Raw genomic sequence first — 144,179 nt, forward strand, 5'->3', positions numbered from 1 at the left:
ACAAAGTAAGAACGATTTAGAGGTCGTGGCATTCATCTAGTTATCGGTGCACATTTGGGATCTGGTCTTGACTCTGCCGCTCGCTAACTGGCTGTAGGATGTTAACAAGTTGCAAAAGCTTTCTCCCCCTTAAAGTTTTCATCTATAAAGGAGGGACTTGAACTAGATGATTGCTAAGGTCCTTTCCGCTACTAATATTACATGATCTATTGTCTACAAGTTTTGGTAAAAGCCTTCCATCTGAAGAAGGAAAAGAAACTAGACCATACAAATGGGTTTCTTTAATAGCTTATCAAAGCATTAGCAGAAAACTATATGTATATATTTATACATATATGTATATATCATGTATATATACATATCTGTATGGTATTTGTAGAAAGGATTCCTCATACTTATAGCTGCCTTTGCCCTCAGGCCATGTTTTATTTGACTTCTATCAGATGATTAAGTAGTTCCATAGATAGAAGGAGTAACTTGTTTGGTTGCCTCCTTATTTTTGATACTCCCCATATAAAATTCTTGATGTCAGATCTCCAGCTTTGAAGAAGGAACATTGACGTTACTTTTAGTGGTTTACATAGGGATAAGGAACAATCATCAGTAGCCAAACTATACTTAAATTATGGGGAAGGAAAAATATATGACCAGTACCAGGTTTAAAGGTTAATCCAGAAATGCTAATGCAAGTGACCAAGGAATTCCAGTAGATGTCAAATTAAATAAACTGCAAATGATTTAAAATTTAAAAAACGATTTACAGGTGAAATCCTTATCCACATGCATTTTGGATTAGGTAGTTTAGTAAGGGTTCTGTGTTTGGATGACTGTGTTTTTGCTACTGTATAAAAACTCCGTACTAGAAATTTTATTTGCCAATGTCGCAGTTGCAAATTCTGAAAATATTCCAAATATTTTAACGTATTAAATTTTAGAGTATGAAGCATTCTGGGAAATGTTGTGGCATTCAATTGTCTTATATTTTGTCCTTATCTGTTTTGCCTGTCCCATAATTTAAAGACACTATTGGAAAATTACCTAGTAAGAGCATTTCTGAAATGGCTTCATAGGCTAATGACACTGGTCCAAGTGTTTCTTTTAACACTGCAAACAGCTTTCTGTTAAGGTCCTTCAATCACTGTCTTTTAGTCATTACATTTCTCCTGTCTGTATTTATTTGTATGAAAAATGTGCAGAACTGGCTTTCCTTACCCATATTTCTTTTTCTAAAATCATTCTCTAAAAATTCATCTTAAAAATAATTTTATTTGAATCCCTTTACTTTCAGAATATACAAAAAGTATTTCTCAGAATAATTGTTGTTTAAAAGAAATTAATGCCTATTTAAATTCTATTCCTCTTTAATCACACCATTTAACCTTGTGTTCTGAAGAAATGAATGCATTTATATTTAGTGTATATTCTACAACACATCAAAGCAACAAGATACGTGCTACACATATACACATGTGGCATTTACATCAGAATATATCATACCCTTCGGTGGTCAAAGACAACCTAATTGGCCAAGGTATGGTCATGAGGATAAAACTGTTAAGCATTAATGATATCCCAGCTGGTCAATATATTTTGGTGCCAAAAGCTATTGAGCAGCTGTCTAGCTTGCAGTTGCCTAACCCTGATTATGTAAACCCTTCTCTGCCAATTGGACTATCCTTCTCCTCCTTACACACTTGCAAATCCCTTTTATCTATCCTTGCAAATAGACTCTCCAGCCCAAGCCCCAAACAATCATCAGTTTTATTCAAACTCTGCTCTGCCCTTCCCTCATGTGTGAATTCAAGATGAAGTAGCTGATGGTTGTTATCAGAGGTCACATTCAAAGAGTAGCAGCATGAACCTCACAAAATTGTCCATATTCAATGATTTTTATTTAAAAAAAAGGCAATTTCTAACTGTTCAACATAATACATGGTAGCATAAGAAACTGAGAGGAAACACACAAATATTGAACAATCTATTAAGTGCCAGATACTACGCTGTGTCTTTTATATATATATTATATAATTTATGTCATACATAAATACATAAATTATACAATGCTCACAAGAAGCAAATGAGGTAATGGGACTTCCCTGGTGGGGCAGTTGATAAGACTCCACGCTCCCAATGCAGGGGGTTGGGTTCGATCCCTGGTCAGGGAACTAGATCCCACATGCATGCTGCAACTAAGACTTCTCATGCCACAACTAAGGAGCTGGCAAGCCACAACTAAGGAGCCCTGGAGCCACAACTAAGGAGCCTGCCTGCTGCAACTAAGGAGCCCATGTACTGCAACTAAGGAGCCGGTGAACCACAACTAAGGAGCCTGCGAGCCTCAACTAAGACCCAGTGCAAAAAAAAAAAAAAAAAAAAAGAATCAAATGCTGTAAGTAAATACCCTATTTTATAGGAGAGGAAAACAAGCCTTAAAATGTTAAGCAACTTGCCTGAGATCATGTGAGGCATATTTTCTATTTGTATTAAAATATTTACCTATTTGTTGTTCGTCAATTTACATTTAACTCTTCTAGGTCTCTTGCCTATTGGCCTCAAAGCTAATTTTTTTTTTACCTCTGGTCTAGCCCTCATGTTTGATGGGGCAGTGATGTTATCTCTTGAAAGAGAAATCGTCCCTAGGTCAGGTTCTCAGCCAAGCATCGCCCTTATCAGCAAGCCCCCTTATCAAGCTTGGTCTCATTTTCCTCCTGTATAAAATAAGGCTGGTAATAATTACTTCAGAATTACTGTGATGATCAAGTATAGGTAACAGCACATCAGAGAGCTTTAGATCCTGTAAAGCTAGGATAAATTCACTCTTCTCTATTCAGACCTTTAAAAAAATTGTTTTGAGAAATTTAAAAGATAGAGAAAAGTACAAAAAGCAATATAACAGACACTCAAATTCTCACCACCAGAATAGTTAATGTTTGTCATCTCGTGCTTCTTGTCTATTTTCTTAAAGAAATAAACCATTTCTCATGTAAGTAAAGTCTCCTTTAACTACCGTGCTGAGTTCTATCCTCCAAGACTCTGACCACTCAATACTTACCCCACCCTCAAAGATTCTTGTTTACACTTCCAATACCTTTTATATTTTTGCAAAGGTACATAAACATCCGTAGATAATACATAGTATTATTTTTGTGAATGTGTTCCTTTATTTGGCAGGTATTTATTTGTCCACCAGCTTTGTGCAATATATAGCTCTAGGTGTATAGTTGTGTCTATAGCAAGGAAACAAGTCACACAAGGTCCCTGGTCCTATACAGTTCACATTCTGGTGGGAGGAGACAAGAAATTTGAAAATCAATCAATTCATCAATCAATCAGCTGAAAAGGAAAAATATCAGATGGTTGTAAGTGATATGCAAAGAATGAAAATAGAGGAGTGTGCTAGAAATTAGTTACCTTAGACTGAATAGTTTCTGAAAGGGTGACAATAAAGCCGAGTTTTTAATTACAAGCATGATATTCTATATAAATTGCTCTATGGTTACTCTTCTCTCCATATAGGATTCTGGTTTGTTTTTACAAAAGATTTTAGAGCTGTTTTTCCCATATATTTTATCTCTATTCTAGGAAGTTGGCATTAAGTATTCCCTACAGAAGGTGGTTAACTTAGCTTTGATAATTCATCAAAGCTATTGGTGTACATAGTCTCCTTAACCTGTCAATTTAATTCCTAATTAAGAATGTTATGTGTTCTCTGAATTTTTACTGATCATTTATTCTATACATGACACTATTCTGAGGACCCTCGGATAACCAAAGATAGATAAAACACATTTTCCCCTACCTTGTAGCTTATAATATAGTAGCAGAGATAATATATGCAAATTATAAAGCAATAATAGTGAGCAAGCCCTGTATATTATACATCTTTGTTATTCTTCCATTTCTAATATGTTTTATATTTTATATATTACATTATTGTAATGTATTATTAGATATATATATTTCTGTATATATTATAATATGTATTTATATATTCTGAGATTGATATATTTGCATGTATACATGAACATACACCTATGCCTACAATGTATAACTTTAATGTTTTGTAAGGAATAGAGGTTTATTACCTGTAAAGCTAAATAAATGAATTTTGGGAGATGCTCTTGAAAGTATAGGTAGGATATATAGCGTGGGGCACTTTGAAAGGCAGCCAACAGGTCTTAAGCATGTATTTGGTAGGCCATGGGGCGTTTTTGAAGGTTTTTGAGCAGATTAGATGGTAAGGATTTACAACAGTAGCTTCAGAGGGGCTCATGACCCACCTGAAGTGTGCACAAATATTGTGGATATGGACATACTTCAGGGGAGATCTCCAGAATTTTCCTCTGCTTCTACAAAATTTCCATGAGCCAAAAATTTTAACAGTCGGGCTGGTCAGTTGGAATGGAGAGAAAGCATGGAGGCCAGAAGAGCTGGAAGAAAACTTGGAAATCATGTGCACAAACCTCTTCTGCCTGAATCTCAAGAAAGTCAAATTTCCATGTCAGGAACAGAGGACAAGTTTTAAGTATACGTCAGTGGGTCCTCTTCACCTTGTTTAATCTACTGTTCACATTCAGGAGTTGGCAATGGTGAAGTGGGTGAGTAATAATACCTTGAGCAAAGGAATGGACTTTCCTGAAATACTAGTTTTCCAAAGCCAGGCCCCACTTATCCACCCACATATCTGGGAGAGAGCTCAGATTTTCATTTTATTGCCTTCCTCTCTCCTATTTTGTTTTGTTCCTCTTCCTTTCATCCAAAAGAAAGAATCACCAGTGACCCATCTCTGGGTGGGGACTTGGGTTAATGTTTCTCAAGGGAATGATCACAACTTCCTCTTGTCTACCAGCTAAGGGAAACACACCTATTTATGTTCAATATACAAAGAACAGGAGTTTCCAGTACATGCTTCTTTATAAGTCACAATTCCATTACTAAAGGAAACCTGCATCCTGCCCAAACCTCAGGCAAGAAATAGATAAATATTTAAATGGATACACAGATTTTACATCTTACAGCAGTTCAAGTAAGACACTAAAAGGATGCCTCCATCAGGGGCCCTGGGATCCATGGGATTTAGTCATCTTTGACCATTAAAAAAATAATATTCTGGAGCTTTTCAGGACCATGAGAACACAGTGTGAACCTATCATGGAAGGGGCTCCCGCATGTGCAGAGACTGAAAAAAGAGGCTTTATGTCCCTCACTCTCCTGTTCATTTGCAAAGGAGATCATGAGTCCTGGCATAGCTCTAAGGAAAATGGCAAAGCAGGTGGAATTTTCTTTGGTGTCTACTTTTCCTTCTTTCTGCCTCACCCTTGAGCTCCCTTCCCTCTCTCACCTTGATTTTAGGATATTCAAATTATCTACAATTGCCCAGGGTTCCTAATTCATGTCCATTCATCTGTGTAGCTCATCAGTGTATTCATCCAGTTAACATCTATTTAGAATGGATTAAGCATCAGGCACTGGGCTGACCCACTGGGGTACCAAGATGGCTCTGACAGCTTCCCGTCCATGAGGAGACAGAACTTACTGACTAGAGAGTTCGGCTTTCGTTGTCGAGGTAACTAGTTCTTAACCTTGGCTGTGTATTAGAATTATCCATGAGCATTTTAAATACAGAAATTCTGTTCTAATAGTTGGAGGTAGGGGTTGGGTACAGCAGGTAATAGTCGATATATTTTTTAAAGCTCCACTGGTGATTTTGCCACCAGGGCAGATAATGAGTAGGTGGGAGCCACTGCAGAATTCTGGTCACAGGAATTCTGAACACTTGCTCAGACTTCTTCTAGAACAAGAACATCATGCTGTTCTCCCAGACCTTCTTGATCCTCCTGTTGTTCTCCACCGAAACTCTCTTTTAAGTTCTTTAAATTTCATTTTCATGCAATTTATGAGTAACATTACTCTCGCCCAGTTAACTAAATGGCACTTTTTTGCCCACAGGAGATAGAAGTGTTTAATTGAGTTGATTTTTCTCCCCCAAATCATTTCCTCTTTTTCTCATGTACCTACTGCATGTATGCTTCCATGAGCACATAGCACTGTAATTCGATAACTCTCATATTTCAGTGTGCCTAAAACTTACTGTGGGTGCTCACAAGCAATGCGTTTTTCGTTTCACACCCAGGGCATCTGATTCACTGGCTCTGAGATATGTTTGGGAGTCTGCGTTTTTTCCACTTTTTCATTATGGAGGTTTTCAAACATACCAAAAAGTTGGAAAAAACAGATCCAAGAATACCTCCATAGCCTCCACCTTAATTCAACAATTGTTGTTTGCCATATTTGCTTTATCTCTCTGTTTGTATGAATGTGTGTATATGTGTGCTCACTACATACTTTTATAGTGTTGAACCATTCAAAAGTAAATCACAGATATCATGACATTTCACCCTTAATACTCCAGTATGCCTCTCCCCAGAATGAGGAAGTTTTCCTATGAACTAAAGATAATGATATCGTTATCACTCCTAAGGAAATTAGCAATATTTCCAACACGTTACCAAGTTATTTGCATTTTAACTGATGTCTCCTGGATCTAGCTCACTCTCTCAGGTATAGAGGTGGAAATTTCTGACTTTATGGTGGGCTAGTGGAGGAGATCCCAGGGCAGCAAGCAGGACTTATGAGACAACCCAAATAAGTCTTGAGTTAACTCTGAGTAGATTTCACAAATCAGGACAGACCAACGTCCCAGCTGGCCAGAAGACCCATTCCACTTGACACAAAGCCTATGAGAAGCCAGACAGGTCATACAACTCCTAGGGTGCACTCCCACACACTGGCTTGAACTCTAAGAAAGGTGAAATGTTGTTTCCTCCCTTGGGAAACTTCAAAGAAAATCCTCCTGCCCTTATGTTTAATATAGAAAGTTGGGTGGTGAGTGTACAAAAAGGTATCTACAATCATTAACTACAACCCTAGTTTAAGGGATAAGATTGGTTCCGTGGAAATGATGTTGAATGATTCTCTGCTGTGATTAAAGAGTTAAAATTGTGGTCCAGCGTCAGGCTTCAGGGGAGCTGTGAGGAACAGGGATGGTGGGAGTGGTAGCCTGACACTTTTGCATGCTCGCTAATATCGTCTCCATAAAGCAGCATCAACTTCTGCTGCTGCACACAATGTAAGTTTAACATGCTCTAATGTTTACAGCATGCCCGTAAAAGAGTTCAGTGATGACTGTTGGTGATTTCTGTGGCGAGTAATGAATGACAGTACAACCATGATCAGACAGCTTCAGGAAGAAGTCTCTCAGAATGCTGGTATTCACACATCCAGACCCAAGGACAATTCCTGGGTTCAGGATTTTCTAAACCTAAGGTTGGCACCATTTCATTATTGCCTACATTCTGTGGGGTCATATCTCCAGGTTCTCTCCAAACAGCAAAAGTGGACTAGGAAAAGGTGAAGGGAACAAGGGGGTCACTTGCTAGAACAGGTATCAGCTTGGGACAGACTTTTTGTTTTTGTAATGCAGATACAGTGAAAGTTACTCCTTGACTAAGAGAGCAAAGAACAAAGATATCCACAGAAGTGTGTGTGTGTGTGTGTGGCGTGCATGTCTATCAGTTTGGCAGGTATTGCTATCCAAAGCAGCACAGGTATTTAGTAAACCCAAGATGTGGTCAGCGCATTCTAATAGTTCATCAGTCTTTCACCATTGCTTGCACTGAATTCCTCAATTACGCATTTGCTGGCCTCATGCTCTTCTTCACTGTGACACTCTGAGCCTGCATTACCTATGTAAGTTTCCCAGGCATCTCTATTTGGTGGAGCACCCATGTCAATTACATTTTTTTTTTACCACCTAAGGCTACAGCTTCTTGCTGTGGCACTGCAGGCTGTCAAAAGGTGAAATGCCTCGGGGCCTCAATTTTTTTCATCTATATTAGGTGTAGATTCCATGAATCCAAAGCAGGTCTGTTGAGTTAGTATATGTGGAAACCAACAAAAGTGAATCCTCTAAAGTGTTTTACAGCCATAAGTACTATTATGCAGAACAGCAGAAAGTACTATTTTTATTATCTCTGGCATCTGGGTTTTCTTTGAAGGACTCAGAAATTGTTTTATCCCCCTAGTCAACATTATCTCCACATGAGCCACGTGGGCTGTCCCTTTTAGCCTCTTCATCCCCTTTCCTAGTGCTGAATATTCCCCTATTTTCTTTCCCTTTCAGAGAGCCCAGCACCTCCTGTTCTTGTGTCTGCACAAAGATGGAAGCCATTGAATTTTAACTCTTAGCCGCCCTCCTCTCCCCTTCAAGATTTCCCACTTGGTCACCCTCTGGCTCTTCTTTGCTCTGACTTTGAGAATTAAGCAGCTGTTTCTTCTCTACCAAAGAAAACCCTCCTATTTGGACTCTTGATTCTACTGGTGCTCCTGCCCTTCACTTTGTTTAAGCTCCCAATTCTAACTTGTCTTCCTCTTCTCTGTTTTTATGGTTTCGTCTTGTTGGTTTTCTCCGTCTCTTTTTGCTGTTTTCTTTATAATAACATCTCTCGATGAAAATCTCACTCAATCTTTCTCTGTCATGCAAAGAGGTCGGCATCATCAAAACTGCCCTATTTTTAATACGTTGTTTGCATCGAATCAGGGCAGAACTTGCCATCATCTCTCTAGACCCATTTTATTTCTGTCTTGGAATTCTGTTAATCCCATTTACTTAGAATAAGCTGTTTTCTGAAAATACCACTCACAGAAATAGTTTTTAAAAGCATTTAAAAACCTTCTATCTCAATCCATATTTCTCTAAAGGATGAAGGATCAGGGGGATCTGCCCAAAGCATCACTTCCTCCCATGTTGGAAGAGTCCACGTGTGAAACTGCTGAGTCTCATTGCTGAGAATGGCAGCTACTTTGCTGTGCCTTTGACACAGAAAGGGAGACCTCTTTCCTGAAGAACCTTGACTTTTGAGTCCTGACAACAGGTAGCTTTCATTATCAAATGGGTTATTAAAACTTACTCAGCCAAAGACTACCAGGAACAAGTGTATAGCGTGAAAAAAAGCAGATTTATTTCCTTGGAAAAAGGGAGGGCACATCAGAGGAGTGCCTGCTGCTAGACAAGCAGGAAGAGGTAGGCATCTTTTGTGAACTGGGCTCTCACTGAAGGACTTTGAAGATGGTCTAAGGGAAGCAGGGATCAGTTTTGCATTGGTTGTTGTTTTGAGGTACGATTAGAAAAAGAGGCAATTAACTGGGAACTGGGTGTTGTCATGAAGTGAAGGTGTCAAGATGACTGAGCAATTGGGTATCCCTAGTAAGAAATGAAAATAGCACGTGGTCTGGGGCATCACTGGTCAGTAACCACCCAAAGAGAGGGTCGTTATTGTAATTTCTAACTGCTGCTTGATCTTGGCAGAAACAGTGTTTTCTATTAACGTTGCAGCTGCCTTCATCTGTGTCTGTCCTCCCAGCCTGATTAGTGGCAGGGCTTTTTTCTTTTTTTCTCTTTTCAGTCCAAGTTGGTTTTCCCTCTTTCAAGATTCCAAACAGATTTTCAGCATCCCAGACTCTTAACTCACTGAAATACATTTCCCCACCTAACCAATTGTAAGTATTTGGGTTCATCTTGATTTAACTTAATAGAAAACTCTAGAGCAAACATCAAGCAACCTTAAAAAGTTGAGGCAAAGCCATGTGGTTTCGCTCACAGGTTCCAATTTAGGATATTTAGAACTTTTCCAAATGCCCCACCACTCTGCCTTTTGATGATGCCACTGCCCTCACAAATAGTCTTTCCAGATTAGAGCAGGTCTATTACCCTACTCCGAAAGCTTAATGGCTCCTCATTGGAAATCTCATTGTCTTTGAAGCTCACCATGATTTGGCTCTGTTCTACCTTTCCATTCTCCTCTCTTTCTGTGTGTTTCACATTTGAGCCACATCAGAGCGACCCTTGAACTTCTATACTTCCACGCCTTTGCTTACACTTTCCCTCATCCTGGAGGGATCCTCTGTCCCAATCAAAATCCTATATTCATACTTATCTGATGCAAGAACTTTCTCCACGAAGCCACTCCTGAATCACCCTGTTGGCACTACCAGCTGCTTCTTTAGCATTCCCATAGCACTTTGTTTATGCCTCTGGTTAGCATTCCTTTTCTTCGGTCTCCTAAGAATGCAGCGTTCTTTAGAGTTATCCTTGATATTTGGGGGGAAAAGTGTTATTTTACCGACTCTCTACGTCCTGGGGAACATAGAACTCTCTACGTTCTTAACCTGAAGTTCATGACTTCATCTCTGGGGACATGGGAAGGTGAAGTATCTTGGGAAACTTTACGTATACATCTGTATGTACATGTTATATAATTGTGTAACTTATTGGGAAGAGTGTCTACAACTTTCAGCAGATGCTCAAAGAGATGTGTAACCCCAAAGAGGTTAAGAATAACTATTAGAATATTAGACTGTTGTGGAATGGGCACTCTGCCACTCAGACAGATGGGGGAGAGGACTACAATCAACCCAGAAATCATGAATGTGCATCAAATGTGGGTGCTTAGGGCATGGTACCCAGCTGGGCAGGTGGAGAACTCTATCCACCCAAAGCTGCCAAGGGCTATTTGCCAGTACTGATTAAGCTCTGGACTGTACTCTCACTGACTTTAGGAAATTGCAGTAAAATTCTATCCTCCCCAGTCAAGGCACAGCAGCACAGTCATTGGCTGAGTTTGTCCACATAAATGCCCTGACCGTGCCTTTGTTGAGAAGCCAAGTTGGCAGTGGCAGCAATGCTACTTGTCCTCATCTACTTTTTCTATTCCCAGATAAATATTACTTGGATTAATAATCACATTTCAGTCAGTCACAGGCACCATGAAGACTAACATTCTGGAGGGAAAAAATAGTGCATGACATATATCTTTTCTTCATCCTTAGACTAAATAGAAAAGCTCCTCAAAAGGATTATATGATGCCATATCTTCCTCTTCTCTCACTTTAACACAGGGGTCTAAGTATATGGGTTGCAAGACAATACAGTCAGTGTTGAGCATGAATGAGAGAACTAGGACTTGACCTTCAGTGCAAGGGTTAGGCCCTTGATGATACTGCCCATGAGAAAAAGACTCATGATTTTGAGAATGTTTTTCCTGCCACTTCTCTCCTTCCATGCCTTTCTTAGAAAATTCTCTGTGGAACTGATTTGGCTAATAACAGGTTAGCATTAGAAAAAGGCATGAAAAATATGTACACTTCCAATAGTCATGTGCATTCACATGCCCATCAACTAAGTCTCATTTTGGCACCTGTTGAGATCATTTGCCACAGCTTATTCTCTCTCACAAGGGTATGCTAAGAGAGAGCAAAAGAATATGCTATTCAGTACCAGGGTTTAGGGGGCAAAACTCCATGTTTCCTTTTCCTCAAAGTGACTAGTTATCATTATTACTTCCTTCTTTTCAGACAAACCCAGTTACAAAAATCCTACAACAGCAAAAGCATTATGAAAATCAATGATAATTCTTCCAAAAGCAAGTGTGACTACCTTCAAACCTAGCTATTCGTGAGCGAAGGAGCTTAGTTCTCAATCTGAAAAGCAATAAAACTTGCATATAGTCAAATCAACCCCTACCAATGAGTTCCTTTGGGATTAACAGATATTGTAACTCAGTAATTTTAAAATGAGCATGCATTAGAATCATCTAAAAGGCCTGTTAAAATACAGATTGCTGGGCTTCACCCCCAAAGTTTCTGATCCAGTAGATCTGGGGTGGAGCTGGAGAATGTGGATTTCTCATGAGTTCCAAGGTGATTCTGATGCTACTGGTGTGGGAACCACACGCTGATAACCACTAATGTAGGACTTTAAGGTTGCGAGGTATTGGTAATTAATTCAGAAACCAGGACATAACATGTTTTAAACTACCTAGTAATACAAGGTAACATAAGGGTCCAAAATAAGCTATAGTGTGTGTGATATTGAGAGGATTTGAGCTGATATTTGGATTTGAGTGATATTTGGCAGGATTTGAGCTGACTTCCAAGTCCAGATGGAATTAAGATCGTCAGAGAGGAAGGTGGAGGGCATTCTAGGATGGGCAGAAGAATCAGGTTAGTTAGCGGTAAGACTGGAGGGGTAGGTAGGGACCAGTTTGTGGAGAATGGCTTTCAATGCCATTCTAAAAAGAGTTCAGACTTTATGTAGCAGGTAATATTTCTTCCATTCCCACATTATTCCTCCCATGGCATGCAGTCACAAAGCTCTAGCTCCAGGTTACTGCAAACATTTTAACCTTCCCAAAGTATTGTTCAGCTGAGGTGAGGGGGGAGAGGGAAGGTTTTAGCGTATCTCTGATGTTTGATGAAGATACGAATTGAGATTGGGAGGTGGATTATTTGCAGTGTAGAGTCAATTTATTTTTCCTAGGTTGCAGGGATGGGAAAGCCAGCAACTTTTGGAAGGCATCTGGAACACTAAGTAAAGCTTGTTTCAGTATGGATTTTGGTTGCCGACAGGAATAGGAAAAAATCATGGATGTCTTGGGCAACTGGCTCTTGAAGTGGGCAAGACCATTCACTAGAGGCCAGTGCTTTTCAAACGTTAAGGTGCACGTGTAGGAATCATTTGTAGATCTTGTTAAAATACAGATACTGATTCAGCAGGCCAGAAATGGTGCATTTCTAACAAGTTCCCAGAGGATGCTGATGCTGGGGTCTGCAATTTGAAGCAGGGTACCAGAGGACATTCAGAGCGCGTTAGGGGTAGAGAGGCCCGTGGGGCATCCCTCCCGAAGTACGGAAGGAGGATAAATGCGATCCTTAAAGGCCCTTCTCCAGTCACTCAGGAGAGCGGGACAATGGTGTGGAAGGAGGAGGAGAGCGTGGGCAGAGCTGGGAAGGTGGCAGCCGGGGAGGGCGGCGGCGCCGAGGTGCGTCAGGTACGGGTGTTCGGGTGATGGCTGTCCGGCAGGGCACGCTGCCGCGGCGCGTCTCGGCGCGCTCGAGGCGTGATTTCTGGTCTTTAGGCCCTCGGCGGCTCCCATCGCGGCTCCCGGGCGCCCAGCTGGGACCGCGGCGGCGGCGGCGGCGGCGGCGGAGGCAGCCGGTCACTCCACCGCGTGGGCGGCGCACACCTAACCCGCCGGCCCCGGCGCTCTGGCTCCCGGAAGCGGAAGGGGAGCGCAGCCCGGCTTGGGCGGTGGCGGCGGGACTAGAGGAGGAGGAGGCGGAGGGGGAAGAAGCGGAGGTGGAGGGGGAAGAGCCGCCGGCGGCCGCGAGAACAGCGGCGGGGAGAGGCGAGCCCCCGGCGCCGGTGAGTGTGTGCAGGCGCGAGAACGCCACGGCCGCCCCCCCGCCCCCGGCCCCTGCAGCCCGGCGCCCGGCCGCCCGCCCCTGGCTGCGCCCCTGTTCCGCGCCCTGTTCCCTGCCCGCACCTGCCCTCGTTCCCGCTCAGAACCCCGGGTCTTCTGCGTGCCCTGCCCGCCTGGGGCCTGGCCTTTCTCCCAGCATCTTCAGCCAGAGCTGCAGCCGCCCACCAACTGCCCCTCCTATAACTGGTGGTGGGTGGGTTCGTGCTCCAGTCAAGATGATTTGGGGTAGTTTTTCGTGTGTGTGTGTGTGTGTGTGTGTGTGTGTGTGTGATTTAAAAAAACCTGTGCCCTGAGTTTCTCGCGTATGAACTGTAGTTTCCCTCTCTGTACCCGCTCCCGGCGACCTGCGTAGGGATCTGGGATTTATCCTTGCCATCACAGCCTTTCATTCATTTCCAGATCGCTGGGTGAGGCTTCAGAAGACTTGCAGGAGGAGAAATAGTTTGCTCCTTTACTGACCTTCTGCCTCCCTCCCCCACATTCAAGAGTGGTTTTAAGAAAATGGCTTATGGATGGCAGCAGTTTGCACTTGTTACCATTCACTGTAATAGACCGCTAGATTTTAACTGGAGAGTCTATTTAAAGTTGTGGTCTTTCTCAAGCTGTATTTGGAGCGTATTTTAAGATCCCTTGTGAGTCAGTGGAGGATGTCTGTATCTCTAGGGCTAAGAGAACCTGACCAGTTTATTACTTGAAAATATTGCAATATAGCAGTCTATAAAAGTACAAGAGGAAAAAAGAATCAAGGTCGTTGTGAGCGGGTCATAAATCATAGTGTAAAGTTACAGTATAAAATCATGACAACTAACGATAATTAAGCATGCAGGTTAAAAATATTTGTCAAATGGATCCAAGGCCTAATATGTGTACTTTGAAAAATTCACTGCCTTCCTTGTAGTAAAAAGTAATAATAATTATCATCTGATGATTGCTTAGTATGTGCCATTCCTGAACTAAAAGGCTTTTGGTGTAATATCTTGTTAAATCTTTCCAACTCTTTAGATTTTATTTATTTTAAAGATAAAATCCAGAGAGATGCTTTATTTTGCCGTAGGTGTGCTAAGTTGTCATGGCAAAAAAGATTTTTGAAGAGATGAGAAATCAGTTGGAAAGAAGGAACCAAATGATTTGGTGTCGTGGAAAGAAAAACTAGATTTTAGTTCCATTGCTGTCACTATTTAGCTGTGGGGTCATGGGTAGGTCAGTGACCCATGCCATTTTTCATCTATACAACCACGAAGTCAGGATAAATTCTTTAAGCTTATTTTAGCTTTCCCATCCTTACTTGGCGTATGCTAAGTTTGTAAATAATTTAAGACCCTTTAACATGTTAAAGTTACTTTTAAAACATTTACCTGAAGAAGTATTAGTAAAATTATATCAAAATATAACCAAAAATGTATAATTCCATACTTTTAGAATAATATTTGGTGTAGTACTATTCCAGAATTCCTCATTTTGGAGGTAAAACAATAGGATTATATTAAGTCCCTTCAAACTGTTGTGACTTCTGTTAAATTTAACGTACTTTCGAAGCCGTAGTTGGAATAAATGAACTGGAGCATATTTTAAATAAAACAGTGTCACATTGCCTATCTCTGGGGTGTTTTACTTAATAAAAAGGAATTTAAGCATTTAAAAATGCAAACATGTAAGCATCAGCTTAACAGGTATGTTCTAAAGAAGTAACTGGTGAATCGTAAAATTTTTTACTTCTTATTTACTCACTGCCTGATTTCTCTAATTCATAGAGACTGATTCAGAACCTGTGGAAAAGCACATGGATAAAATAATGTCGTGTATTAGTGAAGAAATGAATTTAGACGTCTAGTAATGTCTCCATGGAGCTTTTTTTCAGGAATTGTAATTGAATGTGAGTCAATAAAGTCTTTTTCAGTGTAGGAGGCTACATAGTGGCGTTATCAGTACTACCAGGCATAACAGGGAAGGCGGAGGAAAAGCTATTTTTATTACCAGGAAGTTGTTCCCTGAGCTCAGTTTTACTTTTATATTAAGGAATGAAGACATTTTATATTACTTTAGTAAAACATTAGGGCTCAGTTTCAACTTTTCAAATGCACTAAGTATAAACGGCATCGTAGCATGTAGTAGAATAATCAATGAATTAACACCTCTTATTAAAGTTGAAGATGTATTGATTTGAATCAGTAAAAAATATAGGTGAATGACATGAAGAAAAAATGGAAAAACACCAGTCTTGCTTATTATCAGAGTAGTGATTTTTTTTTCTTTATTGGAGTATAATTGCTTTACAATGGTGTGTTAGTTTCTTCTTTATAACAAAGTGAAATCAGCTATATACCTACACATATATCCCCATATCTCCTCCGTCTTGCGTCTCCCTCCCACCCTCCCTATCCCACCCCTCTAGGTGGTCACAAAGCACCGCGCTGATCTCCCTGTGCTATGCGGCTGCTTCCCACTAGCTATCTATTTTACATTTGGTAGTGTATATATGTTCATTGCCGCTCTCAGAGTAGTGCTATTTTTGGTTAAGAATCTTTGGTAAATTGAGTTAGCCTAGGACTTCCCTGGTGGCGTAGTGGTTGAAAGTCCGCCTGCCGACGCAAGGGACACGGGTTCGTGCCCCGGTCCCGGAAGATCCCACATGCCGTGGAGCGGCTGGGCCCAGTGAGCCATAGCCGCTGAGCCTGCGCGTCCGGAGCCTGTGCTCCGCAACGGGAGAGACCACAACAGTGAGAGGCCCGCGTATCGCAAACAAAACAAAACAAAACAAAACAAAAAAATTGAGTTAGCCTAGTTTAAAAAGCATATCTTTTTTTTTTTTTTTTTTTTTTCTTTTTGCGGTATGCGGGCCTCTCACTGTCGTGGCCTCTCCCGTTGCGGAGCACAGGCTCCGGATGCGCAGGCCCAGCGGCCATGGCTCACGGGCCCAGCCGCTCCGCGGCACATGGGATCCTCCCAGACCGGGGCACGAACCCGCATCCCCTGCATCGGCAGGCGGACCCTCAACCACTGCGCCACCAGGGAGGCCCAAAGCATATCTTAATAGACATGAAATAGCACTGCTCTCCATGGTAGCTACCTTCCCCAAAATATCTTAAAGTGATGGTAGATTATTTACTTATTTCCCTCTTTTGATGTACCATGGGAAAAAATGTGGTATTTTCAAAGTTTGTCTTCTGCCTTTTAGGCCTCCTCTTTCCCTGTGCTTTTCCTCTCAGGTAGATTGACTTGATCCATTTAAGAGACTGAATAGGTTTCTGCTCTCTTCATCTATCTGTTGCTGCCACTTCCACAAAAGGGCAAGTTAGGTAAAAATTAGTATTTTACTACTCACTGATTCATTCAATTTTAACTTAATGTGCTCCACTGTGATCTCAACCAGGCTTCTGATTTTAAGCCTTTTATCTGTAATTATGGAATGAATAACTTTTTTACCTGCTGCAGGATTTTCAACTTCAGCAAGCAAGGAGAGATTTTTTTTCTTTTAGTGTTATTGGTTTTAAATCATGTCTGCTCTGGTAAAGCCTGGTGTGAAGGAAATCTAATTTAGCCTTTTGGTTTGTGTTTTTTTTTTTTTTTCAATCTGTTCTTGGTGCAGTGGGTACTAGATAGAGGTAAGTAGCTGGCTTGCCTTTCCTCATTGAAGAACATGTCTGATTCACACCCAGGAATGATGCCAGAGCCTAATTTCTGGCTTTTACTGTAGCTGAAGTTTTTTCCTTGTGCTGTTTTTGGAGCAAAGGTTACCTGTGCCTCCTGTTCCTACCCTGCATTTAACTCCAGTTCTTCCCTTGCCTGTCCTGTCCTTTTTCCCACACCCATACCTTCCTAAATGAGGAGTCCTGCCTAGACATTTTGTACTGATTGAAACAGTATTTGGTAGTCTTTAATTCATATCATCACACACCTTCCCAGTTATTTTTGCTTTTTGTTGGGAGATTCTGAAGAAGTGTGTCGTTGTAGTGCAATACTTTTAATAAAGGTATTAATTTACATTTTTTTCACTCACGAGGCGGGTACACAGAAGAGCAACAGCTTATGTTCAGTTCTGCCCAGAACATAGTGATTTAAAGACTTGTTCTAGGAAGTGGATCCTTGAAACCATTGATGGTACAGGTTTGATATGCTTTGAAACTTTGTCTACCCACATTTTAACAGAGTCTTCCTGGAGAACTCAGCAATTGGGTCAGAATTCCCTACTTTAATTCTGCATTCTTCCTTAGCTTTTGAAATCACATCCTGATTTTCTGCCATGCTTCATTGCTTAATTTCCCAGTCCTTCCACTTTTACCTGAAAGAAATTTAGTTTACAGGCTTTAGTTCAGTCACTCTATTTTAGATCAGATCTCTATTTTTGGTTTTCTGCTTGAAGAGACCTCACGCCAGCCTTGTGGAAATACAACCTCCCTACGTGCTTATAGTGTGATGCGAGGGAAAAGGCTGTGTACTGTACTATCTGAGGTTTCTCATCTCTGACAAGTAGTTCTCAGACTTCAGTGTTAGAGAAGGTAGGCAGCTGGGTATAGTTAAATTGTATTTAATGATGGTGACCCAGAAATACTGTTTCACCCTGGAGTTTGTAAGACTAGATGTACCACTCATCTTTAGTCCCCCCTGTCCTCCACTCCCCACAAATGCCCCTTTAAAGTTGCCATTGTTGGAGGTGTTTATCATTTGCCAGGCAATTTCCCTTTTAAGTATGACAACCACCTTGTGTGTTGATACTTTTATTACCATTTTAGAGATGGTTAAACCGAAGCTTGAAAAGAAACTGAAGTTTGGAAGCTAATAAGAGGCTGTTTCATAATTTGAATGTGGCTCTCTTAAGTGTCTGTATAAGATTAATTTCCTACTCTATTGAAATAAACTGAATACCTCTGATGTTTTAAAAATTGGATTACCTCTTTGGCTAATTATTAAAGACAGCTATATCCTGATATTTTAGGTAGAATTACTTGACCAATTTTTCAGAGTTGATAAAATCAGAAATTAAATAGCTGTGTAAATATGTAAGATTCATTTTAAGCTGCATTTATAAGGTTTAAATTTTATGTATTTTAAATTTTTATATATTTGTATATTAACCATTTTGTTTTGACCCTGGGGGGGATTTTTTTTTTTTTTTTTTTTGGTTTGCCCTGTAAATTGTTGATTGCAGTCTCAGATGTAGCAATGTTAAAAATACTTAACATTTTGTAGTTATAGAACTTTGAGATATTCTTTGTTATCACAAAATGTCTTGGGTTTTTAAGACTAGAATTGCTTTTATATCACGTGGGTGAGATTTGATTCCACAGTGATGGCGATGCTGAACTAGATAAAATGTTCATCTCATTTTGGATGCTATGGCTATGATGTAGTTCTGATAACTGTAAATGTAAAGTAGGATTTTTTTCCTTGATTTTAAGCCAGTGAGTGACTAGGGTTTGACTCATGGATGGTTGACTTGTGCTGTTACCTAATGTTACTGATGGAAACTACTGTTTTGCTGCAACAGTAAGAAGCCACCCTAGAGTCATAGCCTTAGCAGAATTACTGACTTTGGCTATGTTTCAGAGCACTTCATTGTACCACACTTAATTCTGCTTGAGATCTTTTCTAGAAGAAGATGAATTCATTCATTGCCACTAGAGTAGCAGCTCCTTTACTAAATCATTCTGTATTTTGTCTCTAAGAAGCAAATGTGCAGCCAAAGAGACCACTTTAAATTAGCTTAGAAAGTTAGAGTATAAACAAGTTATATTTCACAATCTAACAGTCATGGACCATAGAAAAAGTGACCCTGGGAGAAAGTACAGTTTAAAAAAAAAAGTCTGTAAGGGGAATGGAAATGTAATGATAATGATTTTGATGTTTTTTCCCACATCCTCAGATGTGGAAAATAGATTCCTATTGCTATGGTAAGCAATATGCATAACAGACTCACAACTTGTCCTTTATTTCCTTTCTTGGAGAATGGTACCACCATTCACCTAGACCCTAAGCCAAAAACTTGGGAGTCATCGTAGCATCTGCCCTTTGCATGATTGATTACCACGTCCTATCAGTTTTACTCATTAAGTTCTTATTCTGCCCTTTTCCAGCATACCTCCTATCTTAAGTGTTCCTTCCTCACCCCCCTCCCCTCCCCACTTCCTTTAGAAGTTACTGCTTTTGGGGTACTTACCATGTGCCCTCATTTCTCACCTGAATAACCAGTAAGCCTAGCTTATTCCATATAGTCAGTCTTGGAGCTTTATGCATCCACCCAAGTTCATTCTTCAGAGTGTTACTCTTCTTTCCAAAATGCACATTTCATCATGGCATTCTTCTGCCTTTAATCCTTCAGTACTTTCCAAACTACTGTCTTCAGGGTGAAGTCCAAACTCATTGGCATGGTTTAACAGTGTTTTTTATTCTTAGATCACTCTCTTCTTGTAGGTCATGAAATCAGTCTAGCAGGCTGTGACCAGCATTATATATTTTTAGTAAAGTGAAATATAATAAAATAGTACAGTATCAGAGTACGTCACATATAGTCAGGGTGAATATCACTTCATTAAACTTTTTCAGTTATATATTTTATATATGTGAAATATATACTCACATATCTCATATATTTCTGTGTATATATTACCAGATGTCCTGAACTATATTTCTTAAAGATGCTTGTGGTCGAAAGGTTAAACGCGTTTTATCCCATTCTTCTATATTCAATGACTCTAGTCATTTCAGTTTACTTAGATTTTCTTTGCCTGCCCTTATACCTTTGCATACTCTGCTCTCTTGTTCAGAAGAGCCTCCATTCTTCATCCACAGGTTTTTCTCTCTCCAGAAATCTTTTCCTGATGGTAACTTACCAAAAGAAATAAATTTTTTATTGCAAGCTCGTACACACAAATATTTACATAATTGAAAAGTTCCATGAATCAATACCCTTCCTGTATGAGATGCATTATTGCCCCCTTGCCCTCTGTCTTACTTTGTCTTACTTGGTGTTGATCATGTCTGTTTACTAGTTTGTCTCTATTGAGAATAGAGATGGTCTCTTTTTTATCTATACCAGTGCCAAGGCGTAGTAATATAGATAGTGATTGAATTAGTGAGATACTGAATCAGTATATGTTTTCTAGAACTCTTTACAGTATTATTGTTTAAGCCTGAACTGTAGAAACTAACTTTAATGGTTGATTCTCTTAATGGTTTCATTATAGGAGGATAACTTTTTTTCCTTAAAACATTTAAACTAATACATGCTTCTATTTTAAACTCTTTATTTTATGTTTATCAATTGTGATTAGATATTCCAGGCCTAATATCTTGATAGATATTACATTAGATTTTGTCACATCAGTGACCTCAGAATTTATTGTCATTTTGTGATTTGTGGTCAGTAAGTTTGATGAAGGGAAGCCCAAATGCTGGACATGTAATACTAATTTGATTTTATGGGAACTGAGTGGTTTCAAAAGAGATAATGTTCATGTATAGTGGTAATCAAATGAAGATTTTGGGGGGCTGGCTGGATTAGATATGAAAACATAGAATTAAGTGGAGTTGAATCATTTTATTTCTAAATTTAAACTTTTTTTTGTAATTGAAATTTTTACGGTTAGAATATTTAGTTGCTTACAGTTTTTATCTTTATTGTGAGATATTATTTGTTAAACCATTAATAGATTCACACGGAGAACTGCTCTTGAGGAGAGATCCATTTGTTGGGATGTAATTTAAAAAAAGAATGAATCAAGATAAAACCTCTAAATGCAAGTACCAGAAAAATTACAACACATCTCAGTGAATTTGCAGGTGGTAAGTGCATTTAATTTTAATGGGAATATGTTTCTGAATTGTGCGGCGTAGTATCCTTAAAGTGTTATGTTTAGATGAATTTAACAATCTTTCATTTACAAAAAAAAAGATAGTTACTTTATGTTTATGTAAAATTTTTCATATTAACTTTTAACTACACATTTTCTTAAATAAGGCTTTTTCCATAGAGAAAAAAATCTGTAAATAATACCAGTTTCAGAAACATCTTCCTGAATTATAAGTCTTATATGGCTTTACAGCTGATGCTTCTGTGCTGCATTTTTAAAGATATTAATTTTAAAAGCATTTCATATAAGGATAATACATAGTGATAAAGAGAGGCTAAAAGTAAAAATTTTGTTTGAGGTTGTAATGTCGAATCACACCTCATTGGCTATCTTTATTTTTCAGTTGGTCGAGAAGAACTTAGAAGTACATATGTCTATTAATAAGCTTACATGAACACATAAATATATACATAAAATGTGACAGCATTCCTTCTCACTACTCTTTCCTTCGTCAGCCAAGTGGTAACCGCTGTTAACAGTTTGGTAGATGTGTTTTCCTCCACCCATACGGAAATTACTTATACATATATTTTTTTTAACAAAAAAAGAATCATGTTATACAACGTATATCTGAATACCCGTCACCTAGATTCTACAACTAATATTTTACTGAACTACATCACATACTCATCCATCTCTCTGTCCACACATCAGTCCATTTTTGGGGGGGATCCATTTGAAAGTAAATTGCAGACATCAGTATACTTCCTTCCTCCTCTCCCCAATAATACAGCATCCGTATCATTAACTGGAGTTCATTATTCGTTTAAAGGGTTTTTTTAAAGGTGAATTTACATACCATGAAATGCACCAATCTTAAGTGTATTGCTGAGTTTCAACAAATGTATGACCTGTGTATCTCAAACTCGTGTTAAGATAGAGATCTTTATCAGCACCCCAGAAAGTACCCTTATGCTTTTTCCTAGTTAGTCTTTATCCTCCCCTCCCTCCAGGAAGCTACTGTTAGGATATTTCTCCCCACCATAGATTTTGCCTATATAATTTGCCTCTTTTCACTCAACACTATGCGTGGGTAGCCATATGCAAATCTAGATCTACTTCCTTTTTTTCTTCTTTAAAAATTGCAGTAGCTTGGAAATAGTCTACACTATGGATGTATTATAATTTCTAGTATATGACCATTTCCTTCCCTCTACATGGGCATTTAGGTTGTGCAATATTTTTGTGATTACAAATAGTGCTATATAGAACATCCTTGTATGTGTATATACCTGTTCACTCTAATGAATACTTTTGTAGATATTACTAGAAATAAAACTGCTGGGTCAAAAAGTTTGACATTTTAATAGACACTGCCAAATTGCCCTCCAAAGATGGTTTTATCAGTTTACATGCATATCAGCAATGGATGAGATTGTCCTTTTCTCTCTGCCCTTTCAACATTGGGTCTTTCTAGAATTTTGTCAGTATGAAGGGTGAAAAATATACCTAGTGATTTCACATTTTCCTAATCAGTAATGATTAACCACTGGATTTTTTTTGTGTGTGTGTGAATTGCCTATCTGTGTATTTACTTTGTATGCCTCTTACTAGTCATATGGTATATTCTTTTTTTCCAGGGATGCTTTGTCTTTTAATTTTGTTTCTGGTGTGTTTTGAGCTTCAGAAATTTTAATCTTTATGTGGTCAAAGGTGGCTTATGGGTCTTGTTGAAGAGCTTCCTCATTCTAAGATTATAAAACCACTTGCTATATTCTTCTACTAGTTTTGCTTTTTATTTGGAATTTTGAAGAGAAGGAGGAATCACTGTGAACTAAGGTGCCAGGAAAAATTTCATATGGCGAGTGAGATTCAAATTGACCTTGAAGTATGAGTTGAATTTAAATAGAGTAGACAAAATGGTAGAGGCATTTTGGACAGAAGGAATGAGAGAGGGAATATATTTTTCATATTCATGGAACAATAATAAGACCACTGGCTGAGGTGGCGAGTCATATAAAACTGCAAGTTTAGAGATATTCATTTGGCTCCATTTCTTGTAAATTATTTTAGCTCACTTTTATCATTTTAAAAAATCTGCATTCTGGTGTTACAGTTTTCTGTCATATAATAGTTTTCTGTCACTTTCTTTTCATAGTGACTTCAGTATTCTTCCTGAGGAAAATATGTGGTGAAATTTTGTTGCCTGAAAAGGCAAAAAAGGGAAAGGTGGTTTCCTACCAGAGTAGTTTGAACATTGCGAATATTTACTAGTCTAGTTTATTAGAGTTGAGTTATAATTTCTTTTAAAAAAAAAAGTCGTGCTGTAGTAATTTACATCATTAATGAAGTGAGAGCACTCAAGTATAGTTACCAGATATCAATCTTCAAAAATGTTGAAATACCAGTGTGTCCACTAGTTACATCAAAGAGTTATGAGCTTACCAATTAATATACAGATTAATATGTTGGATTCTCTAGCTGATGAAAGTATTTACAGATGCCACCCTTAAGACTGAGTAGCAGCATTGTGTTCAGTTTGGTTGTTGCTCAGGATGTGTAATAGTTTCTGTTCAGCCGTGAGCCACGCCTGGTAGATAATAACTAAGTGGAGTGATCCTGCAACTTTACCAGTTACACCTTTCTGGTTGTAATCTGATTTGGAGCTCTTGGAAGGCTACTGTTTTCTTCTCTACAATCTAGTTGTAAGGATTATGTGGATTAATTTTCACTACTCAGGTATTTAAAAAAGTATTCAACATCTTATTTGTTCATTGTTTTATTTTTCTCTCCTTAGCGCACTTTTCCTTGGGGATGCTTGTTCTTTTAGAGCTTGTTGTCTGTGTATGTTTATATCCAGGAAAAACAGACACATTTTTAACTATACTTTTCATTTATAGTTTCTGTTGTGAGGAACTCTTGCTGTGATAAGAAAAATTTGTTATTCTCTGATAGAGGAGAATAAAAATAGAGTTTAAAAAAACAAATGAGTGTTTGATAATTTTGCTACTTGTTTTGCTGGCTTGTATGCTTTTCTGTTTCTAATACTAATACATTTAGAAATAAGTAATGAAATTACTCTGTTCTGTATAGTTACTAGAATTCACTGTCTGTTTTTTTAGTCGTGAATGGAACTGAAACATTAAAAGAAAGAAAGTACATGAAGTTAATGATATTGAACATGTTGAGAGACAGAGCCTTCTGTCATTCTTTTAGCACTTGATGGTTGGCAGGACTATAAAAATAAACATTCTTTTTAATGTTTCTCTTTTTAGGTATGTTGATAGCTTGTCATTTGTATTTGAGTTCATTTAGCTTTTAAAATAATCATACCTAGAAAATTAAATCCTCTGTGACTTTCCTCACTTTAATGATACTGATAGGTCTTTTAATTTTTAAATTAAAAGGTAATGAAGTTCAACTTTTACTTTTTTAAAGGCCTAGGCACTATTCCTATTTTAAAATTCATACATAAGTGCTAACTGAGACCATATCTGATTTAAAGAGTTGGGTGGTGAGTTTGAGTTCTTGTCTTTTTTTCTGCTGTCCCAGTGTTTCCAGGTTCTAGGGATAACAGGATAGGGGTATTCTTTTAAAATTAATCCTTAATCTTTTTTTCTTTGTCCTGGTAGCTTTGTAACTTTAAAGAACATTGGCAAGGCCTCTACAGGGTAGTACCCTGAGGCTCTTCAACTGATGATAAATTATCCTTAGAATGAAGTAGTCTGGGATATAAGCTGGAAATCTGGGAGTCATCCTCCAGAAGCTTACTGGTTTGATTCTGTTTTTTCAGCTGATCTCTCCAAAACTAATTTTGGCTTTTGCCTTCTCTTAGCCTAAATGATCTTTGTCTTTAATTTCATCCTCCACACCAGAGCTTTAATCCTTTATTTAAAATATAAACCTCATTATGTTACCCGCCTGCTTTAGTAGCTTTCCAGTGCCTAAGAATGGCATCTTTATATCCATCATGATATAGCCCTTTATTTCTTACCACTTGCTCTCCACTGAAAGGTTTGTGATTTATCATGGCAGTTTGTAATACCTACTACAATTTTTACTCTTGTCTACCTCCTGCTCTTCCTTCTGTTTGCAGTATTGTTGTCACTTTTCTTTGCTTGGATAACTTTTACTCTTTTAAGATTGAACTCAGCTCACTCCCCTGCAGGGGGTCTTGCCCTGATTTAATCAGTCTCCATCTTTCTGTGCCTATAGTAAGATCTTGTCCACATCCCTGTAATGTATTATATTAAACCCATTTTATGGCTCTTTTCCCAATTAGACTGTTAGTTCCTTTAAGCAAAGACCATGTCTTATTCATCATTGTATCTACAGTGTCTAGCAACTGACAGGTATATAGTGGAGGCTCAATGAATATTTGTTGAACTGAGTTCAGCTCATTGCTGTACGTTGAAGTCTTAGTGAAGCTCCTGGATCCGTGGTTCCTGGATACCAGTCAGCTGTATCGAGACACCTGGGGAGCATTTTAGAACATTTTATAGGTTTTTGAGCATTACTCTGTAAAGAATTATGATTCAGTACATCTGGAATGAGGCCTGGGAATAAGTATTTTTAAAAAGCTCCTCAACTGATTCCAGTTTGCTTATAGGTTTGAGAAACATTGTCCTAGTGTATTGTTGTATTATTCCATTGTATTTTATGTAAAAATGTTGCCCCCTAGATCTCATATAGTAATTTATTATTTAAGGTTTATAAGTTATAGCTACTAAAGTAAGGATATATTTTAGGTCACTTTTTAAATACCATATGTAGAAGTATCTTAACTTTAAGCCTCTTATTGTGAGGCCTATTAGCATTTTGTTAATACTGAACTGAAAAAAGCCCCATTTAAGCAGGAGTCTTCTCGAATTGATAGTAATATTAGTTGGGCTTCATTCCATGAATTTAAGTATTTTTGGCAATTTGTAATTACTTTTCACTTTTTATTATAATTTTTCAAAATGATTTTTAAGCATTTTGTTGTGGTTTAAAATTAAATTAAATTGAACAAATCTTAAGTGTTTATAGTTCAGTGAGTTTTTACATATGTAGATATCTGTAAGGCAACAGGTCAACATCTAGAACATTTCTAACTCCTCAGAGTTTCCCCCATTTCCCTTCCCAATTAATAAACACCCCTCCCACCACAAGATGAGCACTCTTTTGACTTGTATTGCCATCAGTTAGTCTTATGTACAAAACTTTTTAGTAGTTTAAATCATATCTTTTGGTGAATATGTGCACTCATTTCTCTTGAATTTACACGTGGAATTGCTGAGTTAATGGCAGACTTGTGTTTAACTTCAGAAGGTAATGCCAGTTTATACTCTATGATTGCAATTCATATGAAAATTGAAATTAAATTATTTGAAGCTTATGGTGAAATTTTAATAGGCTGAAACTTCCCTTTGTTTTACAAAGTGTTCTATTTTGTCAAAAATATACATAGAGGGCTTCCCTGGTGGTGCAGTGATTGAGAGTTTGCCTGCCGATGCAGGGGACACGGGTTCGTGCCCCTGTGCAGGAAGATCCCACATGCTGCGGAGCGGCTAGGCCCGTGAGCCATGGCCGCTGAGCCTGCGCGTCCGGAGCCTGTGCTCCACAATGGGAGAGGCCACAACAGTGAGAGGCCCGCGTACCGCAAAAAAAAAAAAAAAAAAAAAAAATATATATATATATACACATACACACATACATAGAAAGAAAATTTAAGTGTCATTTTATAGTTGCCAAAAAGGTAGTTTTGTTTTATTCAAATAATTTTTCCTATATAAGTAATTTTTTCTTTTTCCCTTTCCTTAGGTTCATCTTTCCTTGTGGGTTGGCAGGCAGTCATAGGACTGCAAAATGGGTCTCCGGATTCACTTTGTTGTTGACCCACATGGTTGGTGCTGCATGGGTTTGATTGTCTTTGTCTGGTTATACAACTTTGTTTTAATTCCCAAAATTGTCCTCTTTCCTCACTATGAAGAAGGACATATTCCAGGCATATTAATAATAAGTAAGTTTCTAGATCTTTATTTATTTCTTTGGATAATTAAAGATTTTTCTCATTGTGAATGTTTTTGGAGTAAAATACCACTATAATAACCTTCCTTTTAATATTATTCAGTGCTATTAATATGAAGTTATTTACTAAATTATGGACATTTTAAAAAAGAATGGCCTTTATATATTTTGCAGGGTTAGATAAGTGTGATATCTTCATATCTAACTCTACAAAATATATAAAGACCATTTTGTTTAATAAAAGACTGGCACAATAGTGCTATTTATGTAGGTCTGTGTGTATTTTTAATGTTTCTGTTATATACTTATTGCAAATGTGGAAGGAGTTTTAAGAATGATTATGATACACATTGTTGAAAAAGTTTCATGATATAAAAATTATTGATTATGATTTTGATTATGATAATACTTTGAACTTCTGGATAATTATTTTCTCCTATAGTTTAATGGTGATGGTTTGCGTATGATTAAAAGAATAAGATTGAAGTGATATGTTTTACATGTACAGGACATTTATAGTTTTCATGTACATTCTGTCATTTTGATCTCATAAGAGCTGTGGGAAGTATAATCTGTTTTACAAATGATAAAACTGACCAATACCATGCAGTCGGTCCTGGAGTTAGCACTTGAACTAAGTTTCCTATTACAGGTGCAGTACCTTTATCCCCCCAACAAAATGCCTATTTCTTTTTCATCTAAAAGGTAGAATTATGATGAATGAATATATTTTCCTTTACTGTTATTTTTTCTGGTTATTCATTTTAAAACACAAAAATTTCTAGATTTTTTATTTTCAAATTAACTATCTTAAGATCTTTTGAAAAGAGCAATTGAACATCACTAATCCAATGTAATTTTGAAGCTAGCCACTTAGAGTTAATGAAAAAGTTTAATTGTAGCATAGGTTTAAAAATGCTGCTTCGATTCTGTCAAATATAGTACATGTAATAATTAAAAGGGATTCATTTATACCAATATTAGTAGGGAATTTCTGTTAATAAAGAATCTGGTTTATAACAAGTTTATCAGTTATTATTATACAAAATAACTATTTAAAATTACTACATTTTAGATAATCCTCTTGGCAGTATTATTTGATGAATGAAATGAATTAATCATCTTTCCATCTTATTTTTGAAAATTATTTATCCTGATGGTATTAATTAAAATATACATTTATCCTTTAGATATGCTTGTTGAAAAATGTTTTGAAGGGTAAATACTAATTTTATTTATTTACTTATTTGTTTGTTTATTTCCAAGTATTCTATGGCATTGCCATATTTTGTCTGGTTGCCTTAGTGAGGGCCTCAATAACTGATCCAGGAAGACTCCCTGAGAACCCAAAGATCCCACATGGAGGTATGGTACCCTTCAGATTTATCAGTTTTACAATGCCAGAATTATCATCTTTATTAATGTATTTGACTGCCTTTAGTATATTAATTATATATGTCATGTAACGCCACTTTCAAGTCTTTCCTCAATTGTTTCCTTTCCAGACTTCTCAATTTAAAACCACAAATCTTAGCTGACTCCTCATATCCCCCACTCTCTGGCTCTCCTTTTCACTTTACTTGTTTATTTATTTGTCTCTCCCTCCTCCCACTCCAGATCTATATAACCTCTGTGAGGGTGTAGATTCTTTGTGTTGTTTTCTTCATTTGTTCAGTACTGTATCCTTAGTGCCTAAATAGTCTCTGTCACTTAGTAATAGTTGCTAAGTAAGTATTTGTTGAATGATATATAATTACTGAGAAATTATATTTTTATTTAGTAAAGGAATTTTTTTTTTTTTTTTTTTTTTTTTTTTTTTTTTTTTTTGCGGTATGCGGGCCTCTCAGTGTTGTGGCCTCTCCCGTTGCGGAGCACAGGCTCCGGACGCGCAGGCTCAGCGGCCATGGCTCACGGGCCCAGCCACTCCGCGGCATGTGGGATCCTCCCAGACCGGGGCACAAACCCGTGTCCCCTGCATCGGCAGGCGGACTCTCAACCACTGCGCCACCAGGGAAGCCCTAAAGGAATTTTTTGATGGTGCCACTTCATGATATTATTGATATAATATTGCTTAAATATTTGTAGTATTATAATACTATTGCCTATATTTCTTCAAGTTCAAACAATTCAGTGAAAATTTTGAAAGCCTTTTATTCTAGTGTCAATGAAGGTAATTTTTGGTCAGTTTATTGCATAGTAACCATTCAGGCAACACACAAAAAATTACAAATGTATTGCTTGTTTTATTACATGCCAGATATAGTAAACCTCCTTTACCCTCTTTCCCAAGTTTCACTTTTCCATCATTTGCTATGTAAGCTTTGAGAACTCGCTGTACTTTCTTCTAGAAAGAAATTTATATGTCTTTGTTATACATTATAGAACCAGAAAATTTTTTATAGTAGTTTCCGAACTTGCTGTACATTAGAGCCACATGGGGAGCTTTAAAAAACCTCAATGTCCAGATCACATCCCATATTAATTAAATCAGGATATCTGGGGGTGAGAGCCAGGTATCCGTATTTTTGAAAGATCCAAGGTGATTCTAGCGTGTCACAAAGTTTGGGAACCAATGTACTAATTCTTTCCAAAATTAGATTAACTGTTAGGTCACTTAGATAGCCTCCCTTTAGTTTCCGACTGTTTTTTGAGATCCATCATTTGGGGCTTACTTGGTCTTGCAAGTTTAATGATTAAGTGGGAATGATATGACACTGATGTTTATGTAGAAGTTTCTGAAAATTATCTTGAATATTTAGTTTTTATTAATTTATAGAAGCAGTATCACTGTCATTTAGCAGTTATCATGTGTGTGCGCGCGCACGTGTACCTGTGTTTGGACAGGGAGGATGGCACTCTGTAATTTGTATAGAATTTCTCTTCTCTACTAGCCTAAACCAAAGGCTCTCTAAAATATTGATACATGTATTTTCTACTTCAACTCTAAAACCCAATGTTATCAGAAAATCAAAGAAGCAGGCTTTTCCTAACTCAGGACTCATTTCTGATGAAATCTTTAGTTTGCTGTGGTCAAACATTCAAATGCCTGCATCTGTCAGATACTGCAAATCAGTGAAAGGGGCCAGGGAGGAACTATTTTATGTTGAAAATCTCATATCTTATCTAAAGGGAGTGGCACTGTTCAGCTACAGTGAAATAGTCATACAGGCCTGGTATTATTAGATACTACAGTTTTTGAAGAGAAAATATGGAATCTCAATTTTTATGAGACATTTCATGATTTTTAAAAATATTGGCAACTAATTCAAAAATTTTAAAGCATTGTTTTAAAATAAATACCAAACAGATTATACCTGTGGGTCAGATTGAATCCACCTGAAACTGCTGTGTTACCTTTAGCTTACAGACTCCAGTGATGGAGGACACCGTGGCGTCTTGCCAACTGTTTGGATATTTGCATTATATCTGGTCTCATTGACATTTGGCTTGTTTTTCTTCAGTGAAGAGTTCCCATTTGCCCAACCAAAAAAACATGCAGTCATTTATCACATTTTAATGTTTCCAAAGTCTCTTGGTATTGTTATAAAGCTACACTGGCAACCGATTCTGTCAGAAAACCTCTGTTAAAACCCAACCCTTGTATTGATTTTTGTAGTTTCAAGTTATATTTTTCTCCCCAAAACATTAGTTTGTGATTTGAGATATAGTAATTGAGAAAAGGCCCTCTAATATGTGAGTCTTTTAAAAGACTCAAATAGAAGGTGATTCCTTCCTTTTTGAGGGATAAACCAAACCAAATCTTGCTTTATAGTCATTCATGCATTTACAGCATTAATAAGGTTCCCTGTTAAACAATGAGATGCTGTTTACCTTACATTAAAGAGCATCTATCATTTATAGAGTTTACCTTTTTTCTTTTATTTGTTTTATGTTTTGATTTTTCTTTCCTTTAAAAAATGTATCTGTTAATTTTTTATCTTCTATAGCTACCATAAATTAGCAGTTGGATTCTGTCTCCCATAGGCTTTTATTTTATTTTGTTAGATGGGTAGTACAAAAGTCTTGTAGGTGACCATCAGACACCAGAATGTATCAGTCATCAAGATCCTATTTGGACATGAATAAACCCTGAAGAAGAAAAAAGGGAGAAGACTAAGAAAACTAAGAAATGGTTTATAGATACATAGGGTGGTAGGTTAAGATGGATGGCTTTTTTTCTTGCTCTGCAAAGCAAAAACATAGATAATTTCTGGATTTTAAAAATAGTGATTTTTTTTCTTTTCTAAAAACATAAATGTGTGTGTGTACTTGTGTGTGAAAATGTGCATTTTCATTCGTATTTTTCATTTTAGATTCTTACATCTTAAATTGAGCCTTAAATGGCTCATACCCTTTCTTTGAACAAATTTATGTTCCAGACCGTAGGTCAACACATTCTTCTGTACTGTTAAGGGCCAGATAGCAAATATTTTGAGCTTTATGGACCATATGGTCTCTGTCACAAGTCCTCAGCTCTGTCATTGTAGCCCAAAAGCAGCCATAGAAATATGTAAATGAACGGGCATAGCTGTGTTCAAATAAAGCTTTATGTATAGACACTGAAATTTAAATTCCAAGATTTTTATATACCACAAATTATTATTGTTATGATCATTATCATTTTCAATCATTTAAATTTGTAAAAAACATTCTTACCTCATGGGTCACACAAAAACAGGTGGTGGCCTGGATTTCCCTGTTCACCGTAGTTTGCCAACCATAGTCTACACTACAGAATGAATTACAGTCTTTCTCTGACTCTAGCCAAACGCTCTTTTCTGAGGATACAACATTTTAAGTATGAAATAAATAATTTATTCTTTGCAGTATTATGTGCTGAAATTGCCAATAGCGAATACCCCATATTTATTTTTTAAGGGGCTGGTTTAAGAACATAAAGTTTTCATGTTGTCTTTTAATGAAAATCGGCTCATCGAAGAGAGTCTCCTTCCTGACCATATTCCTTGTAGTATGTGAATTCAAAGTTTTAACATTGGGATATTTGGGAACATCTAACATCCACTAACATCTAGGGGGAAAAAAAAGTGACATGCTTGTGACCTGGTATTATGCTACATATGAAATATTTCTGTTTCACTAACAGTTAAATTATCATAGTTTAATTGTACCTAAATTAAGCTTTAATATTGTTGCCCTCTCATGTAATATGTTTTCATTAAAATAAGGATTGTAAGTAAGAAATGGAAGAGAATTTTATTTTAAAGTGAAATATTTTAAATGTAAAAGATAATTTCTCAACTTTCATATTATTGGAATGAACAGTTGATTTGATATAGCTTTTATTCATACTTTATTGATTTCTTCAGAGACATTTGTAGCAGAATGTTTTTCTAACACTTTACTATAAAATTCCAGTATATTGATTTTACTTCTGGCCATTAAACTAGAAATAATGGAATTAAAATAGGGTATCTTTTTAGAAAATTGAAAACTACCCACAATTCTATTACTTATATTTAGAATCTTTCATTTAAAAAATTTTTAAACTTTTCATGCTTTAGCAAGGATTTAGTTACTACTTACTGTGTGCTAGGTCACACTTTGCATATACTAATACTCTGAGTATTGGAGTTAGGTTAATTTTACTATGCCCATACTTTTAGTGAGGTTAGGATATAGTTTTCCATAAGTGATATAAAGTTTAAGAATGTTTATTAAAAAATTCCATTTCAAGAAATATTAAAATGATATGTTCTATATAACAATTGCCTTATCTTGGTAGATGACTGTCCCATAGAGTTTTTATGGATCTAATTAGAGCAGTTCTTAATGAAAACAAATGACTTTTCCCTTTATTCCTGTAAACTTCATGTTTTTAGCACAAAGCTTAATTGTGTGCTCTTTCACAACAGACTAGAGGAAATTGCTACTTGGTGGTAGGATAGAATTTTGTAAAGAACTCCTTTATTTCTGTTAAATAGTAATCTTCTTGTAATCTTCTTCACTTCTGAAACTATTCTAGTACCTCTTAAAGCCATCTGAAATCTTTTTCCAACCCTATCTCATTCCCAAATGAATCCATTAATATTTAAAAAAATGGTTTCGTGTGGGGAGTTTGGGGGGATGCCATCTCTGTTTTTCTTACGATATCATACGATTGATTTTGACTTATTAATCTATTAAACCAATACTCAGCACTTTTTCTTCTTTAGAGCCTTTAGATAATAAATTTCTAGAAATTAATTTGTTTAAATATAATTCTGTTTTAATGTAATAATTTGGTTGTACTTCGGGGTTTTGTCATTAAATTTTACTTACAACAATATGCTTAAACCCAAATATGTTGTTTTCTATCTCTTAGTTTGACTATTAATAGTGTCTTATTTTTATAGTGTTTAAAATTAGAAACGTACAAAATAAAATGTGCATAGAATAGAGCAGCAACATTTTTGGCAAACATTTACACTGAAGACTTAGACATATATATCGAAGAATTCCTATAAACTCTTCTAAACACTTGTTGCTAAATTTCAACATTATTCATGTGCCTTTATTAAATGGATTTTAATTTCCTTCTCTAGAAAGGGAGTTCTGGGAATTGTGTAACAAGTGTAATTTGATGAGACCAAAGCGTTCCCATCACTGCAGCCGCTGTGGCCACTGTGTTAGAAGAATGGATCATCACTGTCCGTGGTAAGAAATAAGTAATTCACTTTTTGGAAAAAAAGGTAATAAAAAATAAATCTTAGTGCTTAGCAGATTTAAACAAAGGTTATATTAGAGTTATACAGTTTAAGAAAACCTTTTAATGAAGATCCCTTTATTTGATCATATGGTTCTGTCAACTCCCAAAGTCATTTTTTCCAGAGATCCTATGTTTTCTCACAAGGAGATATTAGAGCAGAAAACTAAGAATTAACATGAACCCAAATAAACAAAAGAACTAAGGTGGTTTTATTAAATGAGGCAATGTATGTAAAGCATTCAGTATAGTATCTGACATAGAAAATACTTAAATCTAAATATAGTAGCTGTTATTGTTTCTAACTGTAATAAACCGTATACATCTCATTGTTTGTATTTCCCTTCCAATTTGTTTAATTAAAGAGTAACACATTTCAGATACCCTTATACCTCATTTCACCCACTTTCAGCCTTTTTCAGTGTTATGAATTGGTAATAGGTATTAATATTACATGCTGGCTGGATGTGTGAAAAGTGGTAGTTAGCTGATTCTGCTGAACTGCCAACATTTTTGGTCAATAGGGGGCTCTCTTGTAATATTTAAAGAAAATGTTCAGTTGAGAAATAGAATTTTTGAAAACAAATGCTGTGAGAGTTCTTCATTGTATCTCATTTCAAAGCTGTCACAAAAATCTGTGAAAAAGATATTGTATTTAATTCTGCTTTCCTAGCATGGGATCTCTGTATAAATATTTAAACTGGTATGGTGTAGCACTTTATAAATATATCTATATACATATATATTTATGTTTGTACACACATACATGCATATATGCAAAGTTAGCTACGTAATAATCTTCTTAAATTTATAATTGCACTTATCTAAGGTTGACTCAGCGTAGAGTTTAGCTTTGCCTAGTAATGCTAATCAATTTAGAGTTTCCCTTATTTTTGATAACACAAGTTATTATTAGCAAGCTTTTAGTAAGAATTTGGTTTTCACTATAAACTGATTGTTTAAATACAAGGTAATTTCCTGAGATTAAGAAAAAGTAAAAGCACTTTGTTACTATGTAAAAAAGTTGAAAATTCCATCAACAGGATAGTTTAGTATATAACATACAGTTGGTGTTGAAAAAATGTGCGTTGACTTTAAACAGATTCATTCTCAAGTGATTTTACAAACCTCAGTGTTCTGTTTACAGTTGCAATAGTAGTAGATTTTTTAAAGCTATATAAGACATGTACTCAGGTAAGGGGTAATCACACTTAAAAACTCAGTTTGATACACTTTTCAGAGTAATATTTCTGATTAAAAATCTAATAAATGTTCAGGATAGTTGGTTGGATATTGATACCTCCTTTTAAGTGAATGCAATAACTTAAGCTTAAAAAATAATCAACTAGGAACTGTTTTGGTACTATATAGATTAGTGATTTTATTTATTTATTTATTTATTTATTTATTTTCAAGGAATAAAGATTGACTTGGTGACAAAATAAGGTGCTGTTTAACCAAAATTCTAAGATTGGGGTGAGCTCTCTGTTCCTAGGCCTTGTGCCTCCATAGTTTTAGTCACCTTCTCAGAACACTGGTGGGAAGAAGAGTGAAAGTACAAAGAGCTGGAGCATAGGAAGGGAGGGTAGACCAGGGGGCCTGAGTAGATTTAGGGATTTATGTGATTGAATTCCCTAATAGAGAAATGCTGAGATATTCAGAGAGTGAGGGAAATGTACAGTATAAACTAGAAGTAAGGAGAATTTTAAACTTTTTTCAGAAATTGCATTATCTTAACTGCTTAACAGCTTTGGATTTGGAGGTCAGTTCTCTGATGACCTCAAGGTTTACTCTGTTTTTGGCTCTAATCACTCCTTCCAAGGAACTTGCTACCAAAAGAACTCTTACATGTAGATTATCTTAGTGTTTCTTAAAGTTCTGTGCTTAAGAAAAATGCCATGATCATAGCAGTTATTACTCAAATTTTGGGGGGACAGAAAGGAATGGGGCAAGTGTAAGTCATCTTTCAAGCAACAGCTATTGAAGAGTATTTTTGAGTGCATACAGAAGCACCCTTCTCTGGTAGCCTTGCTTGCAGATAACAAAACACAGGAAGTTTTCTTGTTTACGAAGCATGCACTCTTTAGTCTAAGAAATGCCTCTTCCAGGTTTTCTGTTCAGTTGTATATCTGATTTAAAAAAATAGTTAGCACACCTTTAAAACAACAATTTAAGTTAGGAATTTGACCCTATTTATTTATTTTTTCAAATAGTGGCAGTGTAATGCTATATTGAAATGAAAGCATTTGTGAAAGGTAATTTGTAGTTTTGAACTAGGGTTTTCTGCTGGAATTGTAAAATATTTTGAAAATTTAGGTACAATAAATAACCTTGGAACAATAAAATAGCTTGCATTAATCTTGAATACTTTGGGATTATGACATTAATCCTTTTTCCTAGTTGTGGTTCACTGTTATATTGGTGGAAATGTAGCTTTAAGAATTTATAAATACTTTTGAATATGTGTTTATTTTCAGGAACCAAGGTTAGATTTTAAAAGTAAGAAAAATTGTGAATGCTTAGCAGTATATCAGAGTGGCAGGTTTAAGTTATTTTACTTCACATCATTCAAATTGGTCTGCACAGCTAGAATGCTGCAGTGGAGGGGCAGTATAGAGAAGAGGGTTCTTGTTCTCTTGACCACTGTCTCTCCTAACTGTACATCCTCTGGCAATTGTCCTAACTCCTTTGTTCCTTTTTTGTATCAGTGAAGCAAGGAGGCTGCCATCTGTTCTTCCTTGCCTCACTGGGTTGTTGTTGAGTTGAAGGGGAATCATATACAGGACTTCTTTAAAAAGTAGAATGTGCTTTACAAATGTGAAGTGGCATATTTGTGTCGTATCTTATGTACTCTTTGCTTTTAGGTTTGAGTGACTTTAGCGTACCTCCGTGAAGTAAAACACATATGAAGTTTGTGCTTTATGTGAAGTTTGTGTGTGTTTGCGTTTATCTCTAGTTTTACCATACTAAAATTAACATTAAAGTTTGAAATATTTTTTCTTTCTCCTTTTTTTCTTCAGGATTAACAATTGTGTTGGTGAAGATAATCATTGGCTTTTTCTGCAGTTGTGTTTCTACACTGAACTTCTTACTTGCTATGCACTGATGTTTTCTTTCTGCCACTATTATTACTTTCTTCCACTAAAAAAGCATAACTTGGTAAGAAATGTTTATATCAACTAATGTTAGAGCAACTATATTATACAGTTATTAACATGTGGTGCTTTTAAGTGCAGAAAATTGAAAACAAAAACAACAAACATAAACTCTCAAATTGGTGCATTTTAAAATATATTGGAATTGAGAAAGTGGACCCTGTTCTGACATTGCCTTTTAACCACATCTATTTATGATTATTTATTAGTTTTGAGTTCTTTAAAAAGTGACATATTAGATCTCTTAATAATATATTGGTTTAAAAATATCTACAGTAATGAAAAACAAAGTGAAAAATGTTAGCTTCTTATTTCTTCTCAGGAATAAAAATAGCCTAGTTTAATTCTTAAAGGTTCTCAAAGGAACATTAAGTTCTTGAGAGAAGGGACAAGACGAATTTGCAGGATGCCTTAAAAAGTTATTACATACACCGTTTGAGGCATTGCTTTTTCCATTTTGTAGAGGAACTACCATAGATGTTAACAAGATTTGCCCAGAATGGTGGTGTTAGTGGTGGCGGTGGTAATAGCATCACCTAGGAATTTAAGGCTTGACTGTATATCAACACTATGCTATGGGCGTGTGATTTTAACTCTCATGTTAATGCTCACTACAGCCACATGAGGTGGGTATGATTTTCCCCCATTTTGTAGATGGAAACAGACTAATAGCGGTTGAATAAATAGTTACTGAAGATGAAAAGCTAGGAAGTGATTATTAAACTGGTTTTAGTTGTAGAGCTGGGATTTGAACCTGATTTTGTGTTTTCTGAATCATATCTTGTGTGCTTTGTGTGTAGAACTGGTATTTGAGCCTGATCCTATGTGTCATTTGGACTTAGATTGTGTTTTTAAAATGCCCTGTGTGTGTGTGTGTGTGTGTGTGTGTGTGTGTTGTGTGTGGGAGAGAGAGAGAGAGAGTATGATCAAGGGTGCGTGTGGGGAAACCGGTAGGGAAGAGAGAAGGAAGAAGGAAGAAGGAATAGATTCCCTGATGGAGAAGGGTGTTTTCTTTCCTATTTATATCATTTTATACTGTTTAAATCTTTTTTATTAAAAATAACAAGTTCGGTGGTGGTACATACAATTAAATTTTGTAATAAGAGAGCGATTGAGAGAAGGTCTTTAAGTTCTGCATATTTAGATCTTTTTTATACACATGGTCATTGTGTTTAATTAAAAGAAGATATTTACTGTTGTTGCTTAGTTGCATATATTAGTGGGGCCTTGTGATAATTCTCCTTATTAAATACAGAGTGAGCAATTAAAAACTAATAACCGAAAAAAGTTCAAAAGGGAGAACTGTAAATATAGGTGTTTGACATCATCACACACACTTTAGTGTATGCTAGTACTATGGTTTTAGAAACGTTTTATTTATAGATTAATTTCTTTTTTTATGCTTTCTCATATTTTAATTTTACTTTCTAATAAGACCAGGTACAAAAGAATGGTCACCCAAAACATCCAGATCAAAAGTTCTAATGCAATAGCAGCTAATATTTAGAGAGTCATTTAGGGTCGACAAGGTACTTTTTCTGCACGTGTTATTTCTTTTAATTCCCACAACAACTGTGTGAGGTGACCTAGCCATGAGTGTGACTTTAAAGCCAAACTCCCTGGGTTTGAATCTCAATTATAGGTTAATTTCTGATATAATTGGTATTGTAGTTAAAATATGTAAAAGGTTATACATATTCTCCCAAGAGTAACCTGTTTCAAGTAGATTGAGCCTAATAAGAAAAGCATTAAAATAAAAATTTACCAGTAAGATTAAGATCAGAATGTTTTAAAAACTGAGAGAGGTAAAATTTAGTGGTATTAATGAAAAGCTACTAGAGCTTCTCTAGGAGGGAATGCATTATAGTATAGTGAAGGGATTGGCAAACTATGGGCATTGGGATAAGTTTGAACCTCTGCCTGTTTTTTTTTCGTCTTTTTCCTCTGCCTGTTTTTGTTAATAAAGTTTTCCTTGAAACACAGCTGCTCTCGTCTATTTACATATGTTTATGATTGTTTTTGTGCTACAACAGCAGAGTTGAATAGTTGTGAGAGAGGCATATGGCCTAAAAGCCTAAAATATTAAGTATCTGGCTCTTTTATTTTTTTAAAATTAATTAATTAATTTATTTTTGGCTGCATTGGGTCTTCGTTGCTGCGCGGGCTTTCTCTAGTTGCGGCAAGCGGGGGCTACTCTTTGTTACGGTGCGCAGGCTTCTCATTGCGGTGGCTTCTCTCGTTGCGGAGCATGGGCTCTAGGCACGCAGGCTTCAGTAGTTGTGGTAAGAGGGCTCAGTAGTTGTGGCTCGCGGGCTCTAGAGTGCAGGTTCAGTAGTTCTGGTACACAGGCTCATTTGCTCTGTGGCATATGGGATCTTCCCGGACCGGGGCTCAAACCTGTGTCCCCTGCACTGGCAGTTGGATTCTTAACCACTGTGCCACCAGGGAAGTCCAGATTAATTCTTGTATCATTATAAATTATACCTTTTTATCTGTAGTAATTATTCTTGCCTTACAGTGTTTTTCTTTGTTATTAATTTAGCTATATCAGCTTTGTTTTGGTTAGTATTTTCATGGTATGTCTTTTTCTATCTTTTTACTTTCAACCTTTATCAGTTATGTCTTGTCAGTGTGCCTTGTAGACACCAAATATTTCTTTTTTTTTAAGTTTAGTTTGATAATCTTTGTCTTCTAATTGGAATAGTCCATTTTTAATTACTGTGACATATTAATCCTATCATCTTACTGTGTATTTTCTATTTGACCCATCTGTTCTTTGTTTCCATTTTTCTTCTTTTCTTACCTGCTTGGAAATTTTCAATTAAAAAAGATTTCCAATTTATCCCTTCTCATGGTGTTTCTCCTTTTACTCTTTTTAAAGTGGTTTTCCCAGAGATCAAAACATTCTTCCTTGGTTTTCTGAAGTTTGATATAAGTTGGTACTTTAAACATTGCTGTGATAGTAAATGTAGTGGCCTTAGAACCCCTCCTATCATCGTTTTTGGTATTCTGGGCGCATAAAATAGATGTTGAACTAAAACTCATGACAACAAGAAGTAATTATTGTCATTTATATATTATGTGTTATAATACATATGTTATATGAAGTCACTATTTGTTTAGAGTTACCCACATATTGATGCTTTTTCTAGTCCTTCATGTCTTCGTAAGTTTCTAAGTTTCTTTCTGGGAGTATTTTTTTTCTGCCTCTTGGTGGAAGTGTACTGGAACAGATGCTCCCAGTTTTGGTTCATCTGAAAATGTCTTTATTTCTCTTTCATTTTTGAAGGATTTGTTTGCCTAGCATAGAATCATACGTTTGGAGTTATTTTCAGGTTTTAAAAGATGTTATTTCCTTGTCTCCTGGTTTCCATCATTTCTGTTGTAAAGTCAGTTGTTAGTTTTATTGTTCCTCCATTGAAGTAGTGTATCTTTTCTCTGACTGCTTTTATGATTTAGTTATTTATATTATTTCAGCTTTCTTGAGGCATAATTATATAATTAACATATAAATTTATAAGATACTTAAATTGTGCATTATGATAATTTGATATATGTATACACTTTGAAAGGATTTCCCCATCTAGTTAATTAACACATCCAACACTTCACATATTAATCTTTTTTTTTATGAGAACATTTAAGTTCTTCTCTCAGCGAATTTCAGTTGTACAGTATGGTGATAAAACAGTGGTCACCATGTTTTACATAAGATCTTTACCTTATTCATCTTATAGCTAAAATTTGCACCCTTTTACCAACCTCTCCCTATTTCCCACAACCCCAGCCCCTGGCAACTACTTGTCTACTCTCAGTTTCTATGAGTTGAACTTTTTTTTTCTTAATTCCACAGATAAGTGATACCATTTGGCTTATTTCACTTAGTATAAGGCCATCAAGGTTCATCCATGTTATCACAGATAGCAGGACTTCCTCCTTTCTCATGGCTGAATAAAATTCCACTGTGTATATATACAACATCTTTTTTATCCATTCATCTATTGATGGACACTTAAGTTGCTTCCATATCTTGGCTATTGTGAATAATGCTGCAGTGAACATGGGAGTGCTGATATCTCTTTGATTTCCTTTGGATATATACCTAGAGGTAAAATTGCTGGATCATATGGTAGTTCTATTTTTAATTTTTTGAGGAGTCTCCATACTGCTTTCCATAGTGGCTGCACCAATTTCTATTCCCACCAGAAGTGCAAAAGGATTTCTTTTTCTCCACATCCTTGCCAACACTTACCTTTTATCTTTCTTATGATAGCCGTTCTAATCTAACAGGTGTGAGATGATATCCCATTGTGGTCTTGATTTGCATTTCCCTGATGATTAGTGATGTTGAGTACCTTTTCACATACCCATTGGCCATCAATATATCTTCTTTGGAAAAATGTCTGTTCAGGTCCTCTGCCTTTTTTTTTTTTTTTTTGCGGTACGTGGGCCTCTCACTGTTGTGGCCTCTCCCCCTGCGGAACACAGGCTCTGGACGCACAGGCTCAGCGGCCGTGGCTCACGGGCCCAGCCGCTCCGTGGCATGTGGGATCTTCCCGGACCGGGGCACGAACCCGTGTCCTCTGCATCGGCAGGCGGACTCTCAACCACTGCGCCACCAGGGAAGGCCCTCTGCCCATTTTTTAATCAATTATTATTATTATTTTTGCTGTTGAGTTGTATGGGTTCTTTATATATTTTGGATATTAACCCTGTATCAGAGATATGATTTGCAAATATTTTTTCGCATTACATAGGTTGCCTTTTCATTTTGTTGGTGGTTTCCTATGCTTTGTGAAGGTTTTTAGTTTGATTTAGTCCCACTAGTTTATTTTGCTTTGGTGACTTTGCTTTTGGTGTCAAATCCAAAAAATCATTGCCAAGACCAACGTCAAGGAGCTTACCCAATATGCTTTCTTCCACAAGTTTTATGGGTTTAGGTTTTATGTTAAAACCTTTGATTCATTTTGAGTGGTTTTTGTGTATTGTGTAAGATAGGGGTCCAGTTTCATTCTTTTGCTTGCGACTGTCCTGTTTTCCCAGGACCATTTATTGAAGGGACTGTCTTTTCCCCATTGACTCTTCTTGGCTCCTTTGTCATAGACTAATTGACCATATAAGAGTGGGTTTTTTTCTGGGCTGTCTATTCTGTTCCATTGATCTAAGTGCCTTTTTATGTCAGTATCATACTATTTTGATTACTATAGCTTTGCAATATATTTTGAAATCAAGACATGAGATGCCTCCAGCTTGGTTCTTCTTTCTTAAGATTGCTTTGGTTTTTTGAGATCTTCTGTGGGTCCATACAAATTTTAGGATTGTTTGTTCTATTTTTGTGAAAAAAAATTCAGTCAAATTTTGATAGAGATTGCATTGAATCTGTAGATTGCTTGGGTAGTATGTCCATTTTAAGAATATTTAATTTTTCCAATCTATGAGCGTGGAAGAGCTTTCCATTTATTGGTGTTGTCTTCAATTTCTTTCATCAGTGTCTTCACTGTACAGATCTTTCACCTTGTTGGTTAAATTTATTCCTAGGTATTTTATTCTTTTTGATACAATTGTAAATGGGATTGTTTTCTTAATAACTTTCTGATAGTATATGGAAATGCAACTGATATTTGTATATTAATTTTGTATCCTGCAACTTTATGAATTTGTTTATTAGTTCTAACAGTTTTTTGGTTGAGTCTTTAGGTTTTCTATATGTAATACCATGTTATCTGCAAATAATGTCAGTTTTACTTCTTCCTTTCTAAATGGATGTCTTTTATTTCTTTTGCTTGCCTAATTGTTCTGATATCCAGTGTTGAATATTGGTGATAAGAGTGGGCATCTTTGTCTCATTCCTGATCTTAGAGGAAAAGCTGTCAGCTTTTCACTGAGTCTGATGTTTCTGTGGGTTTGTCATATATGGCCTTTATTATGTTGAAGTATGTTTCCTCCTACACCCAGTTTGTTGAGAGTTTTTAATCATGAATGGATGTTGAATTTTGTCAAGGGCTTTTCTACATCTTTTGAGATGATCATATGATATTTATCATTCAGTTTGTTAATGTGGTATATCATACTGATTGATTTGCAGATTTTGAAGTATCTTTGCATCCCTGGAATTAAATCCCACTTGATCATGGTGTATGATCCTTTTAATGTATTGTTGAATTTGGTTTGCTAATATTTTGTTGAGGATTTTCACACCTTTGTTCATCAGAGATATGGTTTTCTTTTCTTTTAGTGTTGTTGTCTGGTTTTTGTATCAGGTTAATGCTGGCCTTGTACAATATTTTGGAAGTGTTCCTCCTTCCTCTTCAATTTTTTTTGAAAAGTTTGAGAAGGATTAGTGTTAATTCTTTAAATGTTTGGTTGAATTCATCCATGAAGCCATTTGGTCCTGGACTTTTCACTGTTGGGGGTTTTGATTACTGATTCAATCTTCTTACTAGTAATTGGTCTGTTCAGAGTTTCTGTTTCTTCATGATTCATTGTTGGTAGGTTGTTTGTTTCTAGGAATTTATCAATTTCTTCTAGGTTGTCCAGTTTGTTGGTATATAATTTTTCATAGTAGTCTCTTATGATCCTTTGTATTTGGTATCAGTTGCAATGTCTCCTCTTTCATTTCTGATTTTATTTATTTGAGTTCTCTTTTTTTTTTAGCGAGTATAGCTAAAGGTTTGTGTATTTTGTTTATCATTTCAAAAAAACAGGTTTTAGTCTCCTTGATCTTTTCTATTGTCTTTTTAGTCTCTATTTCACTTACTTCTACTCTAATCTTTCTTTTTTCCTTCTTTCTACTTTTGGCTTATTTTGTTCCTCCTTTTCTAGATCCTTGAGATATAAAGTTTGTTTGAAATCTTCCTTTTTTCTTAATGTAGGCATTTATAGCCATGAACTTCCCTCAGAACTGTCTTTGCTGCATCTCGTAAATTTTGGTGTGTTGTATTTCCATTTTAATTTGCCTCGATATTTTTTAGTATCTGTTTTGATTTCTTCTTTGGCCCATTGGTTGTTCAGTAGTATGCTGTTTAATATCCACATATTTTTGAATTTTCTAGTTTTCTTCTTATAAATGATTTCCAGTTTCATACCATTGGGGTTGGAAAAGATGTTTGATATGATTTCAGTCTTCTTAAAATTATTAAGGTTTGTTTTGCCACCTAATATATGATTTGCCCTGGAGACTGTTTCCTGTGCACTTGAGAAGAATGTGTGTTCTACTGTTGTTGGATGGAATGTTCTTTAAATGTCTGTTAAGTCCATCTGGTCTAACATGTAGTTTAAGTCTGATGTTTCCATATTGATTTTCTGTCTAGATGATCTATCCATTGTTGAAACTGAGGTACTGAAGTCCCCTACTATTATTATAATGCTGTCTAGTTCTCCCTCAGGTCTGTTAATATTTGCCTTATGTATTTAGGTGCTCCTGTGTTGCATGCATCATATTTACAAATGTTATATCCTCTTGTTGGAGTGACTCTTTATTGTTTTATATTGACCTTCTTTGTCTCTTCTTATAGTCTTTGGCTTAAAGTCTATTTCGTCTGATATAAATATAGCTACCTCTGCTTTCTTTTGGTTTTCTGGTTTTCTCTGGTTTTCATTTGCGTGGAATGTCTTTTTCCATCCCTTCACTTTCAGTCTGTGTGTCCCTAAAGCTGAAGTGAATCTCTTATAGGCCCTAGATAATTGGATCTTGTTTTTTTTACCCATTCAGCCATTCTTTGTCTTTTGATTGTAGAATTTAGTCCTTTTATATTTAAAGTAATTATTGATAGGTATGGACTTACTGTTGCCATTTAAAAAATTGTTTTCTGGCTGTTCTGTAATTCCTTTGTTCCTTTCTTTTTCTCTTGCTTTCTTCCTTTGTTTTTTGGTGATTTTCTTTAGTGCTGTGCCTGATCTATCAATATAAGATTCACTCAGCTAGTTTCTGGATTTCATTCAAAGGGATTTGCTTCATGCTTAGTAGTAGATTCATTATGTCTGTGGGAAGAGTTGAGTTCACGAGCCTTCTCTCTTGCCATCTTGGACCAGAACTCCTATGATTTCATTTTGTTTTTGTATTTAGCAGTTATTCTGTGATGTGCTTCATTGTTGTTTTCTTTGCATTCTTCCTGTTTGAGAGTTTATATAACTTCTTAAATCTGTGGCTTGATGACATTTTTAAGTTATGGACATTTCTTGGCCTGTGTCACTTCAACTGTTACTTCTGCCCAACTTTATCTCCTGCATTTCTGGGATTCTGATTATATGCACATGACATCTCACTGTGCTGCATAACTTTTGCAGTCTTTCCTGCATTTTTCCTTTTTTTCCCTCTGTGCTTCAGACTAGGTATTTCCTACTGACCCCTGTTCTGGTTTACTGCTCAACTCTTTTGCTCTGTTTAATCTACTGTCAAACCCTTCTGTTGAGGTTATTAATTCAGTTATTATATTTTTCTCAGTTATAATTTCCATTTGATATTTTTTTCATAGATCACTTCTCTGGTGAAATTCTTCATTTGTCATCTAAAGTTTTGAACATTTTAATGAAAGTTATTTTAATGTTTATGTCTGATAACTTCAGTGTTGAGATCTACTTGTGGGTCTGTTTCCGTTGACTTTTTTTTCTTCTCTCTTGTAGTTTCCAGATAGTTTGTCCTTTCTTCTGATATATCTAATAAATTTTGTTAGATACTGGGCATTTTATATGACAAATTGTAGAAGAGCTGGTTGATACTTTCTTTTTCAAGATATGATTTACTTCTTTTGTGGACTGTCAATAAGAGAAGACTCATCTTGATTCAGTCAAGGATTTGTATAATAAATATTTCTAAGGCTAATAACAGAATATTGGTCTTAATACAGCAGTGCTTTTGAAGATGACATTTACTGTGTTTATTGAGACTTTGTAAGGATTTATGATTTGGGGTTTTGTCTTCATAAAGAACTAGTTTCAGTTCGCCCTTTCTCTTATGTCATAGCCCTTCAGGAGTTTCTCAGCTGGAAACTTCAGTGTTAACAGTGGATTGTGCCTTCTCCTTGTTGTTTCCCCAGTTCTGTGGGATTGCAGAAAACTCTGAGCCTCCACTTCTACTTGACCTTTCATATGTAATGTTTATGAGGTGGCAAGTACCTTTAAGTAAAAAGCACTGAGGAATGTAGGACTCACCTTAGTGCATTTCTGCTCTTTCTGGGATCTTTATCCTTTAAGTCCTGGCTAGTTTGGCTACTTCCCAGTGTCTTCAGTCAACTGTTTATTTACCAATTAATTGGATTTTATCTGGCTTTTAGTAATGTTCTTATTGGTAGGGTTAGTCTCATACAATCTCTTCCTGCCTAGGTGTCATTGGCAGTAACATTTTGTTTAAAAATTTCTTCCCAAGTGATTTTAATCATTGCTCCCAAACTACACAACTCCAGGAGACCACACTCATGTCATAATCTATGTAAACAATATCCTGTGGAGTTGTGCAGAACCATACGATTGTAGCCATAAGGTTTGAGAACTATTGTGCTGTAGAAAATGAGACTGGTGATGGACTTGATAATATTGGTAGAGATTAACCAGATGGAGAGATGAAGGAAGTCATTGCTGGACAAGAGAATAACAAAAAGCTTGAGGCAGTTAATTGGAAATTGGTTTTAAGGTCACATTTTTTCTAAGATACTAAAAAACTCTATAGCAAATATTTTTAAAGCTAAATAATAGAAAATTGCCCTTACGTATAACAGGGTTTTTTTGTTTGTTTGTTTTTTGGGTTTTTTTTTTTTTTGGTGATGACATTTATTACATTTCTTTATAAAGGTAGAAAATTGCCCATAATTTCAGTACAAAAGTCACTATTGGCATTTAAAAAAAAATAATGTTTTGTAGTGGAATATTCTTCAAACAATCCTGCCCCATCAGTTTTTTCTAAGTCCTTGCCTGTCTCTCTTTCATTTTTCTCTAAAACAAACAAAGTATATCCAGGTCTTCATTTTGTGTGTAAAGTTGTTCATAAACTTTGTTATTCTTTCCATTATATGGGATATGGTATAAGGACCCCCCAGATATCCCTAATTGTCTTTGGAGATTGTGTTATTGATTACTGTGCTTCTTTCTTACGGAGAAAAAGTACAATGAAAGTATGCCATGGACTTTGACTCTATATTCTGTCAGCCAGAGGAAGTGAAAGCTGTAGTCTGCATTTTTCTTTATATCCTTTCAGGTAGATAGATGGCAGCATAGTATCTTTCGTTAAGTTCTAAAACTGAGTGCTTATCTCTGGGTGGGAAAAGAAAGTGTCAAAAACTCTTACTTAGGTTTTTGTTTCTTTTCTTTTCTTTTCTTTTTTAACATGAAAGTGTTTATTCATTGGACTGACTTTTAAACTTAGTGGTGATGTCACTTAACCTGTATTTAGTAGAAAACTGGTACATTAATGATTAAGCACATGGGAAAGAAAGTTGAGAGAAAGCAGGCTGTTCACAAACTCTGGAAAATAAAGGGTTTGGGACCTGATTTTCTTCCATTTCTCTCTTCTCTTGCTTTCTCTTTTCAGGGGAGTGCTTTCTCTGCTGGATTGTTTGAATTGCTTTGCAATAACCCCATTGTTTTTGAGAGTAACTCAGTGCTTTTTAGATTTCTTCTTAATCTTTACTTTTAAAATATCCACCTATCATGGACTTTCAAGGATTTATGTGTTTTTACTATGTGAAGTTTTGAGGAAATACTTTAATATATCCTTTAGTTAGAGAAGGAGTTAATAAGAGGTAAGGAAGATAAGGAATTTATCCATCATGAATCAGTGCCCCCAAAAAGGATTTATTTTTATGCTGTAAGTATTGATTTATATCCTAAGTCTTATAAAGAAGGCCTACAAACCTAAGAAGAATTAGTATTACCATCTTCTTTGTAAATAGTAACTAAAAAAAATCTCTAAATTCTCAGTTGATATTAAGACAAAAATTCATATTTAGAAAATTGCAGAAATGTAATAATAGGTGTCTTTCCAAATAAATGGGGATAAATAAAGCATTTTTAGTTAAAATCACAGAATCCAAAATTAGTAAAGATTATAAGCTTGGAGATATTTGGAGAAGATTTTCAAATGTTAGATGTCAAATTAGTTTGACCGTCATTTGTATTTATCATGCTGCTATAATGTTAACTTCTACTTAAAATCCTCTTGAAACTAGTGTCTTCCTTTAAGTAGTTATTGGGATGAAAATCATTTTAAAGATTTCAAAACCTGTAGAGTGGGGAGTGATGTGGCATTTTAAATGAATAAAATGGATAGATATTAAATAAAATAAATTTTCTTTGGCCAAAGTCTATATTTGACTGTTTTTCACATAGTTATTTTAAATGTTTATAAGCAAATTCCTGGCCATTTGGCATATTATTAAATTACAAAAATATACTTCGTCTTATTGTATGCTAGTTGTTTACCAAAACCATCATTAGAAAATTATAGCATTTTATTGGGTTGGCCAAAAAGTTTGCTCGGGTTTTTCTGTAACATCTTATGGAAAAAAACCCAAAAGAACTTTCTGGCCAACCCAATGATTAAATATGAAGGAAGGTATCATTATAGTTAGGGAGTATACTTTCTAAAGATTATTATTTATTGATCCATGAATATTTCATTAGTCATATGTTTCAGGATTTTTATATTCTCAATTTGTAAGAATTGGATTAGTGGAAAATGTCAACTTATTTAAAATATCCTTGAGAGGATAAGTAGTATGGTTCCCATTGTACAGAGAAGGTACTGAGATTCAGAGAGGTCCAGTAACTTGTTTAAGCAGAGAATTGTCCCACTTGGCAGAGGTGTGATTTGGGCCCATTTCTGTCTGTTCCTAAGTCAGTGTTCTTTCTATAGTATCAAGCTGCTATTTCTCTTTTTCACACTTTTCCCTGAGGATATTTTTTAGCAGTTTAAAAAATACTCAAGCATCACAAAATTTCTTCTTCAGGGAAAGCTTATTGAATCTCCTGCTTGGTAAATTCATACTTTGCTGTTTTCATTTTTCATTGAGGCAGTACATTTTTAGTAGTTAATCTAATCTAAAGACTGTCAACATACATCTTATAAAGGCATTATAGTAGGTTAAAAATATTTTTTAAATTATGTACCTGCTGATAATCACATATTGTAGGCAGTACTCTCTCTACTTTCTTTCTATGTGAGAAAACCAGTCGTTTTCTTTCTTAAACAATTGGTAGCTATTAGTGTAGAGCTTATGCAACTAGTCATTTGTGTCATAGTTCTAAAGTAATATGTTTTAAATTGTTTTTAGATGAAGTAGATTCAGATAATTTCCAGCTGATTCCTTTGTATCTATTTTTATGTGAAGGGCAAAAACTAATATACTAACTGCATTTAAGGTTATGGGGAGAGTGATAGAAGTGGGGAAGGAAGGGTGAGAATTTGAATAAAGGACATACTGCCAATATTCAGAAGAGGAAAATAAATAATGTTTAGCAGTCCAGCCAACAGCTTCAGCTAGGAAGATACATTATTATTCTGATTAGCTCCTATCTAATAGTGTTGCTAGGGATTTGATGTCGGATAGAACTATGCCACAGAGTTATTTGCGTAGCTTTTTGGCTAACAAAGAATAGAAGTAGCCAGAGGACTTAGTTGCAGGTAGCTCTGAATATTAGTAAAGCTCTTTACAATTTAGTTTAATCTTTTTATATAATCAATCTCAAAATATCCTGAGCACTTCTGTTATTTATTGCTATTTTTAAAAAATGATTTAGGCTTTACTCAATATTTATATAGGGTCATTTATTGTGGGCACTTTAGAATGAATAAAATTGCTGAAATATGTATTTAGTTTATTTTTGGCACGAATAGCCAAGAATAGTGTGGAATTAAGATAAATATGAAATGAAAATTATTTCATTAGCAAGTATAAGGGTAATTTGGTGTTTTTGCCTCTGTATCCTGAAATGTTAGTGGAGGTAGTAGGATCTCTTGGTAAATTTTACTTTCCTTTCTCTTTTTCTTTTCTTTTTTTTTTTTTTTTTTGCTTGGAAGGTATGGTGTCAGATATATAATTAGTTTACGTTTGTAAAAAAAAAAGTATAAGACTTCCCTATTATTCTAACAATTGTCAATTCTATATGTCATATATCCCTGTGCTTTTACTGACAGATGGAACAAAGAAACCTTATGCTAAATCTTGACCTTGCCTTGCAGTACCAGGTCTACTGAATATATGTCCTCATTAAATTTTATATAGCTAATTATTTATGAATATTATAGCACTTAGCATAAAAATTTAGCAGTTTTATTTCTCTGTGAGAATGTTTCAGTCACTTTGAGTTTAAATGGTTAAACGCTGGCAGCAATTTTATTGTCTCACTCATCTTTTACTTTTATCAAATGATATAGCCTGTATTAAATGGTAAATGTAGCAAGAAAATATGGTATCTTGTTTTCTTATTGAACAACTATAACTTTTCTAGAGTTTTTACTGCTAAAAGATGAGAAGGCAGACAAAATGATTTTTCTGAAATATTTTACCCTCAGCCATGAACCTAGCAGTCAGGTGCCAGTGAAATTTGCTCCCTAAGAAAGCTGCAGTTATATCTGTATCAAAATTGAATGTGTAATTCTGGTCACTCAGTGATAGCCATGAGTCAAGTATGAATAGTGATTTTTTTCATTTAGATATTAATTTCCATTAGGATTTAACAAGACTGAAAAAAAGTACATTTTACCTGGAGGCTGGAGGTGAGAAGGATATACAGAATAATCGTGTAACTTCTTTGCCTATAATTTTGAATGTAATGATAAAACTTAAGCTGAGGCCCATTCCCAAAAGTGCTTGATAACCATACAGATATGGTAGGATTTTACTTTATGCAAGAGTAACTGCCACATGAACCTAACCTTAGCATGTGAAGTTGGTTATTTAGCCATTTTGAAAATTCAAATCTGTATACTTTAGATATCTTAGTTGTGATCTAAGCTATTTTCATTTTTGAAAAACAGAGAAAACAAATCCCTTCCAGTAGTACAGTGGGGGAAGGAGGGAGTCTCCGGCCCCCCTTCTCCCCCTCCACCCTGGAGACATTGGTAATGATATCTGGAGACTTTTTTGGTTGTCACAACTGGGAGAATGCTATGGGCATTTAGTGGGTAGAGGCCAGGGATGCTGCTAAATATCCTACGATCATAGTACCACCTCCTACAACAAAGGCTGATCTGGACCAAAGTATAGTAATGTTGAGGTTGAGAAACCCCTTCAGTAGGAGGAAGATAACAAATACCTCACATGTTAATTTTCAGGCTGGTCTCATAAAAACACAAAGTGACTTATAAATAATAGTTTATAAATAAAATTGCTTCCTACTGATTAATATAAGATTATTATTTTATATGTAAAATTTTATTTGTAAAACAGTTGTTTATTTTCAGAAATTATGAAGGTCAGTAAATCATTTAACAAATATTTATTGAATGCCTGCGATGTGCATGGTAGCCATTCTAGGCTCTGAGGATGCAGCAGTGAACAAAACGAAGTTCCTGAATTAAAGAGCTTACATTCTAATTGGGGGAGACAGGCAATAAACAAATATATGGTATACAAGATTAGTATTATGAAGTGTAATAAAGGTGAGTAAGGGATAGAAAGTAATGATTGATTATATAGTCAAGGAAGGCCTTTCTCATAGTGACACTTGAGCAGAGACCTGGAGCTCAAGCATGTCACTGATATTGGGAGGAAGAGCATTTCAGTGAGAGGAAAGAACCAATGCCAAGACTGTGAGGTGGGAGCATGCTTCACATTTTTAAGGAAGAATAAGGAGGCCAGTGTATCTTGAGTGGAGTGAGTTAGGGAGAGAGTTGTAAGAGATGAATTGAGAGCAGTGAGGGCTGGGATTGAAGGTGAGACTTTGTTTTGTCAGGATGTTTCGTGGTTGGGACTTTGGAAGCTTTTGAAAGTTTTTTAGCAAAATTACACAAACTCATTTACATTAGAGAAAGAAACCTGATTGCTAGGAAGAATAAATTTAGGGACAGTCATGGCAGCAAGAAGACCAGTTACTAGACTGTTAAAATATAGTCCAAACAAGATGATTTGGAGAGTAGTGGAAGTGTTGAGAAGTGGTGCATTATAGTTTAAGAGCTGACAGGATTTAGTGTTGATTTGGATGTGGGGTATGAGATAGAAAGTGACAAGTAGAGGATGATTACAAGGTTTTATGTCATGAACAACTGGAAGAATAGAGATGTCATTTACTGAGATGGAGAAGTTTGGAGGAAGAGTAAGTTTTAGGAAAAAGTTAAAAGATTTTGGTTCTATTGAGGTGCCTATTTGATATCCAAGAAGAGATGTTGTTAAGTAGACAGATATGGGAATCTGGATTTCAGTAGAGTGGTCTGAGCTAGATATATAAATTTGGGACCTTTAGGTGTAAAGATGGTATTTAAAGCCATGGGACCTGATAGGAGATTTTCTAGGGAGTAAGTATAGCTAGATAAGAAAGGAGGTCTTAAGACTAAGCCTGGAATACTCTTAAATTTTAGAAGACAGAAAGATGAGGAGGAAACAGAAAGGTGACTAAGCAGGAGTACCCGGTGAAACCAGGGAGCACTGGTGAAAGAGAGCATCAAGGAAGTTGACGGGGGCTTCCCTGGTGGCGCAGTGGTTGAGAGTCCGCCTGCCGATGCAGGGGACACGGGTTCGTGCCCCGGTCCGGGAAGATCCCACATGCCGCGGAGCGGCTGGGCCTTGAGCCATGGCCGCTGGGCCTGTGTGTCCGGAGCCTGTGCCCCGCAGCGGGAGAGTCCATAACAGTGAGAGGCCCGCGTACAGAAAAAAAAAAAAAAAAAAAAAGAAAGTTGATGGTATATATTGAAGGAGAAATTATAACAATGTAGTGTGGACTGTAAACAAGTAGGAAGTCAAGTGAAGGTACTGGAGGAAGGCATTGATGGACAGTGAAATGGTGGTTGAGTCAACAGATTGGAGGTTCATTGAGGTTGCAGTGTGTCTGTTTATTTTGCATGTTTGGTAGGGGGGTTATTTGACTTTTTTTTTCCTGGTAATTGTAGGATGTTTTAGATTTGAGTCCTTTTATGATTATGTATGTTGTAAATATCTTTTCTGTAGCTAAATTTTTTACTCTCTTAATGCTATTTTTTGATGAACAGAAGTTTTAACTTTACTCCAACTTACCAGTCTTTTCCTTTTTAGTTAGTGCTTTTGGGGTTCAATTTCAGAAGTATTTTTCTATCCTAAATCATCAATATAATTCTCCTATATTGTCTTCCAAGTATTATATTTTTTATATTTCCACCTGGAATTGATTTTTATAATGCTTATGAGGTAGGAGTTAGGATTTCATTTTTTTCATAGATGGATATCCAATTGATTTAGCACCATTTATTGAAAAGATAATTCCACTCTGCTCTGCAATACCATCTTTGTGATAAACCAAGAGCCATATATGTGTGTATCTGTTTCTGCTTTTTTTTTCTAGTCCATTAGTCTATCTTTGTGGTTGCACCATACTGTTACAACTGTAGTTTTATAATAAATCTTGCTATCCAGTGTAAGAGTGTTTTTCTGCCTTTTTTTTTCATTATTATTGCTCCCATCAGGAGCCTTTTTAGACACTTTCTCTTCTTTTCTCTATGAAGTTAAATACTAAGGAATAAGATTTTGTCAGGTAGGATTGATTTGTGGACAGCCACAAATCACTGTAATAGCTAAATTTTTTTTTCCTCCAAGAACCAATTTTCTCCCTCCTGGGGGCGATACTGCCCCTACTGATAATGCATGCAGTAGAGCAGATCCTCTTCCTTGTTCTTTTTATATAGGAGTGGTATGCTATCCTTTGCTTTTGTCTTTCTCAGTGAAATTTAGAAACAGCCTACTTAGCAATTTACAAATCAAAACAAAGTAAAAAACTCCTACCAGTATATAACAGTATATACTCTACTGGTGGGGGAATTTTATTGGGATTGTATTAATTCTATACATCAGTTTGGTTAGTTGACATCTGTACCTTACTGAGTTTCCTGATCATAAGCATAGTATAGCAGCAAGAAGAAGCTGGAAACATGGGTAGTCCTATGATCATGAGTGAGTAGTTAAAACTTTTCCTGAAAAGAATATTCACACATTTACCAGTGAGTCCTAGCTCTATCATATATGAAAGGAAACAGTAATTCCAGTCTTATGCATACTCTTCAAAACACTAGAAAAAGAGGAAACTCCCCAACTCATTTTATGTGTATAGCATATGTTGGGTATATCCTATTAAGGACAATAAGAGAATGTAAGGAAATTAGTCTGATTATGAACATAGAGAAACAACCCCTAAACAAAATTTTAGCAAACTGAATCTGGTCATATATAACCAGCTTGATCAAGTTGAGTTTATCTTAGGAATGAAAGGTGGCTTTTACACTAGAAAATCAGTCAGTATACTTTATCAATTGACAGATTAGGGGGAAAAAACCCCAGATGTCTGGAGACTGTATGTATTAGTGTGTGAAGACAAAGATAAAATTCAGCCTCCATTCATGTTATAAACTCTTAGCAAACTAGAACTAGAGAACTTTTTTAGTGAGATAAAAGGTTCCAAAACAACCAAAAACCACACACAGAACCCAACACAATAGCTGTAGCATGCTTAATGATGAAATGTTGACCTTTCTCCCTCCAAGTTGAGGGACAAGGTGTTGATGCCTGCTGCGCCCCCATTGCCATTGTTATTAAATATAGTCCTAGGAATTCTAGTCCATGCAGTGAGGCAAGGGGAAGAAAGAGACGGTATAACTGCTGAAATGAAGAAAACCGTCATTACTCTTAGATGGTATGATCATGTAAATAACTTATCTGTAGATTCTTTGGAATTTTTAAGAAAGTTTAAGAAGTGTGACTATAAAACAATATTTTAAAAAATCAGTTTTATTTCTATATGCTAGCAAACAATGCTTTAGACAATGAAATTAACAGCAGAACCATTTATAATAGAATCAAGAAACAGGAATTAAATCTGACTTTGAAAAGCACAAGACCTCTAGGGGAAAATTGTGACTCTTAGTGGAGAGAATATATCATATGTGTGTGTATGTCTGAGTATGTTGTAACTCGAAATCTAATTTAAAAATTTTTATGGAAATACAAATTACAGTTGACCTTGGAACAATACACATTTGAACTGTGCAGATCCACTTATATGCGGTTATTTTCAGTAGTAAATACTCCAGTAGTACAGGATCGATGGTTGGTTGAATCCGCTGATGCTGAGGAACCGTGGATACTGAGGGCCTGCTATAAGATATAGGCAGATTAACACCCGCCTTGTTCAAGGGTCAGCTGTATCTAGAATAACCAATACATTCCTTTTTTTACATTGAAGTGTAGTTGATTTACAATATTATGTTATTTTCAGGTATAAAACATAGTGATTCAATATTTTATAGATTATACTCCATTTAAATTTATTACAAAACAAAGGCTGTATTTCCCTGTGCTGTACAATATATCTTTGTTGCTTATCTGTTTTATACTTAGTAGTTTGTGTCTCTTAATCCCATACCAAGATATTCTTGAAAAAGAACAAGTTGGGATGAGTTGGCCTACTAGGTATGGAGAGTTATTACAAAGCCATAGTAACTAAGATGTGCTCACTAGTATGGGGATAAACAAACCAAGAGAACAGGATAAAGAGCCCACATCAGACTCAGGCATGTATGGACACTTGACCTCTGATCCCTGAGGAAAGGATAGCTTTTTAAATAAACCGTCCCGGGACAATTGAGTATTCATATAGTAAAAGTAAATTCAGAACCCTGTATTTCACAGTGCACAAACATCAATTCCAGGTGGATTAGTGAGCTAAATGTGAAATGCAAAGCTATAAAGCTTTTAAAGGCTTTAGAAGGCAATATAGGAGAATGTCATCATTACGTCAGGGTTGAGAAAGATTTCTTAAACAGGAAATAAAAAGCAATAAAAGAAAAGATTGATAAATTGGACTACATTAAAATTAAGAATTTCGGATTATCCAAAGATGCCGTAAAGAAAATGAAAAAGTAGACTCAGAGTAGGAAAAGATATTTGTAATATGCAACTGAAAATAGTAGTATCGAAAATGTCTGAAGAACGAATCAGTAACCTTTCTCTTTAAGGTAGGGATGCGGGAGAGGATGTGATGGGGAAGAAATGCACTGAGGAAAGCATCTGCATGTTTTCAAATGTTTGCATTCTTTTCTCTAAACTGAACTTATGTTTTATGCATTTATCTATATATAAGCACATTTCTTAACCAAAAAATGGAAAGGAATGAAAACGATAAAGAAATACAGTTACTGTATTAGTTTTCTAGGGCGACATAAAATACCACAGACTGGGGGCATAAACGACAGAAACTCATTTTCTCACAGTTCTGGAGGCTGGAAGTCTAAGATCAGGATGTTGGCAGGTTTGGTTTCTCTGGAGGCTTCTCTCCTGGCTTGCAGATGGCACCTTGTTGCTGTGTCTTCGCATGTGCTTGAGCATCCGTGGTGTTGCTTTGTGTTTCTGAGTTTCCTCTTCTTATAAGGATACCAGTCAGATTGGATTAATGTCCACCCTAAGGGCCCCATTTTTCTTGATCTCCTCTTTAAAGGCCCTCTCTCCAAATACTCTCACATTCTGAAGTGCTGGGGTGAGGGTGGGGTTAGGGCTTCCACGTACGAATTTCTGGAGAGACACAATTCAGCCATAATAACACTGATTATGTCATAAAGATTTGAATAGCAAATGGATGCTTGTGATTTAGATAAAATTTCCCAAGCCAGTTTTTGGATTCAAAAAGTGCTAGATCTAAAAAAAAAAAAAATCTAAGATAGAAGTAAAGATGTTGTGCTCTGGAGAAGTATGTTAAATGACTCAAAATATGGATTTAGTACTGATGTTAATTATGTGTATGTAAAGTTGGGATGTATTTTTTTGAAAATATAAGAGTGATAAAAAGCAATTTCTGAATTAATTTACTGTTTTACACAAGTACTCTCTAACATAAATGTATACCTAAGTGAATAAATGTAATTTTAAGTAGATCTTTTAGTCTCATCTTCATCCCTAACATGTATAAATTCTAGTGGACAAAAAAGTTTTTTAATCTTTTCACTGGGAGAAAAGAGGATGCATTTTATTTGGTCATATATGGCACAGATCTTCCTTGACTTACAGTGGGGTACATCCTGATAAACCCATTCTAAGTTGAAAATATCCAAAGTTGCACCATCTTAAAAGTTGGAAAATTGTAAAGTGAACAAAATTTACAAGTGAACCGTTGTAAATTGGGAACCATGTGTATTTTTATTAGGGTAAGCTCTACTATGACACAGTATGTTTATTCCTAAAATTTGCCCCACTGTGCAAAATCATGCGATGAAAACCATAGGGCTTATGGGAAAATGAAGACACAACACTCAAGAACTTTGTCAGTGACACTTAAAAGGGTTCCTAATAAAAATAGCAGCACAGTTTTATACATGTTAACTAGTTAAGAAATACGTAAATACTATAACAAACATTGCACTTTACCTTAGAAGAGACCTGAAATTTTCTTGTGGAAGTGGGCATCAGAAGGGTTGCGTTATGTGAGTTATTACGAAGTGATGGAAGGAGAGTCATATGAAATTGGAGGGAAAATTGTGATACCAGGTACGGATGAGTGTGGCTCATAAACACACATGACAAATTGAGTTAGCCGGTAGATGTTTGGGGGGGAGGTGTTTTGTGTATTCCTGTATGGCTTGGTTTAGCTGGGTGAAGTTTTTACTGTTCATCTTGGGTTTCTTGCGGATAAAATCACACATAAACACAAGAGTCTTGCTATGCTCAAATTGTTGTTTAATGTATCAGTCATGTTGGAACATATTTGTGTTTTCATACAGCATAATAGCAGAGTTTACTGTACTGAATTTTTAATATCATTCATAGCCCCATCTTTTCCTCTTTACATGTTTGGTAAAGATTTTGCATTAGGCTCTTTTTAGTGAAATTTTGAAATAGTCAAAACTAATATGTAACTGTTACATAACACCTTAAGTGTCTTGGTGAATTTTAAGTTTTCCCTGGCTAATAAACTGAGTGGTTTGGGTGTGGACTCAGAGTTTTGCTTAAGTCAGGTGGATGATCACTGTGCCACACAGAAAAGCATCAGTTCTTTTGTTTCAAACAAGATCATTATGTTCGGTGACCCCCCTGTTGCTGGTATTGCTACCAGGGTACCTTTAAGCCTTAACCTGAATCAGTATTAAAAGAGCATGTGGGTGGTTATGTTTTGGGGTCCTTCCCATTCGTTTGTTGCTTTTTATCCACTGTGGCTATTTTATTCCAAAGCTTAGTAACTACAGGTTTCCAGAAGTCTTTGTTCTTTCACTCTCTCTCCCTCGACTGGAATGGTCTGGCCAGACAAGGGAGAAAGAGCGAAAGAACAGTGAGGGTAAATGAAATGGCTTCTCCTGGTTTTCCTGACCTCCTGCCACAGTTTCTTTGGATCACTTTCAACACCCTCATTTTCATGCCCTAGGCTGGAAAATCAGTTTTCCCTCACAGCGTTTCCATTTCTCTCTCCTGTCTAGGCATTCCTTTATGTCTCTACTGTCCTCTGTGCACACATTCCTGTTAAAGTATATATCACATTGTTTTGGAGTTTTGCAGAGTTGGGCTCTCTCTCTGAATAAACTGCATACTTCTTGAGGGCACAGACCATCTCTTTATCCTTTTTAAATTTCTACTACATAGCTCAGTGCTTGGCAGTGGTAGTTGAGTGAGTGGATGGATGAATGAATGAGTTGGTCTTGCAGAGAGCTGTTCATGTGATCCTATTATTTGTGTTACCCCTCATTTTGACTAAAATACATAATCCCTAGGTATCTTGGCCATTTGAACTTTAATATTATGAATCAGACTTGTGCATTCAAGCTTTTTAGCAGTACCATAATAAAATTTCCTTTTGTTGAACCAGAGACTGTACACCATCTGTTTTGTTTTTGTTTTTTGATTTTTGGAGGGTTTTTTGTTTTGTTTTTGCTCCAAATAGTAAATGAGCATGGCTGATTTGCAACTTTAGGATTGAGGGGTTTTTATGACAATAGAGTAGTAAAATCCCATTTTTCAGCTTGCTACTATGAATTAAAAACAATTATTTTTGAAATTTTCAAATATTTATATGTTTATTAAGTGGAATAAACTAAAAAATGGGGAGAGTAGTTCTTTTAAGATAATAAGGGAAAATGTTATGGCTCAGTTCTTTATTATTGCAACTATTACTGCAAGTAATTTTTGAATTGTTTTTAAGATTTTCTTTTTCTTCTTATAGGACCTCTTTGTTGTTAGGCATGAATTGGCCATAATGAGACTAGCTGCCTTTATGGGCATTACAATGTTAGTTGGAATAACTGGACTCTTTTATACTCAACTAATTGGCATCATCACAGTAAGTATATTTTTAATGTAAAGTAATGTATTTGTGAACATATTCCCTAATTACGAACTTAATTCTAAAAAGTTATAGGAAGTTTAGAAATTAAAGAGGAAACTTATCCGTAGTCATTTATATATTTCCATTTCCGTATGCCTGTGTAATTTTAAAGTAGTTATAATCAGTGTACAGAGTGTACATATAATTTTGTATCCTGCTTTTAAAGATTAGATTAAAGTATTTTTATATGGCTACAGACATCATGTTTATAGTTTTTAATAGTTGGATATACTATTTAGTGAACATACCATATTTTAATTAATCATTTTTCTGTTGATCAGCATCTACTATGGAATCTTTTTTTTTCTAAATTACAGATAGCTCTTTGAACATCTCTTTTTCCTCTTTAAACTACTAACTTAAGGTAAATTCCAAAAAATGGAATGTTGCTGGTGGAAACATTTTATTAGTAATTAAACTTTTTTTTGAATGTATTTATTAGCCAAAGTGGATTTGTCACAACAGAAAAGATTTTAAAAATGAGAAGAATAACATTGGTTAAGTATTTAAAAGTTTGGAAATACACTGCATTGCAGAAGATGCAGAGTAAATAGGCTTTTTGGGGTGTTGTTGGCGGGGGTATAAATTGGTATAAACTTTTTGAAGCACAAATTGTCAATGTCTATCAAAATTTTAAATGCACAGCCCTTTTGACCAACCTCTAGACACTGTTTTTTCACATGTGTGTAAATAAGTATGTATATTAAAAAAGATCTTCATTGTTATATTGATATGTATATAGTGTATGAAAACTTAAGTGTTTGTAAGACTATATTCAGTGGGAAAAAAATGTAAGAAAATGCATCAAAACTTACTTTAAAGCAACAGTAATCAAGAAAATGTTGTACTGGCATAAGGATAGATGAAATAGAATTGAGAGTCCATAAATATACACATATATCTATGGTCAATCAGTTTTTCAGCAAGAGTAGCAAGACTATTCAATAGGGGAAAGAAAAGTATTTTCAACAAATACTGCTGGGACAGCTAGGTATCCACATGCAGAAGAATGAAGTTGGGCCCTTACCTCATACCATATATGTAAATTAACTCAAAATGGATCATAGGTCTAAATATAAGATCTAAAATTATAAAACTCCTAGAAGAAAACATAGGATTAGGCAATAGTAAGGATTAGGCAACAGTAGATCTTAGACTAGGAAATAATATCCTAGATATGAAACCAAAAGTGTAAATCAAGAAAGAAAAAAAAAGATAATTTGGACTTACTCAAAACTGTAAACTTTTGCACTTCAAAGGATGCTATCAAGAAAATGAAAGGACAGCTCACAGAATGCGAGAAAATATTTGCTAATCGTGTATCTGATAAGGGACTTGTATCTAGAATAGATAAAGAACTCTTAAACTCAGTAATAAGAAGGCAACCTAATTAAAGCATGGGGAAAGGATCTGAATGGACATTTCTTCCAAGAAGATACAAATGGACAATAAATACTACATGAAAAGATGCTCAACATCATTAGTCATCAGGGAAATGAAAATCAAAACCATAATTAGGTATCACTTCTCATGCACACTAGGAGGCTATAATAAAAAAAGATAATAACAGGGCTTCCCTGGTGGTGCAGTGGTTGAGAGTCCGCCTGCCAGTGCAGGAGACACGGGTTCGTGCCCCGGTCCGGGAAGATCCCACATGCCGTGGAGCAGCTGGGCCCGTGAGCCATGGCCGCTGAGCCTGCGCGTCCGGAGCCTGTGCTCCACAGTGGGAGAGGCCACAACAGTGAGAGGCCCGCGTAACGCAAAAAAAAAAAAAAAAAAAAAAGATAATAACAAAGTTTGGTGAGGATGCAGAGGAAGCAGAACCCTCATGCACTACTAGTGGGAATGTAAAATGGTGCAGATACTTTACAAAATAGTCTGACCATTCTGTAAATAAACATGAGTTATGTTTTGATTCAGCAATTCCACGCCTAGGTATGTACCTAAGAGAAATGAAATGTATGTTCACATAAAAATTTGTACATGAAGATTTATAGCAGCATTAGTCATAATAGACCAAAACTCTCAGCAATCCAGATATCTATGAGCTGGTGAATGGATAAATACAAAATGTGGTATATATCCATAAAATGGAATATTATTTGGCCATAAGTAGAAGTGAAGTACTGATGCATGCAACACCATGGATGAACCTTGAGAGCATTATGCTAAGTGAAAGAAACCAGTCACAAAAGGTCACATATTTGTATGATTCCATTTATATGATATGTCCAGAATAGGCAAGTCTATAGAGACAAAGTAGATTAGTGGTTGTGTGGGGTTGGGGAGCTAGTGGGGGCTGGAGATAATGGCTAAAGGGTACACGGTTTCTTTCATAGGGTGATGAACATGTTCTAAAATTGATTGTGGTGATGGTTGTATGACTCTGTGAACATACTAAAAAACCATTGAATTGTGTACTTTAAATGGGTGAATTTTATGGTATATGAATTATATGTCAATAAAGCTGTTATCAAAAAAATATTTCTAGCATAAATTAAATGTTAATTTTATTCATTTGTTCACATTCATTCATTTATTTATTCATTTTATATATGGTTTCTTGATGTCCTTTGTTTTCTATTCAGGTGTTCTTTTCTCTTATGGTTTAACAAGAAATGTTAATAAAAACATTAACTTTCAAAAAAAAGAAATAATGAGGAGGTATCTCTCTCTCTATCCCTCTATCTATATGCAAAGACTATCTATGGAAAGACACATGAGATACTAATAATGGTACTGGCCTCTGAAGAAAACTGGAAGAATGCAGTCAGAAATGGAAGGAAAACATATTTATTGTGTAACCATTGTTTTAATATTTTGCAAGGTACTCATAATAACCTTTCCTCTCTAGATTTTATAGGAAGAATTTTAAACACACAGGAAATTTTAAAGAATCTTACAGTGAATCCTCAACCACAATTAACATTTTAGAGTATTTGTTTTATCTCACTTCAAATTATCCATCAATCCATTATATGTTGTAATATATATCAAAGTAATTTGCAGCATCAGATAGTTCACCACACAAATCATTAACTAGAGCTCAGTGCTTGTTTATGTTTTTGCCTTTGAGGCAAATTTTACATACAATGAAAGGCATAAATGCACACATGTGCAACCCAAACCCCTTTCACAATAGAGAATATTACCATCACCCTAGAAAGTTCCCTCATGCCTCTTATCAGTAAATCCATATCCTCTGCAGAGGCAGCAGTGATCTGTTTTTTTTTTCCCATCCATCACAGATTAGTATTGGTTATAGAATTTCATCTATACCCATTAATATGTCTTCTTTCTTTCAATGTAATGTTTTTTTTGATTCATCCATGTTGCATGTATTGATAATTTCTTTTTATTGCTGAGTAGTATTCCATTGTATGACTATACCACAGTTTGTTTATCCATTCTATTAAAAGACAACTGGTCTGGTTCCAGATTTTGATAATTATGAATAAAAATGCTGTGAACATTCTTGTTCAAGTCTTTTTGTGGAAACGTTTTCATTTTCTTGGGTAAATACCTAGGAGAAGAAATGCTGGTCACTTAAGACAGGTTTACCTTTTATTTCATAAGAAACTGCCAGGCCTTTTCCCCAAGTAACTGTATCATTTTGCACTCTCACCAACAATGTATGAGACTTCTGGTTGCTCCACATCCTCATCAACATTTATTGTTGTCAGTCTTTTTAATTGCAGCTGTTCTAGTAGGTTTTAATAGTATCTGGTTGTTTTAATTTGCATTTCCTTGATGACTAATGATATTGAACACTTCTTCATGTGCTTATTGGACATTCATGGATTGTATAATGTCTGTTTAAATATGTTTTTATTATTATTCAGTGGCTTGAAATATTTTCTAATATCTCTTGTGATTTATCTAATGATGATGATAAATAACATGATATTAATCACATTCCTGTGGATGAGAATAGGTCTTCCCCTAACATCTTTTTTCTCTGCTTTTATACTCATTCATAATTACTTTATAGCCTATTCATAAGTCAAGTCTAAATTGCCAGGTTATGCTTGCATTTTTGAATTTCCACTTTTGAATTTGCCCAAATCATTGGTATATATTTATATTTCCTGGAATGAAGTTTCTCTGATTTCCCCCAATTTCTTATGATTAATGACTGGAAATGGACGTTTGAGAGTGTTGCTGTTAAGACTACAAGTTACTTCTGAGAGCCATCAGAGGTTCATAGTTGAGGGTAACAGTTTCCTTCTCACCTAAGCAGAAAGTGGGGTTTGGCAGCAAAGGCTTCAAGATATTTTAAGAATTCCTATTCTCAAATTTTAGTATTCACTTCTGAGCTGGACATAAAGTTATTTGTAGTATTTGCTGGTTTTTAAAGGGTATATAATATCAGGTTCCTTTCTGACTATTCCGTACTACCAGTATGTTAATATTAATTTTCAAATTGCATGATTTTCTCTTTTGCTATAATATTGAACAACATTTCACCATTTTAAGACAGGGAGATTGGTTCTGATGTTGTGATATTTCTAAAACTGAGCAGAAACCACATTTGTTAAGTAATGCTCTCTCCCCAAGTCTCATCTCTTTCTGTATACATTTAGTACCCTCTCAGAACACTCTGTGCTAGACAGGTCTCATGTCTTTGGAAATTATACATTTGTGAAACATTTAAAAAGGAATGCAAGCATTAAGAGAGAGAATATATTCCATTTGTTAGTCCAACCTTTAGGCACTGTACTTCCTCTTGAATCTAAGTACTTAAAAAAAATTACAGTAAATTTCAATTCCATTTACCTGGGCTTTCATAGTGAACTTCAAGTTCCACTCTTTTTGAATGAAAAAAACATTTTTTTAAAGGTTTCCAGAATTCACTCCTCCCCACATTGATTTAAGGTTCTTTAGGGCTTAATTATTTGAAGTTGTTATGCATTCAGTATTTAATTTTAAATCTAATGAGTTATTAGTGTTTAAAAATAGTATTTAACATTAAAATTCAAATTTAAAATATAGATTTTGCTTCCTTTATAAAATATGCTTGCTGTTTCATTTTATGAAAAAATTAATACTGCCTACAGGGTATTTCACATCTGGACATGTTTTTGTCATAATCTGAATCCATGGATCTCTCTTTACAGTGTGAAAGAAGTGACGAATTTGTCAGTTAGCATAAGAAAGAAAAGGGGGAGAAAGAATCACAGTAAATTTAATTACTTCATTGATGTCTTCCTCCTTCCCCTACTCCTGCACCCCAAAGACCAAGAGGCATTTTGGGAAAACACTGGTGGGGGTATCATTTCATTATAGAAACTACGTAATTACATAGCTTGAATATAGGCCTGTTAGACAACAAACAAGCAAAACAAGTGCTATCTCTGTTTAGGTTTAGGTTGAGGTTTTGAGGAAGCAGTGTATTAATTTTCAGTCATTTTCCCCCATTATTTGTTCTTACTTGCAAAAATCATTTCTCTCCTGTATAAGAGGAAAAATCCCATCTTATTGATAGTAGAAGGTAACAGGATAATCATAGTAATGATAATCTGATGTCATTTTAGACCTAGTAAGAGCAGATTATCTGTGACGCAGATAAAATAATTACAAATTACTTAAATTTAAAAACAGTGGATTTCTAATCCCATTTCCAAGGTTAAAAGATCTCAACACAACCTGATGTTTCTATGGAACAGACTAATCTTAAACCCAGTTTTAAAGGATTACCTTTGATTATTTTTAGATTTAATTTTAAACAAGATTTAACTATATATACTTGTTCCTTTTTACTAAAATTAATACTGAAGTTAAAGTGTTTTCAAAGTCTGCTTTGAAGCATTATTTAGTTAGGGAACAGATTATTCTAATTATTCCTTACTTAGACCGTTTAGCCTTTTTGTTTGTTTCTGAATGAAATGGATAGTGATGTTGTCATTATTGTAACTGATGTCAGAATTTCTTATTGAGCAGTAGTTCACACACAGCCAAGAATAATGTCCATTCTGATGAGCACCAACACTGAGAGTGCTGGGTGATTGTATTAGTCATGTTTTGAGTTGCTGGGCTTGCAGAGAGTTAATCAAGAAGCTCTGTAACAGCTGGTACAGCGCCTTCTGGTGAGGGTCTGACAGTGAGCTATTGTATACCATGACACTGCTCTGACAGTTTATCTAAATTTTGTATACAAGCATTTTTGTTTTCAGGGCACCGTGGAGTTTGTGTAAAAGCTTAAGCTTTTGATGGCGTCTCTGGAGCTTAGTGCTTTTCTCAGTTGTGGTGAGATTGAGGGTGGGGTGGGGAAGATATATTTAGTTGAAATTTTGTAAAAGGCTTTAAATTCTCAAAGAAAAATTGAGCTTTTTATATTTGGTCTCACAGGTAACTATTGTTGGACGCTACTTGAATTACTAAAGATAGCTTAAAGCAAAGCTTTTCAAAATAAAGGGAGAAAATGTTTTCCCCCCTAAATACTGGCTCGTGATTACCTAAATAAATATAGACAGAATCACAGATGCAGGAGTGACTTAATTTTAACTTGATTATGTTATACAATGAAAAGTATCTTGTGTTCAAAATGTTAAATTAGTTTAAGTGGGATTATCTATTAAATAACATTCTTATTAATCAGATGATTAGTGGACTTACCTGCCTTTTAACATGTACCTAGAAATGTAGTCCTGAGATTATTAATCCTTATAATGAAATTTTGCTAAGTATCCCCTGAATCAGTGTGGTGAATTAACAGCATTCGGTATAGTCTCTGTACAAATTATGTTTGGTTTACTCAACTCCAAATCAGCATTGCAAATATGGAAATCATTGCTAATTATGCTGAACCCAGCTCACTTACATTTCTGTAAAGGGAGCTCTGTACAACATTTTGTTTTCCTTTCTGAATTATGTTTTCATTTAATAAAAACAAAATATATTTTTAATACAGTATTTCTAATTATAATATTACGGGAAATATCTTCTCTTGTAGCTTTTTTAAAACCTAGAAAAATCATTAAAATTTAAATTGTTACTTCTTATATGATTTTAATGTCATATTCTAATATTGGCTATAATATTTCTTTGAAGTTTGGATACCGTAGAGAACTTTATAGAAACTAGGTTCCTCCTCGCCAAGGAATTAGTTTAAATACATACTGTGTTACATTGTATAGTAATAGGAAAGCTTTCTTTCTAAAAATTCCTGCTAGCATCGTAATTATTACATGTGGAAGTGGATTGCTCTTTAGCATAAACATGTTCCTATGTGAAAATGTGTTTATTTTGCATCCTCTCTCTTTACTCAATGTAATAAACTTCTTGAAAGTAATTTAAAACAACTTAAATCTATTTCTATAGATTTTTTTCAATAGAAATAGTGCATTTTAATTTTCTTAAAACATGATGAACAGCTTGAGTGATTAAATAGATGCTTTTTTTTTGGTAAGGAAGCTAAACATTTATGAGTTGTACTTGCTGTTTTTCCCATTTTATTGTTCACGTTCTGAATCCACGTGAATTTTTAATCTGAATTTACAACTTTATAGGATTGGAGAAAACAGTGAATTTTATATTTATAGTTAACTTTTAGATCTTTTTCCACAGTGATTCATATGCTTCTCTCTGTCACAGTCTATCACTATATTAATTACTTCTCAAATTCCAGCCAAAGGGGCACATTAGCCCATCTTACTTCTACTGATAACGAAAAATCTTATGAAAGTGTAGTTTTGTACTAAAAATGTAAGAGTAGTTGACCTTGATTTGATTGTTGATTGCAAGCGTAAGTTTTCAGCTGTTTCTAAATAGTGTATGGCTTATTTATATATGTTATTGTATATAATCCTCCTCTCTGGCATCCTCGGTATATTCCTGTATAATTATTTCTTGTATGTTTAACTACTTTCACTAGACTGTAAGCTCCTTGTTGCTAAGGACTGTGTCATAATATGTACTTAGTAAATTTTTGATAGACAATAAATGAGTAAATGAATCATGTTTTATGTACTTAGTACTTATTTTTTCAACTAGATTATAAGCCCTTTGTGGACATTGGATTTTATCTGTGTAGTCTCCTACAGTCCATGTCATTTTATCTTTGATTATAAAAACCACTTTTTTGTTTAAACATAAATTTTTCTAGTTACATTCTAAGGTAATTAAGATAGCTCCAAACCCTACAATAAAAACTTAGGCCTGTCATTTATTGAGGAGTTATTAAGGGCTCTAACATATTAACTCATTTAATTTCTACAAAAACCTATGAGGTAAATAGTAGTATTTGAAAATTGAGATACAGAATTTTAGTAACTTTCTTAAGGTTTTATACAGCCAGAAAATGGCTTGATGAAGAGGAGTATGGGAATTATGTTGGAAAGAAATGTTTTAAGTGGCTATAAAAGTAACATCTAGGGCTTCCCTGGTGGCACAGTGGTTGAGAATCTGCCTGCCAATGCAGGGGATATGGGTTTGAGCCCTGGTCTGGGAAGATCCCACATGCCGCGGAGCAACTAGGCCCGTGAGCCACAACTACTGAGCCTGCGCATCTGGAGCCTGTGCTTCGTAACAAGAGAGGCCGCGATAGTGAGAGGCCCGCGCACTGCGATGAAGAGTAGCCCCCGCTCCCCGCAACTAGAGAAAGCCCTTGCACAGAAACGAAGACCCAACACACCCAAAAATAAATAAATAAATACATTTATAAAAAAAAAAAAAAAAAGTAACATCTACTACCTTCTCAGTTTGGTTTCATGATTGATTAAATGTCTATGTTAACTTAAGATCTCTAATAAAAGATGTAGCTGGTCCTTTGTTGGAGATGGATGCTTATGAACCATTTCTTTCAAGTGAGTAATAAAGTAGTGAGTTCTGGCTTCAAAGGAGGAGAGAGAGCTAAGGTTAACAGAAAGTTTTCTCTCTTTGGATTGAAAAAAATTAAAGATAAGGAATCATGTTATTTCTGTCCATGTTCAATTAGTTTAGTGCTGCAAACATATATTGAGTACCCACTTTGAATAATTTGTGCTGTTCGGTGCTATGAAAGATACAAAGTTAAATGAGTTGCTCTCTGTATGTTGAGCAGAAATTCTAGGAAGTCAACCAAAAGTCTATTTTAGAATTAGCAGAAATCAGTAGTAGACAAAACAGGTATATAATCTCTAGTTGTGATAAACTTTCCTTAATAGTGTTTTTTACTCCAGGTTAAATCAGCAGAGTCATTGAATCAGGTATGTGCAGTAGAGTTTAAAGCATCAACAAGACCTATGATAAGACTAAAGAGTGCAGGCGATCCTTGAGGTTAGATTGAACTGTCTTCAAGGAGACTTTCTGATAGAATGTTCTTACTTTCCTTAGATCTTCAGTTTGACAGATCTGGAAACTCCATTTTGAAAATGTTTCCAGGGTTAATCAGGCCCAGAAGCAGTGACTCTACTTCTAGACTCAAAAGTGATAGTCATATAAACCAGGTTGACTATTTATTCCCTTATGTATGATTGTCAGGTACCAAAGGACTCTGCAGTATATTCTTTCTCCTGTACAACAACATATATGGCAAAGTGTTGCTTTGTGAGAATGAACTCAAAGCAGAATGAGTTAGTTGGATGGATTGTATCATCAAGCTGTCTATTCCAAGAGGACTAGATTCTCAGGTCTGTTAACCAGGAAACGTCTGGTGATAAATTCTTGCTCTTTGCCTCTCACTTCCCCCCCTCAATTTTTCCAATAGGCAATGAATACCTCCCTCTCCCTTCCTATTAGAAACTTTTTTTTCCATTCCAGTTATAATCTTATTAGTTGAGATACAGTTTTCTTTTAAGTCAAACATATTTCCTTAGACTGAACCTGAAAGATCATTTCTTAGAGTAAGATGAGCCGTCCGGAGAAGATAAAGTATAGTTGATAAAATACTTGAGCCCTATATTTCTGTAAGTCTTTCTTGTTTCTAGTTTATTCTTTTTTTTAGAAGATAAACTTCCGGTTTTTAAAATAGGAAAGCATTCTCATTTATCTCAGTTATTCAGACTGGCAGAAGTCTTGGATATTTTGATCATTAGACCATAATCAAGACATAAATATTTCTTTGGAAATAAAAAAAAATTTCTTTTGGAAATACAATCTTTGATTGTAGATAATACAATAAAAATGTCTCTCTTATCATTCCTTGAAGAGTGAGTTTTTCTAGATAGCTGTTTTACATATAACTAAGAATTTATAAAATATACTCCATGAAGATAGCAATTACCTTTTTGGTCATTTTTGTGATAGTCACTAAAGGTATTGAGTCTTTTATGTTGAATGGAATTAGCTGCACTAAAATCTATTTTAAATATTTTTAGTTTTTTTTTCATGTGTGAAATATTCCACAATTCCCTGCTTAATAAAACAAAACAAAAAGTTTATTAAACCTAGTTTGGCACTTGGAAATAACTTATGGTTGTCAATATTCCTGCCAGTAGTAACCTCTCTTCTCTTCTAGTTTGCTGTTTCTATTGTGCATATAAATATGATAGCATGATAACTTGTGTTGCCCTGAGTATGCTGTATAAATGCCAGTGCAAAAACTTTGTGACATGTTTGGCTGTTCTTTTTTCTTATAATAGTACTCTGGATAGCTGAGAGATAAGCATTTGCCATTTCTAGAGGAAAAAAATAGTCTTTTTTGGCTGGCCTCACAAATCCTGTTCATAAAGTCATGGTAAACATCACATCCTTTGATTGAATGACAATCTGTTTATGATGACTTGAAAGGTAGTGTTCCTCGTATTTCTTGAACCAGATTCTAGAAGGATGTCAAAAGCACTTGAAAATAAGAGCTTTTCCCATATGAAGTCTAAATTCAAAGTCCTTAAAATTGATTATTTTATTGTCACAAATATATTCCTCAAAGTTATAATCGAGTTGTAAGTTTCTGCACAGTAAAAATATCCTGTAACATTGGCTAGTTCTAGTAGTCTAACCTTGTAATTGCCTTCCTTATCCTGAAATAGTTTCCACTTTTAAGTGTTATCTACACCTGCAATTTGGGGCCATTTATATCCCTTTACTGATAACACTTTTAAATTTCTTTCCTGTCTTTTCCTTTGTATTTTTGTGCAAGCTATCTTAATTGTTTTGGAATAACCTGTCACCATCAGTTCTAATACACCATTTAAATTACTTCCTTCACTTTTTTTTTCTGACATGGAACCAGAACCCCAGCTTTCCTCTAAGTCTTTAATAAATTTTTTATGTATTTGCAGACTGTGTTTTCACAAAGTAAAACATTATTTTGAGGAAATTATGCAACAGAACCGGGAAAGGTTAATTATAAATAGAATTGTCATTGGAAACCATGAATTTCAGAAAATGCTAGGAAATTAGTGAATATAGAGTGACTAATCTATAGCCTCCTCACAGATTCCTGGGAAATCTGGAAATGAAACTCTGTTATTAGTTACTAGTCACCTAAAAAATGATAGATTTGTTTTCCTGTATGTGGGCCAACTGTAGTTAGACAGCTGTTCATACATAAGAATTTAATGTTCTGAGCCATTCGTGTAACTTCTTTAAAGAATTTTTTGAAATAAAGGTGCTTTTCAGTAGTATTATTGGAAGAGAGTTCTATAGCTAAAGAAGTTCGTGCAATTGGAGTTGCAGCCACAAATATTTGCATGAATAGTACTGCTTAATAACTGCAGTCCACCTGCTATATCTGAGGAAGCTAATAACGGAAAGGATAAAAGGAGGAAGACTTTTTTGTATATTTAAAAGAATATTTTCTTCTGTACAACTTAAAAGTATATTTAAAATGTAAATATATATCTAAAATAAGATTATATAATTTGTGTTTTGATTATTTGGATATTCCTCATCATCACTGTTTCTCAGTCTAATGATAGGTCTTCCATTAACATGAATTAGACTAGCATGTCTAGAAGCTTTCTTCTCTTTATTGAGTTGTTTTTCTTATATATTTGTGTTAACAGCTTTATAGAAAACACATAATGAGAAATTGCATTATTATGAAGGGACTGGTTTTTCTCTTGAAAAAAAAAAAAGAAAACAGTTTTTTACCAAATAACAGTAATCAGTTAGCTTTCCTTTTCAGAGTAATAAATGTTGTAGTATGGCAAAGGCATACATTGCCTTGTTGAATTTGGCTTTGTTTACAGAAATCCATAACCAGTAGCACTCTTTGGCTCTTGACAGTTTTCTGTTCAATAGTGTCTTTCATTTATCATTTTGGTATTTATTTTTTAATGCATATTTAATGACAGTTGAATTAAATATAGACTTTTAAAAGAATTATCAAGAAGGCAAGTGTAATAAAAGGTTATTTTTTAATGAAGTGAGACTCCTACAATTTGGGGGGGGGTGTAATTGAATAAATTGGTTTTTTTTAGCACAACATAATGTTGATTCTGTTTTTCCAAGGGAATTTCAGCAATGTACATAGATAATTTAAAATTCTTTTTTTAACATCTTTATTGAAGTATAATTGCTTTACAATGGCGTGTTAGTTTCCGCTTTATAACAAAGTGAATCAGCTGTATGTATACATATATCCCCATATCCCCTCTTGCGTCTCCCTCCCACCCTCCCTATCCCACCCCTCTAGGTGGTCACAAAGCACCGAGCTGATCTCCCTGTGCTATGCGACTGCTTCCCACTAGCTAGCTATTTTACATTTGGTAGTGTATATCTGTCCTTATATACACTACCACTCTCACTTTGTCCCAGCTTAGTACCCATATATAAACTTTTTATATCTTTAGAATATTCTCCGAATATGATTAAAAACATCATGAAATAGATATAGAATCAACCCTTGATAACTGTTATATCTGAGTATTTTTTTTGATTTTTAATAGGATACAACATCTATTGAAAAGATGTCAAACTGTTGTGAAGAAATGTAAGTATAAAAGTGAAGTCTGTAGTGTTATTTAAAAATGCAAACAATTGGTTACATTTGAAAAATGTGTGCATGTAGTGGAAAGATAATATAATGATGGCTTTTTCTTGGTGCCTTTTCTAAGACCTGAGCTAGCAAGCATAATCCAGTCTTACAGTAGGGGTAGGGGTCTTGTAGCCGTGATAGTTTTCAAACAAAATAAGTACCGATCATTCTTGTTCCTTGTCCTACCAAAGTAAGTTAAATTATTTGTCCTGAAAATACATCAAAAGAGATTTGCTACTGTGTTGTTGACACACATTCTGTTAATCCTGAGATTCTCCTCTGCTTCAAAAGTTGCCCTAGGTTGATTGACGACACAGATACAGTATCTGCTATCCAGAGTTAAAACTCAGCTGCATGCCATAATGAAAGAAAAGCTGTATTTGTGATGCTGGGACACAATTCATCAGAGTCCAGTAATGGATCCCCAGCCAACCTGTATTGTTTTAGCTGACTGAAGTGCACCATGGGAGTGCTGTCTTTCACTAATAATGCTGTCTTCTGTAGATCGAGGCCCCGAAAGCCATGGCAGCAGACCTTCTCAGAAGTTTTTGGCACTCGTTGGAAGATCCTGTGGTTTATTCCTTTCAGGCAGAGGCAACCACTGCGAGTTCCCTACCACTTTGCCAATCACGTCTAAACAGATGGATGGTGGGCACAGATGGGTCCTCCATGCTGGAAATGCGTTACAGGTTTTCTGATAATAGAACTATGACAGTCTTCAAGTCAATTAAAATCCACCCACCAATCTTAAGCATCATAATGTGCCCCAGGCTTTATTTTAATAGTGATCTTGATCCTGTTGTGGGACTAATACATGATCTATATTTAAGTTTTAAAGCATGTTTACTTTCAGATTAGCTTTCCACAGGGATTTCTTTAAATGCTTTTGTTATTAAACTCAAAAGGCAGTGATTGGGATGAAATAATTGTACATAATTTCTTTTAGTACTGACAGTGTTACAGATTTTACTTTATGGGAAACTTCAGATGTTTATTTAAATTTTTCACCCTTAAGCAGTACTAACCAAATCTGAATTTCATTCTTTAGGTTTTACAAAAGTTGATACACCTTATATGTAAATTTTCTTTTTCAAATACAATTTTATGTTATACTTCCTTTTATATGTGCTGCAAGATTTTTTAAAATTTAGCATATAGGATTGAACAACAAAAAAACAAAAACAGCAGCAAAAAAGGACAGTGTTTTCTTAGAAGTAGCTTTCTAATGTTTTTTTTTTTCCCTTCACCAAAAACAAAATAAAAACACCACTAAAGTAAAACACCAACTACCTACCTTACTTTAAAGGAAAGATTACGTTTTTTTTCACATTACCTTTCCCATTTCTTTCCCCTGTACTGTTGTAATTATTGGTTTTTGTTAAAATATTTGCTCCAAGGGGAAATTTTTGACCAAACAGGCATGTGTTCCTATTTTACCCTAAGATTTTTATTAGCAAAAAGGGTAAAGAATTTGCAATAATTCCACTGATACCTTTTCTAGTGTAGTTATGTTAGAATGCGTATGTTTTTTAAATGCTAGTATAACTAGATAATATATAATGTATAGTATAAAGAAGAATATTGTGCTTTTAAAAAATATGTATACTTTTGTTTACCTACTAGTAGATCTAAAATTACACCTTGAAGGTTTTTATATAATAGATATTGGCCAACTAATATTGAAATTTTATTTATAGGAAGTTACTAGTAAAAGTAAGTAAATTTTGTGTACCTGTAATCACCCAGATTGAAATTAAATTTTAATTGACCAACTATAATCTGGATTGAGAGACCTTTTGTTAATAGCCAATGTTAGGAAATGACCTTAAAATGAGAAAATATAATAATCTATATTCATTATTAGCCTTATACAAATTTAAATTGCTAATTGTGATGGTCTCTTGGAAAGCATAGAATATTTGTGTGAGAAAAAATTTAGCATGGTTTGAAAAAAATTCAGTTAAAAATTTTTTTCCATTAGAATACTGCAAAATCCATACATCTTTAAAAAATAATTATGTGCTCAGCCTTTCCTTTGAAGAGAGGATTGAAGGGGTATCTAGTGTTCTTGGAGCATATCAATATTTTCTTTTTGGTTAGTTTTGGTAGCAAGGAGTCATACCTGAGAAATCATGAAACAGAAGGTTACCATTGTCAGCTAGTTAACTATACTGTGGTTATTTTTTAGAAATTATAAATATCTCCTAAAATAATAGAATAAGGTCTACTCAGAGATACAAGTACCATGTCTTTCATGTTCTGATTACAATGCTTTATTATTTAAAAACTTAGTGGCAGATGGAAATATTTATTGGTGCTGATAGGATTCATAGTAAATTTAATATAAGAAGTATATTTATAGAGCTTAATGAACCACAAAATTAGTACATATATTCATTCCAGGCAGATGGGTTGGGTTTTGACCAAATTTGGCCTGGTGACTGAACTGTTATAAGGAGTAATGTATAGATAATGTAGATAGATGTCAGTCAGATGCCTTATGCTGTATACATTCCTTTCAAATAAGGACATTGAGAAAACAGCAAAGCCAACTGAAGACCCCCTAAAGAGCTTTATGGACGTATTTATACTTCATATGGTAGCAGTAGCTACCTTGAAAGGTACCAGGGAGGTACTCAGTGCCAACCTCTGCCTCAGTAATGAGAATCAAGAGGTGGTCTCTTCCCACTCCAATGGTTTCTGGTTTTGGTTTTCTTAGGTTTCCCACTTCTAGGGCACCTCTTCCCACCTTTTTCTTTACCTTCCCTGATCCTGATCTCTCTGTACCTGATTTCTCTAAATTACTGGAATACAAACTAATGCACTAGGCAAGGCATATATTTATTTTTGTTTGAATGGTAGAAATGCTACATATCAATATATTTATGTAGGAATCTATATAAAGTATATCTATATATACTTATGCTGTAACTTTCAGTATTTCAAAGTTAGCACACCTAACTGGGTTTTATGATTCTTGTTAGACAACTTGAGAGAGAACACCTGGCACTTTCCTAGGGAGTCCATAAACTCTAGTGTGCTCTCTGCGCCCTCTTTTGGCTAATTGATGTAATTATACTGGCTCGAGATTTATTGCCCAAATGAAATGTATACCCAAATTCTGAACATTTCAGAGGTACAAACTTAAGGGAAGTCTATGTACAAAAATGTAAGGTTTTATGAAAATGAATGTGTTCCTATTTATGATTCTGATGTCTGGTTCATACATATATGACTACTTTGCTTCATTTATGTATATTCATATTATATTTTTTACTATCAGACAAATTTATATCAGATCAGGATAAATAAATATAAACCACTTCATGAATTTTATTTTGAACCTTATTTTGGCAAATTAAGTTCTTAGAATTAAAAAGTCATTACCTTAAAATTACCAATTTATTACAAAACAAATTTATCGTAGTTACAATGGCAAGCCAGTATCTAATGTGTTTTACTGAATATCTAAAAAATACATTCAGTTTTTTAATCCCAGTTTTGGAATGATTTTTTTTTTTTCTATACTTCTCTTCATTCTTTTTAACTTTCCTACTGTGAGTTAGAGCTGTAGCTTTAGTAGCCAATTTATTATATATTCTGGATAACCATGAAAATAACTAATGATGTCGAGCATTAGAAAATAATTATGAGCAGTGAGATTACTGATGTAATCTCTATATTGAATGAAGTATTTCCTTATAAACATTTCATTTCATTTTAAGCAAAATGTATTTTAAAGGATGTTTTACATTCAGCATAGTCATTAATTGGACTTCTGGAAATGAAAGTAGTTGTTAAGTACTTGTTATAAGTTGCACCTCTTGAACAATTATGTTTGTTGCTGTTCTTTTCTGCAAACAAAAATGTTTATGGGCTCAAGATTGTAGGCAAAAAGTGACTGAGTTCAGAATTTTAAAAATATTAAGTTAGCTGATGTTCCATTGTGAGAAAAATACTATTTTGCTTCAGAGTTGTATTAAAAATATTTGTGGTTAACATAAGAGATAGGTATACTTAAAATATTAATATATTAATCTCTTTGAACAGAAGAAAGCATAGTTTACTTTTAAGTAATAGAAATAGAGAACATAAGCATAAAGTTTAGTGTAACAGCTAAGTTAAAACTTCTGTCAGAATGAACATCAGTGAATGTTTGCTAATGCTTACAAGTATTTTCCTCTAAGGATGGTGGCTAATTATAACTGTTCTTCATCAGGCTTTTTCAAGTCACTTTCCTACAAATAATTAGTTGAAGATGTGTCACCCAAAAGGGTGTATTAATGCTAATCATAAAGACTTGAGTTAGGGGGCTTCCCTGGTGGCGCAGTGGTTGAGAGTCCGCCTGCCGATGCAGGGGACACGGGTTTGTGCCCCGGTCTGGGAAGATCCCACATGCCGCGGAGCGGCTGGGCCCGTGAGCCATGGCCGCTGAGCCTGCGCGTCCGGAGCCTGTGCTCCGCAATGGGAGAGGCCACAACAGTGAGAGGCCCGCGTACTGCAAAAAAAAAAAAAAAAAAAGAAGACTTGAGTTAGAACAACACCTCCACCCAGGAAGTATGAAGTAGTTTTGATTATAACCACATACCTTTCTATGTGTTAGATAATGGAGCAGTTTGAACGTTCTCACATATGTTGGTATAAAATCACAATGTATCCAGCTCTAGTTTACAGTGGTATTAATATTAACAGAGCTGCTAGTCTTTCCCTGGACTTTTCTCTAGTGTCTACTTCCCTTGTGCTTCATGTATGAATAGACTACTTAGCTCAAGTTTACTAAACTATTGCTGCTTCATTAAATAAGTTTTTGACATGACCTCTATATATGTAGATATATCTAGAATTTACTTGGTACAGTTTACACTTACAAACATTAAATAATTTATTAATAGATATAAGTATTAGATTTTTTACCCAATTCTACTGTTGCTTTCAAAAATATAAGTACTGGCAAATGTAGTTAGTAAGTCATGTACATTTAGTATGTTCTACTTGCTAGTATTAGTAACCATATAATAAATGAATGAGTGTATTATTTAATGTCCACTTTTGTTACTTTCAATCCTGAGAATCCTCTGAATTTCTCTGTAAATCACAAATTTCATTATGCTCTGAATTTAGCCATTCTCAATTGAATTCTAGAATATTCTTCAGCAGAATGTGAGAAAATAATAGAACCAACTTGCTTGAAGTATTTTGAACCAATGTTGTTCTTCTGTATATCAATCAGTATTTAGCATTTCAGCTGCATTTAGGATGATGATGGTTTAACTTCAGGAAGTGTTTTCTCTGATGTCTCCTTTCATTATCATTGTGCAATTTTTAACAACAAAATTTACTACCATTTTGTCTGTTCTTCAGATGCCGTTATACTGCCTGCTAGTGCTAATTTGAAACAGAAATAATAATGGTGTTTATCCTTACATCATTGGTATTTTCGGTATTTTCCATTATTTTTTTTTTTTACTATTATTATTTCCTTTTTCCCTTGTCTACCATAGAGGACAGGTACAAATGAGTAGTGAGTAGCCAAAATTGGATAAAGAGAGTATTAAGATGGAGAGAAGGCTAGACAGAGCATGTATAATCAGCATCTCAGCAGCAGGGTTTACTGGATACAGAATCTGTGACATCAGAGAATTCCTCTGCTACAATCATTTTAGCCTTATCTCTTGTTGACACTGTTTCACTGTAAGAGTTGTTGATGCGTGTAAGCATTTCGTTTGAGTTATTTTATCCAAGGAGTGTATATTGCTGATTCTTGTCAGCTAGTCAGATGTCTTTAAGAAATTATTTTGAATTTTAAATATCGTAAGTGTACAGTGTACGCTAACATGAAGTTCAAGAAAGTACAGCTACTTAATGCCAAGCAGAAATGAATAGGTTGCCCAAGGTTTGATTGAAAAAGCTGGGACCTTTTTATAAGTCTCCTCTTGCAGAGAAAGGATATACTAACTATTGTAGTAAGATCTGTCAACAGAGGGAAAATCAACAGTATGTATATAAAGGGTGATTTTCACTTTAAAATTTGGACTGTTTCAGTTTTTCATATCTTGAGGGTCTCTGTAGCTATTGGTATTGTGGATATGTAGACTCTTGAGGGTCTCCATAGCTATTGGTATTGTGAATCCCTGTAACATGTAATGTGGTGCTTACCACAGTTGTTCAACACTCTGATCTTTTGGGTATTGATAGCTTTATATCTAAACAGAGATATGGACAAAACAGTAGCAGTGAAAGGTGGTCTTTTTGTGATTTTGCTTGTCTGTTGACTAAATACAGGGTTTACCTGGGTAGGCTGTCAAGTAAAGGGACAGCTAGTCTGCATATTGCACGCTTGGTGTTCTTGCCAGGGTGTGTCGGGTGACATTGGAACTACTGGTGCCTGAAGTTAGTGTTTCACCGCCTCAACAGCTAAGACATCCTGGTGCTACTCACTTTAGCATTGAGTGACATTTTTAACTCCCATACCAAAGAGGTAATTTTCTTTTTGGTTCACTGAGTTTTCTTCTCACATCCTTGTATTTGTAAAGTAGAATTTAATGTCACTAAGAACACTTTTGATTAATAGATCTTAGTTTTTGCACACTGCTGCCTCAATTTAATTGGCTTTAAATGTCTCTCACTTGGTCTGTTTTTTTTTTTTTTTTACTTAGAAAGTAAAGTAAAAAAAAGAGTTTTGTTTTTTTTTTACTTAATATGGTCTTTAATTTTGTATTTTCGTATAATTGGCTACTTTAAAAAGTAGTTTAATAGGTCGAACTTAAAAAAATAATTGAAACACTTTACACAAGATTTTTTTGTTTTATTCTGCAGGAATAAATGAGAAATAATAACGCTTATTTCTACAGATGAATTCTGTAGCTTGTTGGGCCCTTTTAATAAATGCTAAAGCAAAATGCTAAAAGGAGAAGTTAAGGGCCCATTCTGATTACAGATGAAGAATTCTGCATCTGTGTGTGTGTATATGTGTGTGTGTGTGTGTGTGCGTGTGTGTGTGTGTAATCCTTAGTGGTATTAAAGAATGGTAATTGCCATTTGTTTTGCAAATAAAGATAAAATTAAAGAACGTTTTAAAAATATACGCATATGTGATATATGTATGCACACACACACACGCACGCACACACACACACTCTTGCCCAAGAGGAAATGCAAAACTTTGATTTAAAAGCAAAACGAAAATTGAACTTTACCAAAAACAAAAACAAAAAAAAGCCTGGATGTTGTTACTCATTTTACATAAGTTAGAGTTAAGAGTATTTTTAAAACTAATTCTGCTTTGTGATTCATTTTACAAAAAATGGGAGAGAACATCCTTTAGAAGTAGTTGTCCAAATGTAATACTGCTATGTGTACTATCCTGGTTCCCTATTTTTTTCCACAGACTTCTAAAACACTCATTTAGTGTCCTTAAAAAAACCGTAGCTGAAATGATTAAAAATTTTGGCAAGAAGATAACTGTGTGTATGTATTGGAAAAGTAGACAATCACATTTGAGAATGTTTTGCATAGTTTTCAATCAACTAAAATCATTCTGTCTTTGAATGTAGATACAATATATGGTTTTGCAGTGAATTCTGAATGGAAAAAAATCAAGTCAAACTAGTGTGAGATGTGACTTAGGATCATTTGAATGATATGTAGAAATACAGATGTACATATTTTTAGGGGTAAAGACAAAATTTAAAAGCAAAATGGGAAGAGACAACATTGTCTCTCTCTGTCAACAATATATTTTCTAGATTTTGTTGGGACAATATCAGTTCTGAGTTACTCAGCTTGTTTATGTGTTACTTAAATTAATGTGGCTGAATGCAGTTATTTGTTCAAGTTATTGGGTAGTAGAAGATTCACAACTATCTGCTCTCCTCCAGAGATGAATATTAAAAAGAAATATCTACTTTAGCATAGGTACAGTAAAGCGACTAAATGATACAATAGGAAGAAGTTTCTCCACAATTGGAGATACTCAGACAAATAAGTTGCAGGTCTAACCTGGGGGAATAGAATAGGCTTTTGGAAGAACTAAGCGTAGATGATCTTGCTTGTAGGAGCTTTATGCCCCTGGAATTAGTCTTTTTAAAATGTGACTGGCAAGTTTAATGAATAGGCAAAATTTGTGATATTTCAAGGCTCCTAAAATTGTGTGTCAACCTCAACTGGTGTCTAATATTATATCCCTAAAATAAAAGACTTTTATTTTAATAGTGGTATGTTCCAAGTGCCATATGACGATCCTGTTTTTACATTTATCAGGCATTTTTTTTCATTCAGTGCATATGTTTAAATCTGAGTGCTGTTTTGCTGCATGTCTGTTTTACTTTGTCAGTTCCCCTAAGAGCATTTAAAGAAAAATCTTCACTGACATTTCTTGTGCTAAAGGTAATAAGGAAAATGGTAGTTGAGGAATATGAGAATAGATTGAGAAGAGGGAGGAAAATGACAAGTGGGAGCCATGTATCTGAGATATACTTGTTTAAATGAAAAGTCTACACTGGTTCTTAAAATGAAAAACCATGTATCTACTTTAAGAACGGTGTTTTGTTTTGTTTTTAATTTATTTTAACGATTTAGTTTTATTCATGTAATATTTCTGTTTTCTTTGCAGATTGTTTTTAATTTAAATTGTGGAGTTTTTACTTCTCTTGAAATGTATTATGTACTGTATTTTTAGAAATCTTATTTTTAAATAAATATTTTTTAAAAACATAGGACTGTTCTTCTCCCCCACCTCTGTATTTATTAAAATCAACCCAAATTCTAGATTTCAGCACTATCAGTGTGGCAGGCCACTTTGTTTAGTTTTATGCAATTTGGATAATTATTCATACTTAGTAGCCTTAGGATTTTGTTCTATTATAATCTCAAAATTGTTTATATATTCAAGAAAAACTGGATATATGTAGTAGGGTTGAAATTGACAAATGCAGTATTTCTAGTTAGGCGTATTTGTTTAGAGATGACCCAGTTGGCTAGATTCAGTCACCCCGTTTATTTAACATTTATTGTGCCAGACAGTATTTTATGGAAATATTTTTTCTTTGTGGATAATTTACATAAAATAAAATGCAGAGAGTATATATCTAGGCATTGTTTTAGATCTAGGGGTATTAAATTACCTAGAGCCTTTGCTGTTATGGAGTTATAGTCTAAGAGTATCTGGGTAGCTTTTTATTGACAAATTTCCTAAGTCTCAACTAATTGCTTTACTTGTATATGCAAGAAGTGAGAACAGAGACGTGTATATCAGTGGGTATAAATTGGTCAAAAATATCTGAAAAGACAAATCAGTATGTCTTAGAAATAATGAAGGTGTAGAAACTGAGATTGAAAGATAGGGGCTTAACTTTATTTTTAAAATCCCTTCTTAAATTTTTATTACCAGAAAAGTAATGTTGATAAATACTCTGAATTAACAGATAAGTTAAACGACTTGATAGAGTTTCAGATAAAACTATAAACTTTGCTGTATTGGTAAATGAAAGCAAATTGTTGCATGCTGACAAACCTTAAAGGATTATAAAACTTTATTCTTGTTCCTTTTTCAGTTTCCTTTGCTCTGATTCAAAGCAGCATTTAAAATAATTGTGCTTTCTCAGTGATGATAAATTATAATTCTCAAACTTTTTAGTCTCAGAACTCCGTTGTATTCATAAAAATTATTACAGGCCCCAAGGAGTTTTTGCTTATGTAAATAGTCTTTATCAATATTGACTATATTAGAAATTAAAACTGAGTATTTAAAATGCTTATTTATTAATTCATTTAAACATACCAATAATAAACCTATTGCATGTTAACATAAATAATGTATTTTTATTTAGAGATCCATGATTTTACATTTTTTTCAAAGTTCTAATATCTGCCTTTATAAAAGAAAGTTGGATCCTGATACTCTTCTACACTCAATCCATTGCATTGTTATTTTGGCTGAAGTATCTAGAAAAATCTGGTCTCATGCAAATAATGGAATTGGAAAAAGGAAGAATATTTTAATAGTCTTTTCAGGTGCCTGTGGATATTCTTTGATAATATAAAAATCTCAACAAGTTATGGTTTCTTAAAGTTTAGTTGCATTGTAGAACCGGACACAATACCAAGGAACTTTTCCTACTCTGTTACATTAAAAGCCATTGGTCTCTTTTTCACTTTGGAAAGTTCTCTTCACCCATACATGATTTTGTGACATCATTCATTAGTCATTTGGAAACTATTGGAGTGACACAGATCTTCCAAGTGTTACACATTTCATTCGATAAAAATAAGATAAAATTAGATTAAATTAAAAATTTTAAACTAATATTACCACTGATCTGGTCAAAAAAGTAAGTACTAGAAAACTGTTAAGCTCATAATGACACATTACATTTTGTAAAATCCTAATTTTCATGTAAAAGCTTGAGTTTTATTATTGGTAACCACAATGTCAGTGATTTTCCTTAAGGTGACAGGTTCACTTCACTCATTTTGAGAAAATGTTTGCCAGATACCCATGTCTGAAAAATGAAAGTTTGTCAGTTATTCTTTCAAGTAAAAAATGACGTTCCATGAAAAATGTGGCTAGTTCAGCTTGCAACTCAGCACCAGTGCTTTTTTCCTCAGGAATGAACAGTCATACTTGGGAATGCAGGTAAAGGGCTTCATGTTTACTTTCCATGTTGTCAAACAAGAATATTCAAAAATGTACTCAAAGGACAAGATTTAATAAAAAATATTTTTACTGATTCATCAAGGGCATATTAAGTGAAACTGGCTTGTCATTTTCTTTTTTAAGCTGAGGTTTGTTTGAGTCTACTTAATTTGAGTCTGTTTAGGGAGAAAAGCAATGGGGGGGTGGGGGGAGGTAGGACAGAACACTATGCATTTGAGACTCCAGTTCATTTACTCTATATTTGATAAGTGAAAAGGAGCATTAGCTGCTTAAAAAGAGAATTTGTATTTCTGTATGCCTGCTTTTGAAGTACTTAAAATGTAGCATTCTTAAAGATTCACATCTATTTAGCCTTGTTATAAAGAGACAAAAACTAAAAATACATGATAGTATTATAATACTGCAAAATCATTTGAGAAGCTGCCAGATACTGTAAGTGAACAAATGTGCACAAATGCTGCTCTAGGCTGATCAATTATCCATATGAGCAGCAATTACATTAGTGTGCAAGGGCAGTTGGAGGGGAAATTGGACCCTGTGGACATCCAGCTGAGCAAACAGGACTGAGGAAGGATAGAGGATGTGTGCTTTGAAAAAAAAAAAAAAATCTAAGCTTACTTAAAAAAATATTTGTATCAGTCACAACACATTCTTTATATGTCCTCTGGTCGCCTAGTATTTTTCAAATTAGCCCTTTTCTCCAAACAAAAGCGCGCCTCTGTTTAAAGATCAAACACCCAAATAGCAATGTGTTTTGCATGTGAAAAAGCCAGAATAATTCAGGAAATAGAGAACTTGGAATATGCAAATCCAAACATTCAGATGCTACTGTACATATATGCTTAAGTATGTTGTTGGTAGTAAATTGTGGAATGGTCTGGATGGTATTTATCTTTCTTAATACTGAAATTTACTATTTTTATAACTAGAAGTGTTCCCTCACTCTAATGAGTGATGGTTCTTGGCATAAACTGAATGATTGAGGATCTAATACAATGTGGAGTTGTTATAGTTCCACCTTGAAGCTGTGGGTGAGTAATCTTGATGAATAAGGAATGACCATCAAGTTAATGAAATTTATTCTATAAACTGTATAAGCTATGTAGCTGTTGGACCAAATACCCTCATTCCATTTAACAGGTTCATATTTTAATGGCACCTAAAAATAACCAATATCAAATTTTTGGGGTGGTCTACACATGTTTTAACTTGATGTCTGATTTAGAGAGTTCTTGAGTGTTTGAAAGCATTTCACATGTTCTCAACATGGAAAAGTATCCACAATATAAAATACCAATCCATACAAAGTGCTCTAATTTTTGCCATTCATTTTCCATGTGTATTTTTTATATTTGAAAAATAATTTCAGTAATTTGGGTGATCCTGGTGGTAGATAATCTCTAAAAGGACCTCGGGTGTTCCCCGCCTCCTGGTATTCAAACTCTTGTAGAATTTTCCCCTTTTCCCTCCCTGGAAGTAAACACTATCCTAAATTTGGAATGTATTATTCCCAAACATGTTTTTGTACTTTCACGTGTGTAAACATGAGAAATATTATTTGATGATTTTTAAAATTTACATAAACCTCCTCACAGCAGTTCTTACCTTTTGTTCTTGCTATTTTTTTTTCTTCTCCATTAGCACTTACCACCATCTAGAAAAAAATGTGAAAAATCCCCTCTTCCACTGTCCACTCCAAAGGTAGCTACTGAATAGCCTGGTATCCATCATTCCTCTTCCTTTCCTTCACATATCTCATATCTATCTAACTATCTATCTATCTATTCTCATACGCATGGTTATTTGGCTTTCAAGGGAGACCCAACTAACTTTTCTGTGATTTGCCTTTTTAACAATATATCTTGGAGATCATCCATATCACGACATAATAGTCTATCCCATTCTTTCTAACTTTTCTGTAGATCTAATCATATTAATATCCTATAAGTATAAAATAAATATAAATATATAAAATAAATAAGTATATTCAACCATGCCTCTATAATGCACTTCAAATATATTTCTTTTTTTTGCTATTGGTAACAATGTTACAGTAAATACTTGTACAAAAATCTTTGTGTCCATTTGCTAGTATTTCTGTAAGTAGATTTCTAGAAGTGAAATAAGTCAAAGGATGTGCATATTTTTAATTTTGATAGGAAATACCAAATTGTCTCCCAAAATTCTTTAATTTACACACAGCCTCACTTGGTACCATTAATCTTTCAAATTTGTGTCAGTCTAATAGAGGTGGGCATCTGTTCATTTTTTTTCTTCTTCAAATTCCTTGTTTATGGCATTTGACTCTTTCCTTATTGAGTGTTATTAACTCTTTATATTTTCTGGATATTGTTTTTTAATTTATTCAATATGTTTCTAAATTTTAGCCCAGTCTCGTTTTTCTTTATGGTTTTTCTTTACTGCTGTGTAACAAATAACTCCAATTTTAGTGGCACAAAACAACCAACCATTTTCTTATGGTCACAGATTCTGTGGGTCAGGAATTCAGAAAGGGCACAGCAGTTTTTCTCTGTTCCATAGTGTCTGAGGCCTCAGCTAGAAAGTTTTGAAGACTGTGAAGAAATCTATTACTGGGAACTGCAATCAGCCAAAGCCTCATTTACTCACATGTCTGATGGTTGATGCTGGCTGTCAGCTGGGACCTCAGCTGGGGCTGTCATTGAGAACACCTGCCTGGGTCTTTCCATGTATCTGAGCTTCCTCACAGTATGATGGCTGGGTTCCAGGAGAGTAGCCCAAGAGAACCAGGTAGGAGCTATATCACCTTTTGTGACCTAGTTTCAGAAGTCACAAGCCTGCTGTAGTCTCAACCCTGCCTGAAAGAGAATGTGGACTCCACTTCTTGGGAGGAGTGTCAATACACATTTAACAAGAAAATCATCTTGGAAGGGAGGTAGTGTTGAGGACATATATGGAAAATAAATCTGCCACTATCATATTTTATGGAAGAATTAAGTTATCTTGAAATTTAAACATTTTAAGATGTCTGGGATTTTATCTTGTTTTAAAAAGCCTTTCCTCAATCAAGATTATATATTTTCCTTTATTTTTCAAAAAACTTTGATAGTTTTGCTTTTTTGTATTATGCTGCTGAATCCATTTAGATACTTTTATAAACTCCAGTGTAACTTTAATTTTAGTAAACTTCAGTGTTTTTGTGTATTTCTGTAAACTTTTATTTTTGTAATAAGTGTATAGTGGGAGACTAACTTTAAATTTTTTTAGATATACAAAATATCACCAACACAATTTTTTGCAAAGTTCATTTTTGCATATATGATTTATAATGTCATTTGTGTTCTTAACGGTAAGTAGCATGCATTTTATTCTTCTAATAATTATTGGTAAAAATTTCAAAAGCATTCACCTATATTTTTCTAATTGTAACCTTCATGTAAAAATAGTATTTTTTAATTCCTCTACCCATTTGAAACAATAATTTTTCTATGTTTTAATTCCCTATTTCCACTTATTTTTTAGTGAATATAATTTGGAATTTTATAGATTATTTTATATCATCCATTTAAAAATCAATTTTATTAAGGTATAGTTTATATACAACAAAAGGTACCCATTTTAAGTGTACATTTCAATTAGTTCTTAACAAATATATACACCCTATGACTACCAGCACAATCAAGATATAGAATATTCATTCAGTCGCCACAAAAAATTCCCTGGGGCCGCTCACTCCCAACTCTAGGAAACACTGATCTGCTTTCTCTCACTCTAGATTAGATTTGCCTTTTCCCAAACTTCACATAGCTGGACTTATATAATATGTCCTCTTTTTTTGACAGGCTTCTCAGCATTGTGTTTTTGAGATTCATTCATGTTGTGAGTATCAGTTTGTTTCCTTTTCTTACTGAGTGGTATTCTGTTATATAAATAAACCTCAGTTTTTTAATCTGTTCCACTGCTTCCTGAAACAGTTATGAAGGATTGGTATTATTTATTTAAATGTTGGTTAGATTTTACCAGTGAAGCTAACTGGACCTTGGCTTTTCTTTGCTAGAAAATTTTTAGTACTTATTCACTTTGTTAACCTGTTATAGGTCTACTCAGGTTTTCTATTTCTTCTTTTTTTATTTTTTTAACCATTTTTTAATTGAAGTATAGTTAATTTACAATGTTGTATTAGTTTCAGGTGTACAGCAAAGTGATTCATTTATATATATACTCTTTTTTAGATTCTTTTCCATTATAGGCTATTACAAGGTATTGAATATAGTTCCCAGTGCTATACAGTAGGTCCTTGTTGTTTATTTTATATATAGTAGTGTGTATACATTAATCCCAAACTCCTAATTTATTTCTCCCCCCCACCCCCCGCTATCCCCTTTGGTAATTATGTTTGTTTTCTATGTCTGTGTGTCTATTTTTGTTTTGTAAATAAGTTCATGTCTATCTTTTTTTTTTTTAGATTCCACATGTGATATCACATAATATTTTCCTTTCTCTTCCTGACTTACTTCACATATATACACCACATCTTCTTTATCCATTTATCTGTCGATGGACATTTAGGTTGCTTCCATGTCTTGGCTGTTGTAAACAGTGCTTCTATGAACATTGCCGTGCATGTATCCTTTCGAATTAGAGTTTTCTCCAGATATATGCCCAGGAGTGGAATTGCAGCATCATATGATGACTCTATTTTTAGTTTTTTAAGGAACTTCCACACTGTTCTTCATAGTGGATGCACCAGTCATTCCCATTAACAATGTAAGAGGGTTCCTTTTTCTACACACCCTCTCCAGAATTTATTATTTGGAGACTTTTTAATGATGGCCATTCTGACTGGTGTGAGGTGACACCTCATTGTAGTTTTGATTTGCGTTTCTCTAATAATTAGTAATATTAAGCATCTTTTCATGTGACTGTTGGCCATCTGTATGTCTTCTTTGGAGAGAGATCTGTTTAGCTCTTCTGCCCGTTTTTTGATTGTGTTGTTTGTTTTTGATATTAAGCTGTATGAACTGTTTGTATATTTTGGAAATTAATCCCTTGTCGGTAGCATCATTTGCAAGTATTTTCTCCCAGTCCATAGGTTGTCTTTTCATTTTGTTTATAGCTTCCTTTGCTGTGCAAAATTAGGAAGAAATAGAAAATATGAACTGACCAATTACCAGTACTGAAATTTAATCAGTAATTTTAAAACTGCCAACAGACAAAAGTCCAAGACCAGATAGCTTCACAGATGAATTCTACCAAACATTTAGAAACGAGTTAACACCTATCCTTCTGAAACTATTGCAAAAAAATTTCAGAGGAAGGAACACTTCCGAACTCATTCTATGAGGCCAGCTTCACCCTAATACCAAAACCAAAAATACCACAAAAAAAAAAAAAAGAAAATTACAGGCCAATATCACTGATTAACATAGATGCAGAAATCCTCAACAAAATACTAGCAAACCGACTTTAACAATATATTAAAAAGATCATGCACCATGAGCAAGTGGGATTTATTCCAGGGATAAAGGATTTTTCAATATCTGTAAATCAATGTGATATACCGCATTAAATAATTGAAGAATAAAAACCATATGATCACTCAATAGATGCAGGAAAAGCTTTTGATAAAATTCAACATTCATTTATGATAAAAACTCTTCAGAAAGTGAACATAGAGGAAACATACCACAACATAATAAAGGCCATATATGACAAACCCACTGCTAACATCATGAGCTCAATGGTGAAAAGCTGAAAGCATTTCTTCTAAGATTAGGAACAAGACAAGGATGCCCACTCTTACCACTTTTATTCAACATAGTTTTGGAAGTACTAGCCACAGCAATCAGAGAAGAAAAATAAAAGGAATCCAAATTGGAAAAGAAGAGGTAAAACTGTCACTGTTTGCAGATGACATGATAATATACATAGAAAATCCTAAAGATGCTTCCAGAAAACTGCTAGAGCTCATCAATTAATTACATAAAATTTTTGGATACAGAATTAATATATAGAAATCTGTTGCATTTCTATACACTAACAATGAAATATCTTAAAGAGAAATTAAGGAAACAATTTCACTTACCATCTCATCAAAAATAATAAAATACCTAGGAATAAACCTACCTAAGGAGGCAAAAGACCTGTAGTCTGAAAACTATAAGACACTGATGAAAGAAATTGAAGATGACATAAACAGATGGAAAGATATACTGTGTTCTTGGATTGGAAGAATCAATATTGTTAAAATGACCATACTACCCAAGGCAATCTACAGAATCAGTGCAATCCCTATCAAATTACCAGTGGCATTTTCCATGAACTGGAACAAAAAATTCTAAAATTTATATGGAAACACAAAAGACCCTGAATAGCCAAAATGATCTTGAGAAAGAAGAACAGAGCTGGAGTACTCACACTCCCTGACTTCAGACTATACTACAAAGCTACAGTAATGAAAACAGTATGGTACTGGCACAAAAACAGAAAGATAGATTAATGGAACAGGATAGAAAGCCCAGAAATAAACCCACACACTTATGGTCAATTAATCTACAACAAAGGAGGCAAGGATATACAGTGGAGAAAAGACAGTCTCTTCAATAAGTGGTGCTGGGAAACCTGGACAGCTACATGTAAAAAAATAAAATTAGAACATTCTCTAGCACCATATACAAAAATAAACTCAAATGGATTAAAGACCTAAATGTAAAGCTAAATACTATAAAACTCTTAGAGGAAAACATAGGCAGAACACTCTGACATAAATCGCAGCAATATTTTTTTGGATCCACCTCCTAGGGTGATGGAAACAAAAACAAATAAATGGGATCTATTGCTTCTTAAGTCTGTTTTGGGAATTTATGTCTTTCTAGGAATTTGTCTATTTCATCCAAGTTGTCTAATTTGTTGACACAAGTTCGTAGTATTCCCTTAGATACCTTTTAATTTCTTTTTTAAATTAATTAATTAATTTGTGGCTGTGTTGGATCTTCATTGCTGCGCGCAGGCTTTCTCTAGTTGTGGCAAGTGGGGGCTACTCTTCGTTGTGGTGCATGGGCCTGTCATTGCGGTGGCTTCTCTTGTTGCGAAGCACGGGCTCTAGGTGCCTGAGCTTCAGCAGTTGTGGCATGTGGGCTCAGTAGTTGTGGTGCATGGGCTTAGTTGCTCCATGGCATGTGGAATCTTCCCGGACCAGGGATTGAACCCGTGTCCCTGGCTTTGGCAGGCAGATTCTTAACCACTGCACCACCAGGGAAGTTCCACCTTTTAATTTCTGTAGCGTAAGTAGTGATGTCCCCTCTTTTATTTCTAATGTTGGTAACCTGTCTTCCTTTTTTGTCAGTTTTGTGATCTTTGTAAAAGACACATTTTGTTTTCACAGATATTCTTTATTTTTTCTATTTCATTGATTTGCACTATAATTTTTATTTCCACTCTAATTTCTTTTCTTCTGCTTGTTTTGAGTTTAGTTTGCTTTTCTTTTTCTAGTTTCTTAAGGTGAAAGTTTAAATTACTGATTTGAAACCATGACTTTTTTTAACATAGGTTTTTCAAAGCTATAAATTGCCATCTTAGCACTGCTTTAGCTGTATCCCATAATTTTGATACGGTGTAGTTTTTTCATTCCATTTTAAATACTTTAATTTCCCTTGTGATTTATTTTTTGATCGTAGATTATTTGGAAGTATGTTTAATTTGCAAGAATTTAGGAATTTCTCAAATTTACTTCTGCTGTTGATTTCTAACTTAATTTCATTATTGTTGGAAAGTACACTTTTTTCAATTCTTTTAATTTTTTGAGACTTATTTTATGGCCTAGGATATCATGCATCTTGAAGAATGTTCCAATTATGTTTGAAAAGAATGTACATTGTGTTGGTTTGGGGTACAGTATTCTGTAAATGTCAGTTATGGAAAGTTAGTTAATATGTTTGTTCAAGTCTCTCTCCTTGGTGGTTTTTTGTCTAGTTCTTCTGCCAGTTATTGAGATTAAGCTATTGAAATATTCAAATATATTGTTGAATTGTTTATTTCTCCTTTTAACTCTTTCAGTTTTTGTACCATTTATTTTAAGGCTCTGTTGTTAGATGAAAGTGAATTTATAATTGCTACATCTTCCTTGTTGTATAACTGTTTGGTTTATTACATAGATATTTTATAAAATGTATATAACACAATAATGCAAAGGAGGAGAGGAAATGGACCATACTGAAACAAAGTTTCTGTATTTTACTGGAGTTAAGTGTCATTCCCTAGTAGATTGTGATGAGTTACAATGGACATTCTAGTAGCTGAAGTAACCACTGAGAAAACAGTTCCCCAAAATACAGTTTAAAATCAGTAGAAGAATTAAAATGATATACTAAAAATATATATTTAAGACAAAAGGAGGCAGTAGCAGAGGAACAGAGGGGAAAAAAGGTGTAAGACATAGGAAACAAATAGTGAAATGGTACCTGTAAATATAACCATATCAATAATTACTATTACAATGGTACCTGTAAATATAACCGTATCAATAATTACTATTATAAATTGAATAACAGCTCCAATCAAAAGGCACAGATGGTCAGATTGGATAGAAAAGCAAGAGCCAGCTATTTGCTGTCTACAAGAGACAAAATTTATATTCAAAGACATAAATAGATTAAAAATAAAAGGGTTACAAAAGATATACCATGGAGGCAGTAATCATAAGAGGGATAGAATAGCTATAATGATATCAGACAAAACAGATTTTATGCCAAGAAATATTACAAGAGACAAAGAGGGATATTTTATAAAAGAGGTACTTAAGGGTCATGATTTAATAATATCAGTAATTTTTACTGCTTCATGAAGAATTTTCTTAAGTGAGACTGACTCTTTTCTGTGCAGATTTAATGATAATGAACAATACAGTGATTGCCAGTACAGTTTGATGTAATATGTTGATTTCTGCTAAGGGACCATAAACCGCAGTTTTAGAACTGCTCAGGCCATTTACACTTAACGTAATTATTTTTATAGTTGTGTTTTAATCTGTCATCTTGCTATTTATTTATTGTTTGTCCTATCTGTTCTTTGTTCTGTTTTCTATCTTTTGGGGATTAATTTTCTTAATTTTCTTAATATTTTCTTAATACTTCATTTTATCCCCACTATTGGTTTATTAACTCTACCTCTTTTGAGTTTTAGTGGTTTCCCTCAAAACTGTAATATGCCTCTTTATCATTTTACTTTTAAATATTATTCTACTTCATGTGTAATATAAAAATTATATAATATTTTGCTTCTGTTTCCCTTTTTTTCCCTTTTGGATATTGTTGTCATATATTTTGTTGATCCATGTGTTATAAACCTCACAATACATTGTTACTACTTTTCTTGTACCAGTCAATGATCTTTTAAAGAAATTTTAAAGTAAGAAAAATATTTTAAAGATTTGCCCATCTCTTTACCATTTCTGGTGCTTTTCATTTCTTTTGTAGATCTTGCTTTCCCTGTAAATCTTTTTCCTTCTACCTGAGAATTTCCTTTCACATTTCTTATGATGCAGGCCTACTGATAATGAATTCACTGAACTTTTCTTTGTCTGGACAAGTTTTATTTCACTTTAATTTTTGAAGGATTTTTTTTTTTTTTTTTTTTTTTTTTTTTTTTTGCAGTACGAGGGCCTCTCACTGTTGTGGCCTCTCCCGTTGCGGAGCACAGGCTCCGGACACGCAGGCTCAGCAGCCATGGCTCACGGGCCCAGCCGCTCCGCGGCATGTGGGATCCTCCCGGACTGGGGCACGAACCCGTGTCCCCTGCATCGGCAGGCGGACTCTCAACCACTGCGCCACCAGGGAAGCCCTTGAAGGATATTTTTGTTGAACATAGAATTCTAAGTTGGTGGGGTTTCTATGCCCCCCCAACACACACATTCAGCCCCTTCCGTTTCATTGCTTTCTGGCATGCATATTTTCTGGAGAGAATTGTGTTATAATTTTTCCCCCTTTATCTGTAGTTTTCAGCAGTTTAATTATAATGTAGCTTGGTGTAGTTTTCTTTGTGTTTATGCTGCTTGGGTTTATTAAATACCTTATTAAATCTATGGGTTTATTATATTCATCAAATTTTGAAAACTTTGGCCATTATATCTTCAAATATTTTGTCCACCTCATCACTTTTAAACATATGCTGTAACACTTTGTGTTGTTCCATAGGTGACTGAGACTGTGGGGTTTTTTTTTTTTCAGTCTTTTTTTTAATCTGCCTCTGTCCTTCTGTTTGAATAGTTTCTATTTTGATGTTTCAAGTTCACTGTCTTTTCTTCTGCAATGTCTAATATACTGTTAATCCCATGTAGTAAATTTTTCATTTTAGATATTGTACTTTTTATTTATAGAAGTTATATTTATTTCTTTATGTCATTCATTTCTCTTTTTATTATGTACATGTTTTCCTTTAAATACTTAAACATGATTATAACAGTTGTGTTTTAGGCCCCTTGTCTGTTAATTCCATTCATTTCTGTCATTTTTGCATCTGTTTAGATTGACTAACTTTTCTCCTAATTATTAGTTATATGTCCATACTTCTTTCTGTGTCTAGTGATGCTTGGTTGAATGCTGGACTTTTTGAAATTGATATTTTTGAGCAACGAATATTCTTTCTTTAAGAGTGTTGGACTTTGTTATGACAAGCAAAGTTACTTCTGATCAGCTTGATCCTTTGGAGGCTTTGTTTAAAAACACTAGTTTGATCCTAGTACTGAGGCATGAGTGTTCAGCTTGAACTTCTCCAATCCTGTGTGAGCTCTGAATATTGTTCAGCTCACAATTTCTCAGTCATCTTTTGCTCAACCTTGTGGAGTCTCACCTTATGCAAGTATGGCTCAGTATTCAGCAGCAGTCTCAGAGATCCTCACAAAGACTTCTGGAGTTCTTGTTCTGTGTGGTACCCTTCCTGTGGTACTCTGCCCTGCAAATCCCAGCCTCCTCTGCCTGTCTGAATTCAGTGAGAGTACCATGCTCTGTGTAGGATTCCCTTCCTTATCTAGCAGCCTACAAAGTGACTACAGGCAGAAATCCAAGGGGATTTTAGGATTTACCTCATTTGTTTTCCCTTTTTTAGGGGTCATAGTCTTGTACTGCCTGTCAACCAATGTCTCAAAATGGTTGATTCATACATTTTTGTCCACTTTTTTAGTTTTATGGGGGGGTGGTTACATTACTTTTTAACATTAAAAACATTTAAAATCTTCACCATCAAGGCTATAAACATACCCATCACTATGCAAAGTTTCCTGCCACTTGCTTTATGATTTTGTATGTGTGTGCTAAAAACACTTAACGTGAGATCTACCCTCTTAGCAAATTTTAAGTATACAATGCGGTATTGTTAGCTGTAGGCACTAAGCTGTTTAGTGCATCTCCAGAACTTATCTTGCATGTCTAAACCTTTGTACCATTTGACCATCACTTCCCCATTTTCCCATCCCCACAGTTCCTGACAACCACCATTCTACTCTGCTTTTATGAATTTGACTATCTTAGATTCCACATGTAAGTGAACTCATATAATATTTGTCTTTTTGTATCTGGCTTATTTCACCTAGCAAAATAGCCTCCAGGGCCATCCATATTGTTATAAATGCTAATATTTCTTTCTTGTTTATGGCCTTGATGGCGGTGCTGGTTTCACAGCTGTATACTTATCCTCAAATTCATTGAATTGTATACATTATATATGTACCATTTTTTAACCTGCCAATCATACCTCAATAAAGAGGTTTTTAAAAACATTAAAAATCTTTTATTTTAAGGGTGCTTTGGACTTTTGAATGCATTCCCTAGGTATATCTCTGTTTCAACTGGTCACAGGTTTCACTTGACTCACTTGATCTTCCTTCAGCTAAAAAACAAATTAGTGTATATTGTTCCCCTTCCAGTTCTCTTTTCCAGGAGACTTTGACCTAGTGAACCTCTGCTCTCAGCAGATGCTCCTTCTTTACTGTGTGATTCTCTGGTGTTCTGAGCCAAGAAAAGGCATGGAGAAATACAGTGATCAGGGTGCACTTCTTTTGAGGCTCTCTCCATTAACCATTGCCAGTGCTTTGTGACATGGGCTGTAGATTTCAGACAGCACCACAGTTTGCCCTTTAGTTTCTGAGCCAGTTCTTTGTGTGTGTGTGTGTATGCGTGTGTTTGTGTTACCTACTTGGTTGCAAGAAGATGCTGATGAGGACTACTGCAGGAAAAATTGTTTTCATAGAGCATTCCTAATGCATAGAGAGGGATAGTAGCCTGGTTTCCTGGTTTGTACAGGCTCAATCAACTGAGTCAGTGGGCTCATAGTGGAAAGATGGGGACTCTTGTACGCCTTTTCTCAGGCTATTTCTGTTTCATGATTTAAAGCTAGAGTTGGTTGTGACTTGAAGCCTTTATATGTGGTTCTCTTTTTAAATCTTGCCCCAACAGCCTTATAACTAATAATAATAACATATACTTTATTGAGGAATCTCAACATAATGAAGCAAAAACATGACACTTTTTTTTCTAAATAATTATGCTCTGTTAACTGCCATTTCCATCACGGGTGTTGGGTCCCTTGATGATATTTTACCCAGATTCTGCAACATTTTCAGTCACTTTTGGTTATCAAAACAGATTAATAAGCCTTGCTCATAATCAGTTTAAAATGTCAGTCTTACATTCAATTCAAAGCTCTTTCTATCCCCATCCCTACCACAAATCAGGCTGGAGATGGGACTTCAGAGCTGCTTCCTCTTCAGGGGTTTGAGTGGGAGAGGACAAGAGGCAGGTCCTTTCACTTTTGGTTGTTCCTGCTTCTCTGGCTACCACTAGCGGGTTATCGACACTTCTGTGTGACCAGTTTCCGCTTGCCGGCTCTCTGATGGTCTCTTTGGAGGACCCTGGGAGAAACAAAGGACACTCTCCTATGCAGAGCCCTTGATTTGTGGGATCAGGTTTTGGCCTCTTTCCTCCCTTTTGATTCCAGTGAAAGACAGTTCCAGTAGCCTCTGTAGCTGGCATGCTTTTACATGGTAGATGGGGCTCCTTGTTGAGATATAGGTGAAATGAAAAAAGTCCAGCCACCTCTAAGTGGTATCCATCCAACCATGGAACGTTCTTGTATCCTTGCTATGAATGTAGTGGAAGTGTAACCAGCTTCTCAGCCACTTCTTCCCTCAATTCCGCCATCTCTTTCACATTCATTTCTCCGAGCCCAAGGAACACATTAGATCCTCAGCTGACCTGTCGCCTCACCAAACTTCAGAGTAAGGATGATCATTAAATCTCTTGGTTAATGCAAAATGGGGGTGTTGGAAACCCCCAAACTTAGTTAGAATTTTTCTTAGGATCCCCCTCCCTTAGGCTCTTAGAGAAGAAACATCAGGTATCCTCCCCCATGGGGAAGGGGAGGTTATTATAGACACTTCTTCTGAATATTCACCCAGAGGTCACACTTGTCTGCCAGTTCTTCCTTTGTATTAGTAGTGGAGGTGGGTTGGGGCTAGGGGTGGGGAAGACTAAAATGAGCACCTCACAGTAAACGTAGAACATTCTGTACCATTGCTTCTGCATTTGCTACAATTCCAGGACAATAGAGGAAATCCTGTGTTACAATGACAACATTAATAACCATGAAACTATGCTACTCATGCTAACATTTGCTAAGTATTTACTTGCTGCCAATGCAGGGTGCTGAGGGCTTTACAGGCATATCTTCTCTAATCCTCAGAACAAGCCTATGAGATTGTCCCCATTATCTCTACTCTGCAGGTGAGAAAATTAAGGTTACTCAACTATTAAATAGTAGATTCAAAATTCAGAACTTGAATCTACATTTTTAACCATTTCCCCCATATTGGGCATTGGGCTGGCAGTCTTTGTGATGCTATTGAGAGTTTCTATTTTTGGGTGTATCTTTATAGGTATCGACTGGAGAAATTGCAGGGGAAGCCCTGGTACTGTTAGAAGCCATTCTCAACCAGAAGTCTCATTTTCCCCTTTTTAACTTTAGGATTCTGTGACTCAGACGTAAATATAAATATGGTTTAGCAGAGGTTAACAAAACACTCATTGACTTACTGCCAACTTCACTCTAAGTCCCAGGGTTGTTTTTTTTTTTGTTGTTGTTGTTGTTTTTTTTTTAGGGAATAACTACCTCTCTGGGAATTAATTTTCCCATGTGTATTTGAATGAATTCCCTCAGGCCACAGATCTGTAATCTGGAAGAGTTCATTTAGCAAATGGCACCCAGCTTTTCTCACCCTGGTTTGCCAAAGGCACTGTGAGGCTCTGTTTGAACACAGGCAACAGTACTGGACAGCAGATGTTTGCAAATACAACTTGTTTAATTGCTCAGGCACTTTATAATATATTTTTATCCTAAGCTGTGGGAAACACATTCTTTATCAGTTTTAAAAAACAGTGCAACTTTGCAGAGCCACTCTGTCTGCCTGTTTTCCTTGTGCATTGGTCCAGACAGATCGAGTGAACAAAAAGAAGAGAAAGGGGAAGCTGTTGGCAGTTACCCTCAACTTTACCTCTTAGTAGCAGCAACAGCAATATAGAAATGAGTACCTTTTCCCATACAGCTCCCCATTCCCTAAAAATAAAAAACAACAACCAACAGAAAAGCACTCATGACTATCAAGCTGAAAAGATGAAAAGACAGTCAAGGAGAAGGAGATTCACATGGCAGTAGCCCTTCCTAGCAGCCCATCTTACAGTATCTACAGTTAGTGTCTGAATTCTGGGAATTTCACAGGGACTGGGCATTACCTTGGGGCTGGTGTAAGAGCTAATGGGAGGTTCCCATGGGTGCAGTGAGTGCCCAGCGTGGCCTCTCAGTCTGTGCGCTGTCATTTCAGCCTCTCACACATGCTACAGAGCCCCTTACAGTTGCACCCTAGAGGACATGGGTGTGTGGTAAGTTGGTCTAGGTTTCAGGAGATTTGGAGAAAAAAAAATTTTAAGTGTTAGGAATCAACATGAAGGAGACTTCTAAGGCAATTATGCTAAAGAGGATGGATGAAAACTACAATACCGCAGGATGGCAATGAACTTGCAGCTTAAGAAAAGATCACAACTTTGGATTTTATACCACATTCCACTAATATTAGAGGAGAGAAAACTATAGCTTCTGGGGGAAAAAAATACTCAATCATTTCCAACCCAGACTCCAAGTTTCTGGAAACAGCTCGTAATGCACCTGGCTACACATGGCCCTTATCTTGTAGATAAACAAGACGGCTTCCTCATAGCGACACAGTATTCAGTGTTCTCATATTAAATGCTTCATTTCAAAGCATTCATCTCATCTCTTCCAACAGGTTACAACAAAAGGACAACATTCTTTTGTTTTCCTTTATTATTTTTTTTGCAAGCTGCTGTCTCTGTAACATGTTACAGTGATGGTCAGATTAAAACAGGCCCTTTCAAAAAACACCCAGTTGACATTGGAGTATTTGAAGTGCAGGAGAGCAAAAGTGAGGTGTTCATTTGAATGCAAAAATTAGGAAAATTACCTCAGAGGGTTAAGCTGTGAAATCAACACAACATGAAATACAGAGAAAGTATTTACAACTTTATGCTAAAGAAACTTGTGAGAAAGGGTCCCAGGATAACAATATGATTATTTGCCAATAACTGTATCTAATGATTGAGCATATTTATAAAGAATGATTGTCTATCAGAAGGTGATTTGATTAATAATGGAAACTTAGATAAGCAGGAACCGCTGAATCCCATGTTGGCTGTATATTCCCAAGTGAGACCGTTCAGTTTCTTATATTCAGCAAACATTTATTAAACATCTACTGTGGGCCATGCATTGTCCTCAGTGCAGGGCATGCAAACATAACTAAGATATAGTGATATAGTGCTTGCCCTTCAAGAAGCTCGCAGTTTATTGGAGGAAACAGTTATAAACAGATAATTAAAACAACTGCACAAGGTCAGCTTGGCTATGTGGAAGTAGGGAGGAAAAGCACCCACCCCACCTGGGAGAAAATGGTGAGGTTTCCTGGAGGAGGTGATATTGGAAAGGAGTCTTAATGTAGCTTTTCAAACTATCTATACTAAAGGGCTAATCCTTTTCTCTTTTTAATTTTCAGTCTCCCATGCAAATACAATAAAAATGATTGACTAGGAAAGCAAAAACAAAAAGCAAAAAAACTCAAGCCCAACTTTGTGATTAGAGCACAAAGATATGAAATCACTCTAACATATTACTACAAAACATTTCTAAGTGCTGTCTTTCAACTTGCAGACTTACCTCAATTCACTGGTTTAAAAAACAAACAGAAAACTGTTCCTAGGCTGGCACACATCCTCGGAGCACACTTTGAGTGGCCTGGTCTTATAGGATGAGTTGGCATCGGCCATCGGCTAAGGGAAGGAACTGGTTAGTGGGGAGGACAGACTGAGTGAAGAGCTGGCTGTGAGATTTCCGAAGTGGATGGTAGGGCTGGAGATGAAGCGCAAGCATGTGGCAACTTCTTGGCCATTTGAATGACTTAAATGCCCTCCCTTCCTTCTGTCCTGCTTGTGTTTCTCATCCCTCTCTCCCCCACCCTTCTTTCTTTTGTTTTAAATAATATTTTGGTGTGACTTTTTAAACACGGCCTTCCCATCTGCCCTGATTTCTGCACTTACTTCTGACTGGATATGTTTTACAAGTCAACTTAGATTCTTTTTTAGCAACAAGACTAATTACAAATCGATAAATTAAAAATAAATAAAGGGAGAAAATGTTTGCCTTATGAAGTGGCTGTAATTTAATCTCCACTCCCCACCTCTCTGCATGTTGGGAATGAATGTCTTCTGAATGCCCAGCATTAAATTAAGATTTAGCTCTGACCTCAAAAAGCCTAAAGCCTAGTAGAAAGGTAGGCAATCGAACAGATACATTACAGGTAAAACGTGGTTAAATGTTTGACTGTGTTCTCACCAACGTATTCATTCATGAATGTGTCAATAAACTAGTCCTATGAACATAGTCACAGGAAGACACATAAAGTAGAGCCATGGACTTGGGAGATGGAGAAGTCTTTCAAGAAGAGAGGATGTTTAAGTAGGTTTTGTTTATTTAAAAAAATAATAAATTTTTATTCTGACAAAGTAGTGCATGTACACAGTTTAGTCCATCTAATAGTTTTATAAGCCTTTTTGTGAAATCAGCCAAGCCCTCTCTTTCCTTCTTAGAGACAATTATTTCCAGCACTTTTCACTTTTAGTTCTGCTACCAATATATTTCTAACCAATATGCCTATCATACTATTGTTTAATATTTTCAGAGGTAAGTATTGTGTGTTGACTTTTGTTTATTGGAAACGTGGACTTGCCTTTCTTATTACCCAAGTTCTGCCGCCCACCTCCCCATCTCTTTGGTTGATGTTGGTTTTGTTGCTGTCTCTCATAGTAGAGGCTTTGTTCAAATGTCTCTTGACCTTGGCAGATTGTTCCTGCTTCAAGCTTCCTGGAACAATCTGTACAGAAGAGCTAAGCCTGTGGCTGGAGGCTTCCCTATGAGGGCAGTCAGGCAGGTATCTTGACATTTTACTGAGCAGCTCACAAATGTCAATATTTTTACATCTTCTTTTTGAGTTGGTCCATTTCCCTAAAGAGGAATCTTACAGTCTCTTGCTTGGGGTGTATAAAGCTGATTGCCCGCTTTCTCAGAGTCAGATTGGGCATGCCGCTGGAAGTTTCACCTTCTAGTGTGTAGACATCCCCTTAAGCCCTCCTTTCAGAATGGCACCCCTGCCATGAGCTATGCCTGCTCTTTCTAACTCCAGAGTTCCTCAGGCTAAGCCTCTTCAGGATTAAACCTCTAGGCCTCTGGGTGAAGAAGGGTATTCACCTGGCTGTGTGGGGAGAGTGGGAAGATCCAGGGATTGACGGCTTCCTGTACATTCAACAAATCCAGCGTTCAGCCCCTCCCACTCTACCTTACTAGGCAACCAGCCCCTCGTTCCTGAGTCCTCTGGGTTCTGCAGGAGATTCACTTTGTTGCTTGGTTGCCACACCTTTGGGCACACATCTCTTTCTGGTCTGCTAAGTTAGGCACCGTGCATCTGCTTTCCATATCCCGTTTTGTTGAAATACTTTGTCACCTGTCATTTTCTCTTCTCTCTGCCCTTGTGGATTTGGGAGCAAAGGGGAATGCATCTTCAATCGGTCTCTTTTAACTTGGAGTTGTAAGTCACTCTTTCAAGGACAATTTAAGTAAGGGTTAAGGCATGGGGGGGGGTTGAAAAAGGCATTTTAGGTCAAGGAAATAGCAAGTCCAGAAACATGTATGTCTGAAAGTATCTGGCATCGTGTTTGGGAAGTGAGGATTGGAGTTTGGCTGGAGTATAGGGTATAATGGACAGGGGGTAAATAAGGGAGTAGATGGCCCCCATGATAGATGGGTTGTAAAAGTGGACCAAATTATTTTCCTCCCTTGATGCACAGTTCTTGCAACGTGACTTTGAAGCTTCCTCCATCAAGAGGAAGAGTCTTTTCCTCAGCCCCTGGAATCTGGGCTGGCCTGGTGATGGCTCTGGTCAATAGAATGTGGCAGAGGGACAATGTACAGCTCTGACTAGGCCACAAGAGGCCTTGCATCTTCTACTCACCATTTTGGAACAAGCCCATGTGCCATGAGCTCAGCTAGCCTTCTGGAGAATGAGTGACATGCGACCCAGTCTTCTCCGCCCCCCCAGCCAATAGCCAGTTGGTCCCCAGAAGGACCGACACACAAGGATCTTAACTGAGACCAGAAAAAACACCCCTTCCTAGGACAAACTCAGGGGTCTCTCCATGCCGGGCTGGGTGCCGGGACCACAGTGTGAATCAGACACCACACGGGGCACAGTGGCAAAGAGGGAGACAGGATGCATTGGTGCTATAGGAATAAGCTAACTCAAATCAGGAGCTACAGGACTTAGGACCATAAATACGTTCTTCAGTGATTCTGTGTCATCTCCGTTTCTTAGTAAAATATTTTCTGAACTTCAGGGGAGGTGTCCTTTAAAGAAATGGGTTTGATAAAAGTACTGTGCAGTGAGGTAGTTCAGAGAGAATATGGAAATGTGGGCATGAGTGGAAGGACGTAAGTGCTGTCACTCACTGAGGGTGACAGCTGCCAGGGTTTGTGCATTAGAAAACCGAGCCACCCCCTCGCCTCACCCACCCCTTCAGGTAACGTGGCCCCAAGAGGATGCCTATAGTGTGGGTCTCCAGGTCACTGGTGATATTGTTCTCTTATTTTAAACCTAGACACCTTACATTTACAGTACAGCAGGACACTTGGAAACCCTCTCAAAAGATCTTCTGACATTGTCTTAAGTATACCTTAAAAACAGTCAACACTGAAAACAAAGCAGCTCTGTGGAGGAGATACACACGAGAACTTTCCAGAGGCTTATCACAGGGTCCCCGAACATAGGATACTTTTAATGTAGGTGATTGGAACTTTTACTTTTGAGGGAGAGACTTGGTGTTACCGAAACCCGTTTTCCTCCAGCGTAAACGTTGTTTCTTACTCCTTGCCTTCCCTGTTTGATTCACTCCAGACTCAACCCTCTCTAGGAGTCGCCGTCAAGGAGCTGCAGTTCCATTCAGGGAACATGTGCTGTGCATCTGTGACTTACCGCCCCAAGACTAAATCCCAGAGATGCAGAGAGGCCCCGGAAATGGCTTGCCTCCCCAGCATTCACCAGCTCTTAAGGCAAAAAAAATTTCTTTCTACTCTTTGATGTCATTACCTCCAATCTCAGACTAGGGGTTGACAAAGTATGGCCCGAGGGACAAGTTTGGCCATTCACCTCTCTGTTTCAGGAACATCTTTTTTTAACTGTGGTAAAATATACCACATAACATAAAATAATCTTACCCACTTCTAAGTGTACAGTTCAGTAGCGTTAAGTACATTCACATTGTTGTACAGTCTTCAGAACTCTTCATCTTACAAAACTGAAACTCTATACCCATTGAACAACAATTCCCCCTTCCTCTTCCCCCATCCCTGGTAACCACCATTCTTTCTGTTTCTATGAATTTGACCCTACCCTAGTACCTCACATAAGTGGAGTCATACAGTATTTGTCTTTTTGTACCTGGCTTATTTCACTTAGCATAATTCAACCATGTTGTAGCATGTGTCAGACTTTCCTTCCTTTTTAAGGCTGAATAATATTCCACTGTGTGAATATACCACATTTTTTTAATCCGTTCATCTGTCGATGGATATTTGAATTGTTTCCACCTTTTGGCTATTGTGAATAATGGTGCCATAAACAAGGGTGTACAAATATCTCTTTAAGTTTCTGATTCTGATCCTTTTGGGTATATACCCAGAAGTGGGATTGCTTTATCATACATTAATTCTATGTTTAATTTTTTGAGGAGCTGCTATACTGTTTTCCACAGGGCTGTACCATTTTATATCCCTACCAACAGTGCACAAGGTTTCCAATTTTTCCACATCCTTGCCAAGACTTGTGATTTTTCTTTACTTTTGATGGAAGCATCCTAATGGGTGGGAGGTGGTATTTCATTGTGGGTTTGATTTACATTTGCCTAATGATTAGTGATATTGAGCTTTTCATGTGCTTATTGACCGTTTGTATATGAGCAGCCATTTTCAACTTTTAGCTGTTTTTTATGTGTTTACCTCTGTACTTCTAAATAACATGATCAAGTGCCCTGTTTTGATTTTTCAGATTTAACACTGTTACCTTTATTATACCCTCTCCTGCATTCCCAATTCATGCACATAAACTTTCCCTTCCATATCCTCTCACTATAATTATATCATAAGTTTGATAGATACATATTGTCTTTACATTAATATAACTAGGTGAATATTTTCTCACAACTAAGCCATGTTATATATTATGACTACATTTCTTTTATAGAACAACTTTTTATTTTCCCTGGAGTTAATAATTGCCATGATTTTAAAAATTGTTTACTTTTCTATGAACCAATCAATGATTTAGCTCTAAGCTCATTGCCAGAAGTTAAAATAGTCCCTGAATATATTCACACATGTCAAGTAGTCCATCTGTTTTATTTATATTCTTCAACTTCAGCTTCCCGAACCCCTCTGTCTCCTCATCTGATTTTCCAATTTAGGGGGAATAGAGATGAGGTTGGGGGAGACACTCAGAAGCAAAATATATATATCACTCTGGCATTGGAGAGAAGAGAAAACACTTTTCCTCTTTATTATTAGTAGTAAATACCCACTTATTTTATTTTAATAAGTCATCAGTTTATTTCCTATGTCAAGGTATTACATGTCTCTTTGGGCTGTATGGCCTAGAGTTTACTCTGTTACTGGTTTGTGTAACTTACACAAACTTACACACAGCTGGAAAGCACTCATAAACCATAGATTTCTCCATCAACATATAATGGGATAATGACAATGGCTCTACAGAAAATAATGAACAAACGTCTCCAAATTATGTACATTTCATCTTGCAAGTACAGAGAGCAGTCCCAGAACAGGAACAGTTGGGTAGTGGTGGTTTCTTCCCTGTGGAGCTGCACAGGATGCTCTGAGGAGCCACATGGCTCTTCCGTGGAACATAGATGCACAACACGATGTGTTCCAGTTCATTAAACCTTGTCATTCCCTCACCCTTCCTTGTGTTTTGTATCTCTGGGCTTCTGTTATTGCTGTTCCACCACCATGGAATCCCTTCCTCTCCATCTCCACCTGGAAAACACTTATTCACCCTTGTGAAGGTTTAGATATCACCTTGTCCAGGGACACTTTCTATGAACCTCCCAGAAGATTCCCTTCTCTGTGTTCTGCAGGGACACACTTTATCTGGCCTCCAGGAGAGCATGCCTTCTACACCAGTATCTAGCCCAGCACTTGGTTCTCTGACGGTATGTAGTAAAGGTTGACTTAATTAATGTGCAAATGAATGTATGGGTGAATATTCTTAAGTAAATGTTCTCCATGGACAAAGAACCTTTCAAATTCTCCAGAACCACTTTCCCTGAATAAGAAAAATTTCCAAAGCTGTTCCCCCTCCATGATCCTTCTCCTATCTTTATTTTTTGTTATTTATTAAAAGTATTACAGAATGGAAAGTGACTGACCCTTAATTTCTGACTATTTTTATTAAGCCCGACTGGCGACTGAGTGCAAGTAATCCATTTCACTACTTTGTTATTTTGTTCAATATTCAACACACAGATTATTCATAAAAATGTGACTTCCTGCTTTATTTCCAGTGTAACACATGAGGGTTCCATAAAATCTACCAGAGAAAATGAAATGTAGTGCAGACAGGAGATTTTATCTATTCACTGTGGCTCCCAACTGTCGACTCATATCGTGTAATTCTACTTAGCACTTCTGGGCCCATTTCCTTCGAAGTACTTTCCAAGCATTACCTAAGTGATGTGAGCGGATGGGACGCCAGGAACTCGAGCTGTAAACGTAGAACTGTTAAACACAGTTCTGAGGAAATTAGATTTTAGAATTAGAAAAGAAATATGGTCCTGACACTAACGCCTATCTCAATTCAAATGACCAAACCTCCACCTTCCTCTAGCATCTCCTCCGTGAGAACAAGGGGATATTATATTAAATGCAAGCGCAACTGAGAAGTGGCGTTCCAAAGATTATGGAAAGCTATAATCCCTGATGGGCAGCCATATTAAAGGACACTTTTTTTTCCCAAGGTTGTTGGAAAAAGAACTGCCATCACTGCATAATCAAGACACAGAACACTACACTTGGAAGAGCCAGTGCATTTTAAGAACAACCAATATTTTAAATTGTAATAGCCATCACTATTTATTGCCTACTGTATGCCAGGTGTTTTGCATGCAGTACTTTTAATCCTTTTCACAAAACTTAGAACAAGGTAATGATTCTACAAAATTGAAGAGTTTTGCCCAGTCTCTGTGATTCCTTGTAACTTCAATCTAGGAAGGTTCTCTCACATAAGAAGGACACCTTTTAGAAAATGCCATCGAGGGGAGAAGAAGGCAAGAGACTAAAGGAATTCTGCTCAGAGAATGAACTTATTCAGAGCTTTCTGATCTCATGGAAGATTCAAGTCAGCACAGTTGTGACTCCTGAGGAGTGGGACTAGAGGGTATTGAGAGGGGGTAGCTTTCAGTTATTAGTTTGTAGACTTCTGTATCACTTGCAATTTTTTAAACAATAAACATGTAGTTGATTTAGGAATTTTAAAGTATTATAATGAGAAAAAATATAAAGATTCTTTATAATCCAGGTCCTGTTTTCACGTGTTGCTTCTCTGTCCCAATCCGGTGTCACCTGCAAATCCTAGTATCCCTAGTTCAGTTCATCCTGTGGACAGGACCATGCTCTGTATAGTTGATCACTGTACCTACAGCATCTAGCAAATGCCTGATGCCTAGTCAGTGCTCAGCCATTCTTTTTTTTAAATTTTTTTAAAATTTAATTTATTTATTTTTGGCTGTGTTTGGTCTTCACTGCTGCACACGGGCTTTCTCTAGTCACAGCGAGCGGGTGCTACTCTTTGTTGTGGTGCACAGGCTTCTCATTGTGGTGGCTTCCCTTGTTGCAGAGCACAGGCTCTAGGCTCGCAGGCTTCAGTAGTTGTGGCCCGTGGCCTCAGTAGTTGTGGCTCATGGTCTCTAGAGCGCAGGCTCAGTAGTTGTGGCACACGGGCTTAGTTGCTCTGCAGCATGTGGGATCTTCCTGGACCAGAGATTGAACCCGTGTCCCCTGCATTGGCAGGCTGATTCTTAACCACTGCACTACCAGGGAAGTCCAGCCATTCTTGGTTGAATTAGTTGAATGAGTTCTCTCCAGGAATCTTATATTTTCTGTTTCCTTTCAATGACCATATAAAAAATGAAAAGCTCTAGTTGTCTTGAGATCAACATGGTATTTTGGTGAATGGGTTTGCTTTAGTGTTTAAGACTGTGCTTGTAACAAGTGGTCCAGGCTGATGAGAAAAGAAAACTAGGCAACTGGACATGTAAATGATGCATGTGTGCTGAGCTGAGGCCAATGACACTGTATCAGGCTGCAGAAGGCTGACTCACAGACAACCCCAGCCCCTTCCAGGATTGCCATGTGGAGCTCAAAAGCACCTGCCTGTCGCCGTCAGGACCACTTGAGGTAAGCCAGTGATTTCATGTCAGCCAGAGAACATCACCTGTCACACTAATGCTGTTCACTTGACTTTCACGGGGTTTGCGTTTTATTTTTAACATTTAGCTTTGGAGTTATATAAAAGCCATCAGCAACATTTAATCTTATTTGTGCCTATATTTAAGTAATACTATAATAAAATAATTTAAGTCAAACACTGAGGTCCATCAAAACTTTCTTTAAAAAAGGAATTACTTTGGAGAAACAAAATTTCGTATTGTGAAAATAGTAAACCAGACAAAACCAAAGACAGAGCCCTATGACGTATACCTTGAACTATTGATATTAATCCACAGTTTGGGTACATTTGGTCAATCAGGTAGAAATACACATAATGGAACTACTACCCACACTGTGCAGTGCCCTTGTCCACAGGATATACTCACAGACCTCATCTACTGTTTATCAAAATCAAGACACACGGTATCTTGGGCTACTTCCTCACCTGTCAGTCTAGTCACTCTATTAGGTGTTCATGTGATGGATATTTGCTGAGGGCTCCCTGGGTACCAGACCCTGTTCTGGGGCCTTGGAATCCCAGCTGTTGGGGCTTTTAGCATAGCCCTTCCAGATTCCTCCTCAGACCTCCACCCGGTAAGGCCCTACCACGTATACTGTTTACTCAACTGCACACAGTTTTTAATCATTATATGTTAACTATTACACTAGGCAACCGGAAGTGGGATGTATGCAGTTTCCGCCTTCCCTGAGACTTGAACTCCACTAAGCTAAGCTTCCATTTTGTTCTGGCCTCAGTCCTGAGGCCAAGCACTGCCCACCTTGCTGGGCTTTCTCTTCCTGCTCAGCCGCTTTCTCCATTAGGCCGAGGAGACCTGTGTGATTTCACCTGAACTTAACACATGTGAAGGAGCCCAGGTCAACCCACCAGAGGAAGAGAAGCTGTGTGGAGAGAGGCCCTGATTGTGTCAGCTGTGCCAACTCTTGCAGTTTCCTCAAAGAATTGTGAGCTTAAAAAAAAAAAAAACGGTAGTTATTTATTTTTTTCATATTTAAAAAATTTTTATTTTATATTGAAGCATATTGATTAATAATGTTGTGTTAGTTTCAGGTGTACAGCAAAGTGATTCAGTTACACCTATACATGTATCTATTCTTTTTCAAATTCTTTTCCCATTTAGGTTATTGCAGAATACTTAGCAGAGTTCTCTGTGCTATACAGTAGGTCCTTGTTGGTTATCTATTTTAAATATAGCAGTGGGTACATTGTCAGTTCCAAACTCCCAATCTATCTCTCCTCCCCCTTCCCCACAGTTAACTATAAGTTCCTTCTCTAAGTCTGTGAGTCTGTTTCCATTTTGTAAATAAGTTCATTCTTATCTTTTTTTTTAAGATTCTGCATGTAAGTGATATAAGATATTTGTCTTTCTCTGTCTGACTTACTTCACTTAGTATGATAATCTCCACGTCTATCCATGTTGCTGCAAATGGCATTATTTCATTCTTTTTAATAGCTGAGTAAATATTCCATTGTATATATGTGCCACATCTTCTTTATTCATTCATCTGTTGATGGACATTTAGGTTGCTTCCATGTCCTGGCTATTGTAAACAGCACTGCAATGAACATTGGGGTGCATGTATCCTTTTGAACCATGTTTTTCTCCAGATATGTGTCCAGGAGTAGGACTGTTGGATGATATGGCAACTCTATTTTTAGTTTTTTAAGGAGCCTCCGTACTGTTCTCCATAGTGACTGTACCAATTTACATTCCCACCAACAGTGTAGGAGGGTTCCCTTTTCTCCACACCCTCTCCAGCATTTATTGTTTGTAGATTCTTTGATGATGGCCATTCTGACTGGTGTGAAGCGATATCTCGTTGTAGTTTTGATTTGCATTTCTCTAATAATTAACAATGTTGAGCATCTTTTCATGTGCCTCTTGCCCATCTGTATGTCTTCTTTGGAGAAATGTCTATTTAGGTCTTCTGCCCATTTTTTGATTGGGCTGTTTGTATTTTTGATATTGAGCCACATGAGCTGTTTGTAAATTTTGGAGACTAATCCCTTGTCGGTTGCATCATTTTGCAAATATTTTCTCCCATTCTGTGGGTTGTCTTTTTGTTTTGTCTGTGGTTTCCTTTACTGTGCAAAAGCTTTTGAGTTTAATTAAGTCCCCCAAAAAACAGTTGTTATTTTAAGCTGTGAAGTTTTGGGGTGGTTTTTTTACCCACTGAAAGCTAATTGATAAGGCACTTTTGCCAAAAACCAGTCCACTTGCATGTCCAACAGGTGACTGGTTAAATGAAATCTCATTCATTCATGCATTGAAAAAGTGAGATGACTGTCAAGAATAATGGCATTGATATATGTTTACCGACATGGGAAGCTATTCTTGATGTGTTTGTTAAGTTGAAAAGAATATTATAAGACATGTAAAATATCTCCTTTTTTTTTTTTTTTTTTTTTTTTTTTCTTTTTGCGGTATGCGGGCCTCTCACTGTTGTGGCCTCTCCCATTGCGGAGCACAGGCTCCGGATGCGCAGGCCCAGCGGCCGTGGCTCACGGGCCCAGCCGCTCCGCGGCATATGGGATCCTCCCAGACCGGGGCATGAACCCGTATCCCCTGCATCGGCAGGCAGACTCTCAACCACTGCGCCACCAGGGAGGCCCTAAAATATCTCCTTTTGTGTAAAAAATCAAAACCTAAGGAAACAAGCTATGAATATGTCTGGAAGTTTATACTCTGATGTGAACATTAGATTATTTTTAGTGTTTTGTTTCTGATGATTTTCAAAAGGTTTTAATATTAATTCTTTGGGTATCTCTATTGTCTCATTTGTCTACTTGGATTAAAAGAAATAACAAGGAGAGTTTTGTTTTATGTAGAAGAGATAGTGAATGTAGTTTGATTTCTACAGGTAATATTTTAATTAACTTTTTAAAAAAGCCATTGTCTCTATCTATGCCCTAGTCCCCGATACTGTGCTCATTTCTTTTCTCGCCTCACCTCTGCTTTGTGTCTTTTGCATCCCTACTCTTGGGCTCCCCTTTTTTTTATTAATTTTTTTTGGAGTATAATTGCTTTACAATGTTGTGTTAGTTTCTCCCATATAGCAAAGTGAATCAGCTATACATATACATATATCCGCTCTTTTTTGGATTTCCTTCCCATTTAGGTCACCACAGGTGCTCTCCTTTCGTGTCTCTCTCTTTTTCTGCTTTCCTCCCTGCGGTTGTTGGCCTCCATGAAACATTCATTATAATTTTATTCTTTGCTTCTGTCACAGCACCTTTCTATCTTGGGTTCCCATGCTGGATCTGTGTTTGTGGATGAAACCTGAGAGCACTTGGCTACAGACAGACTTTTGTCTTCTCAGTAAGCAAAGTAACCTGAGAAGACTGGGGACAGGACTAATGCTGCCAAGTGCATGGGGATGGCACTGATGGGGAGGTGGGAGATGGCAGAGTTAGTGGATAGGGAAAATGCATTCAGGCTCAACATCAAAAAGGAATGCAGAGATAACACATTGCACCACACGCTCTCCCTAATACCTGCTTAGTATTTTTACTGTGGCTTTGACTAACAAGCTGAATTTCCTTTTTAAAATTGTGACTAATCTTGAGGTAGGCAGACAGCCCCTTTCTACTGATGGAAATATTGAGTACCAAAAATGACTAAGTGATATATCTTAGGTCAAAGGAGAATCTAGTGTCAAACTTCATCATCTGATCTCTACCAGAGGTCTGTGTATTTTCACTACAAATGGACACTCTGAAAAGAAAAGTGTGGCAATACTGCTGGGTATTTTTACAAGTAAAATGGCAATTTGCTCTTAAAAATGTAAAACACCAATGAATGCAAAAATAATAATTAATGGACTTATAATGGGAAAATAACAATAGTATTTGTCTCTTCATTTCTACTTATCTCCTCTCTGCATCTATCTTTGCCTAGAGTTTACATAAGTAAAGGCACCATGTTTATGATGCATTTTGGGGCAGTTTCTGAGTCTTTGTATCAGGTTTTTCAAACAATCAAAATGCTAAGTGATGCAGTGTAATTATGTGGTTTTGTGAGCTTCAGGATAGTTTTTATTTTTTTAATTGGTTCAGCCTCACATTTTCCCTAATGGTTACAAATGATGTGAGGCTTGGAGCTATGAAATCTGCTTAGTGGAAGGTAATCCTGCACTGGGAGTCATTCACTGTGCCTGGGGGGAAGGAAAAAAGGAGTGTTTCATCTATTATCAGTGTAAATGGCTGCACTGATGCTAAACTGTAACAACTATGAACTGTGGGTATGTGTTAATCCATAATTACAGTTGAACCACTTTCCTGAAGTAACCAAAGATTTATCTATTTGGGGTATACTTTAATACCATGCGGTAAGTATGGAAATAAATTCCTCAAGCTATATAAAATCAGACTAAAGCACATTTCCTTTAAATGTGCTCTCTAAAATCTGTGCCTAACTTTCTATTTTCTATTGGAAATTCATATCTTATTGAGTTATGCATTTTTCTGGCTGCTTTTCTTTATAACTTATTATCTTTAAGTCCAAATATATTGAAGGAGCAGATAGCAGTGATACTAAAATAATGTTTAAACTAAACATTTTATTTTATTTGTTTTGCAATACATGGGCCTCTCACTGTTGTGGCCTCTCCCGTTGCGGAGCACAGGCTCCAGACGCGCAGCCTCAGCGGCCATGGCTCACGGGCCCAGCCGCTCTGCGGCATGTGGGATCTTCCCGGACCAGGGCACGAACCCGTGTCCCCTGCATCGGCAGGCGGACTCTCAACCACTGCGCCACCACGGAAGCCCTAAACATTTTATTTTTAATCACATAGAACTTGTCTCGTAGCTCTAGTGAACTCCACTTATGGGCCCCCATCCCTCCCCATGAGTGAAGGTTGGAAGCTAAAGTACCGCTGTGCGGGGGGTTGGTAGGTGGCAGTACTTAAATTCAAAGGGAGAATGGTGTGCCAGTTTACTAAGTCAAATTAGTGCCTTCAAATATGATGTGCAGAGACTATTTGCTTATTCATTACATCCTCATTACCTATTATGTGTCCAGACTTTACGAGGACAGAGTCTTAGGAGGATGTAATCCAAGCCTAATTAGAGATACAGGCCAGTAAACATATCTGCACTGCAGTGTGATAAGTGAAAACCGTGGAGGAAAGTATGCATTACAGTTACTTGGTCACCTTCGGTTGGAGAAGGCCAAAGAAGACTTCAGAGAAGAAGTAATGATTGCACACACAAAGATCTCCAACATAGGCACTGGAACAGAGAGCCCTGGATGTAAATCACACTCTTCTACAGAGAAAACTCACCCCATGACCTTGGGCACACTTAACTCATCTGCACTCAGCTTTAGTTTCCAACAGTGGAAATAGGATAAATAATACTAGTGAGGAAATTCATGTAGAAAGCTTTGCACAATCCTTGGTACATAGTAAATTCTCATTAGATGAGAATCTAAAGAACTCTGTGGAGTTCTTTGATAAGAGACCCTTGCACCTGTCCAAGGCTCCAGAGTCCCCTGGGAGGCAGCAAGATGGGGGAGGGCAGTTGGAGTTGTGTTTCTTGGTGACATAAGGAGAAGGGAGCAAAGAAGGACCCTTGTGCCTCCTAAATCATCTTGAAACTCTGAGAGCTGAACTGCAGCTGGTAGCAGCCATGTCTCCCTGTCACAGATGAGCCAAACTGACCTCATTCAAACTCCATCCTCCCAGGAAGTTTATATTTGTGCAGCACTCCACAGCTTCTTATCTGAACCTCCAAAGAATCCATGCAACTAGCAGGCGTGGAACACTATCCTTCTCCTAAAGGCAAGGGCCTTGCAGTTCAGAGAAGTTGAATAATATATGTGGTTGATAAAGCTTATAAGGGTTGAGCCAGGACTTGACTTTAGGTTCACATTGGTATAATGAGGAAATTGTGTTGGTTCATACACAATTTATCCTTGGCAAAGGGACCTGGAATAGTGAGAGTAGAATTATAATCTTCAGTGGAAGAGAGAAAGAACCCGTAGCTTGCTGCTGTACTGGCAGCAGAAGTCCCTATCATTTGTAGTTTTAAATATTCAAGATAGAGACTTACCCCTGGGCTCCCACCCCAGGTTTGCATGGCCTCCAGTTCATAGCAGGTTGTACTCTTCCCATGCCCACCTTCATGGCAGCCCATGGCTCACATCTCCACTTCTGATTGCATTGTTTCATCTCTTTTCAGCCTTGCTCTAATTTCCAGCATTTCCACTCTATTTTGTATATTTTTTGTATCTAAGATGACAGCCCCCAGCCATACTGACCTGCCTACTGGGCAGTCCAATTTATCTCCCCAGCTACCATGGATCACCTTTTTGTTGGTGCTCTGGTTACAAAATTGCATAGGTTTTGAATGGACTGTCTCTAACTTTATGTTTTGCATTAGTCCTGTTACTTGATCCCTCAGCTTCTGATAAGGATATGTATTTACTTTATTAAACACTTTATTCACATTATCATATGGGGTCATAACAAGAACAGGTAATGTAAAGCCAGTTCTGTAATTGAGTTTTATTGTTACTCCCATTTTACAGAGAAAAAAGTGGAGACTCTGAAAGGTTAAGTAATATTTCCAAGTGGCAGAATTGGAGTTAAAGGCAAGGTCTGCCTGACTCTATTCAGATGTGTAGGTTGTGGCTACCATATTGGATAGCACAGCTCTAGACCATTGTGCTGTGCTCCCTGGTGTCAGTTCTCTGCGTTTAATGGCACTCTGGACTTGCAGTTTGTGAAATTTTAAAATAATGCCAAATGACCTGCCAGTTGGGAATGCAGAATCAATGCTCAGAGTCATAAAATGATAGTTTTATAAGGAGCCCTTTGTTTTGTTCATATTATTATGAAGTATGGTGTTAGGATTTAAAAGAGTATTTGATTTCCTGTTTTTGTTTTGTTTTTTTCCTCCCAAAGCCACATAGATGTAGTTAGCCTGAAAAAGAGAAAACTGGGAAATATTATAAAGCAAAGTACAAGTATCTGAAAGGCAATTTTATGAGAAAAGACTAGATTTCTATGTGACCAAAGGGGCATGACTGGGAACAGTGGACATGACCACAAGGATAACAATGGATAAAGGACAGTCAGCTCTGTTGGGAGAGAGAGAAGGCCAGCTTGGAAGGCAGTGGACTCCTAGCACTGGAGCTGTTCGTGCAGAGTCTAAACAGCCACTTCGTGGGCACGTTGTAAAGCCAACCCATGCACTGGAACGTAATTGGTTTGCATTCTTATATCACCAAGAGTCTGTGAGTTTGGAATGACAAAATATGTTTTTAAACTTTGCATGATTCCCTTCTAAATCTAAATTTAGACCTCAGTATACAGATTTTGGCACCATAGTGAAGATGTCTGTCTAGTGTAAATGTCCAACATATAGTCAGTAAACTCCCTTGAAAACTCCCTTGTGTGATGCCTGCCATTGGGTAGAGCTTGGATCTCTGCAAAAGAAAATAACATGCCTTCTTGTTTTATTTTGGAAACATCCAATAAGGATCCTTTAGCTTTTGAATTAATGTAGTGATTTCAAGACCATACCACCAAAATGAAATCTGCATTTCAGTAGATGTATCACTGGTTTGTTATCAACCCTAAGAAGCAGAATATGTTTGCAATCTGAGGATTACTTGTTCCAAAGACAGTGATGGAAAGGTGAGTCTAAATAATGATAAAACACCCAAAGTCAGAAGGAGCCTTGTAGTTGTCTTAGCATTCAGTACAAATCAGACCACAGTAGTCATTTTAGAGTCTCAGGATGACTTGCTATACATTTTGGATAGATTAGGTCAGTGTTCCTAATATATATGAATTGTTAGGGACTAAATTGTGTCACCCTCCCAAATTCATATGTTGACACCCTAAACCCCCAAATACCTCAGAATGTGACTGTATTTGGAGATAGAGCCTTTAAAGAGGTAATTAAGTTAAAATGAGGCAATTAGGAAGGGTCTTAATCCAATCTGCTAGTGTCTTTATAAGAAGAGGAGATTAGGATAACACCATGAATGCATGCAGAGAGAAAAGGCCATGTGAGGACACAATGAGAAGGCAGCCATGCAAGCCAGGAAGAGAGGCCTCAAGAGAAATCAATCATTCTGACATCTTGATCTTGGACTTCCAGCCTCCAGAACTGTGAGAAATAAATTTCTGTGGTTTACGCCACCTTTTCTGTGGTATTTTGGTATGGCAGTCCCGGAAAACTAATACATGAATTATCTGGGGATCTTCTTAAAATGCGCATTCTGATTCAGGAGGTCTGGGGTAGAGCCTGAGACTACATTTCTAATGCTTTGAGTAGCAAAGAGTTAGGTTGGGTTGCAGCAACAATTTTATCCTGAAATCACAATGGCTTAACAAAATAAAGTTTACTTCTTGTTGTGTATCTAAAGAGAGTGGGCTTGAGTGAAGCCATCCACATAGCCAGTCAGTAGCCATTCAGGAACTTACACTGACAAAGTCTTCTCACTACCTGCAATATCATTTGTTGCCAAGTTGGGGAAAGAAGGTGTTGAAAGGCTGCCCATCCACATAACTTCTGCTTATATCCCATTGGCCAGAACTAGTCATGCGGTCTTGCCTGGCTGCAAGAAGTCTGGGAAGTGTAGCCTTCCTTGTGCCCAGAAATGAGAGGCTACCTGGATACCAATGATGGTAATTCCACTACACTATAATTTCCACTACACTTCCATTCTGATTTTTCCCTTTCAGACATTTCACTGCTATCTAGCAATAGTGCTGAATGGGAACAGGAACACACTTGTTTTCCACTGGAGAAACGGAATGGTATTATCTTCCCCTTACAACCCATTAAACTATATTGTAAACAGATATTTGGGGTGGTGAATACAATCTACACCCTCAAGATATTAATATTAGGCTCTCTTTCCCTCGTGATGCTCTTTCAGAGACCATTCAAGATGCAAATCACTGAGGAAGATGTTAAAGAGTTTCACATTTTATTATTATTATTTTATTACTATTATTATTCTCTGTCCATGTATCCTTCCACAATATTTTAGAAACATAAACTTGCCCCAGGTTTCCATTTCCTTAGAGGTTTGGAATATATTCCTGGAAGCTATCTTTCAGAGAATCAGTCTGATTGCAAGTCTTTGAGAAACTCTAAAAGTCTAGTTTACAGGAAAGAAAGAGAGGCTTGTAAAGAAAACAAGGGTGTGAGTTTGGCCCTTGACAGGATGAGAAGCTTAGAGATCAGAATGTGGAAAAGGGTGGGAACATGAAGGCATGAGCAAGAGGTTCAGTGGACCACTTTTTAAAGGCTCCTCTCTAAAAGCAAGGAATAATAGTATCCTAGTCTAGGCCATAAAAGAAGTCTCAATAAATTTAAACGAATTAAAATATATAGCAAATGTTCTCTGGCCACACACAGTATTAAATTAGGAGTCAACATAAGTACACTATCTGTAAAATATCCAAATTTTTGCAAAGTTAAAAATATACTAGAACGTAATCTATGAACTAAAATAAAATCATGAGACATTAGAAAATATTTTGAAATAAATGATAATAAAAGGCAATATATCAAATTTGTTGGATGAAGCTAAAGCAGTGGTTAGAGGGAAATTTGTAATTTGTAGGTTTGAGTGATTATATCAGAATGGAATACATGTATAAAATCAGTGATTTATGGTCAACCTTAGGTAATTATTAGGAAGAGAGAAAATTAAACCCAAAGTTAATTTTTAAAAAGGAAATTCTAAAAATAAGAGTGGAAATAAATGAAATAGAAAACATGAGCAAGGAGGAAACAAAGTCAAAGCTGGTTCTTTGAAAGATCAATAAAATTAACCTTAGCTAGACTGATCAAGGAAAAAAGAGAAAAATAATTACCAATTTTAGGAATGAAAGAAAAGTTGTTATGATATATTTCACAGATATGAAAACAATAATAAGAGAATATGGTAAATAATTTTAAGAATTACCAATTTCATGAATGAAATATATTTTCCACAGACATGAAAACAATAATAAGAGAATATTATAAATAATTTTATACCAATTAATTTGGAAACTTAGATAAGATGAATACATTTCTTTAGAACATATTTAATCAAAATTGACACAATAAGAAATAGGAAGTCTGAATAGCCTATAGCTGTTAAAGACATTGAATTAAATTTAAATTTTTTCCAGAAAGAAAACTCCAGGCTCAGATGGCTTCACTGGTGAATTCTATCGAATATTTAAGGAAGAAATAACATCACTCTCTTTCAGAAAATAGAGAGGAAAAGAACAGTTCCCAGTTCATTTAATGAGGCTGACATTACATGGATATCAAAAACAGACAGGGTTTTTAGAAATTTCATTTAAAAATCTAAAATTCTAAAAATCTTATATGTTCTGGTATAATGTTATAAGTCATAATTCTAGTTATTACTTTAAAATGTATATCTCAGAAATAACTAAATTTCCTTGTCAATTGCATTATTATGAACTTTCATCAAATATTTAACCGTGATCATTTTTAAGTCTTTTGTCATTTACAGACAGTTCTGGGTGTACTCTGATGCTTTCGCAAAAATGTTCCTATAAAAGGGTTTCATCTTCAAGGAATTCATGGAAAAGACTCTGACAAGTACAGGTTTCTGGTAATTGACTATACTGCTAAACTGAATGAATAAGCATTTTCAGAACTCTAGTGGAAAACTGATGAATTCATAAAAGTGCTAACAAAAGATCAAGATGAAAAAAAGTAATTACATGGGACTGAGTGAACTGATGAGGATGATTATAATTTTAGTGGCTTTCTGTTTGAATAAAAAAAAAATCCCACAAGGACTCAGAGGCAAAAAACATACAAATCAGTTTTCACTGCAAAGTAAAGGCACTGTTACAGTGGAGGATTACTATACTGAATGTCAATATTATGACATAGTATGAGTGTGTTTCGTGTTTGGTAATTGCAATCATTGTTGCTTTTGTTGTGGTCATCCATTTACAATGCTTGGTGCCAGTTTATTTATCTCTTGTAAAAATAAAATACAGTGTGTGTGTGTGAAAAAAATAAAATAAAAAGTCAAACAAACAAACAAACAAAACACCAGACAGGGTGATTACAAGAATATTACAGAAAATACACCTGATGAATACAGACACAAAAATCCTTATCAAAATATTAACAAATTTAGCAATGTATAAAAAGAATAATAGGGCTTCCCTGGTGGCGCAGTGGTTAAGAATCTGCCTGCCAATGCAGGGGACAATGGTTCGAGCCCTGGTCTGGGAAGATCGCACATGCTGTGGAGCAACTAAGCCCGTGCGCCACAACTACTGAGCCTGCGCTCTAGACCCTGTGAGTTACAACTACTAAAGCCCACGTGACTAGAGCCCATGCTCCACAACAAGAGAAGCCACCGCAATGAGAAGCCTGTGCACCACAAAGAAGAGTATCCCCCTCTAACCACAACTAGAGAAAGCCCGCACGCAGCAACAAAGACGCAATGCAGCCAAAAATAAATAAATAAAAGAAAAAAAAAAGGTCTTCCCTGGTGGCACAGTGGTTGAGAATCTGCCTGCTAGTGCAGGGGACACGGGTTCAAGACCTGGTGTGGGAGGATCCCACATGCCGCGGAGCGACTGGGCCCATGAGCCACAAGTACTGAGCCTGTGCGTCTGGAGCCTGTGCTCCCCAACAAGAGAGGTTGCGATAGTGAGAGGCCCCTGCACCGCGATGGAGAGTGGCCCCCGCTTGCCACAACTGGAGAAAGCCCTCGCACGGAAACGAAGACCCAACACAGCAAAAATAAATAAATAAATTAAAAAAAAAAAAAGAAAAATATTTTCACCAACTGGAATTTATCACAAGAATACAAGATTGGTTTAACATTACAAAATTAATTATTAATTCAAAATATTAGATTAAAGGAGAAGAATTCTATGATCATCTCAATAGGTGCAGAAAAAGCATTTGACAGAATTCAACTCACATTCATGATTTAAAAAAAACTCTCACCCAACTAGGAATAGAAGGGAATTTCCTCAGTGTAGGTCACTATGAAAAACCTAGAGCTAACATCATACTAATGATGAAATACTGAAGCCTTTCCTTCCAAGAATGGGAATAAGACAAGAATGTATTTTCTCACCACTGTTATTCAACATTGTAATGGAGGCTATGGTCATTGAAATAATAGAAGAAAAAGCAGTAAAAATATACAGTTTGGAAAGAAGGAAGTATAACTCTCTTCACAGATGACATGATTGTGTTCAAAGAAAATCCTAAGGAATATACCAAAACACAACACACACACACACACACACCCCAACTACATAAATATGAACAAATTTAGCAAGGTTGCTAGAAAGTGGAAGTCAATATATAAAAATCAATTGTATTTCTATAGCAATGAACAGTTGGAAAGTAAAATATAAAATTCCATTGGCAATGGCATCCAAAAATGTAAGACACCTGGAGATAAATTTAAAGAAAGACACGTGAGACCTCTACACAGAAGACTATGAAACATTGCTGAGAAGAATTAAATAAAATCTAAATAAAGGGAAATATGTAACATATTCATGGATAGGAAGACTCAAAATTGTTAAGATGTCAATATTCTCTGAAGTGATCTGAAAAGTCAGTGCAGTCCCAGTGGAAATCTAAGCAGAAATCGGCAAGCCAATTATAAAGTTCATATGGAAATGCAAAGGACCTACAATGGCCATTTTTCATTTTTGAAAAAGAAAAACAAAGTTGATAGGCTGACACTTCTCAAAAGTGATAGTAATCAAGACAATGTGTATTTTTTTGTTAAAGGATAGACAAATCTAGCAATGGAACAAATAAATAGAAAGTCCAGCCATTCATCCACGAGTATAAGACCAAATGTTTGTCAAAAATACAAAAGCAATGCAACCATTTTCAACAAATTGTTCTGGAACAATAGGGTATTCATATGGAAGACAAAAACACTGATCTCCACCTCTCCCCAAACACAAAAGTTAACTTGTGTTATAAACCTAAACATAAAAACTAATAATGCTTCTAGAAGAAAGCAGAAGAATATCTTTGTGATCTTTGGGTGATCTTTGGGTAAGTAAAAATTTCTTCAATAGGAAATAGAAAGCACTAACCATAAAGTGAAAAAAGATAAATTGGACTTCATCAAAATAAAAAACATTATGAAAATAAAGAAACTCTGGACTGTGAGAAATATTCACAATACAAATATTTAACAAAGGACTTGTATCCAGAATTTACAAAGGACTTCTACATCTCAGTAATAAAAATAAAAGTCAAGTTGAAGATAGACATTAGACTTCAGGACACACTTCACAGAGGAAGAGATACAAATGGCCACGTGAAAAAGGCCTCAAAATTATTAGTCATTAGGTACATGCTTGTTAAACCATAATGAGTTACCTTTACACACTCACCAAGAAGTCTAAAGTTTAAAAGTCTGACAACAACAAGAATTGATGAGGATATGGAATGATAAGAACTTTCATCTATCACTTGAAGGTGTGTAAAATGGTACAACCCTTCTTGAGAGCTGTATGGCAGTTTGCTATTAATTATACACCTATCTTATGCCAAGTAATTTCATTGCTTATTTACCCAGGAAAAATAGAAACATGCCCAGAAGAAGATTTGTCCATGAATGTTCATAACTTTTCTCATAATAGCCAAAACCTGGAAGCAACCAAATGTCCATTAACAGGATACTGGCTAAGCAAATTGTGTATAGTCATACAAAAGAATAAGATTCAGCAGTAAAAAGTAACAAGCCAGTAATGTACAATAATGCAGATAAATCTCAGAAACATTATGTTGAGTGGAAGAAGCCAAACACAGAAGAATCGATACTGTATGATTCCATGCATATGGATTTCTAGAGAAGATATACGTATATGGTGATAGAAATCAGAACAGTGGCTGTGTATGGCCTGGGGGGAAGTGGGTGTACCTTGGAGGGGGCAATAGGGAGTTTTTCAGGGCATTGGAAATGTTCTGTGTCGTAATAGGAACATGGATTGTCCCGGTGGATACGTTTGCAAAAACTCATCACTTACGACTTGTACAGAGCGCTGTGTGTAAAATGTACCTCAGAGGAACTTTACTGAGATGATATACATGGCAGCAGGAGTCCTATCTTTATGGCTTATAGTCCTCCTGGGTACATTGTAAAAGGAGTAGCTTGGGAGGACCCTCAGCAGAGCTTTTCAGTTCTAATCTTCATTTTCTCAAGACAGAACTCTCCATAGAACATGGTGAATTGAAGGTGCTTCTAGTCCCAGAACACGATCACTCTGTCCCCTGGTTCTAGGGAAGACCAGAACCTGAGACATAATATCAGCTTCTGAGATAAAAGCAGTATGAACTTCAGGAACAATGATTGGTTTTAGAGTACAACAGACCTGCTTTGGATTACAAGCTCCAACACTTACTCTGGGACAAATGACTTAATTTGTCCTGAGCCTCCGATTTTGTAAAATGAAGATGATTATCCTTGCCTTGAACGCTACTGTGAGAAATAGTGGCCAGCTCTCTCCTTTGGTCACTTCTGGGAAGACTTTCCCCATTTCCCGGACTCTTGCAAACCAACTACCTTCCCAATTATATGTGTTCATGGTACTTCTCCATCAAAGCACCCATCATAGATGTTATTTTGTATTTACTTGTGTGAACGTGTGGTTAATGTCACCCCCTGACCCCCGCCCCAGCCCCAGACTGTTAGCGGCTCCAGGGAAAGGTGCATGTATAGTTTTGCTCACCAGCACCTAGCACAGTGGCTGGCACATGGCAGGTAAACAATACATATTTGCTGGAGAAATGGTGACTGGCAAAAGCAAGTGAAACAGTGAAACTATGCGTCCATCCCTTCCTCCCTCCTCTAATTCCAAACATACACCACCCTCCCCCAGACTGCCTTTGGAGGCTTTCTCTTCACCTTTGCCCTTTCCCTGAGTTGGTTAGTACCAGCCTTTACTTGTGTACAGTGTGTAGAGGAGGGGAGTGGAGGGGGCAGGTGTTGGGGCAGCAGGGAGATTTGTCTCTTAATGGCAGCCTCAGAGCCATAACCCTGCCCTTAAGGAACCCTGCAGTAGGAGGCTTTGACAGTGATTAAGAAATCAGCAGCCCTCTGTATTCCCTCCTAAGAAGTTTTACACGGGAGGGCACTCCAGGCCGCCTCTCACTGCTTTCCGGCTTGGGGTTTCATGCTTATCTGTATTATTCATATGTTGAACTTGTACTGCCTCCCTGATTGCTCTTAGGAGCCTTAGTTGTGAAACTCTCCTATCTTTTGGCAAGACTTACCTTGTTAAAAAGGGGCAACATGGCAATATATTGTTACTCTGCCTTCACTGCTGCTTTATCTTTTTTTTCCTTTTTTTAAAAACATCTTTATTGGAGTATAATTGCTTTACAGTGGTGTGTTAGTTTCTGCTTTATAACAAAGTGAATCAGTTATACATATACATATATCCCCACATCCCTCCCTCTTGTGTCTTCCTCCCACCCTCCCTAGCCCACCCCTCTAGGTGGTCAGAAAGCACAGAGCTGATCTCTCTGTGCTATACGGCTGCTTTCCACTAGCTGTCTATTTTACATTTGGTAGTGTATATATGTCCATGCCACTCTCTCACTTTGTCCCAGCTTACCCTTCCCCCTCCCTGTGTCCTCAAGTCCATTCTCTATACCTGCATCTTTATTCCTGCCCTGCCCCTAGGTTCGTCAGAACCTTTTTTTTTTTTTTAAGATCCCATATATATGTGTTAGCATATGGTATTTGTTTTTCTCTTTCTGACTTACTTCACTCTGTAAGACAGACTCTAGGTCCATCCACCTCACTACAAATAACTCAGTTTCGTTTCTTTTTATGGCTGAGTAATATTCCATTGTATATATGTGCCACATCTTCTTTATCCATTCATCTGTCGATGGACACTTAGGTTGCTTCCATGTCCTGGCTATTGTAAATAGAGCTGCAATGAACATTGTGGTACATGACTCTTTCTGAATTATGGTTTTCTCAGGATATATGCCCAGTAGTGGGATGGCTGGGTCGTATGGTAGTTCTATTTTTAGTTTTTTAAGGAACCTCCATACTGTTCTCCATAGTGGCTGTATCAATTTACATTCCCACCAACAGTGCAAGAGGGTTCCCTTTTCTCCACACCCTCTCCAGCATTTATTGTTTGTAGATTTTTTTGATGATGGCTATTCTGACTGGTGTGAGGTGATACCTCATTGTAGTTTTGATTTGCATTTCTCTAATGATTAGTGGTGGTGAGCATTCTTTCATGTGTTTCTTAGCCATCTGTATATCTTCTTCGGAGAAATGTCTCCTTAGGTCTTCTGCCCATTTTTGGATTGGGTTGTTTGTTTTTTTGATATTGAGCTGCATGAGCTGCTTGTAAATTTTGGAGATTAATCCTTTGTCAGTTGCTTCATTTGTAAATATTTTTTTCCCATTCTGAGGGTTGTCTTTTGGTCTTGTTTATGGTTTCCTTTGCTGTGCAAAAGCTTTTAAGTTTCTTTAGGTCCCATTTGTTTATTTTTGCCATTTTATCTTATTCTCTGCCTTCAAAAGCATGAAGGGAAAGTACTCTTACAATCCCCTGGACAGGGGACTCTTATAGCACCACAGTCCTCTGTAGAGTATCCATCCCTGGCTCTAGGGTTCAGAAGTTCAAACATTTAGCTGGAAGTGTATTTACTTACTTTCTTTTCCAAATTTTTTATTTTGAAATAATTGTACACTTGCAAGAAGTTGCAAAAATAATGTACAGAAAGGTCCCATGCCTCCTTCACCATACTTTTTGTTTTTATTTATAAATGTAACACGAGCATCATAAAATTTGAGTACAAAAGTATATAAAGTACAAGTTTCTCCCATTAATAATTGTGTCAATATACTAGCAGTTATATATGCATAAATGAATATATGAAGACAATTGGAGTTTTTTATCAAAAAATTAGATCATGCTATACAGCAAACTTATTTTCTTACCAGCATCTAAGTCAAAAATCTTCCTGTGTCAGTGGCCAGAGCTGCTGCAAATTCTGGTAAACAGGTATGTAAAAGAGAAAATATTTCAAACACTTATATTCAGAAAATGTGGCTTTTTTTTTTTTGGAAATTTACTTGAGAAAAGTTAGTAAGAATGAGCACACTTCAATTCCAGAGTCACTTATCATAAAAAAAGGCATGTTCTAAGGGAAGCTCAGCTGGTTCCTGGTTTCAGTCACATTATCCTTCTCTGGAAACAAACACCTGTCTTCAGGAAAAGCTTCAGGTGGGTCATTACTGGTATATCTCCAACTTTAATAACCAGTTGTTTCCATTCAAACCTCAGTCTCCTTGTTTGAACAGGTAAGAAGTCTGCCACTTGTTTCAAAAATGACCTTTTGGCCAGCTTGCTGGACAGGGCTCAGGGCATTCCTTTGGGAGTCATTAAGGATGGGTGAGGCCAATTAAGATTAAGTCAGGACAACACAGTGGGAAGGTGACCAGAAGCCATGGCAGCAGGTGGAGGGGAGCGGGGTCCTCCCGAGTGGGTGGGCACGGGATCGGTTCAGTCCGGGCTTCCTCCCAAAGGAGATGCCCAGGGGCCGCCGACCCCCTTCTGACAGCATCACCAGGAGGGAATGGTGAAGTGCAGCGTTGTGGAGGACAGCCGCCATTTTGATGGGCTCAGGTACTGGAGAGGCAGCCCCTGGGGCAGGAAACTTCCTCGGTTCACCCTTTGGATTCATCTCTTCTCCCCCAGCTCAGATCAGGAGGGCTCTGACTTGAGGGGATTGCAGCGTATGATGATAGCACCTGAGGGCGAGGGGAAATAACTTGTAAAAAGGTCAAGGTCTCTCCCTGAATCTTCACAGAGGCTGGAAGGTGGGACTCCTTCCCTCAGAGGAGACTCAGAATGATTTAATACTCCTTTGCCTCATTGCCCCTCACATGCCACAAATTCCCTTCTCTGTTACCCTCAGCTGACCGTGGTCCCAGTGGAAGGCTTACTGAACTTTCCTGACCCGAGCCTGGCTTTTTCTATCAGGTCTAGGTAGATGATTGGAGAATGTGTCTGACTCTTCCAAACAGTTTCTTAGTGGAAAAGATTCCCTTCCTACTATTAGCTGGACTTGCCATTCTCCCATGCTTTTACGTTTTGGATCCACTAGGCCTCCCAAGCCTGAACCCCAGGAGGCATTGTACACCCCTCTCTCCATCAGCCCACACACCCAAGACCTGCCCTTCTCTTTTCCATAATTATAACTCTCCACTCCCATCACCACTGTTTGAGTTCAGTCATTCAGTTGACAAGTATTTGAGTGCTCGTGTGCCAGCCTCTGGGCATGGGGATGTGCAAACTCAGGCGTCACCATCCTTGCCCTCCTAGAGCATATGGCTTAGGAAATTAAAGTCTTCATCAGTTTTCCTCAGGCCTTCTCACTGGGTTTCTCTGTTCATTCTCAGTTTTGCTAACCAGTTCATCCCCTGTGTAGTGTCCAGCACATTAAAAAAAAAAAAAAGAAAGAAAGAAACTAACAAATAAACCCCCCAAACCACATCTTCATCCTGTCTCTCTTCCTGGTGGTAAGAGGGGAAGAAGCACTAGACGAAGAAGTCAGGGAGCAAAAGCGGAATTTTAGCTCTTCCACTATCCATGTGACTTCTGGGAAGTGTCAGTTCCCTAACCTTGAAAATGGAGCTGGAGTAGATAACACAACTCTGTAATTTGTACTGATTTAAAAAATAACTATAGCTTGTGATGGAGCTTTACATGGTCTTATTCAATCCTCATAACAACCCTATAAATGATACTATTTATTGAGCACAGGGCTCACCTACTCAGCATTAGATTAGATTAGAATTGAATATCAGGGCCAAAAACCTAAATATAAAATAAATCACAATAGTTTAAGAAAATGATTCTTCAAATAACATCTAAACTTGTAGTCTTCCATGGGTCAAGAGCCCCAAGTAGTGACCACTCCCACCCACCGATCCCAACAGGAGTTAGGTAACCCCACAGCCTAGGGGCCGTGCAGGGGCTGGATCAGAAGCCAGCAGGGGCCCAGGGGAGGGTCAGTGTGAGCAGAGTGGGCTCAGGAGCCCCTACCAGGGGCTATGGGGACACCAGAGTGGCTTCATTTTTACTGCTCATTCTCTGACTGTCCCTCTCTTTTTTTTATCTCTGTATCTCTTTATTTCTTTCTTTTTTCTGATTATCTTTATAGGTCTCTTTTTTTATATGTTGTTAAAATATCTCTCTTTTTTGGGAGGGAGAGAATTATTTCTTCCTTTCTCATCCCCCCTTAATTATTATATATATATATATATATATATATATATTTTTTTTTTTTTTTTTTTGCGGTATGTGAGCCTCTCACTGTTGTGACCTCTGGTGGTTTCCCTGGTGGCGCAGTGGTTGAGAGTCCGCCTGCCGATGCAGGGGACACGGATTCGTGCCCCGGTCCGGGAGGATCCCGCCTCCCGTGGAGCGGCTGGGCCCGTGAGCCATGGCCGCTGAGCTTGCGCGTCAGGAGCCTGTGCTCCGCAACGGGAGAGGCCACAACAGTGAGAGGCCCGCGTATGGCCAAAACAAACAAAAAAAAATGGTGATTGCATTGGGCTAAGATCTGGCTTTTGCCAGGCTTTTGTTCTACGGAGTGAGGTGTGGAAACTGGGGGAGGTGACTACAGGCAGCATGGCTGGAAACAGAGGAGGGGAGCCTGGGAGTCAGGGAGAGAACTGGGCATGGACAGATGCTATGATGAAAAGAGCGATCTGAGGGGAAAAGACTGAGATTGGAGGCATTTTAGGGCTTTAAAACAGGTGGGATGGAACAGTCTACTTATCTCCCCACAAATCTTCCTCGCTAGTCATTAGTGCTTTGCGAGCTTAATTGGTGTTTTTAACATCTAGTTAACCTTTGACCTGAGTCAGGTGAAATTAGTTCGGCTAATGAATCCAATCACACCGGCTTCTACCCATGAGTCCGTTCGCCTGATCTCTCCGTGCGTGCACTAGACTGGCACACTAGGAAGTTTCGCGTCGGTGAAAGACGCCCTCCAGGCCCGCGCATGGTGAGTAGTCAGCCCCTGGGTATGCATCTTGTGAATATGACCCCAGATGTTGAGTTTATTCCCTTTCTAGCTCCGCCAGGGATCCCCGGTCTCCTGTTCCTTGGTGCTCCCCAGCCGAGCGAGTGAAGCGCACAGCTTTGTTATTTCTACCCCCGTGTCTCTGTTCCCCACGGTTCACACGTTCGTAGAGAAATGCCACAGCCTCACTCCCACCGGCCTCTGCTTCCCCGTCATCTCTCATCATTTCCCACTTGTTGTTTGTCAACTCATCAGAGGAGATGTCCCCACAGTGACAATGACAACGACAACGGACACTCAGCAGATAGACCTATGCGTTAGAAATGCCGTGTGCCAAGATTCTTAAAGGATTCTGAGGCAGGCAGTGAAGTGTTGGTGGCTGAGGAGTGTTCTCATATCAGCACCCCAAAGTCAGGCTCTGCCCCAAAAGAGCCCCTTGAAGGCAGCGCAGCAGAAAAAGTTAGAGGGGGGTTCTCCTTCCACGCAGGGCAACTGAGAGAGGTGGGCCCTGGCCGGGGCTGCCTGCAGGGGAGAGGGAGGAAGCGTGGAGGCCACGCTGGCCTCACCTCCAGCCCCACCAGCTGGCCCCAGTGAGGGCTCTGGAATGCATGCGGAGTGAGGTCCTGGGTGCCAAGGAGCTGCTGGGCCCGAGCAGCCCGAGGAAATACCTGCCTGAGCCCCTCCCTTCCCCTCCGCCCTGCCTGTCAGGACTTTGGGTGAAGAGGGCTCTGAGAGGAACGGGACGCACGCTGTAGCTCATTAACCTCTGGAGCCCCCGTGTCCGCCATGGGCTGCCTGACACACAGGAGGCGTTCAGCGGAGCTGCTGTTAGCTGAGCAGATTAAAACGGGAAATCATGATTACCATTACTGGGCTTATGATACAGTCATTGCTCAAAATTTTTTAAAAAAACAAACAAAAAAACCCCAAACGAATAAGACATGAAGAAGCGGGTGGGGAAAGAGAAAGGAAAAAAAGGAAGGTTTGGGGTCACGGGATACTTCAAAGGCAGAGGCCTGGGTGGGGCATTCCTGTCCTCTGCTGCTCCCCCCCACCCTCCTGAGAATAAACACATCCAAAGTGAGGAGGGAGAAGCCAGAGTCTGGGGCCGGGTCTGCGAAGGGCAGGTGATTTTGCTGCCAGCCCAGAGGCAGGCCTCCGTAAGCTCCTGTCCTGTCTGAGACTGTGGCTGACAGGCCTCCTCAGTGAATATAAAAATACCTGACGGACCGGGCTCTTCACAGCAGGCGCTTTTCCTCTTTGAAGTTCACAGGCCGAAACAAGTTGCCTTTGCAGCCTCACACAAACCGCATGCAGAGAAAAGAAAACGCCGGTAATGCAGCAATTTTTTTCTCCCTTCACTGTGTCTGAATCAAGTAGGAGTTTGTCCTTTTAAACTGTCTGCAGCAAAAGTAAATTCTAAGCCTTTTGAAAGTCATTCGGGGAACACTAGCAGCGCACACTGAAGAAAAAGGTGACTTCAGAGAGGTGACTTGGAGGGGTGGTGTGCTGTAGGGGCCCTGAAAATCAGTATCGCCCGCCACTCATGGAGGTATCTTTGCCTTTTTGTGTTTTAGCAAAAGAGAGGGCAGGAATCCATCTACTTGGCCTGGATTTCTAATTGTATGACTCCTTAAGATTCTCCCTGAAGTATTCAGATTTTTTTACTGTTTAGAATAGAAAAAACTATTCAGAGCAAGTGGTTTTATTAGTAAATGTTAGTTTCTACTTTCTGTGTGTGCTGACTGGAAGAGCTAATTCTAAGTCCAGGATGAAGCAAAAATGATCAGTGCCGAGGGGAAAATAAATGAATCCCTTTCCAAGAGTAGGACAGAGAAGGACTAAGTGAGGAATTAAGTCTGGAGTTGGGATTATGGGCAAACCCTGTCCTTCCCTTCTCATTTTTATCAGGTCTTCCTAGATGAAGGAAGTGTTTCTAGGCTATCTTCAGAAGGGAGAGAGCCCTGGGCCTGATGCCTCTTGACTGAGAAACTGTTCTCAACGCTGATTTATCTCTGCAGACTGCAGGGCTCTTCTTGAACAGAGATTTCAAAGAGTTAAACTACTTCCATATGTCCAGCATGAGAATGGAGTTTGTAGCCTTTGGCAACCTCGTCTGAATCCAGCTGCAGCTGCTACCTGTGTGTTCCACTCTGTGTGTGTGTGTGTGTGTGTGTGTGTTCGTGTTCGCACACACACACCCGCACACCCGTGTGTGCAGTGACATCTGAACCGTGTTCTGACTGTGTCAATGAAACTGTTATGTCTTTGTTGGGGGAGATATTAATTCTGAGCAATTACCGCTCCTTCTCCCCTCCCTCCCACCCCCTTCCCCTCCCTTCATCTGCTCAGCAAGGACCATGGACCATGTCAAACAATATACAACAGAGAAGAATGCAAATAAACTTTAGTCTGCATAGCCCAGCAAAGCAGTTAGCCGCCCACTTGCAAGATACTTAACTCTTGTACACATGATACACAAAGAACGCTAGCTACTTTCACCAATCCCTTTAGACCAAAAAAAAAAAAAAAAGCAAAAGAACTGATCCTTGTCTTTCTATCTGTGAGGTTGCAGTAGTTCCTTCTGCTAATAAAGGAGCTTTTCCCATGATGCAGTGTGATAAGGATTGGCCTACATGTAGTCCAGAAAGCCACCGCCGATGTTTTCTTGATTAGGTGTCTTATCTTCCATTGAACTGCATCTGATGAAGATTGCTGACAGCATAATGGCTGGGAAAACATCGGACAGCTCCATAAAATGGCAGCTATGTTATGACATGTCAGCCAGGACCTGGTGGATGGTAAGTTTGATGGGATCCCATTTTTTTCCACCCGCCCGCCCCCAAACTTTCCACCCCCCTGCTTTATTGTTCCATGCACATGTTATAAAGTTCCCTGCCTGCAGAAAGTTCAAGCTGAAGTTGTGGGAGCCTGGGGTGGCTCCGCACACCAGTGTGCGAGATAGGATTTCCCCGCTATTGTGGCCAGGGACATAGACCTGCTTTTTTAAAAAAAAGGCAGTGTGAGTTTTTGTTCACCTCTTGAAAAAAAGAAAAATGCAAATGGTACAGTTGGCCCTGGGCTGGCTGGTGTGAAATGTATGGAGGTGGGACAGTCAGTGGGGGACTGGAGCCTTCTTGCCTAATTGTTCTTGCATTAGTCTTAGAACAGGGTAATGTAGTTGTTTCTGCAGCTTCTCTGAATAATGATTTAGATAGTGTATTGTATCATGTTGTGTGCGGTTCCCTCATCAGTATGCGACTGTCCCCCACGCTTCGCCTTAATTTGGAATCCACCTCCCTTTCAATGAATACTGTAACTGGAGCAACCACTGATTACTATGCTACTCAGTGTAATTAAATTTAGTTAATGAGGATATGCATATTCAGTTCATTATTTTTCTTTGCTCTGGCAAATGTGTGTGGGTTTGTTGTTGCTGGGGTTTTTTTTAATCCTCATATTTGTCCAGCTGCAAATTTGGGGAAGAGAAAAAGCAGCATAAAAATTCAGGACATTGATGAATCCGGTGATTCAACTTTAAAAATAATATTGGGAGGAGAGAAGTTGTAACGTTCTTTAATCAGAATGCTGGGATTCAAGGCTCTGGTTTTGGGAGAGGAAACCTTTCAGATCAAAAAAACTGCTACATGAAAAATTTCAATCTACTGATTTCTGTTTTGTGGACAATGGTCTCTTGTATGCAATAGTCGTGACATGAATGGGCAAACCTTCTGCAGGGAGGCATTCCAGTATGAATATTAAATTCATTCTTGGGTTAATTCATCTGAGCATTTATTGCCGTTCTTTTTCTTTCTTTCCTTCCTTTCTTCCATTTCTTTCTTTTCCTTTCTCTTCTTTTCTTCCTCTCTTTCTTTCCTTCTGCCCCTTTCATTTACATCTTGACTGCTTTTTGCTTGCTGGCTTTGATAATTATTATGCTTACTGCAAGGGCTGTTTTCCCTCAATTAGTACAGTGTGAAACAATGGGCACTTTATTCTAGGTAGAGAGGGCTATGGCCAGCCCAGCCCTGGTGGTCAGCCCATCTCCCGTGTCCAGATGAAAGAGAGCACCTTCCGATTAGTCCGGGCTTCTGGCGCTGCTAGGCAAGAGGGTTTCTTATTAATGTGTTTGAATTTCCCGAAAGGTGGATGCTGTGCTGTTGCTTCTGGGCTCTTCCTGAGAGCTCAGTGTGCAGAAGTTTCCCTGTACACTGCAGCTCTTCCCTGCGCCTTCTCACCAATGTGAGATGTGGCAGCCTGCGGGAAAACTTTTCCGCCGCTGCTACTTGTTGCTGTTTTGAGTTTCAGAGAGAAAGGCCAGTTCCTCAAGGAAAGACAGAAGCCTCTCTCTCTCTTTCTCTCTCTCTCCCTCCCTCCCTCTCTCTCCCCATTTCTCTATCTCTCCCTCTCTCTCCACCATTTTACTCCAGTTGGAGTACATTTTACAAGTGATAGAAGCTCTATGGTGGCAAATGTTCATTGATGGTTGTAGCTGTCAGACTTTCGCACTGGTTTGTGCATGGGTGCAGTGAACTCTTAAAATAACTGGCAGATATTTGGAGAAAGATATTGCAAAATGAGTATGTAAAAGATTTGCTCGACATGACTGTACCAAGGATTGGAAGTGGTGTTTGAATCGTTACTGTGCCTCTTCACTATCATTTTAGAATGTTCCCAGAAGTGAGTTTTAAAATCAATGTTTTTACTAAATGAAACATTTCTTTTCTGTTGGAAAAAAAAAAGTAAAAGGTTTTACTGTAACTTTTTTTTTATACTTAAAAACTGAGATTCACATGCGTAGACTGAGATAATCACTGTAAATATTTCGCCCTTAAGCTTCATCATTCTGGCTCTGTGCAGAGAGATCTTAGCTTCCCAAGAGAACTATGTTGTGAATACTATTGTTAAAGGTTTGTGTAAGCTGATTATTCATTTTTTTAAAACGTATGTTCTTTTATTGCCTGAGAAGATGCAGAATGGGTATAGGGGCAGGTTCAGAGGTAAAATATTAAGTGAAAAATGTTTTCATAAATTATTTTCATATTTTACTTTCGTTAGGTTACATGAATAATATGTAAGTTTCTTATTAAGGACAATTCAGTTTTAATAAGCTTGGTTAACTTGGGAAAAAATACCTAAGCAGTTAATATGTTATGTGTCATTGAAAACTTGGAATGACATGATTCATGGAAAACCTAATTAATTAAACTAAATTATTGCTTATTGTTAATAATATATCAGAAGAGGGAGGAAAGTGCATGCGAGCTACTTTATACCATGATTCCCCTGTTTTGGATTTAAGGAATGATTTTAAAAGGTGTTTTAAGATTCTTTACAAACTAGTTTATTGTGATTCTTCTCTCACCATGACATTGCTTCTTTTATTTTTACAATTACTCTGGGACTTTTGTGTAAGAAAGGATATTGTATCCTTATTTGGCTTAATCAAATGAAGTTTTAGTAACCAAATCCTGAATTCCAAAGCTACGGTGTTCAAGTATCCCGGCAATTGCTTCCTGACTTATTGTCTGTTTCACTTAGATTCTCTTATTGTGTGACAATGATCATAAATTCTACTTGACAGGGAAAAAACCCAAACAAGACGTAGTTGTCCAATTCTACATCTGTTTTCCTTCCTAGATAGGCATGTTTTAGTAAAACAGAGGGAGGAAAAACATTTTATTGAGACAGCTAAAAATAAACAAACACAAGAAGAGCGAATTCGTGTGTGTATGTTGAGTATGTACATACATGCAGTTTTTTTAATAAGGCAACCATGTATGTTTTACTTCTTTAGATTATTTTGCCTGTTCTTTCAAGGAGAAAAATCATGTAAGCAGTTTAAATTACAGTTGGTTGGCTATATTTAGAGCTCTGTTGATGACCTTTCACATTATTTAAAAGGAAATACCACTTGGAATGTATTAAAGATGTGTCTTATAAATAGCACTGTTTCATTAATGGTTATTGATAATGCTGTATGTTTCCTTTTGAATTACTGAAAAAGGAAAATTAAAAAAAACAATTTTTGGACTTTCCATTCTATTTTGTACTGCTTATTTAAAGCTCTCCGTGAGACTTATTAGAACTTCTTTATTAGCTATTTAAAACTTCAGGGTAACGGGTATGCACCGGACATTATTTTTTTTTTTTCTAAATTTCATAAGACTAATCCTTTGATCCCACAGAACCAGGACAGAACATTTGTAAATTTACCTTAATCATGAAAGACAATTATATAAATATTAATCCATAAAATTAATTCAGAAAACTAATTGCTAGTCTGAGACTTGAAATTCTCACGGTCTCGTAAATATTAATCAAAGGAAACAGGCAGGTAAACATAAAAATTTAACCCGTTCTCACATTATCAAAGGCACAAAGGTGGTTCTTGGTTGAATACCAATGAATCTAGTTGGATGTAATATACTTTTAATTTTTCTTGAAAGAAACTAATTTTCTTTTTGAGAAGTTGATGTGTTAAAATATGATACTTTTATATAATTTTATCATTTGGTTTAAGACAATACTAATAAATTTATCACTGTTTTAAAAGTCAAATTCTGTTCTCCATACAAATTTCAATTAAATGACTTGACAACAAACATCAATATAGGTACAGTGACATTGAAGAGACTGTTTTCACGGCAAATATTCCTCTAAAGTCTTTGAGAAGTTGAGGTGAACTTAGGTTTACTATTAATTATTTTTAACTGAAAATCCTAAAATTAATGTATCTCCTTACAAATGCTAGAACTAGTATATGTTACAGTCGGTATTTTATTTTACTTCACCACAAGCAAGAATTCCTAAACAATCTGATTAATATGCTAAAATTATATATGAAAAAATTCCTGCCTAGTCTACTAACTATATTCACACTCCTTTGTAACCTACCAGCTATGCAAAGGTATATCTGAAAAATCAAAATTCAATATTTATTTAATTTTGAATTTTATTTTATTTCCTTTAGAAATGGAATAGAAACTAATACACACCATACAGATAATAACCATGTCAACTAGTTGCCTGAAGATATTATGTCTATACGTTGAATCTATTTCCAGAATTAAAAGCTATGACACTTATGTTTCATTTAACAAATATTTGTTAAGAACTTACTATATGCCAGATAGTTTCTAGATGCAGATACAAACAAGGCTATGTCTCCATGTTGGAATTAAACCCATGTCCCAATGTTATAAGCAGGGGATACTCGTGATATTAGTAAAGGCTTCTGAGTGATTTCTGTTTCCTCCATAGTGTTGGTAAACATGTAGATATTACACTTCCAGATTCGTCACTCATTGTCCAAGGTAGTTAATACATCTTTTCAGTACTCTCTCTTAGTCTTGTAGGTAAATGTTAACATTACCATTACCTAAGCCATCTCCTGTGCAGTTAATGATGTGGGTAAAGACTAATAGTTTATTAAATATCAGTTCCTGAGTCAAAAAACAACAATAATGATGATGGAGATGTCTGAGTGAAAAAAAATGATTTCAGCATCTGTAAATAATGTTCTTACTTTGTCAATACTTCAAATTTTATCATAGGTAGATTGCACTTTTTTTATTACACATCTTCCATACCTATATTCTTTAGTGATATGTTTTCATTTGAAATACCACTTTAGCATATTTAAATAAAACTAAACTGTATGGAAGATGTAGCTAGATAAATACAAATACATTAACGTTCTTCCAAGACACTTTTATCTCAGAAAGATTTTTATTTCATTTTCTATGATTTCTTTTCATTTACGTGCTTGCATAACAAATTCAACCTATAAACTTTGGATAAGGAAAATATCCTTTGGATCCTATCTTAATAAATAGTGATCAGATGTTTATTAATTTAATCAGAGAGTAAGGAAACACAAGTGCCTGTCTATCCTTTTTTCCTGCTCTTTTTTGGAAGCAAAGGGTCATGTTCTCAAGGAGTGTTATCTCTTCAATCTATGAGAAAGCTGGTGTTGATTTTCCAGTTTAGAGACTAGTCAACAAAAAGAGATATATGATGCACACAACGTCATTGAAACTACAGTGTATTTATGGAACATGGCTGAATGTTGTCAAGGTAGTGTCAAGGTAGTGACCTTTTAGGCATTTTTTAATTCCTTGAGATTATTTTGTGACATTTTCTATACTATGTTTATAATATATATTCTGAGGGGGTGAGAAAGTGAACTTGGATATAGGAAAATATACCAGTAAAAATATACCAGGCCAGTGAAAGAGAATTACCTTCCTCTGTTGCATCTCAATGTGCAACACAGGGTAATGCACTTCAGTGCAAAAGTTCTTTTCACAAGTTCTATTAAGGTCTCTGTGTAGCTATCCTATGTATTTCACTGACTAAGCATTTAAAATCTCATTGCATTTTAAGTGCTTAGCAAAGAGCCAGGATAAAATTCAGTAAATGTTAGTTATGATCATTATTGTCATTTCAACTTACACTTAGCATGTTTTATAGTGGGGCAGATTTAGAGTATCATATAATGGACAGCTTTGATAACAATTTTCATTTCTTACTGCTCTAACATAAATTTCAACCCAGCACCTCTCTAAAAAATACCTTTATTCAGAAATCAGTTTTTTTTTTTTTAACTTTTCACTACTGTGCTCATTTTCTGAGGTTATAACATAATGGATATGTTTATGAGCACAGGGTTGAATCCTGGGAAATGTAGATTTGGTGACCTCTGGCAAACGAATTTGCTCCTCTCACGGCTGGTAGAACCAGCTGTGAAGTGCAGATAATCATACTCATTACTTGTTGCTCCGACCTGTCGTGAGGATGAATGAGATGGCATCAGTGAGGCACCTGGTGATTGCATTGTAAATCCCAAGTTCACGGTACAAGGGGCTACAACAAGCTGTGACTAAACAGACTCTTAGTTTGAACACTTAGTAGGTGCTCCAAAAATACATAGGGTGGATTAAGTAAATGTAACTCTAGCATTTCCTATGGGGCTTTCATAACCACGTTGATTTTTTGAATTCATCTAAACTTTTCTGGTGGGAACCACGTACATTAAATGAATCCTAAAAATACAGTATTTTTCATTGCAAATTGTAACAAATTTCTTAAAAGCAGAGCCTCCTGAAGTATTTCCTTGGGCTTAGCGAGATTCAATGGCCAATGTTACATATTAAGGTAATTTTAAACATTAAATACTACGATTTTAAAGGCAAAAGACTTAATCAATGATTCTTAAGGGCCTCCTATTTGCCAGGTGTTTGCTGGGTACTTGGCGGGGGGCAATTTATATCTGTCATCTCATTCAGTCTTCAGCATAGCACAGTGAAATAGGAATTATCAGCCCGTCTTTACAGATGGGACCACTGGACTTTGAGGTTAAGAAACTTACTGAAGTGGATGCCATTAATGCGGGATCGGGGGGGTTTTCTGTTCCGCCTCGTCCAGAACCCAACAGTCGACTGTCTCATCCAGTGACCTGGGTTATGGCTCATGATTTGTGACCACGGTCGTGTATTCTGCCATTGCCTCCTCTGCACCTGCCTGCCCCTCCAGCTTTGAGCCCGACCTCTTTCCAAGGCTCAGCTCTCCCTGTGCGTCCGGTGGGTCAGCTCACTCCCCCTCGAGCTGAGTCTGAGAATTCTACAGCTCTGGGATTGGAGGTGGCTGAAGTCTTTGGAAATGTGATTCCGTTCATCTTTCCTCGAGACAATTAGACTCGCTCTAGTCATAAGCCATCTGGGGGAAATTTTTTGAAAAGAAATTGGCAAGCAAAGCATTTCCATTTTCAAGTTTTGATATCTGTTTACCTCATGGGGTTTTTGGGAGGCTCCAATGAGATAATATAAAATAAACGACTTAAACTGTAAAATGCAAAACTAATTGAAGGTACACATATTATTATCTGGTGGTGTTAAATATGGGTAGGTGAAGAAAAGTTTCCCAGAATTTTGCCAGTGTTCTGGAGCTGGAGATAATGGTAAATTTCCACCAGGTACAGAGAAAATGCTAGCTGTCTAAAATGCTATGTGATGCTCTTTGCAAATTCTACTGCTAAACTCAGAGGGCTTAATCCTTTGCATAACAATGCACTACTGGTTCACCAGCATCCCGTGAAATAGCAGTGATCATAATACCCACCGCCTCCTTTTGTATATTTAATGAGAAGACATGAAATAAGGAAAATTTCCCAGGGGTCATCTGTACCATCTTGCAGTTCATCTCTTAGATTTTTCATTGATATAAGCTTGTTGTTTGGACCACAAAACTCAGATTATAATAATTCTTTGATGAAGTTATTATTTTAACTCACACTTAGCATGTATTATAATGGGGATGATTTGGCTTGTCCCATAATGTAACGGACAACACAGTGTGCTGTAAACGGGATTTTTTTCTCTCATTTTCACGATTGTTAGAAGTAACAATATCATCAGCAACTGTTTAAACTGAGACACCCTAGCATACTGAATATGTTTTTATGCTGTGTGTAACCTGTGACTATTCCAATACAAATGAACCTACTTTTTTATGACATTTATTATGTATGAATATAAGATTTGTCTTATTTAGTTGCCCAGATGTACAACCAAAATTATAAGCCCCAAGAGGATGGGCACCAGGTCTTATTTACCAAATCTAAACAGTATTTTGCACATAAAAGTCCCTTAATAAATAATTGTTAAATTGCCTCAAGACTATTGCTAACCCATTTTACTAAGAGACACAGTAAGTTCTGAGTTGATCAATGATGGGCTTCTAATCTGTAGCTCAAGTTATGAACACCACACTGCCCTTTTCAAGATGAAAATTAAATGTGCTAGAAGCATATAGGAATTATGGTGAAATTAGCAGCAAAGTTTTAAAGCTGAGGGTGAGAGTTGGAAGAAGGCCCAGAAGCTAAAAGCAGCAAAATTATATTTCCCTTCCAGCAGACAGTCTCATGGTTGTTACCAAGTGGTAAGGCAGCAGGGGAATAAACCTTTGTTGTCCACATCCACGATCTCCTATTTTCTCAACTCTACTTTTACCATAGTGTCTAAGATCTTTCAGGGGTCTACAAAATTAGAGATTTTGGGAAAGGCTAATAATGTATTTTGAGGGGTAAATGACCAAAGCAAGGAGACTTTGGAATAAGTGAACTTTTTGTTTAAAAAAAATTTTTTTTGACTGCGTTGGATCTTCATTCCTGCACGTGGGCTTTCTCTAGTTGTGGCGAGCGGGGGCTACTCTTCATTGTGGTGCGCGGGCTTCTCAATGCGGTGGCTTCTCTTGTTGCGGAGCACGGGCTCTAGGCACGCAGGCTTCAGTAGTTGCAGCAAGCGGGCCCTAGAGTGCGCGGGTTTCAGTAGTTGTGGCTCGCAGGCTTAGTTGTTCCACAGCATGTGGAAGCTTCCCAGACCACGGTCGAGCCCATGTCCCCTGCATTGGCAGGGGGATTCTTAACCACTGTGCCACCAGGGAAGTCCTGTTTAATTTCTTATTTTTGATGCAATAAGTTTCATTTAAGAGGATTGATTATTTTCCCACTCTGTTTCAATCACCTTTCCATGTGTGTTACCTTTATTGTGATGTTGGAAAAGGCCTCGGTTGTGGGTTGGCATTTACCTTTATTGTGATGTTGGAAAAGGCCTCGGTTGTGGGTTGGCATTTTAACATCTGGTGTTTGAGTGAGGACTCAGGGAAACACACTGAGAATAACTAAAACCTAAAATGGAATTAGTAGATTAGGAGGGACATGGGTCTTTGGGAAAGTGAGAAAGAAGGTACCCAAGCGCTTGTTAAGATGTAAAGGTTTCTAAATGATTTTGAGAAGGAGGTAAAGTGAAAAAAAGTCATCTATTTAGACTGGGCCCTTTCAAACACTGTAAGTCTATGTCTAAATGAAAACGAGAACATTGCTTGCCAAAGCCATCACTGGGAGTGCTGCTCCAGTATTAGAAACTCTGCAGCCCAATCTTCAGAGCCTGGAAGGCTACCCACCCCTCCTCCTAAGACCCCCTTTCCTTGTGCTGTCATAAAGTGAATCTGGGAGAGTATTCTGGAGTCCCCTAGAAAATATTACAGCCATCTCAGCCAGCTACTGCCCCTATATATAAGATTCATTTCCACATCTAATAGAAACTAGTGACATGACAACTGCTTTTGTTTACTTGCCTCCTCCCATGCTTCCTTTGGGATATTTTAATGTGAAATGACGGTAGAGAGACATGGTAGAAAAAATTGTGGATCATTATTTTTGTTCCCGAACACTCTGATCGCTGCTACAACCAGGAGCACTGTTCTCCCTTCCAAAGCAGAGCCTCTGGCTTGAAGGAGCAGTGGAAGAGCTGTTACTACAAGATAAGTAGTCTTCACTCTACCTTCCAGGTGTCTTCAACTGTTCCGACCAAGTGTCAAGGTTTAATGCTGATGCCGACAGCTAATCTGGTGGAGGTTATGCAGAGGAAAGTAAACTTGGATTTCTCAAATGTGGACTTTGGGTAGATACAGATGGAAGAATATGAGACTAAAAATAACATCATATATGTTATAGCATGCATTGCAGAGGACAATGACTCTTGTAACTTTCTAGAGTTACAGGTCATTTGCTATTATTGATAAATCTGAACAACCTCACCAAAGTTCTTTCACCTTGTCTGTAAAATTTCCTCAGATTTTCTCTAAGGGGGAATTGTACAATAGAACACTATGTCATACAATAATGACCAAGACTTTTGAAGAGGCAACAGTGCTTTTATTTATCCATAAGTAGAAGGAATAACCTTAAATTGCCATTTTATTTTTCCAATAAGATATTAATTATCTTATGTGAGGCTATTTATTATTTTGGCACCAAAGATGTTTATAAATGGTACCCCACATAATACAAACAGCATGTTTATGTAGCATGAATGTTCAATCAATTAGTTTACACACACGAACGCTGGAATATTGATGACACATGTTAGCTTTTAGTGGAAAAAAGCCAACCGAGCTAATTTGATGCATTGATCCTTGGGACATGCACACAGATGTGAACCTTTGACTTCATCACAAGTGATCTGGCTGACAAACAGTAGCTTGTAATTATTGTTGCGCCATCATAAATTAATTAACAAATCAATCCATCAGTTCAGAACCAGCCACATTTGTCGGTTTGGGATGTTTCCCTTCACTTTATCTCCCTCGCAAGTGCTTTTCTTATCAGATGCTTTGAAAACATTGGCTTGTGCAGATTGGCTTTTTTCTAAGCTTTAATAGGGAATTTCAAACAACAGCATGGGTATAGGGAAATGTTGCCGATGTATTGATTAATATTCTCTAAATTCTTGGCTGTAGGACTATCAACCGGTAAAGTGAGTAATTATTGAGCAACCAAAAGGTTTTGGCCAAAGCCATCTCCCCAGGCAAGGAATAAGAAAACAGCATCCCAGTCTCTCAGCAAATAGGCAGCATTTAGGGGCTACATGATTTGTACGGTATCAGTTTTCAACATTGCCCCTAAAGGTACTTCTTTCATTATGTTTCCACGTCTATTCTGTATTTTGAAAGAGTCCATTAACTGAGCAAGTTGCCTTTATTGAACTGTGAGTTACTGCATTTTTTTAGACATGACAATCTACTGAGCACCCCTAAGTACCAGCTTTTCCGCTGGGCACTTCATATATATGATCTTATTTCATTCTTGCAACAACCCTGAAGAGTAGATGTAACTCCCATTTTATAGCAGAAGAAACTGAGGCTCCGAGGATTTAAATAGTTTGTTCAAATTTACACAGCTGGTAATGGGCAGTGTCATGATGAAGAGTCAGGGCATCAGCCCCTCCCACTACACTGGGACTAACCAGAGACATCACAGAACGTCTGAACAGCACATTACAACCCATGTTACAACACTGAGTTGATGTAATTCTAGCCAAAGCAAAGGAACTTGACATTTTAGTTAGAAGCCTTATTCCACTTCTGAAAGGCCTTGTGAAATATTAAAAAATAATTCTTGGATTGATTATTTTTCCGGCTTTATTGAGATATATCTGACAACATTATATACATTGAAGGTGTACAATGTGATAATTTGATACATTGTATATTATGAAATGATTACCACAATAAGGTTTCTTAACACCTCCGTCTCATAGTTACTTGTGTGTGTGTGTGTGTGTGTGTATGGTGACAACATTTATGATCTACTTTCTTAGCAAATTTCAAGTCTATAGCACAATATTAAGTATAGTCACTATGCTGTATATTAGATCCCAGAACTTATTCATCTTTTAATTGGAAGTTCTTGGATACTTTCCTTTGAATCTAGTGTAGAGAGTTTCAAAAAGGCTGAGAGACTTCTGATTCCTTTGTCCTGCTCTGTCCCCTGTTACCTTAGAAGCGTCATCCACTGCTGGGTTAACAGAGTGTTATTACTTTCTTTTGTTTGGCTTCATTTTCTTGTCCTGAATCAATGGGGGCAGTGGAATGACAGTGGCACTGAGAATCAAAAGAACTAGATGGATGTTCCTGAACTGGTCTGTAAGCATAAGGAAGCCATTTAACCTGTGAGTCCTGCCTGCTTCTTTGAGCCATTGTAGGAAGCAAATGAAATGCAGTGGTTTCCAACTTTTATGGGCTTCCCATCATAACCTAGCACACACATACATAAATACATAGAATGAAAATTAAACATTCATAAAATACTCTTTACTCCTAATGCCTGAAATGCACTTTTAATGGTTTTTATTTTATTCTATTTCATCTTTTTTTTTTTTTTTTTTTTTTTTTTTTGCGGTACGCGGGCCTCTCACTGCTGTGGCCTCTCCCGTTGCGGAGCACAGGCTCCGGATGCGCAGGCTCAGCGGCCATGGCTCACGGGCCCAGCCGCTCCGGGGCACGTGGGATCTTCCCGGACCAGGGCACGAACCCGTGTCCCCTGCATCGGCAGGCGGACTCTCAACCACTGCGCCACCAGGGAAGCCCATCTATTTCATCTTTTTTAAATGAAGGTGCTGTCCAACTAAATTGATATCTTGACCCACTAATGGGTCATGATACCCGGTTTGAAAAACAGTGAGTGAAGGTGAAAGTTCTCTGTTGAGGCTGAATTCATTATCTGCATAGAGGTGCTTCAGATTCTTGTATTTAGAGGTCTTTTATTATCAGAGCCCCACCTTTTAAAGGAATTTCATACTCATTAGAAGAGAGTGATTATTTGGGTGCCTGCAGTCTTTCTCTGTCCCAATGTAGAACATTCCACTGGGGTGTTTCTCCTCTGAGCTGCTCTAAGGATAAAAGAATCAGCCCTTGGAATAAGAACAGGAAGGGCTCAAAGGAGGTGATGGCTACTGGGCTGGGTCCATATTTATAATGCATGTTGAAATCTTATCATCATCAGAGAATTAGCACAACAGAATGGGCCCTCATTTTGCAAATAAGGTGATGGAATGAGATGGAAGAATGTGAGGGGGGAAAATAATGTGTACAGACTTTAATGTTTAATTTCCCACTGAAAACATAAAGAAATGTCGTTTTGGTAAAAATCAAAGAAGACGGATAGAACAGGTGTTTTCCTAAAGAATTTTCTTTCCCCTGAAATTTTTAGTAGAAGGAAATCTGAGGTACTATGTAAGGTAATACCTTTTGCACTTTACATAACCTCATATGGAATGGATGAAAGTTAGAAAGTATAAATATTTTCTTTAGAATATGGAAACTTCATATTCTCACCAATCTGCATTTTATAATATTTATAAAGTAGAGAACTGAGGGGCAGCTAAAATTAAAATGCAGGAGAGTATAGGATATAAAAATAGCTTTTAGAGGGTATTTCAGATTATATTGGGAGTCAGAATGGCATGCATTTGCAAAAGCCATTAAGAGTCCAGACTTCCAAGGCCAGACTACCTTACCTTTGGGATCAAATCCCAAATATGCTATCGACCAGCTGGATACACTTAGGTGACTTCGCCTCTCTGTGCCTCAATTTCCTTGACTATTATATATGGGGATGGTAGCAGGATCTGCTCTTAAGGCTTGTTGTGAGGATTCAGTGAGTTGATATACATAAACCTGCCCAGTATACAGAAAGTCTTCATGTTAATATTGATTATTGGCTGCATATAAAATATAACTGCAGTGCTTTCCAATAAATAAATTCTACACATAAGGAAAAACAAAAAATAAGGTTAAAAAATAAAATCAACCCCTCCTTCCCACCAAAAAAGCCACAGAAACTACATGTTGGGGAAATGATTCTTAGCAATCAAGTCAGTGACTTCAGTTCCCGAAAGACTCTGCTCATCACTTGTTCTGACAAAGTGATTTCTCCTAGATTCTGAGCTCCTGTCCATTTTAGTCTATGTACGACTAGTATCACTGATTTCATCTTTTCCCTGAACTCAATGGTAAATTTCTGGAGAAGAGATCATGTTTTACGCGGCCTCAAGTTTCTTCTCTTGACTTCTCTCCCACCCCCCGTACCCTTGTTCAGAGGGTCATCTATAAGACCTGTTGAATGAACTTGAGCTTGCCTTAAGTGCCAGTTTCTTAGCCCATCATTAGTGCTTTGGACACACAATTTATACATTTTATAAATATCTAATAATGTATTAAATAATAATACATAAATGTATTTTAAAAAGCCCGTTCTGCTTTTCATAGAGACGCGCCTAAACACATACACCACTTACAAATCAGCTGTGCTCTAAAGTGCACTAGACGTCAGTCACTAGAAATTCTGTAACATGCGCAGTAGGTCCTCAAAGGACCCATCAAAGACAGTTTCACCCACAGTGTACCAGGTGCAACAGTGGCTCCAGGCAACCAGGGCCAGGAGCACAACACCTTTCCATTTCAGGGGAAGGGCCCTTCCTCCTTTCATCAGTCCCTTTCTCTCAGGGGAGAAGGAATACCCCATCGCTAAGGGAGTGAGAGTAGACTCCACTACTCTCATCCAGAGAGGGGAGCTGAGAACCAGCAAGATGGCCTATTATCCTATTATCGACAAGGAAGG

General features: G+C 36.8%; 1 protein-coding gene across 2 annotated transcripts; it reads left to right on the plus strand.

The window, feature by feature from the left end:
• Positions 1-13,072: 13,072 nt before the first annotated feature.
• On the plus strand, positions 13,073-75,571 carry ZDHHC21 (zDHHC palmitoyltransferase 21). Of its 2 annotated transcripts, XR_014293457.1 has the most exons (10): positions 13,073-13,261; positions 20,966-21,098; positions 26,909-27,107; positions 28,382-28,480; positions 33,658-33,769; positions 36,839-36,977; positions 59,285-59,401; positions 68,906-69,054; positions 72,256-72,299; positions 72,849-72,879. XR_014293457.1 is itself a non-coding variant. In XM_082614495.1 (9 exons), exons 3-9 carry the CDS (start codon positions 26,954-26,956, stop codon positions 72,979-72,981), a joined length of 798 nt encoding a protein of 265 aa, XP_082470621.1. In that variant the 5' UTR covers positions 13,073-13,261; positions 20,966-21,098; positions 26,909-26,953; the 3' UTR covers positions 72,982-75,571. The 2 variants fall into 2 exon arrangements, 1 of the variants encoding a protein (XP_082470621.1); XM_082614495.1 differs by lacking the exon at positions 68,906-69,054 and having other exon boundaries at positions 72,849-75,571.
• The last annotated feature ends 68,608 nt before the right edge of the window (positions 75,572-144,179 follow it).

This window comes from Mesoplodon mirus, assembly GCF_964341445.2.
Source record: "Mesoplodon mirus genome assembly, chromosome: 1".
NCBI classification, from domain to species: domain Eukaryota; kingdom Metazoa; phylum Chordata; class Mammalia; order Artiodactyla; family Ziphiidae; genus Mesoplodon; species Mesoplodon mirus.

Excerpts from the sequence above, each read along its gene's own strand:
- ZDHHC21 (XM_082614495.1), top strand. The coding sequence starts at position 26,954 with ATGGGTCTCCGGATTCACTTTGTTGTTGACCCACATGGTTGGTGCTGC. Across the intron at positions 36,978-59,284 it reads CACTAAAAAAGCATAACTTG|GACCTCTTTGTTGTTAGGCA; the intron begins GTAAGAAATGTT and ends TTCTTCTTATAG. Across the intron at positions 59,402-72,255 it reads AACTAATTGGCATCATCACA|GATACAACATCTATTGAAAA; the intron begins GTAAGTATATTT and ends GATTTTTAATAG.